The 144,179-nt window shown below is 22.0% G+C and overlaps 1 protein-coding gene, 2 long non-coding RNA genes and 1 other non-coding gene across 7 annotated transcripts; 1 reads left to right on the forward strand and 3 right to left on the reverse strand.

Moving 5' to 3' along the window:
• The first annotated feature begins 461 nt into the window (after nt 1–461).
• LOC147658631 (uncharacterized) lies at nt 462–104,542 on the forward strand. 3 transcript variants are annotated; one of them, XR_015293481.1, is made up of 4 exons: nt 462–586; nt 6,266–6,385; nt 78,664–78,712; nt 78,773–79,098. It is a non-coding gene; the product is annotated as an uncharacterized LOC147658631 (long non-coding RNA). The 3 variants fall into 3 exon arrangements; XR_015293479.1 differs by lacking the exons at nt 78,664–78,712; nt 78,773–79,098 and adding an exon at nt 104,374–104,542; XR_015293480.1 differs by lacking the exons at nt 78,664–78,712; nt 78,773–79,098 and adding an exon at nt 102,463–103,048.
• LOC147658632 (uncharacterized) lies at nt 15,296–17,146 on the reverse strand. The gene is made up of 2 exons (XR_015293564.1): nt 16,789–17,146; nt 15,296–16,440 (listed from the first exon to the last, which is right to left on the reverse strand). It is a non-coding gene; the product is annotated as an uncharacterized LOC147658632 (long non-coding RNA).
• LOC100868292 (multiple inositol polyphosphate phosphatase 1) lies at nt 95,286–119,383 on the reverse strand. 2 transcript variants are annotated; one of them, XM_012488528.3, is made up of 10 exons: nt 119,062–119,383; nt 98,537–98,616; nt 98,107–98,306; nt 97,875–98,006; nt 97,614–97,807; nt 97,411–97,524; nt 97,189–97,333; nt 96,893–97,097; nt 95,736–95,945; nt 95,286–95,651 (listed from the first exon to the last, which is right to left on the reverse strand). In XM_012488528.3, exons 3-10 carry the CDS (start codon nt 98,273–98,275, stop codon nt 95,501–95,503), a joined length of 1,320 nt encoding a protein of 439 aa, XP_012343982.2. In that variant the 5' UTR covers nt 98,276–98,306; nt 98,537–98,616; nt 119,062–119,383; the 3' UTR covers nt 95,286–95,500. The 2 variants fall into 2 exon arrangements, with proteins under 2 accessions (XP_012343982.2, XP_086768911.1); XM_086912785.1 differs by lacking the exons at nt 98,107–98,306; nt 98,537–98,616 and having other exon boundaries at nt 119,062–119,186.
• On the reverse strand, nt 108,824–108,942 carry LOC116414648 (5S ribosomal RNA). Its single transcript, XR_004225180.1, has one exon. It is a non-coding gene; the product is annotated as a 5S ribosomal RNA (ribosomal RNA).
• Nucleotides 119,384–144,179: the final 24,796 nt, after the last annotated feature.

Below are 144,179 nucleotides of genomic sequence, written 5' to 3' on the forward strand. Positions count from 1 at the left end.
ATGAAATTAATATATATAAAAATTACATACAGATATTATTTTTATATATAATATAATATAATTCTAAAATTTCTAATCGGTTTTCTATTCTATATTCTAGAAATATTTTAAAAAATTTTAATTATTATTACATAAGAATAGAAGATAATACAACTTTTTATTATTTTGCATTTATTCATAAAATTATTATAATATCGTATTAAAAAATTTTTACTTTGTTTTATAATATATACTTGTAGTTTATATTATATTATAAAAAATTTCTAACTCTGTAATAATACTGGTTTATATAATAATAGGTTATATTTTATATACATATTATATATGTTACATGTTTTCCTCTGTTAAAATATGCATTTAATTAATTTTAATTTAAAATTTAAATATTTTCTATTTTTTTTATGTAACAAAATATTTTTCTAATGTTGCATTGAATTTTAAAAGGATATATAATATTTCAGGTTTTTTCAGTTTGCTTTCTTGGTTCAATTGTCTTATTGGTTTATAAAAAAGATTCTTTAAATTTCAATCTCTTTGAAAATGTTTGAAGATAATTTGAATTATCTATTTAAAATAATAATATAAGGTAAGCAAACTTTAATAATAAAAAAAATATAAAGAAAATTTTATTGTTTGAGAAATCTTTTATAATTAAAAATTAATAATTATAAATATGAACCAAAAATATTAATTTAAAAAATTTGAATAACTTACTTATATTGAATGTTATATAAAAACAATAAAAATTTCAATTCTTTTATGTTGTCAGTAAGTTTATATAATATGATAAAATATATGAAATATATGAATGTTAAAATTGAATGATAATCGTTTGAAAATTTTATATCATTATTCAATCTTTTATAAAAATTTTTTTTGATATAAATGAATTATATTAATGAAAAATTAAAAGTATGCTATTTTTAAAAAAAAATAATTCTTATTTGTGAAAAAAAATTATGATAATAATATTTTTTAATAATAATGATAATAATTAAAAGACTGAACTTTTCAATAAGATAATAATAATATTTATAGTAATATCTTTTGAAATGAAATTAATTTTTTAGAATGACTTATGTTTTTGTAATCAAAATTCCATAATTCTAGAAATATAACTAAAAAACAAACAATGAATGAAATGATATGATATATAGAAAAGAAAACATGTTAAGAATTAATTGAAATACCAAATATAATAATAAATTTAATTAGGAATAAAAAAAGATCTATATATTATAATATATAATATCTATATAAATTATTTTAATTATTTTTGTTAATATATTTTAATATAGTTCAAATCTTAAAGAAATTAATACTATTAAAGAAACTATTAGTTTTATAAATATGAAAAAATATAAAAAAATAGGTTTTTCATTTTTTATTTAGAATTATTTCATTTATTTTATATTTCTAATAAAAATGAAATTTTAAAACATTATTCTTCTATTTTTTTTTTTTGGAATCAATATTTTTTAATATATAATGAATGCAAATACTATATTAAATTAGTAAATTATCTTGTTATATGAATTAATGAAAAATATAAATAATACAATTATAAACTTGACTTAAGATATTATCTTTTTATTTTTTAGTAACTATTTTATCTTTTTATCTTTTTTCTGTTATTATCTTTTTGAATTATTATAGAAAAGAGTTAGAGTTATGAAAGGAGTATTTTTGTTTCGAATAAAATATAAAGAAACTAAAAGACCATTCTACTTCTAACATACATATATTATAACATATATTAGAAAAATTAATCAATGTTATTATTTCTTTTATATGTCTTTTTTTTGTTTCTTAAAAAAATATTTTTTTTCTTTCATAATTATAAAGACATTGGTACAAAGATATTTATGAGTGAGGCAACAAAAGAAAATAATATAAAATTGATCATTATTTTTTTTTTTGATTTTTTAAGTATTACGTTTAACTTTTGGAATAATATGTTTGAACTGTGTTTGAAATATCTTCTTTGAATTGAATCAGATTTTTGTTATTGAAAATATTGTTTATCAAATATTTTTTTTATTTTATTAGTATTTAATTATATTTGTTTTATTTCATTTATTAAATAAATTTTAGCTTTATTCGTATTATTCATAGTCAATATTTCTCCAAAAATATATTCTGTACTAATTTTTAAAAAAGCAAAATTATAAATAAATTTTTAAAAATAGTTTCATTAAGGATTGCCGCTGATGATTATGACAGAAATGTAAGAAATATATTATATAAATATAATATATTGTAAATATATTATTAGAATTATAAATATTATTCTCTTTTACAAATAATTGATATTTATTAATTGTATATTATTAATTATTAATATATGTTTTATGATTATCAAGTAATATCAAATCCGATATTTTAATAGTTGGCTTTATATTTTTCACAAAATATTCTAAAATTTAAAAAAAAAACAACTTTTAATGATTCATTCAGATGGATTTGCAAATTCTAATTCTTCAAGTAGATATTCTTTTATTACCAATATTTGGTTTATAAATAAATATAATAGTTCTTAAATTTTTTGTGTTTTTAATTATTAAATTTATTAAATTATAAAATAATTAAATGTGATTTAGCTATATTAAAAAACTTTTTATAATCGATCTTATTGAATTTTTTTTTTATTCTATTATTATCCTATTATTTTTTATGTTATTTCATTTATGTCTATTTCTTGTATTTTTACACATGATCTCAGACATATTCAAAAAGACATTCTATTTATAATAATTCGTTGTGTTTCTTTCAAAAATTTGATAAATAAATTTAAAAAGATAATCAATAATTAGTAATATTAAATATGAAATCTTTAGTTTTAATATCTCCAAAAACTAATAATTTTTTTTTTTTGCTATAAATGATATATAATTTGAATCAATGTATATAAAAAAATATACATATATAAAAATTATGTATTATGATTTCATAAAAAAATAGCAATTTCTTTTATTAAAAAATAATTTTGAATAAAAAATTATTTCCATTAAGCAATTTTATCATGTCTTTTTTCTGTCAATCGTTAATAACGGAATATTTTAGATATTCTTATTTCACATTCTCAATCTGTATACAAATTGAATCGCTTGTTATCTCAAATTCATAAATTTTTTATCTAATTAATAATAATATTATATTATATTCCTTATATTATCTTATATATGTTATATTATAATATTATTATTTATTATTATTATTTTATTTTTATTATTCTATTATTTCTACTATAAAATATGTTTTTGATACGAGCATAATAATATACGAAATTTATTAAATGTAATTATAGATCTAAAATATTATAATATAGATAATAATCCAGTTTATAAAGTAAACAAAAAAAAAAAAAACTAAAATTTCCTTTTTAATGAGAAGAAAACAATGAAAAAGCAAAACCTAAAATGGAATATATAAATAACTTCATATAGTAAAAACAATCATACATATATACATAAATTTTTTTTTTTCTTTATTAATTTATAATAGTAAATATTTTTTTCAGGATTTTTCCAATCAAAAAATTTATTTCCAATTACTATTATTTTGTTTTTTATTTGTTTTCTTCTTCAAAATACAAAAGTTTAAATTTATACAAAAGTTTATATATATAATATTTATACAAAAGTATTGTATAATTATAAAAAAATTATACAATATATAAAAGTTTAAATTTTTTTTATATTTATGTTATATTATATTAATTTAATCTCTATATACTTTATATTTATATTTTACATTTTAAAAAATATTTTTAAAAATATTTTTAATAAATTTCGTATTGCATTTGATCAATAAATTTTTGCCACGGATTACAATTGAATATATCTTTTAACGTATTGAATAAACTATATAATTAATGATCTTAGTAATCTATATTATTTAATTTTGAATATAAAAAAAAATTATATACATAACTATATACATAACTATATTATTGAATATATTTTTCTTTGGTAAAACTGTATGGTTGGTATATCTTTTCAATCGATATATCGATTAATATTACCAACAAATTGTTTGTAAAATAATTATAATAATTTTAATTTTATTGCTTATTTCCTTATAATTATATCATTCATCATATCATTATTAGAAATTTTTCTATTATATATTAAGAGATAATCATAAATAATTTATAAATTAATAGAAAAATTTACAAATTAATAAAACAATTAATAGAAAACTAGTAAAAAAAAAAAATAATTATTATTACAAGAATTACAAAATATGCAATATTACCTTATATTTTCATGATGATGATCCATTGTTGAAATGATGAAATTTAAGAAATTCATACCTCACTTCTTCTTTTTATGTTTGAAGTGCTTGGAAGAATTTAAATATGAATCAAACCTCAGAAGCCAAACAACAAACTAAATTTTCGTTAATTTTGACTTCTGATTTTTTCGCATATTATATTTTTTGAAAAGTCTTATATTGTTATTTTTCTTTTCTTGTACTTTTTCAAAAAATTCTTCAATATAAGTTACTATGTTTATAATATACTTGAATTTTTGTTCAGAATTTTTGTATCTTTAAACAAGAAAATCATGGCAATTTTATGGCAAAAATCAGATAATTTGAATTTTTTTCTAAATTTTTTCCAGTTGAATATCAATTTTCAATTGAAATTTCGTTATAAATATATTATATAAAAGAAAGCAAGCATATAGATGAAAAATGTAGAACAGAAAATATTAAAAATATTATTTTTGAAATTATATATATCAATTTTTTAATTGATATAAATAACTCCAAAAATAATATTTCGAATAAATATAATTAATTTGTTATTAAAAACTATGAATTTTGTTTCATTATTAAAGAAATTTATCAAGAAACCAATAAATCAATTTCAAAGTTTTTACGATATTTAACAATATTTCTCTACAATTTTCTACAATTTCTTTCAACATTTAATCTACAACAAATAATATTCACAATAATCGAAATCACATTTTTTAAAATTTCAATTCATTTTATAAAGTGAACAACATGGATTAATTAATTAATTTAAATTGATTTAGATAAGTATAATAAAAGTAGTAGAAGATTCTCTAACTTACAAAAGGGCACACGGTTCATGGATTCGATCGAGTTCGATCTGGAGGTTAACGCGATTTGTAGTTATCCGGATGAACATCGAAGCGAAAAGAAAGCAATTGTGATCAGTAATCGGTCGTTACAATCGAATTTTGCCATTTGTTTGTAGTGGGGTTGCTCAATTGCCTCAATTTCGTCTTCCACGCAGGTGGTCTGATATTCGAATAGGATGAAATAATAAATAAACATGCGATGAACAAAGAGCAAGGATCAGGACTGTAAATAATTGAGAAATAAAGTAGAAAGGAAAAATTCTATTGAAATTTGCAAAAATTTATAATTTATAAATCCGGAAATTTTATCAAAACTACGCTCGAAAAATTATAATAATAAAATATTTATTTTTATTTTTTTCGTTTTTAATAATATGATAAAATTATATTACTAACATTATTATATATTTTGTTCTATTCTAAAATTTCTAGAATAAAGAAAATATTTATAATTTTATAATTAAGCAAATTCTAATTAAATCAAACTATATTTAGACTACTTTCATAAATAAAAAATAAAAGAAAAATAAAATTTAATTTTTTTCAAAATGATTAGTAGTTAAAATAATTTTGATTTGATGAAATAAATAAAATCACATATATGTTATTGCTCCAAATTTAAGAACAATATAGTATAATTTTTCTAAATTCTTTTTAAATTTCTAATTTGCAGATTTCAATAATTTTTCATTTTTTCATTCTTTTTTTGTTCATTTGTTTTTTTATAGTCCATTTTTTAATAATTTATAAGTAAATATTTTATAAGATAAATAGAACATATTTTCAAATAATCCAATTCTTGCGTGTAAATGGATAATTTTCGAGTTCATTTAGATCTATATTCATCACCTCTACTTTTGTTAAATCGTTGAAATCCTTTAATGTCGCTTCATAAATACAATATTTAATTTTCTTGTAATTGAAGTGTTCGTAATAACATTACATATAATAAATCATTGTTAATATCATTTTATGTTCAATTACAAAATTCTTTTCCAATGTTATTTTTATAGGATATTAATGAATTTATTGCATCCCATATATAATCAATTTCACTTCTTAATAAATTGTGGATTATTATAAAAAAATACGTAGCAAGGTAAGATATATTTAATGCAAAAAAAGAAATAAGAATAAATTGTTTTATATAGATGGAGATCGTGCCAGTATTTATATTGTACTGAATGATTAAATGGCGAAAAAATGGAAAAAGAAAACAAAAATGAAAATAGAGATTGCACCCAATGTAACTCCATTCACCCGGAAAAAATGTGAGTCGCATTTTTATATATTATACACTCAACACTTTTAATTATATTAATTTTCTCTTTTATAAGTCTGATTTTAATTGCACGATGATATCGATGAAGACGTTGGATTTTATCATAGAAATCCAATATTTATCATTTTTATCATTTGAAACATAATTTAATTGAACGAATAATAATAATAATCATAACTTCATTTCGATATTAAAGTTAATGATTTATAATCATCTTGATTTAAGACGACATGGTTTAATAAATTTTGAAAAATTTATTTCGATACGGTTTGTGTATTAATATCATTTAGTATTATATTATATTATTATTTTTTTCCATAAAATTATTCTAAAAATCAGAAGGCGGAATCATTTCTTTTTTTATTATAAATATAAACTTTTATAAAACGTGATACTGCATGAAAAAATATAACAAAATCATTTATCAAATATTACAATAATAAAAAATATTAGATATATATTAATCCCTTTTAAATATTTCCTGCATTCAATTGGTCTCTTCTATAATATTTTTTTATTTACAATTTTTAATTTTACAATAATTACAATAATTTATAAATATTTATACAAAACTAATTAATTAATAATATAATGTTTTTGAGTAGAATAATATTTTCCATTTTGTTTTGTATCCGAAATACAAATTCGTTAAATCGATATTGGATATTAATATGTCATTTCCAATGTTGATGCACAAATAGATGCACACGTCTTCGTCCTCTCATATATATACTGTTCAGTTTTACACATATTCATAAATCATATCATACGTTATATTATTTGCTTTTGTTACAATCTTATTTTCTTTATTATTTAATAAATATTAAGAAATAAATTATATATATATATACTAGAATAAGATATATTAAAATGATTTTATTAAAGATATAAAAAAAGAAAGCATTGAATTCGTGCATCACCGTTGTCAAGACATTTTCGTCAACAAATTTACAGTTCTAGAATTTCTCGCGTGGAACTCTTACATTGTTTCTTTATTTATGCATTCGTACTAACATAAATTTTTTTTTTTTTTGTTACGAGGAGGAATCAGTATATTTTAAGGAAGATTTGAAATTAAAAGATGAATAAATGTCACATTAATCTCTAGATCTTTATCCGTAAAAATTTTTCTATCTGAAGCCATTTGAAGAATGGTGTCAATGATGGAAATCAGAGATGAAAAGTAGATCTTATACATATTGTCTTTATCTGAAATACAAATGCGCTATCCATAAATGACAATGATTAAATAATTAATCCTTTTGCTTACTAACATGATTATGTAAAATAGAAAATGTTTAAAAATTATATCATAATAAAAACGGTTTCTATGACGTGAGATCTGAATATGACACAATGTGTGCAAAATTTAATTTAACTAGTGAAAAAGTCAACAAATAATTAATATTTAAGATATTAATTTGTTTTGATTTTATTATCATACATATACATTTGTTCATATGTAAAATTCCATTTCATTACTTATCACACCATTAAACATCGTATGAATTAAATAAATTTATTTCTTATTATAAAACAAAAAGAATAGAGAATTAACACGTGATTGAATTCTTTCTCAGCATTTCATATTTACTTTTTAAATCTTATAATAAATGTTCAAAATGTTGTCCTGCTTCTTCTATACATAGTAATATACTTTTTATAAAATTTTTTCTGATTTTTCTCATTAATCTTGACTTATTTTTTATATCTTCACAATTATTAATTATTATTCATCTCAAAATATTTTCATTTTCTTCTTTGTGCACAGATTTTTTAAATAACTCTAGATATAAAAATCTAAAGATTTAAATCTGGAGATCTTGGTCGCTACTCCTCCATGACTGATCCATCTGTTATTAAATTTTTCATTCAAAATCCTGTTCACGTTGCACAAAAATGTCTGCATCATATGTGAATTATAAATTTTAATTGTATTAAATTTAAATTGATTTCATTAAGAATAGATATTAGTTCTTTCTTCAGCAATGCTGCCATATGTCTTTCCAGTGATGATAAGAAATATGGTCTTATCAATTCATTGTTTAATATATCCAGTTTATATCATACATTTATAGAAAATTTAATAAATATTGGATATTATATAGTTCTTGTATAAGTATATAATTATAAGTATATTATATTCTTCCTGTAAGAAATACGGTAAGAAATATGGTCTTATCAATTTGTTGTCTAATACATCCATACATTTACAGAAAACTGTTTTTAAAAATTTTGTTGTATTATCTCGACTGCCTATGTGTGAGTATTATATTATATTAAATATGCCTCTTTTTGTAAAAAAGATAGTAAGAAAGATTATCTTATTAATTTATTATCTAACACATCCATTCATATGTTTACAAAAAACATTCTAAAAATTTTATTGTATTTTGGGGATTCTCTGCCCACGTGTGAGTATTATGTGTATTAAATATCCCATCTCTTGTAAGCATAGCTTCGTCCATAAATTAATATTTGTTTAATAAAAGTTGTATTTTCACTACAATTTTTTCGTATTTGCAAACAAAATAATGATCTTCGTAAATAATCCTGATTTAACTCTTGCATTTTCTGTCAATGATAAGGACGTATTTCCTTTGATATTTCCCATACAAAATCATGTTGAATTCCTTCTCTTACTATTTCTCTCGTACTAGAATTAGGATTATCTTTTATATTTCGAAGTACTATTCTTTTTGTACTAGGAGTTCTCGATTTTTCTGTAACATTCTTCACATGCATTTGTAAACGAATATTTTCTTATTAGATATTTTACAAGAAGAAAATTTTTATACATACATCTTACATCATAATGGTTTCCGTCTGCTTTTCCATAAATTTGGATCATGTTGGTTATTTGTTCAGATGAATACATCATGAAAAATATTGGTATTAATAATATAACACAAAATAAATAAAACTAAAAATTAAAATTAAAAATTATCAATTATGTCTGAACGTAATGATTTTGAATATTGCATAAATGTGGTGATGGTATTTATTTGAAGCATCACTTATGATTGTGGAATTGTAGAATTGTTTGTATTGTGAGTTTGAAATGAACAAATGGTGGTTTATTTTAATTATTTGTGACTGATTTGATTCTAATTGTATTCTGATGTGAATATCGTTGCTGAATTCTATCTGATCTGAAAGATTGTCGCTTTTGGAATTTCTTTCAATCATTATTTTCTGTGAAAATGCAAACTGAAGGAATCAATGGTTGGAAGACGGTTTCCAAGGATAATATTGCGTCGCAAAAAAATATTAAGACAATGTTCTTCACATTTAGTTATCTTTTTAATTTAGATAAATTTTTTCAAATTAATTTTTAAATTGATCAATTGAACCAAATGTGTCAAATGTATTCACCAGACATATCCTATTTTAAAAATTTGATTAAATTGAATTAAATTGAATTATGTCATCATCAAAAACATTTATATATTAAAAACAATTTACTTTTGAACAAGATAAAAATTTAATTGAATGTTAGTCGCAAATAATCTTTCTGTCTATGAGCAGTAAATAAAAATTGCAAAAATTATATTTATAAAAAACATATGGATAGATAGGAATATGCAATTATAAATGGTTGGGTTTGGGTTGGAAATTTTTTTCGGATTTGGAATTTCATTTAATCGGATTCATAGTTGTGATATACATGCAGTGAATGAAGATATTAGATAAAATTAAGTATTACTTAATTGCGTTCATATATAATTTTTAATAATGCAAAAGAAAATTTTGATAATTTTTATAATATATTTGACAATATGTTTTTTATAATTTACATTGTTTATTTTTTTTTTTATTTATTATTGTCATTATTTCTCGTTATAATATAATTTTCAGGTCATGATATATATAAATTTTATTAAAATAATGTCCATATCATGTATTTCAAAATTTTAAACTCTTCTTTTTCAAATTCTCCTGTTTTAATAATATAAAAATATTATTAAAAATACTTTCTTCGTGATTTTTAAAAATATTCAAAAATTTTATTTAACTCTATCAAAATTAAAAACAATTTCATATTATATCATTTTTTCGATAAAATATGATAATATTATATAATAATACGTAATAATAATTATATTCATATATGATAATAAATTTAAAAATATAAATTATAAATAATTATTCATATTTATACAAAAAATTGTTTATGTATAAATTATATTACATAATATACAAAAATAATAAATTATCGGGATATGTAAAAATACATAATTATATATATACGATCGCCAATGCGATTTTATGTCATCCTCTCGAGTTACTTAATCCACCTGTGCTTTTAAAAAACCAGATAAATTGCAGATAATGTTAAATATTTCGTGTTTATTTCTGATAATAATATTATTCTAATAACTGGCTCAAAAATATTTAGATTTTTTCGAATAATATCTAAAATAATTTTTTAGATTTAAATTAAATAAAATATATAAAATATATAAATAAATTTAATAAAAACTAACAAAAAAAAAATACTGACAAGTGTTTTCAATTTTTAAAAATTGAAATCTAAAATGGCGAATTTTGATAAATCTTTATTCGAAAATTGTTTCGAATCAGATAATTCCTTTTCTATAATAATTCATTAATATCATAAGGAGTTTCTGATGATAGAAACATTTTTATATCTTTCTTTAAAAATGGTTTTTTTTTCATTTTCATATCAGTCAAGAGGCGATCTGATATTAAAATCTATTGATCATATCCAAATTAACGTTTCTTTGAAAAATTTTCTTGAATAATTGATATCGAAAATGTTTATTAGCAAGCAAAATGTTTATTACATTAAAATATGCAGTAAAATTTTGTGCATAATGGGTTTTGTATCATTCGATATCAATCATATTAATTTATGTATAATTTTGCAATGTTTAATGTATATTCTTCGAATGTTTCTATGTTTATTTAAATTCTTTTTAAATTTCATTTAAAATTTGTAGGCTTCGATAATTTCTTTTTCTTCAATAATCCTTTTTCTCTTCTTTTTCATCCAGTTTTTAATATTTAATTATATAATAATAGTATTTTATATGATAAATGGAGCATAATTTTAAATAATCGAATTCTTGCATGTAAAATAAAAGTCGAAATTGAATTTATTTAAATTTTTATTTATAATTTTTTTTTTATTAAATTATTGAAATCTTTTGATATTGCTTCACAAATATAACATTTTCTTGATAAAGTTGATAAAATGTTTTTTGTTATTTACGATCAGTAATTGTTAATATCATTTTATGTTCAATTATAAAATTGTTTTTCTATAATTTTATTTTCATGGATTTTAATGAATTTATAATATTATTTATAATCGATTTCACTTTTGATTATAATTGTTTTTTTTTTCTTTTTTTTTACAAATCTAATCTAATTGAAATGGCAATATCGTAATGAAAGCGTGGGATTTTGCTATAGAATTTTTGTTGTTTGTAATTTGACAAATAATTTAATTGAAGAAGAACAAATAAACATTGAAAGATATATTCGTCAGAATCGAATTCATTTTCAAACATTTGCTTTGTCGTATCTATCACAATCCCATTTCGATATCAATGTTAATGATTTACAATTATCTTCGTTTAAAGTTGTGAAAACATATTCCAAGTAAATTAGTGAACATATAATGATTTAATAAATCTTGAAGATTTATTTCGATGTATACGACTATTTCTCTGAGTTTATTCAATTCATTTTCTCTTTTATAATTTTTTATTATAATTTCTGATAATTGAACATTGATATTTCGAAAGTTTCGCCATTTTTAATAAATATATATAGATAGATAGATAGAGTTTTTTAATGATGATAATTTTTCACTATTTTTCTGCTTCAATGTTGAATAAATAGCTTTATATGTTTTAAACTCGCTTAAAAGAACGAATGATTTTTTTCAGTAACACTGAAACAATTCTTTTTCTCAAAGAATGTAATTTCATTTGAGCGGCGAATATTTCCTTCTTTATATTTGCCATTTTTCTTCTCTTTGTTCTTGATTCACTTGATTCATCAAATGATTTCGATGGTAAATCAAATTTTTTTATTTTTTTGAAACATTTTTTGAATTATTCTGCAACTCGAATGTGCCATTTTAAGAATAACACAAAATCATTACACTATCACATTTTTGTTAATATATGATAATCAGTAATTAATACATGTGAATTCACTTTGCGTTTCATGACATTAAAATGATGTTTTATATTAAATATTGATGTAATTATTACGCTTATTACAAATAAACTATTTAAAATCATTATTCGCGAACATTTACTTATACATTAAAACATTGTTTACATTTTTTTTTTCTACTAAACGCATTCTTGGAAAGCATATTGTTTCCTACGTATGTTATTATTATGTTGATTCTAAGAAATAATTTAGAAATTATTTTGAACATATATTTCGTTCACGTCGAAATCATTTCATGATTGATATCATTCTTCTTCATCGATAATAATAAATTTGTATTTAACATCAATGAGAGCTAACGACATGGAAAAATAGTTTTTATAATAGAATAATTAATTTTATATATAATTGAAGTATAAAATCATCATTTTATGAACACGTATTCTTTTCAATTCAATTTGGAAAATTCTATTTTGTCATAAAATGATTTATAATGATTTCATATTAATTAGAAACATTGAATTGAAGCAAAAATATCGGAAGTTTATCATATAATTCTTCAAATATATTTTCTATAATGACACTTATGTATGAATATAACATATATAAGTACAAATGATAATGATCTAAATGTTTCTTCGTAGCAAGACACACTTGCAAAAAATATATGATTTATTTCATCAAAACAATCAAAAAACACACAACAAAAAATATAGATAAAAATTATATTATTAAAATATAAAACTTATTTTTCAAAATCAACTTATTTCATTGTTAAAAATAAGCAAAATATTTCATTCTTTTAATGATTTTTTAAATTATTAGCAATAAAAATTTATTTGTTTTTTTTTTAATCTAAATTATGGAGACAATCGTCAAGAGATTAATATATAGAAAATTTAAGTTAGTAAAGTTACAGTTTTTATAATATGTAAATAAAAAGCAATTTTTTTTTATGAAAGAATTATCTTTATTTAATAATATACTGTCCATTTTGATTTATAATCTCTTTCCATTTTTTGGGCAAATTTTATAATCTTCCGTTTGTAAAAATCCTTGTATTCTTTGTAATACAAAAAAAGTAATACAAAGTAAATATATTCCATTATATTCCAAAGTAGTATTATAATCCATTCTTTAATAATGTATGTTTTGGATCATTGTCTCATTAAAAATAAAAATTTTCTATTATTCTAATTTTTCCGCTCGTTTCTTTAAATTATTTTTCAATATTTGTAAATATTTATATTTATTTGATATTCCTCTGATAACGAGATTTTCAACATTACTGAGCTTCATATCGATCCATCGCTATGCTTACGTATTTCTACGAAATGGTACATAGAGAAAAATCGGAAAAATTGGAAGAGAAATGGTTAGTATTGTACGTTATAAAAAAAAAATTTTAAATTATTTATATGATAGAAAAGAAATAAATGCAGAGACACCAATTAAAATATTTGTCAAGTAAACAGTGACACAAAAATAAAAAAAAAAAGAAGAAAAATTGCAAAATCATTAATATTATTTTATATATTGATTTTGAGTTTTTTGTATATAATTAGAATATAACAAATGCAACAAAATAAGGAAAGAAGCGAAAAAATAAGAAAAATTCTATGTTTTTTAGTTTCCTCCTGTTTTTATCTACTATGAAGATGTTAAATAAAAGAGGCGCGAAATTGAAACACGCAATACGAAATCAAAATCACGAGACATTTCTTCATAGATTGTTGTAGGGATTTATTATATCATTTACAATATCAACGATATTTTTAATTATCATAATTAAACTTGTTTGTCTTATATAATTATATAAAAAAAATATTTTATTTTTTGATATAAAAATATTGAAATAAAAGAAAAGTAACTCGAATATGTGTAACAAAAATAAAAATATAAAATGTTATATTATATATTCATTCTATATTAAAAATTTATATTCATAATTTATATTTTATATATCATTACATCTAGTAATGTGAAAAAGAAAATGTATTGTAATCTCCAAATATGTATATTAGTTTTAATTAATAACAATTTTAAAAATAGTTTTAATCGCCTTACTCTGACACACTCTTCTCTACTTCTTTCTTTTGATGGAAAAACTGTTCTTTATTTTTTTTATTCGTCACTTTTTTAATTTTAAATTTCTTTTTAAAATATGCATTCGAAAAAATTAAAAAAGATAATATGATGTTGAGTGAGGATCTTTTATTGAGAGAAAAATTCAGGAAATCTTTGAAATTGTATATTTTTTAGAAACACTTCGGTGTGGTTGGAGTGTGAACGTAATCTTGTAACTTGAGACGATATTTTAGCTATCCAATTTCAACGGCAATCAGTATCATTCTACTAGGAAAAAATTATTACAAATAAATTCGCTATCAGTTTTCTAGGAACAACTGACTCTCTAATGATTTAAAAACCTTCGGCTAAATTCTAGGAATTTTCTATAAGTTGGCAGTATTGCACAGTCAGAGGATTGATCTATAATGTCATTGGCCACTTGCACATCCCACGGAAAACTCGTAATTTCACGAGATGAGCATAAAGGGGATTTTAGAGAATTTGATAAATTAATAAAGAGAACGTTTTTACCGATTGAATTATTAGAACTCTTGAACTTTGCAAATTCGAACTAACAGAACATATAGAATCTTATGAATTCATTCAGTAATAACGTAAACTTTAATTAACACATGACCATTGATCTTGATCGGTTAAAAACTTCTTAACAACAAACTTCATTATAAATTAATTTTATTAATAGTTAATACATAAAAAGGATTAAACGTTATTGTAAATTTTCTTTACTTTTTAATGAAAATTCATGTGAACAGGAATTATCAATTTTTAAAATTTGTTGTGCTCCGCAAATAGGGCAGTGTGATATGTAGTTGTTAGAATATTTAAAATTGTATTATTATTAGCTTAAATGTAAAAGTCTTTACAAAAGTGCCAAATTAAATTTTGTTAAATTCTTGATTTCGATATTTTCTTTTTGTTTAAAGATATGTTTCTTCAATTTGTTATTTCAACAATCTGTAAAATTTAACAAAGTATAGTATCATTTATAGAATTATGCTCTTAACTTTTGAAAATCTCAATCATATGATGGAAAAAAATAGAGTAGTTGAAGCTGAATGTTTGTTTGTATCATTGCATGTCCATTACTATCATCAAAATTGTAACTAAATATTATTTTGATTTATTTATTTGAAACTATAATATAACTGTATATAAATTATTTCTATTTACAATAATATAATATTTTACAAAAGATTTTGTAAGAAAAGTTTAACAATAATTTCATTTACAAGTAATCTGGTATTATTTTTTATTTCAAGATCATTATAGGTTAAATTATTATTATAAAATGTTAAAATTTCATTTAATGAGAATAGAATTGGTTCTTCTTTGTTATTGAAAAGTAATTTTCTGATTATTTTTGGTCGTTTTCAAACTTTTTGCTATTTTCTTTAAGATGACAGCTAAGTTTTTGTTTTCTTTTTTACATGCTGTTATGATTATTTGTATTAAATATAAAAACTGATTCATATCTTCTGATATTCTGTTATTTTTCGTTTTTATGATTTTAGGGATAAATTTTTCCTCACGAAACCATTAACATAATATAATATCATATTTATATATTTTTTCTATATATATTTCATACATATACATATATTTATATAAATGTTTTTCAATCATTATATGTGTAGATTTAAATCTTTTTAATTTTTCAATACCTTTTTCATTTTATGAATAATTTATTATAAAATATCCGAATTTTTTCTTCAATTACCGTTTTATATTTTCAAGAATATGAATTTTTTTTACTAAATTTAATATAAAATCAGAAACAGCAGCTACTTTTCTGTTCATCATCTACAAAAATAAAAAATTTGAATATTATTATTGGTGAAAAATTCTTATACTTACTTGAAAATTTTTCTAATTTTATCATGTAAAACTTATTTATATTATATTATATTATTTATGCACTTTAATGTATGATTAAATTATAAACTAAATATATATATAATATGCAATTATGTTATATTATAATTATATTATATAAGTATATTATGTATATAATTAAAATTTATAACTAAATTTAAAGATATAATTTCTATATGTATGTTATAAAAAAATAGTTTGTGTCATGGCTTTTTCAGATGATTCTACATTTTTGGATCAGTAGAGATCTATAAAAAAAGCTGTTATAATACTTACCAGAAGGAACAAAAGTTTTAAACTCGAAAAATATAATTTTTAATATTGTTTTCTGCGTTTTGAGCCTTTTTTTTTTCTTTACCATAAAATAAAGTCATCGATGTTTATGCTTCTTTTGTGATTTTGTTTGGTGATCAGACTCGATTTGATCATCGTTATTACGTAAAGAAATTTTTTAATCTCTCTTTTAAATTGTTGCGAATTTTTTCGTAAATATTAGGCATAAATTGAACACAAAGCATTTTTTATGGGGAGTGAAGAAGAATTTACATAAAAATAATATAAGACTTTATTAAGAACAGAAATTACTTACTAATCGCAACTATTGAACGCTATTACAGCACTGAATATGAAAAACAAGAACAGTTCAATTAGTATTATTATTGTTTTCCATAAGCGTCATCTATTGACACTTTCTTAATATCTGCTAATAGATGTCACCATCGTTACGTATTAACATTTTCAATGTATAATTTTGATTGTGATATATTTATTATTTGTTGTTTATCGCTCTTCAAAGAAAAAATTTATAGATATAAGATTTGAAAAGCAAAAAGGCTATAATTAAAGTAACAATCTGTTCATTTATATTCAAATATATAAAAATAATCGATTTAATAATTTATCATATAAAATAAATTTCATGAATAGATTGAAAAGCTGTCCTTATTTAAATAAAAATTGAATGATGTATCTTTATAAAACAACAGTAAAAAGAAATCTTTATTCTTTATTTCTAAAATTATACATATTATAATACATATTTATTTTTCTATATGATTCGTCTAGAATATTTCTATAATTTTTTTGTCTATTATTAACTAAATAATTACATTTTATTTATTAATATATTCGAGTTAATTTTCGAGTTAATAATTCTTAAATACTTCATCGATAGCACGAACGTTATAATGATACAAATAATTTTTTCTATTTCTTCTTGTATTGAAATTCGTTTCGTACACAACAAATCGGAAGTTGCTGTGATTATTGATATTTATCAAAATGTACTTGAAAGTTATTGAAAGTCAAACGAAATTTACATTTAAATATCAGATACGTACATTTGTAGTATAATATATGTAATATAATATCCTTAGAAATATTCATTTAAATGATGATGTATTAAAATTAATTTTTAATATAATTTCCAAAACGAATGGATTATTTACAACCCATGATTTCTTTGAGGCTTTTATTCCTTTTGGTGAGTACTATATGATGCAATAAAAAGAAAATATATTAACTTTGAAATTGAAAATTTGACTTTAAAATATTATATTAAATAAAAGAATGATATTTTTATTTCTATTACAAAATTTAACATATATAAAATAGAAAATTATTTAAAATATTTTTTTAAATTAAATTATATTATTATTTCATCTCATTTCTTTTCTGCATCTTTTGCATTAAATATATGATTTTTCAATCTATGATTTATCCAAATCAATATTGATTCGACAAATTTTTTTTTTATTATCAAAATCAAAATATTTTTCCATGCTTGTAATATTTTTTCTTTATTTTCTAATATTTTATTTAAGCTTTTAATTTTCTTTATAATTAATTTAAATGTTTAACCGAATTAAGATCCAATGATTGATTTCAATAATTTTGAAATATTATAAAATAATGCACGAAGCATCTTGTTAAAAATGATATAATAATAGTAATCTTTCCACTAAAAGTTTTAAAATGTTCAAATATTTTGAACAATATAAGGAAATCATACAAAATCATATAATTTTGTAAATTATTATTAACAAATTGGATAAAAAAAACAGAAATTATTAAAAATATTGAAACTAAAATTTGAATAGTAAAATTTGTTAGCCAAATTCAAAGAGCTATTATGACTGCTTTATAAATCAGGACCTGGTTTTTATTTCTTATAATATTGTTTTTTCAATTTTTTCTGTTCCATTTGCCGCCATATAATCCCATGTCATGATTAAATCCTTCATTATATTATTTAAAAGTTCATAGAATAAATTTTTGTAAAATTTCACATTCGGTTTTCTTCATATGATTTTTTTTATTATATTAAACAAGTTAATTTTAGTTTTGTCAGAGAAAATAATACTTTTTCAGAAAATTTCTGGACAACATTGTATATTATTTCATGAAAATCAAATTAAAACTGTTTTGTTCTATTTGTTTCAGAAATACAGAACGTTTTTTCATTATTTTTTTCTATGTAAAATTCAAAGAATCGTTTCTCACGATTTAAGTTTATATAGAATGAAAATTAATTTCAAAATAAAATTCGGACTTTTATATTTTTATGCTTTACGAAGTGATTGATTTCTTATGAATCTTAAAGACTTAAATGAAAGATAAAATTATTTTCATTAAATTATGTTTAAGTTCTGCCAAAAATAAAAATTTATTTATATTAAGTTTTAAAAATAATAGAAAGACAAATTAAAACTCTGTAATAAGAAAAATTTTTCTTAAACATTTAAATATATTTTGAACTATTTTTATTTTAATACTTTTAGACTTTAATATTTTGTTGATAATCTTTTATTTCACTTTGTCAACTTTTTGTTCAATATTGATTAGTTTTTTTATGAACTAATTTAAACTAATAAAGAATTTTTTTCAAGTCTATTTTTTTAACGCGTTTTCTAAATCTTTTGTGTTAAACATATGATTTTTTTTTCTTTCAAATATGCGCATAAATATTCAATAATATTTAGATTTATAGTGTATTGATAACATGCGCGCAATTATAAAAAACACACTTGAATATTTAAAACTTTGTGTTTTGAATTATTGTTTTCATAAAAGCTAAAACAATTGGTTATAACAAATTTTTGTACAGATTGACATTTTGCTTCAGAATTTGTAAATTAATGATGTTTTGATAAATATTTATCAAATTCAAAACAAAAATTTTAAAAGTTCAACTTTAAAAAAACTGATGTGACAATGAAAAATAGATATCACATCAGTTTTTGAAATTTAGGTTATCGATAATAAAATCTGTGGTTATTATTTTAACATTCCTATCTTGATGCTAACATCCAAATATCTTATGCTTCTTGAGTCCAAAAAACCAAAATTGTATTCTTTAATTATCTGCCTTTAATCCTTTTTTTGAAATCTTCTCCAAGATGCATCTCCGATTCACTAAAGAGATTTCTCTTATGTCAGAGAATATCCTTTTATATCTCACTATTTTTCTTAAAATAATCGAGTTCCAGCATGCTTCTCCACAGTAGAATAATTTTTGTTTTGCTATTAAACTGTCACGTGTTATAAAGAACTCTAAGAAAGACTTTTTCATCGTTTGTTTCACGATCGGAAGAGAAATCAACTACCGATAGTGAGAAATCTACTTTAACATACGCTAATCTTCCGCGAAGAAGCGACTTCTTGCATTTTAATGAATTCAATTTTTCCTCTTTTCATTTTCAAATTCATATTTTGCTAAATCGATTAACGCGAATATTTTTACATCTTGTCGTCGACGAATGTGATAAATTATATTATTTATTTTATCTGTCATAATTGATTCTTTGCTGTTGGTAATTTTTGTAATTTTGCACATTTTCCTTTCGATGGTTGTTGTTGATATATCTTCTCTGCTTGACCAAATTCGGTGCAAATATTATTGTTTTACCATATTTTCCTTTTCGTCGAAGAGATTTCTAATTTTTTTCCATAAATCTGTGAATTTTTTTCATCCCTTTTTCTTATTTCTTCTTCTTGATTAGGAAGAATTTCTCTGCATAAATATGTATGAGTTAACTTTTAATCGTACAAATTTATAGCAACATTTGTGTTGAGATTCATTCGTTCCAATTTATTAATTTTCTTCAACAAACATCGCCAAGTAATATTATAAGATATTCTAATTAAACATTCTACCAATTTTTCTGATTAAAAATACAGAATCGTTTTTGTCTTTTTGATTCCAAGCAGTTTTATTAATTCTTGAAAAATTCAAAATTAGGTTTTTGATTTAGAAGAGCCTTTAAATTGTCACTCTGTATCATAACGTTTATTGGAAATTTGGATTGTAAATGTTTATTGATTCGGCATTTATATCACTTCAGACCATTTTATAAAATAGTAGATCACAACCAGCATAAATAGATTTCTGATTTTGGAAGTGGACGCTTCAACATTTTCAGACTTGCTGCTTCTTTCTTTGATCGACAAGTATGAGCTATGATACCAAATCTTTTACATCTTGTCGACAAGAGATCCGATAATATTGTTACCTTCGTGGAATACCTTTATTAAAACTTCTGAAATATTACCAGCAACCAAGCCAGCTTTCGATTTTTATTTTCGAAATAACAATCTTTTCGTAATTCTAGAAAATTCTAGAGAATATTATTTTCCAATAGTATTCCGTGGCAGGCAAAAATAAATCCTATCTCTTCATCTTTTATTTCTAAATTTCACAAACTTCTCAAACACTGAATTTCACAAAATCATATTTGTGAGCGTTCTATCTATGAGTTAGTTAGATTTGTTGAAAGAAATCAATTATTGTAAACCTATCACTGCTAACAATTCTTTACGTGTTATACAATAATTAATTTTTCTTTTCCCAACGCTTTCAATCTTTTTAAATTTCACAAATCGTCAATAACAGAGAAAAGATCATTTTTCTTTAATTCGTCCTTTTCTTCCCATAAATATTTCTTGCCTGAATGCAAGAAGCTTTTTGATAGCGCATCGACATTGTTTCTTCTCAAATACTGAATTTCGAAATCATATTTGCGAGGATTCTATCCATGAGCTAGTTGGATTTGTTGAAAGACATCAATTAAAGCTAAGCAGAAATTTTCTGTAAAGTTAAAATTTTCTACTGACTTTATCACTGCTAACAATTCTTTACGAGTTATACAATAATAAATTTTTCTTTTTCCAACGTTTTTAAGAAATTGGAGATGATCTTTTCTTATTCTTCTTATTCTTGGGATAGGATCCAGAATAAATTTGTCGTCTTCTGAAGGTAATACTAAAACGGAAGATCTTGAAACGTCTTTTGACAATCATTGGTCAACAGTTATGTTCAGCCAAATCAATGGAAAGATTTTCAGTCAATCAATAAAAAATTCTTGACAAATTTTTTGTAACAAGTGCAAATTTCTTGGAAACTTTTTAATTGGTATGAAATTCGCCAGATGAAAAGATTTTTTTTTAATCTTCTGAAATGTGACTAATTTGTCTCGTATTTCCGAAGTACAATCGGCAGAAGCCAACTCTTCGCTGACAATTTTGAAATAGAACATAATTTGACAGATTCTTTGCACCGAAACGGAATTCAATTATTGAATTTAAATTTTTGAATTGGAAAAACAGTCAGCAAAAAGAGAAAATTAATATCAACTTCCCTCTCTGCTGATAATTTTGAAATAAAATATAATTTCTCTAAAAATTCTTCGCACCGAAACGAGAATTATTGAATTTTTGAATAATTGGAAATATCTTGAAAGCGTTGCCTCTAATGAAATGATCAAAGCCGTAATCTTAATTGCCTCGTTCTACGCATTTGTCGTGCCACAACTTCGAATTTTGAATTTCTTCCAAGACGAAAGAATGTGAAAATTGCGCCATGTGATATGAGGTTCGTACTTGAGAAATAAAAAAAGGGTTCGAGAATGGAGCACTATTAGAAACAGTTGTTCATCTAGATCAGGCATGTCAAACTCGTTAACCAAAACAAATGGAAATAAAGATGAAGCATAATTTATATTATAAACAAATCAATATATAAAATAATAATACACAGAATATAAACATATTAAAAAATACGTATGTATATAAGAAAGTTTCTTTTTTTTCAATTTAACATTATATAAATAAAATACTATAATTTTTTCTTTTTCTTTGAAGAAACTTGGCAACATTTTTCATTAACCAAATCTCCAAAATTTGATTGAATTTGTCGAGCTGTAGTTATTTTTAACTCTGCTTGTACATGCTTGTCTGTTAATCTTGATTTTTTCATAATTTTATTATTTTTTAAAGTGGAAAATAGTTATTCGTACAAATATGTGCTACATAGATAAAATACGTTTAATTAGTAATAATTTCCCTTATATAAATGGAAATGTTTATTTAATTCATGTACATACTTATAATTTTAATTAAAGAATCAAGTGTTGTCAAAAAGTAAATAGTATTAAATAATTATCAATTTTGGCGTGTTTGACATCTGGATACGTAAATTTTTAAAAATTTGATTATATTCATTGATTATATTCATGTTGTTTATATATTTGTTATCTATAAAAATTGAATACTAGAAATTGCATACTTTAAGTTAATTATGATTTTCTCTATTATTGTCATTACTTGAATTTTTGAAATTATTGATTTGTTTTGTCCCTGAGATTGAAAATTTTAATCGAAACTTTTTTAAATTATGTTTTATAGTTCTTTATAATGTTTTCAGTTTTTAATTGAACTAATAACAATTATCTGTAGTGTCAAATAATGTAGATGCTTTCTATTATTAATTACAGTTAATATAAGTAATTAATTATTCCATTAAATTCAATTGCAATTAATAAAAAATCTTTTTTTATTAAATTTTTAAAAAATAATCCAGCATATGTAGCTAAGAATTTGTCAATATATTGATAAGTATAACGAAATAATATACATGTTATTCTTTCTATAACTATATAATAAAATACAAGAAAAATTATTTATATGAAAGTTCATTAATTTAATAAGAATATATTAATTATTTCAGAATATTTGAATTTTTTTTAAATTATTAATATATATATATATATGTTTTATATATTCATAATACATTCTGAAATATGTAATAAGTTTACAAATATAATAAAAATATAATGAATAATATTTCTTTTACGTTATCTAATCCAGAAGCAAATATAGATAACTTGGGCAAAAAAAATACGGTTTTTTGAGATTCATAATATGCTTTTATTTCTTTTATAATTGCAAAATCGTACAAAAGAAAAATTAAAAACCAGTGTATCATTATAATAACAGAGATATATTCTGCTACTCTTGACATACTGAAATAATAACGATAGTTCAACATTATTATTTTTAGTTTCTTTATATAAAATTTTTTAATATATTGGTGAGATTCCTCCGATTAAAATGAGATTAAGCTATATAATTTCAACTTTATTTATTTTATTACGTTGAATTATATTGATAATATAATACATATTTTGTTTCATTATAAAAATTATAAAATATTATAATAATAAATATATAAAAAGTTATTACATTGACAAAAAAATGGATTCTTAATTTTATCTACTTCACATTTGAAGTATCAAGAGCAATGCTGAAAAAGATATATGTGTCATTTAATGGAAAAAAATACGCCATTTGAAAACAACAATACGATTGAACAACTTATATTCAATGAATAATGAACAAGTCTAGATTCAATGAAAAATATGAACTAAAGTATATCGTCATACAACGTGGATGAACAAGTTTACAATTGATAAAACAATCATGTAATACATTTTTATTTTTTCGACAATCAATTGTGGATGAATAAATTCAACAAACAATGTGGACGAAGAAACTTACATACGACGAATAACATGAAGAATTAATCCTAATTTTCCACTTTCGATATGGATAAACACATCTACATTTATGCGATAATATAGTTAAACAAACTTCCATCACACTTTCACACTCGATGAAAAATGTGGATGAATGGTTTTTATTAAACAAGCAGTATGAAATTTACATTGTTAATAAACAATCTACGTTCAATCAATATTGTATTCACTGAACAAGTGCAAGTGAACAAGAACGAACAATTAATGGACAATATGGATATATTATTTTATCAACAATGGGATAAACAATATGGATAAACAAGTTCACATTTGCTGAAAAATAAATGTGAATAAATGAATTTACATTCGACAAAGAATGAATGATTAAACCTATTTGGTGAAAAATGTAAATATACGGATCTGAATTTTGCTTGAATGTTATACAAATCGACATTCGATTAGAAACATGGATGAACAGCCTTCGATCGATATTCTTTATTCAACGGACATGAAGAAACAAATTTTTTCATATTCATTAAAATATATGGATGTACAAATTTACATTCGACAAGCAATGAATGATTAAATTTATTTAAAGAAAAATGTAAATAAACAGGTCTAAATTTGATCTGAACGATATATATATATATATAAATCAACATTCGATTGGAAATGTGGATGAATAACCTTTATTCGATCGACAATATGGATGAACAAATTCACATTCGATGGAAAATGTTGACAAACAAATATACATTCTATGGAAAATATAAATAAATATTCTGTATTCAGAATGTGAAGGAACAAATTTTTCCATATTCGATAGAAAATATCAATATACAAATTTACATTTGAGAAACGAATGATAACTTAAACTTATATTCAATATTGTCGGCAGACAATGTAGTTCAACATATTTGTATTCAATAAACAAATTTTCATACAAGAAAAATAAAAATCAGAGAAATTATATTATGAATATATTGTATAAATAATTAATTTAATTTTTTATGTATGTAATATATAATTTATATAAATAACTAAATTTGATCTATTTTATGTACAATTTAATCTCGTTTTAATTTGGAAAAATTTTATTAATATGTTAAAACATTTCTAAAAAAAAAAAAATTAAGAAAATTATATTATTATATCATAGATTGTTAAAAAATTAATTATAATAAATTAGTATAAGAATTGCATAGCATGTCGCATTAATTAATTCCAATAACATAGACATATAGATAGACATAAATTGGCTAATTTCCAATTAAATTTGAATGAAGTATCGATAAGAGGTTATTCTATATAATATTATATTCTATATTTTATATTCTGAAATAAGCAAAAAATGTAGAATAAATTAACTAATTTTTAAATTAGTTTTATTTTATTTAAAAATTAATTTTCAAAAATGCGAATTTTAGAAATCAATTATGTGATTTTATGACTGTACATCAATCTCGATTTTTTCAAAAACAAGGATTTAAACAATAAAATTTTAATCTTCATTTTTTGCTTATTTTAACATATAAAATCATTCTATTGATTTGTATTAAATTGGAAATTGGAAATTAGCCAATTTCACTTGTCAAAATCAAAAGAATTTTCAAATTCGATTTTCTCAAAAACCAAATATCAGAAAAAATTTTATTATATTTTTATTTCTTATTTTTTCATAAAGAATTATCCTTTATATTGATTCTTTATAAATAAAAAGAAAAAATCTAAAAAGAATTCAAATATTCTATTTTTTTTTCTGAATGAATTTATTTTTATATAAAATTATTTTTAATAATTCAGAAATAATAACATGTACACATTCGAACGTATTATATTATTCGCATAATAATAATATAATGTAATCAGCAGATAAAGATTATGATTTTTGGATGTCTTTTTAAAAATAAAAATAACTATTACGTTTAGTCTATTTTATTATCCAATAGATTTTCCTTCCTATATTCTATAAGAATTTTCTAAATGGAATCTCTAATATTTTCTACATTTAGAAAATCATAACTTATTATTTATATTTATTTCTTTTTAGTTTTTTCAGAAACAAAAAGACTTGTATTTTAGTTCTGGTTTATTTCACTCAACTTCGTGAGATAATCTCAATAGTTTTCTTCTTTAGGATAACAATGGCTCTTAAAGATATGAAATCTTCAATTTTTTTTTAATCTTCTTCACCAGTTCTGTAACGAACGATAATTTTAAAATAGAACATAATTTAAATTAAGATAAATTCTTTCTCATCAAAACAAAATTCAATTGCTGAATTTCATTTTAAATAATCGGAGAGAGAAATTAATACGCGCCAAATTCTTTAAAACAATCAAAATCGTAATTTTGGTTGCATTTATTCTTCGAATTATATTTTGAATTCTTCTTAGGATAAAAGACAAAATATGGAGGCTTTATCACATATTCAATATCCATGTACTCGCAAATGTGAACAAATAAAGGTTCGAAAATGTTAGCGGAAATGGTCATTCGTTTAAATAATTTTCATTAATATTTGAATTATTTATTTATTACAAAAATGATTGTCCTGTTCGTTTCTATTGTTCCCGCTGTTCTAATATTCTAGAAATTTTATTATTTAAAATTTTTAAATTTTAAATTATTTTAAATTTTATTATCAATAACAGAATGTGACTTGCTAAATTAATGAATTTGCTCTTCAAAATGAGCAATCAATCCATCCAATAGTATGCGTAGAATGTTTTGGATTTCTGTTTGCTTCTATAAAATTCTTCTTCCAAAAACGATGTTCTGTAAACTGCCTCTCAATCAGAGCTTCAAATCAGCCACAAGAAACGAACTCTTATCCAGAAATTCGTATCATATATGTCTCTTCTTTTTAGATGCACTTTTGATATTAATCTTGCATTCGGCTGATGTTCTTCCATGATATAATTTTATTTTCACACTGATTACAATGTATTTAATTAATTTATTCAGTATTCACACAATATTGATTAATTTATTAAACAATATACAATATATTCTTCAGAGGAATAGAGAGAGCAAGCAGCATTAAATCAATATTCATATCAATGACAACCAATGTTGTTATTTTCTGTGCTATAGTTCATGTCAACTATGATGTTTCATATTTTGGCTGTCAAAGCTCGTAACAATATTTTTCTCTTTGCTTTTCACTGTATCCGTTCTGTCAACATTTTTATACTTTGTTTTAATATGTATTATATAAATTTCTTTTTTATCTATTTCAAAACTAGTAGTAGTCAATTCAATTACTACTACTATCTATACTCTCCATCTTACATTTCATTCGAAGTAGTGAATTAATGCATCATAGATGATGCATCTTCTATGTCAATCTTTTTGCTTTACTCATTCACTTTTGTTATCATAATATCACAAGCAATACAGAAATTATCTGTATTGTTTCGTCATCTGAGCTGAAATTAACCCTTTCATCAAAGGGTTTTTAAAAATGGTTCAAAAACAATTGTATATAAAAATATTGGAGGATGGATTCTAGACACGAAAACGATGAAAAAAGTTCATGTACACATATCTCCCTTGGCTTAATCAACAAATTGTAAACATTTTAATATAGATAGAGTGAGAAAGAGCGAGACGTTGGACAAGTAATCGACGTTTTAGATAAACAAGTGATTATTTTTGAATATAATTTAATACGCAGTAAAAATGTAACTATTTACTGTACATTGTCATCGTATAATTTATTTTTAAAAAAAGTTTACTCGAACAAATTACAACAAATTCCATTCGATTGTACGATGATTGTATATTTTATTTAATTTAAAATAGTCAAATCGTTGTATTACACTCAATCTATTTATTTATGAATATCCATAGAGGCAAATCAAAACATTTGTATAAAATTTTGAATCAGAAAGATTGAATGTATTCTTTTTTTCATACAAGTTGCATACTTAAATAATTTCTTCGATGTAAATATACATAAAAACTGCATGCACATATTATTGAAATTAAAAAAAATTTTTTTATATAAATTAATATAAATCAATCAACTGAATACTATTATTTCTGTCTCCCTCACATTTAATTTTTCTTACTCTCAGTTCACTGAATTAAAGAAAAGTGATGGGAAAAAATGGAAAATTGCAATTGATTATACATTGATCCATATAAAATGCTATTTATTGAAAATTTTTTTCGTGTGAATGTCTTAAATAGTAATAAAAAAACTTTGCTTCATTTTCTAAAAATGTATTCATGTTATTGCAAAGTATATTTTTGGAATACTTTTTTAAAAGTTTTATTTTGTAACCTCTACTTAATACATTTCCATCTTTTAATTTATAAAAATTAAACTGGTACATTGATGAATTTTTCTTTTTATTTCATTCACATACGATTTTTTTATTATTATTTTAACACATGCAAAATAAATTATTAAGAAACTAATTATTTAATAACATCGAATTGTTAAAATATTATTCTCATCCTCGTTATTTCATACAATTTATTTTTCTTGTAAAATTTGACAACAGTAAAACAAAATGTTTGTACGTCTCACTTTATTAATTATTATTATTCAACAATAAGCATCGAACTCGTCAATAAATTTATCGTTTTAGAATTTCATGATCTTTATTATTCTTTCTTTACACACATGCATTCGTACTAACTCAACATAATTTCTTTTTTCTTTTTTTGTTTGTTATGACGAGGCATATTTTTGCTATAATGAGAAAGATTTTAAATTAAAAGATGGATCGGCTAAATCCAATAGATTGACCACATTGATCTCCAGATTTTTATCCATGAAAATTTCTGAAGCCATTTGAAGAATGATGTCAATGATGGAAATCAGCGATGAAAAGTAGATCTTGTATGAATGATTAATCCTTTCACTTACTAACATGATGTAAAATAGCATTTACATTTTCTATATTAATAATAAGGATGTAATCCAATTTCCTTTAATATTTCTCTCCCTAGTTTCTATATTTCGAAGCATTGTTCCTTTTATATAATAAGAGTTTTTGACTTTCTTGCAATAATAGCATCCTTATTGAAGATTTAATGCGTTGAATTGCTCTTTGGAATATCTTCTCATTAGATATTTTATGAAAAGAAAATTTTTGTGCATATATACTTTTAGCTTCGTAATGGTTTCTGTCTGCTTTTCCATAAATTTGAACCATGTCGGTTATTTGTTCGAAAGAATACGTAGAGAAGAATATTTAAATTAATAATGGAACACAAAATAAATAGAACTGTGAAACATGAACAAAATGAGGAGATTGCTTTTTATATAGGAATTAAGAATAAAAATTGAAAACATTTGAACATTTAATGGATACTTTGTTCCATTGATTTCATTTGAAAAATCTATATTTAAATGTTGTAATTATCTTTGGTAAAATATTTGAAGAGAATAATAAATTTGAAGAAAGTATTCTCTTCAAATGAATCTATTTATGAATACAATGAAATGCACTTTTCTTTCGAAAAAAGACTAACACTTAAAATTCACATTTTCGTCAAGAAATTTATCGTTCTAAAATTTCTCTTACATTGTTTCTTTATTCATACACTCATGCATTTATACTAATTTAAATAATTTTTTTTGTTTGTTACGACAAAGCATCGGCTATGGAAATCCAATAAACTGACAATATTAATCTCCAGATCCGTTAAAATTTCTGTATGATGTTCTGAATGGTGGAAATCAGTGATGAAAATTAGATCTTATAAATATTATCTTTATCTGAAATACAAATGCGATATTTATGAATGGCAATGATTAAATGATTAACCCTTTCGCTTACTAACATGATTATATAAAATAGAAAATGTTTAAAAATTATATCATAATAAAAACAGTCTCTAAGATCTGAATATGACACAGTATGTGCAATATTTAATTTATTCAACTAATGAAATAAAGTTAACAAATAAGATATTAATTTGTTTTAATTTTATTTCTTATTATAAAACGAAAAAAATAGAAAATTAATACGTGATTGAATTCTTTTTGAACATTTCATATTTATTTTCTAAATCTTAAAATAATAAATGTTCAAAATGTTGTCCTTTTTATTCTATGCATAGTAATATTTTTTTCATAAAATTTTTTCTTATTTTTCTCATTTCATCTCGAATTTTTTTTTATATCTTCACACTTATTAATTATTATTCTTTTCAAAATATTTCCAATTTCTTCTTTCTATACAAATTTTTCAAATAACTCTAGATACAAAAATCTAAAGGATTATAATCTGGGAACCTTAATCAACATCTTATTCATTCTCCACGATCCATTTGTCATTAAATTTTTCATTCAAAATCCCTCTCAAAAATATTGCTACAGAAATGTCGATGTGTGGTATGTGAATCATAAATTTTGTTTATAATGATAAAATTTAAATTGACTTCATTAAGAAGAGGCGTTAATTTCAGGAGTGTTGCATAAGCTTTTTCAGTTAGATGTGATAATAAGAAATATGGTCTTTTCAAATTATTATCTAATAATATAGCTAGTTATACGTTTATAGAAAACTTTTTGAAAATTTTGTTGTATTTTGGGTATTCTCGACACGTGTGAGTATTATGCGTATTAAATATCTTTTGTGAACATAGCTTCATAAATAATATTTGTTTAATAATAAAAGTTGTATTTTTTTCGTATTTGCTAACAAAATAATCCGCCTGAGTTGAGTCTTGCACTTTCTGCCAACAATAAGAACGTAATCTAATTTCTTTTAATATTTCCCACGTGAAAACATGGTAAATCCTCTCTCTTGCTATTTCTCTAGAATTAGGATTATCTTCTATATTCCTATTTTTTCTGTAATAGCAGTTCTCGACTTTCCTGTTTTAATAGCATCCTTCACTAAGATTTCATGAACGTATTCTTTGGAATATCTTCTCAAGGAAATCTTTCTGCATATTTCAGCTTCATAACGATTTTCGTCTGCTTTTCCATAAATGTCGGTTATTTATTCAAAAGAATACATAGAGAAGAATATTTATATTAATAAAACGCAACATAAATAAAACTAAGAAACAGTAACAGTATATAAAATTTTATACACTTTCTTATTATACACTATTATTAAAAATTGTGAATTAATATAAATTAATAATGTTTGATAATGCTTATGCTTAATGGTGTTGTTCCTTCTTTGCGTTTTAGATTCGTACTAATATTTGCTTTTTTTTATAAAATAGTCTTTTGTTTCTTTTTAAAGAATTATAGAATACTGTATAAAAATAATTTATTAAAAAAATGTTTTAATGACGCGAGTTCGATACATACTTTTTTTGTTTCATTTATTATTTTATTAAACTTTCTTTTATCCAAATTATTTCAGCTTTAACATAACACTTTATAAATTTCATTTCTTAAGATTTATTCTAAACAAAATCATCTAAACAAAATCGTGATACATTAACATGCTATTCCAAGTAATTGTTATAATAGTCAATTGATTTACTAGCCAAAGTTCATTAATTTATGTGCAGATCTTATGAATATTTATGCAATATCTTTTTTTATATATAGAAGAAATTATTTAAATATGCAATAAAAAAAAATACATTCAATCATTCTGATTCAAAATTTTATGGAAGTAGATTTTGATTTGTTTCTATGGATTTTGATAGGTATAAATAATAACACAACGATTTGATTATTATTTTAAATCAAATACTGAGCGATCATCGTACAACCGAATATCATGAAATTTGTTCTAATTTGTTTGTTAATTTTTTTTAAAAACAAATTACGTAATAATAAATTTTGATTTACACAATTAAAAGTTCTTTCTCTTTTTTATCTGATAATGTATATTAAACATTTATTTTAATGCATCAATTATTTACAAAGAAGCTACGCAAGTGATATTGCAATACGATATTGCCGCGCATTTAATCCAGCGTTCTCGCTCTTTTTCCATTAAAATGCTTATAACTCCTTACTATGACATCGTATTCCATGTCAACTTTTTGTACTTTACTTATTTAGTTTTGTCATCATAATATCCATCACAAGCAATACAGAAATTACCAGTATTACTTCGTTATCTAATTTACGATTTGAAATTAATCAGAATAAAATAATAAAAAATGGTATAATTTTAAAAAAAAAATACCAGTTTTATATGTTTCTTTCTATTTTTTAATATTAATAATTGAATATGATAAATCTTAGATAGATATGGTCCAACATAACAATCTTTGTTATAATATTGCGAATCACGTGTTCTTTTATTTACAACTTTATTTACAATTTAATATTAATTTAGGATTATTCGTACAATGATAATTTTATTATAAAATAGAATATTCTCGAGGAGAGCAGAGAACAACACGTCTGCCCCGTTTCGTGACCGATATTAGACTTCGTTTGATCGATATATTTAATTTCGACGAGCGATGTTATTATTTCTTATTGTTGTGGATCATATTGGTTGTGACGTTCCACACTGTAGCTGTCATACTTGTAATATTATCTTCCTCTTCGAAAAGAATGAATTTTTCAAAACTTCACTTAACTTCGTTCTGTTTGTTGGATATTTCTTTTTGAAAAAGAGATTTATAAATTTGTATCACTTGCGTAGCCTTGTTCAGACAAAAATTCGATATTTATGAACAAAGCGTTTATGAATATGATTTTTCTTGGATTCTTTTTCCTCATTCTTCATCTTTTGAAATTTTCTTCCTTGAACTCTTCTCAGACAGATCTCAAAGTTCAGCGAAGAATTCCTTTTACATTAAAGGAATTTTATCGTTCCTTTTTAAAATTAATCGATAATTCCAGCACATCTCTTTATCATGGAACAGCACCTGATTTTTTGATCAGCTATTAGACTATCAAAAAAAAAATGTTAAAAATTCCAGATTCAGTAAGACAAAAGAATCTGGAAGAAAAATCATCGATAATGAGAAACTTACTTTATATAGAGCCTGATCTTTTGCGTCTTCTTCTTGAATGAGAATAAGAAATCCAATTTCACATTTTCTCGTAAAGATTAAGATTAAAATTAATTAATTTTTTATTTTCTTGGTGAACATTGAGTGCGATAAATTATATCATTTATTTTATTCTTCTGGATTTCTCTTTTATTTTCACCGAAAAGATTTCTAATTTTTCTCTTACAAATTGGTGAATCTTTTTTATTCTTTTTTTTTGATTTCTTCAGTATATGTTGTGGTCTCTTATTCTTAACTAGGAAGAACTCTTCTGCATGAATGTAATATAACTTTTGACATACAAAATTATAGCTGACAACATTTGTGTTGATTCCTGTGAATGCCTTCAAATGCGATCAACTAAGAGAAATAATGGAATCCATTTATTCCAATCATGTTGATTTTCTTCAACAAATATCGTCAAGTATTGTAATAAGATTCTAATTAAACGCTTTGCCAATCTATCTGATTAAGAATGAGGTGAAGTCATTTTTATTTTTTTGGTTTCATTAGCAATTTCATTAATTCTTGAAAAAATCTGGATTCAAAATCACGACGTTTTCTTTAATTTCATAATTTTTTTTCAGAGATTCAGAAAATATTTTCCATCCCTGAAACTATCTTTAGCATGAACTTTTAATAATTGTTAATTAATGTATCAATAAAAATTATTTTAATTTTTTTATTGCCGATAATCAGTAAGTTTAAAGATGGATTCATTTTTAATACAATCCGTTTGCGCTGATTTCTTCTGGTTTTCCTTCTCTTTGTTCTTTTTATAACAATCTTTTTGGAAATGCCCTTATTTGCGTATCAAATAGCTTTCCGTCTTTGTTTCTTCTTTTTTTTTTTATCTTGTTCCCAGAAAAAATTTTGATTCCGGCTTGATTTCTTGAAATATAATTTTGACAGCTTCTATCACAACTCTGATAATAACAAAACACGGATTAAAAATTAAAAAAGTGTGTCTCGTGTTTCTGAATGACAAAAGCCAATCCAATCTTTCTCTTTACGTAGTCGATAATTTTGAAATAGAAACTTGATAAATTCTTTGCACCAAAAAATATTTCTTTGGAATTCAATTGTTGAAATTAATTTTGAAAAATGTCGAGAGACGTTAATACGCCGAATCTTCTAACGAAGCAATCATGGCCGTAGCCTTAGTCGTCTACAATCTCACCATCTCGAATTCTACTTTGAATTCTTTCAAAAAGAAGTCCATCAAAAATGTGGAGATTTTGCAGACATATGATATATGATTCGTACTTGCAAACACAGCGAGCATTGCAACTGTCACGTGAAAATTCGTGAGGATTTGTAAAATTTATTCACTTGAATTCTGATTTGGACAAGAAATTGGTAAACAATGATTGATTCAATTAGTTAGAGAAATCGAATTAAACGTAAAGACTCTTGATTCAATGATTAATATTTCTAAATGTCGATTTTCGTAAAATACGATCGAATATAATTTTATTAAAAATTATGAGAATCGTAGAGTCTTTGGAATGGTCAGAATAAACTCAGAATTACTTTTTTTTTTTACAAACAAAGCCCGTGTTCAAGCATGAAATGTGTGACAGTTTTCTGGCCGAGCTCTGCTTCTAAACTGTGAATGAAAAGCAATTAGTTAATATTATAGATATATAAATACTTTTATTTAATTTTCTTCAGACAGGATGATCAAAACTTGAGAGAAAATTTTCAAAAATCCAATAGAGAGAGTCATCGTTCTTTTGTTTTGGATTTGAATTATGGGGTAATTTCTAAGAAATCAGTGTATAAAGAGCGGATGATGAATAATTGATAAGTGGTTATCATATCTTATCACTATGTTACATAGCCTCGTCGAGATGTCATAGTTATTCAAAATATAACAGAATATGTTTCACATACTGGGAGATGTTGCTCGTTGCATCTTGCAAGAACATTAATTTTATATAAATTAATTACTATTTTTGAAAGTTGTAAATAAGAACGTATTATGGAATTAACGAGTACGAATTAATGTCAGAAGCGTGATTCTTCTTTTAGCCTCTTACGACAAGTCTGACCTTGTATTTACAATTTGTCCCGTTTTATATTTTCTTTTGAAAATCCAGCGATTTGAAATAATATTAAATTGCTTGGCTTGAAACTAGAAGACATGTTTTATTTTCTTTAAGAGATTCAAGTTCTTCATTGATTGCTTTTATCCATTTATTCGAATCTTTTGCTTTTAATGTTTCTTGAACTGTTTGTTGAATTATGTTCAGAAACAGCAAGAAATGTTTCAGAATGGGTTTTTGTTGATACTGAATATCTTCCACGAAGGAGATAAGAATCTCATTGAATCGGTTGCCAAGAATTTTTTGTTTTCTTCAGTAACGATATCGATTCATCCTTATCGATTTTATTATCCCTTTCCACATTTGTTTTATTATTGCCTTATTATTAATAAACTCAATTATTTCTGTAGGCTCACATCTAGATTTTTGTTGAAAATAATTTCTTCGTTTTATCGAATAACCGATAAATTTTGTTTCCTTCGTTATAATCTATCATCAAATATTTTTCTGAATTTATGTTCTAAGTACTTTTTTGATCTTTTGGTATATGAGCGAAAATTCGTAAGTGCGCTGCAAACGACTTTCCATATGATCATTTGTTCCTTCTAAGGTTTCCAGTTATCCGATTTTTAACGTAAACGGCTATAGTCATCGTCTCAATTCATAAACATAATGGTAATCTTCTTTGCGTGCACATAGACTTGGCTAATTCAACTATTCTATTCTATTTCTCGATAAATACATTTTATTCTAATGTTGTTTCCTATTTAATGTTTTTCGAAAGTAAATAATTTTTGACCGCTCTATTATAAAATTCTTTAATCAATTCTTAATTTTTTTTATGTCCATCCACTTGTACATCGATATAAAACTGTTTCAAATGATTGAGAATTCTGTTTCCTCTTTCAAGAAATAAATATAGCAATACCTTGATTAATTGTCCATCAATAATAAATCAATATGAAAGACAAAAAATATCTTTCATTACACTATCGATCTTCAAATCTTGCACTTTGCACGAAATTAATAAAAACGTGTTTTAATCTTACATTACTGTTTTGATGTAACGCTCATTAACATATTTGCTTCTGTTATAAGTACCCTTAAAAATTAATTTATTGTTTTTTCGAAATATTGAAGAACACTTTGTTCATCGTCTTCAAAAATAACTTTCATTCCTTTTCTAGATTAACAACAAATTCTTTAATTACATATAGTATTCTACATTGTGTGTCACATATACGTTCCGTCAATATTTATTCAACATCCATGTTTTTTTTTTTAAAGCACACAATTTATTGCTCACGAACTTCGTATATATTTTTTATACATACATTTTCACGTTTTTGGAATTTCTGAAAGATGCAAACTATGTATCTTCATCTTTTATTTATAGAACATTACGTTAAATAATTCAGCTGAACTAGAATGTTTAATATTTTTTTCTTTTTTTTTTTATTCTTTTGAGCTACTTTAAGATTATTCTTTTCCATGTGCTTTTTTCAATGTACAATCACTGGCTTTTCTGCTGAAATGTATTATTTCATTTTATGTTTATATAAGAATCATGGCGAATATTATTTTTTCGATGTCTTCTCGAATAGTAGGCTTCTTTCTTCTCTTCCCAAGATATTTATATCTATTTATATCTCGCATTTTCAACAGCATTTTTTCATTTCTTATTAAATCGTTCAATCGTTTCACTCAGCATACCAGATTGTACCAAGAGAACATTATCATATTTTGTTGTTAAATTTGATAAAATTTTTGTGATGATAATAGAATCTTTTTGTTCCATATTCATGTGTTTAAGTCTTTGTGTTAGCGAAATTATTTTCGAAATAATCCACGATGGATTCTTTCGAATCCATTTTTGTATTTAATTAGTTCAAAAGTATTTCTACTGATTAGTCACTTTTCTCAGTGTATATGGTATGCAATCTCGTTTACATCTGTGCAGAGATGAGCTATCCGAATAAATGTCTTAATTAATCTAATTCAAAACCATCAAAAATTTTTGAGCTTGAGTATCCTTTTGAATCTATGATGCAGCATTCTCAGCTTTACTTACGAATTTGGAAATCGAACCATGTATATATATTTTCAATTTATTCTTCACTATGTAAATTTCCAGTTGTCATTTTCATAGCTGATAGTTTTGGCCATTGAAACGATGGAGGTAATATAGTTTTGTTTTATTTTTATTTTTTTTTTTAAATTTTAATTTTAACTTTCACACCAAATCATGAAACTTCACAGCAATACATTTTTTACTATTCAATATCAATCTTTAGTATCAATCTTATTTTTTGAAAACCAATCCTCCAATGTGATGATTGGTTTTCTTCACTCTTATTTGCACTCGAATGTTTAATTGGAGAGTCCACCGTTGTTTCAGAAAATCAAAAATCAATTGGTAAGAAATATCAGTATTAATTTTGAACAGATCTCCTTGTAAAATAGAAAATAAAATAAAATAGTTTGAATAAATTCAATCTTGGGTGATCCTTCGACTAGTTTTAGGCACTCTTTCGTAAATTATTTTTTTATAGTAATAATACAATTATTAGTATGTGTGAATAAGAATAAAGAGAATCTTTTTAATTTTCATTTAATTTCTATTTTTAATTACAAATTATTTGTGCATTATTGTTAAAATCTACATAATATAGTACACGCTCTGTTGTATCGCATGATTACATTCCGTTGCAGTTTCTGCTCTCCTATTTATTCTATTACGATTCCCCTTTAATCATACAATTAGTACTAACACTTTGGGACTTACTTATCACTAAATAATAATTACAATAGCAATCAGATCACGAAGAGTTTATAAAATATGTGATGTATTTAAATATAACAAGTTTTTTTGATGATTATTGAATGAATATACGTAGTAAAAATTTTAAAAATGTGTGAGAGGTTGTACAAAACAAGTTAACTGATTAATTCGAGTTCAATAAACACATTATAAAACCTTTTCATATTTTAATAAATATTCAATTACTTTGACTGATATTGATATACATCATGATACAAAATTATTTTGATTTTGAATTTGAATAAAAAAAAAATAAAATTCGTTATTTTATTAAGTTACATTGATCTAAAATCTTTTTAATAAATAAATGAAATATTATAATTAATATATTCTTTTTGTAAAATAATTTTATCCTATCAAAATAAATATACATTTCTTGTTAAATGTAAATAAATAGTTCTTACTTTATTTATTAACTTTTTATGAATTATTTTTATAAATTTGATTTTCGAATTTAGATATTTGTATTTATTTTCTCATCTATTTTTATTACCAAAATTGATATACACACAATTTTATAAGTAACTGTGGTACGTTACAATTAGCTTTATTTCTATGAAATCTGAATTATGCTACAGGATAGAAATTGACTTATAACTATGGAAATAAAATTGTATTATATAATCGATTGTGTGATATAAGATATTAAAATTGTAACAGGAACATCAGAATATAATCGAAAAATAAAGAAGTGAGATCTAAACAACATAATATATAACTTAATTAAGTTCGAAAAGACTGAAAAATTAATGCAACGTTAAAAATGTCTGTAATAGCGATTATAGAAAAATAAGTAATTTTAGAAATAAAGAATAAACATTTTTTTATTTTTCTTTCATATACCTTCTCGTTTGTTTTTTATTTAAACTTTTTAAATGCTTTTTAAAAAATAGTTTAAAGCATAACTTCCTACAGTGGATAATTTTAATATTATTTTAACGTTTATTACAATGTTTGTCAAATAATATTGTTTTTTTCTACTTTTAGAAAGTTTTTTTTTAATATTGTAGTTGAATAAAAATCTTTTTATGATCAAGCATTATTATTTTTAATCTACTTAATAGGAATCTGCATAAGTTATGTAACGAATCTTTAAATCTTATAATAAATCATTTTTTTATTTAATAAAATGAAAGTAAAATGAAATCTTATTAAGTGTATTTTTTTTAAAGTTCAATTTTTTTAATTTTCTTTTATTTATGATATATAAAATGTCTACTTTTTTCCATATAACTTTATCAGCAGATTCTACAAAATAAAATAAGTAAAATGATAAAATAATCTTTTTCAATATTCTCTAACAACAATTAAGTATTTCTATTTGTAAAGTTGAAAATAAAATATACGTCGGCATATTCAATTGATACACTGATACGAAGTCGTATTATTATTGTTGAACACAAACCATATTTCTTCTCTGTACGACCTAGTGTCGAATACAGCTTGTGTAAATAGATAAATCAGATAAATATTATCAATTTGTTCTTATGTTGTAACGAACGAAAACGTTATTATTTCGAACTTTGTTTTAACAATTACTTTTGAATTATTATTATCAATTTATTATTTGCATCATTTTCTCTTATAACATGTTCATTTTTATATATCATAATAAAATATATAAAATGAATAATTGCTGGTTTATATTTTTTATCATAATCTTTTTCGTTAATTTTCCTATATTTTTACATTCTCGTGAATTCTATATCTCTTCGACATCCGTTATTTAGTATAAAATGTGATCTGCCATTTATTTCATTTAATTAATTAACGTTAAACAATTTGGTATTTCTCCTATGGAATGAGATTTAATTAGTCAAATCGTATTTTATTATGTTTTTCTCTTATATTATTTTTTTATATCATTTTTCTAACATTTGCGTTAAATAAAATGAGATAGAATGAGATCGCTTTATCTCCGTTGTTCTCTGTTGCTGTCTGATTTCATCTAACGTAAATTTAAATTGCTTATAAATAACTTAATAAATAAATTTCAATCTATATTTTTATATATAAATTATTCATGAATTTCAATAATTTTCTAAAATAATTTTCAATTATTCACATTTTCTTTACATTTTTTTATTACTTTTATTTGCGAAGAAGATAGATATACAATTGCTGAAAGTAATCGAATATTCGTTATTAAAACAATAAATAATAAAAATATTCATGTTAGACTTAAGTTCTAAGATAATATTGTAATATCGTAAATATCGAAATTATATATATTAATATTTTAATGAAAGTTAATTAAAATTAGGAAAAATTTAAATAAATTGGATAATATCTGTGAAAGTTATGAAATATTATGCGAGAATGTATTGAACAGAAACTCATAAAAGTATTCGAACTCCTAGAGATCAAACAGGTAAACAGTGTTCTTGTATAGGAAATGTCAACACCGGTAGATTCAGTTGGTAGAAGAATATCGAATAGTGAGTTTCGTGCTTCGCAATGAATAATATTGGTTTGTATACTGAAAATGAATTTCACCAAATTAGAATAAGAGTTAAATTATAAAAATTACAGAAAGATCTTATTTCTCATCGTATTAAGGTAATTTATTAATTAATATAACACGATTATTTTTGTGACCATGTTTCAGTACATTTTTGCAATGATATAATATTCATATTTTATAATTTTAATTAATTTTAATATAAACTCAATGGTTATAATATTATTTTTAACATGAATCTAACATGTATCTTTTTATTGTTTAATATTTTAATAGCGAATTTAATTGGTTCAATTTATTGGTTTAGTTGAATTTGCTTATATATATATATATATATATATATATATATCTTTTCGTTTTTCAAATTATATTAAATATTTCACAAGTAATATTATCTTTGAACAATATTTTTTTACATTAATATATTTTTGTACAATGAAATATCCTTCTAATCATTGAAATACGATAAGAATTTTTCCACTTTAATAACAAAATGTTGCAGAATATATGAATTTTCTTTTCTTCAATTTCTTCTTTGTATGGCTTATAAATATTATTTTTATTCATTGAGTTAAAATCAATAATTCTTTTTTTATTTACACGAATTTTGTAATTGCAAGAAAATATTCATTAATAAAAATAAAATTTTTTAAACTCTTTATGAACAAAACTGTATGATAAAGTGATGATATATACTTAAAGTATATTTATAAGCTTTACATTATATTTTACATTATAAATAATATAGAAGATTCAATTTTTAATGTAATTTTATCTATCATATAATATATATTTTTCACAACAAAAGATACAACACTAAACATTTTATATAGAATCACTAGTATCACTACAAAATTACATTGAAAATAACATTTTAAGCATTGCTTTTTTAGAATAATATTTAAAAAAAATGGCGTATCTGTATATTATCCATTATACTATGCTCACTTAAAATTTTATTAAAAGTAAAAGAAATTCGTTTTGAATTTTGTTTTATTTTATTTTAAAACTTCGTGAATATTTTAAATATATCTTACACACATACATAAGAAAGTGTGACCGTGAAAGATTATCCTTTTTTCGATTATCATATTTTTATCTCCTATTATACATATCTTTAAATTGTCAATGTTGACTTAGATACAAAAAATTTAAATAGAAAAATTATTGTTTTTTCGAAAAATTATCTTTTTTTATTATTTGCTTTTTCAATTTTGAACACTTCAAAATTTGACTGATACGAGATAACCTGTATTTCATAATAATTCAATTTCATTATTAATTCATATAGGTATATTAAATTTTTTTTTCTTATAATTACATTTAAAAAAGTTAGTTTACATTTAGTTATTTTTCTAAGATTTTTGTGACCTCATAAGCGATATATACTTTTTATTCTCCAAAAAAAAAAAACCAAGTACGTTGTTGTTTAATTACTGTCTATTTCGGTTTCTTTTCCATCGCATGCTTTAGGTCACACAAAGCATGCGAAAATAAAATCGAAATATAGATTTAACATTTTACACGTAAGATTTTAAATCAAAATAAAAATTTAATACAAAATTAAATTTGCAGATTGATCAAATCAGCATCGTCTTATGTCTAATTCTAAAATATGAAAACAAAATATGTTTAAATATATAAATAAAAACAAAAAATATTTTTTCATTTACTTTATGTAGTATTAAAAATTGCACTAGTAAAATACTCTCATTTTCTCAGATGAAGCATCAGTTCTCTAAATCATCTAATGTCTCTTCCATTCCTTCCATTATTGATTTTCGATATTTTTTTTTTTATATAACATGCGTAATTTTTAATAAAAAAAACTTAAATAAAATTCAAATTTTGCCTCGACTTTGCATATGTCAATTTTTTTAATTCAGTTATTATTAAAGCTATTTTGCTTTTTCACGATTTTTTTCCTGAAGCCAGTTCATTTGAGTCAAATTCGCATATATAAATATGAAGAAAAAGAAATAATGTATAATGACCTTGTAATTTTATTATTTCTGTCTACTTTTGTATGATTTTTCCGTTTTTTTTTTTTTTTCATATAATTCAATGAATTCATATAATTATATTTATTTTTTCCCTAGATTTCATATAGGAAATATTATTTTCTACTGATCATTGAATCATATCAAGTCTTCATACCTTTTTTGCATATTTATCAAATGATTTATTAAATTGTATTAAATGATAAGAAACATTCTTTTTATTATTATAATTAAAATAATAAAACAGAATTAGATGCAGATAGGTAATAATTCCTCTATTATCTACTTCTCTAAATAGATAACATTGATTTGTTAATAATCTTCTGTTATCGATTTAAAAACTATACATCTTTTATCCATCCATTTTTCCCACACCGTAATAAAGCAATATAAAAAGTTTGATGTTTAGAGCACACTTAGTATCTTTTGACTTCGTCAATATTGTTAATAAAAATTTTATCTGTGTTTCATCGAGATAAATTACATTTTTGTCTTGTATTAATGTATATAATGATTTTATATTGCTCTTGAATATTTTTCTTTGCAAATATATTAAATCTTTCATATGGAATTTTTTTAAGATTGTTGTTTTTTTCCATTTGTATTCCATTTGTTCTTGAATAATTTTCAATAATAACAAAATATGTGAATATGAAAAATCAAGTCTCTCTTTTTATTGCCACTAATAATTTTTGTTAACTTTATTCATGTATACTCATAATACTCATAAAAGCTTGATTATCTTTGCATATATATAACAATATATACATATATAGAAATAATATGTAATATTAATTATTAATAACATATTTTCCAATTATTTTTTATTATTTTAGTTTAAGCTATAATAAATAACCAATCTTTTTTTTAATTGATAATGTTAGACATTTGTTGCTAAAAATTAATTTATAATATTTGCAATTTTTATGGAAGCAACAAGAGTTTTACATGGGGCTTTACATTTTATACATATAAATTATACATATAAGTCGACTTAACTTGATGATAATAATTATTACAACAAATCTTAGTAATATTTAAATATTAGCAGCATTCAATGTATTAGTAATGTCTGTATATACAACTTAGCAAGTTTTATTTAATGTTGTAAGCTTTTTATTAATATCTTGAGAATAAATTTTCAATTTGGGAGCCTCCACTTCATTTTTCCATATCATATCGATTCATGAGCGATGCCATATGAAACTTTATCTCTCTAATTGGATTAATTGAAATAATTTATACAAAAGAAATAGGTATTCTTATATATTTTGAAATAAAGTAGTTTGATTAAAATATTTCGTCCTTTTATATCATAATTAATTATTTCTTTTCATTTTTACGTTTCACTTGATCGTTTATGTTATGTTCGAAAATTTTTAATGGAAAGGAAAAAGACGAAGAAATAAATACATATTTATTTGGTTTATTTAATATAAAAAAAAAAATTTTATAATAAAGAAATATTAACTAAAACTATCAATATTTACTATTTTTATAAAAAAAACGCGAATGAATTTATTACATAATCTAATAGCTAAAACAAATTCAAATATTCAACAGATATATATAAAATGTTATTTAAAATGAAATATTTGCAAAATGTCAATAATTTTATTATTCTATAAATTTATATATGTACGAAATTATAATATTATATAAAAATTTTATTAATTTTTTATTAAGTTACTTTTATTTATTTATATATATTGAACTGAAAAAAAAAAACATTTTACAAGAACATCTATATTGCTTCAATATCATATATTTTTGTAATGTTTCTACAGATTTTTCCAATTTTCAATTTTATAATCAAAAATTTCATTCAAAATATGATTAATTTTTTTAAATTTATTTAAATATCCAATTTTTATGCAGATAAAATTAATACAGGAGAAAAATATATAACATATTCGTTTATATATCTTTAAGATATAAATAAATGTAAAATATATGAAATTTGAAAAATATATATTTGAATAAAAATCCACAATAAATGTATTCTGCCTTTTTTAATAATTGTTCAAACTCATCTTCATCTGTTATGTACGTTCAGTTATATTATTACGCTTATGTTAATAATATATTAATAATTATATTAATAATTAATTATATTATTAATTAATAATTATATTAATAAATTGAGCTCTTTGAAAAAAGTTGAAGATAAAAAGGATATAAATATATTGGGATAAATCACGATAATGCGCAGACTATATGTACAATTTATCTATAATCTTATACAATAAGTAATTAATAATTAAAGAACTTTCAATGTTTATTTACTTTCACAATAAATGATATAAATATTATCACGATAATGAATAAACTATATGTACAATAAGCTTAATTAAACAATTAAAGAACCGTGCTTTCAATATTTACTTATTCTTACTTATTCTAATAAATATCATCACGAAATCAAAGCAGCATCTTTAAATATGCAGAATTTATTCTTTTCCTAAGTATCATCTCCATCGATCGGAACTATGAGATTTTTTTTTCTTTTATTTCTCTGAAAGAGGATTCATGTTTAGGATTCATGCGATTTTTCGATGAAGTATTGAAGGTAAAGGAGCCAATGACACCGCGGATCAGAGTCTTGAATATTGCGCAAAGAAAATTCTTTGAAAGCAAATTATGATTAATAAATATATTAAAAGTGACTCAATTTTCCTACAACTTACGTGACACGTTACGACTCCATCACCACTGATACATTGGATAGGAATATATCACATTGACTTTTATTAAATATCACGTGGCATTTTCCCCTAATACAATAATGGGGATAATATGACATCGTGTATTCTCTTCCTACCAAAATTCATTGAAAGAAAATTGAGCCACTTTTCATAGTGTAAGATAGTACGACATACTCGTTCGATGAAATATTGCTCAAAGACATTGTTATATATTAGTCTAGAATTGATTTGTGATATTTCTTGTTGCTTCGCTCTTAAATTATTTCAAAGACGATATTGTTTTGTGGCAACATTGTCTTATATCTCTTTGCTCAACATTTCAATATTAGAAAAATATTTTTGCAAACGATTATTAAATTAAGTTATAAATTCGTGGCCACTTGTCATAAGTTTCTTTTTTAAGAAATATTAATAAATTCATCGATTTGTTGAATAATTTATATCATTTTTCGTATTGTATTTTAGTTTTATATAAACTTTGTTATTGTTTAGAACGAAGTCCTAGTCCTATTTTATCGATATGGCTAATAATATCGTGCTACTATTTTGTTTCAGATCGAGTACTCATTTAGATTTTCATAAATGATGTGAACATATTTATTAAGCTTGAATTTCTCTCTCGATTTTAATCAGTTTTTTAATTGCGAACATTTTTGATGAAACTATTGTAGAAACACAGTATAGAGGAAAATACAGTACGCTAGTTTTTCTACTATTAAAAGTGATCTTTTTTCGGTCTTCTTCCCGTTGCAAATATAAAATATAAAGAGGAATATGTAGTATAGTACATTATCTTTAATTTCTAAATAATGCATACGATTTTAGAATGGAAATAAATCACAATATAACAAGTTTGTGTAGAAGAAAGAAAATTATTCTAAACCAGGAATGAAATAGTATACATATTAAAATTATAAAATATAATTTTAAAATATAATTATAAAATATAATTTAAATATAATGCAATTTTATAATGATTTATAAAAATTTTATGTTAAATATTATTCCATTTTACTGAATTGTTGAATTAATTGTTCTCAACAATTTTTTTAATTATCTAGAAAATATGCAAAAAATAGTAAAATAAACGAAATTCTTGTAGCTACAAGAATACATGCATTATGTTGTTGAAAAATATATTCATGTTTAGAAATGCGTTTAATTATTTGCTCTTTTATCAAGTTTAAATATTCCTTACTATTTATTTTTCCACAGATGAATTAGATATCTGTCTTTTCAAAATCAATCAATTGCAAGTTAAATAATATTAATATTGCCTATTTATTATTAAATTTTTGTCAATATTTCTTTTAGTCATGGAAGTAATATTAGAAATTATCTGAACCATCGAGATCGAATTTTCTCTCTGAAAATACAATTTATTTTATATAACCATTTTTTTTTTTTTTTGTCAATATATTCACTTTTTTAAAAAAGTTAAACGTTCTTCTTTGTGTTTCGGTGTTTATGAAGGCTTTCTTTCTCAGTGGCCTACATGATTATAATACTTTATATATACACATTCAATTTGCCTCATTACAAGCTACGAAGCTACAATAAATCACTTTTGTCTCGGTCAGATAACAATGTTTATTTATTATACATTTCTTTTTGTTATAATTTTCAATATTTGTTTTAACAAATTGTATCATCTTATAATTTCACTTATCTTCGATATTTTTGATATTGATAAATATATAATAAGTGACTCTTCTTAAATATTTTTGGTATTCTTTCAAATTTTTTTTTTTTTTGTATTTTTATATGTATAATGTAATACTTTCGTATTCTTGTTCTTTGATTTGATCACAAAATATTAAAGAGTTTATAAAATTTATAAACAGAATATGCTCTCATTTCGCTCTTCATATAAAGTTGTTAAATAATTTTTTTAAATAATGGAGCACATTGCAAGTTATCTTTTTTTAAATATTTTATATTTGCGTTATCCCATTTTCTTCATTTATCATTATTTTTCTTACAGATAAAAATTATTAATTGTTGTATCTCTATTGTTTTTTTTTTTAACTATTCAAGAATTTTTATAATTTCTTCAGAAGAAATATTAGATAAATTAGTATAACACATGAAAGTATATAGATTGAGAACGTGAAAGAGAACAGAATATCTTTTCCCATGTTTTTTATTTTTCATATGATAAATTTTGCAAACTTCAAATTAAAATATATTCTAAACCAATCATTTTTATACATAAAGTTAATTTTTTAAAACAGAATATCAAATTGTATCAACATATGTATTAAAAAATATATAATAAATTAGTAATATTTTTAAAATTATTTAATTCTATTTTTTGCTATAATAATAGTGATAATATTTAATAAACCATCTTGTATATCATATAGATATTTATCTCTTTGAATAACAATCTATATTTAATAATAAAATCGTATATTTAATAATTATTGGCAAGATAGAAACTCATCAAAATATTTTTTTCATTAATTTAAAAATATAATTCATTAAATATAGTTTTTAGCTAATTCATTTTAGCATAATCTTCTATATTAATGACACAGTCACGTTTTATTTCACACAAAATTTATTTATGCAGATCTTTATGAATTTCGAATTTATTTATTATGTTCTATTATTTATAGTCTTCTATGCTTGATTCTCGAATTATATTATAATATATTTGCTGTACATACTTATTTATGATTGAAACCTTTGCTATTATTCATTCTTTAAATCATCTTTGTGATTGGCTAGATTGTTTGAGCGATGTGACGAACACGAATTTCAGATTATGATATTCTGAAGTTGGAGATGTTAGAAGTACTCCTATCCATAACCAAAATGGTCAGAAAAATGCACCTGGACTGTGTCGTGTTAGTGGCATCCGAAATGACGAGGTAAATCGTGTAGATCGAGGGGTTTCTCAAGCGAAGTCTTGATGGTACTCGACATTTCTGTTGTCCAGAAGATAAACAATAGAAAATATAGACAGTAGAAAATATGATAGCAGCATAGTCGTTACATAGGTCGGATAACAAGTTTTCTGATTGGCTTTCTTCGCGATATGAATGTGGAATTTCTCGTGGAATTGCTTACAACCGGTGCTATTTGCCTTAGCATTGTATCCTATATATAGAGACAATTGAGGCAGACCAACTTATTGACCCCATCTGAACGTCGAATTATCCGACATCTTCATGTCAGGACTCGAGAATATATGATTTTGAAAAATATCACGCAGTCTAAAATTGTTCAAAAAAATTACTCGAGGTTGAAAGTATATTTACAAGGAGATGTTCCTGCTTTCAAGTCGATACAGTGAGATTTCGAGAAAAATTGATTGACTTTTTGTTTTTCGAATTACAATGGATTTTTATTCTCCCTCTGGTTAGTTATCCTTAATAAAAGTGGAATTAAGCGAATGAACCAATTGCATTGGAGAACAATGATCAAAAATACTTTCGATCGTGTTGAAATTTGTGAAAATGAGATAGTTGACGATGATTCTTGCAATCGTTTTTTGTGGTGATTAATAGCTTAGATATTTAGATAGCTTGTGAAATGGCACGTTATTGTGCGAATCTTCGAAGAATATAAGAAAATATGCTAACAAATTGCAAATTATTGAGAGTCGTGGAGTAAAATTCTATTGTGATAAAATAAATCACAAATCTTGACCATTTTCTTTTTTTTTTATCTGATACATCTTTGCAGATGTTCTGAAAATGTTTGAAAACTTTTATTTTTGATTTTTCCATATATTTTTTATATTGCATTGCATTTTCACCAAATTTCACAAAATTTAATTGTACGTTGTTTCAAATTTCGTTTTTCCATTTTTGTAATGTATTTTGTAATGTATATTACATTATTGTAAACTGATAGTTAATAAATTTGGAAATTTATCTGTTCTCTAGTTTAGACTATAAACAATGTCTTTGTTGTTGAGATATGTGTATGGTTTTCAATAAAAAATAGTCTAGCTATAGATAAATTTTTCCAAGTTCTACATATTTTACAATAAGTTGATATTACAATTAATTTATATTTCAAGATTTATAATTTGCTATAATATCCAATCGAAATAAATTATAATAAAAATTCTTTTTTTCATGTTCCACTGCTAGAAATTGTTAATTCTTAATTGTATCTTTCTTTTTCTTTATTCATTTTTTTTTTTTTCGTCATTAATGCATTTTTTATAAATTGCTTGTCGCTAGTTTCAGATCCACAATATTTTTTTATGCACAGATTGAAAGACTAGTTTTGGCAAATTTGGCGAAATTTTTTTATTCCATTCCAAGTCTTATCTATATTAATCTATATAAAAACTAATCGTCTTTTTATATCATGTGTTTTATTACTTATCAATGAATTTGAATTTATATTTGTTATAAATCTTCAGAAGTTTACAAAAAAACTATAAAATGTATAACAATTGAATTCGAATAGAATTCAGAGTTAAAAGTATTTTATAAGATTGTTCGAAGATCAAATACTGTTGAATCTCGAATAGATTTTTGCTATTCATAAGAACATTTCAGAATTTCATTTCCTTTGATATTTTCCACAAAGTACAAAATATTTTCCAAAAAATTCTTTTCTGATAAATTGCTTACTGTTCATTTTTTATATATTATTATTTAACATCTATATATTATATATTATATATTATTATATTATTATGTATTACATAATATAATGTTAGGTGATGACTGCATCTATTATCCTTAATAACACAGTTAATCAATAAAAAATTAATCAAATCTTAAAAAAAAATATCACTTTTAAAATATTAGAACAGATACTCTAATATTAAAGGTAATAGCTTTCGTTTTTTTATGTGAATAAATTCGAAATTCTGAAAATTTAGGATTATGAATTGCAATTGTTGATGCTCTCTGGAAAATTCGATTAATTTCCTTAATTTCTTTAAAATAAAATATTCTTCTGGTTATAAATAAAATTTTAATACGATAAGAATAAATATGTGAAAATAAAAAAATTAAAAAATTGTTGGGAAATCGTATCTATATCATAAATGCTGTTAAAATTATTCTTTGATAATTCTCTTTAATAATGTTTATTAAATTATAAAATAATAATTTGTATTTCAGAGTAAATAATATATAATTATAAATAATATTTAATTCATTAAAATTTATAATATTATCATAAAAAATAATGAAAAAATTCAAATTAAGTAAAAATTATATTCATTTCATTATTTTTTTCAATTCAAATTTAATATCAGATATTCTTGATTCTAATTAATTCTAATAAATCACTTAATATGCAATAAATAATTTGATATACATTCTTTTCACAATTCCATCTTATTTTGAAATTCTTAATCAATAGAAAGATTATCGTAAAGGTATCGTATTTATTACTTATCTTTCCTTCATTTTTAATTTTTCTTCAATGTAGAAAATTTAATGATTTTCAATTATCTAAAATTTATTTGTTTCAGAATTTTTTAAAAATATTATATAATTCTCTCTTCATTGCATCTTTTATATCAATTAAAATAAATATATTACTATATATAATATAATGTATTAGAAAAAGCAAGAAAATATATAGTAATTTAAATTAAATAAAATATAGTAAATTAATTAAATTAAATAAATATTATTCGTTACAAAATATATATTACACTTTTTTTCATTAGATTTTATAAAATTTTATTTAATAATTTTTAGAGTATATTATTTTAAAATCATTGTCTATAAATTATATTATATAAATAATTATAAATATAATTAAAATATATATTATATAAATGTACTATATATTATAATGAAAACATTTAGTATAACAATTTTTAACCAGATAGTTTTTGCAATTTTTCTTCCAAGAGAAGATTTGAGTAATTTCTATTAATATCATATAACAACATATATATTATTTCATATAATATATAAAAGAAAATCAACATTTATATTTGTTTACTTAAAGAATAAAATAAGCGTATTCAAAAGTTCTATTAAATCTGTAAAAGATCAACAAGTGTTTATATTCATAATATTACGCTGAATTATTAGTTTAGATAATAATCAATTGCTAAAACAAAAACATGATTCGAAGGATATAAGAATATATTCAAAATTGTATGCAAAATTATCAATAAATTTGTCTCGTGAAATTGCTTCAATATTATCTATAGAGAAAATTATGGTATATGATATTATGAAAATTAAGTAATTTAATTATTTTACTAAATACATTTTCAAAATTACTTTGATAATTATTATGAGCATGAAATTTTCTATTCTAAAATTTACTATTCCTTGTATTAAAATTCAATGAAATATTGAGAACATAAAATATTTGTTATAAAATAATTTAATAGTTCAAAAAGAAATTTTTCAAATTTTTCTAAATCTATCTTAAATTGATAGTTATCGTTAAAAAATAATTATATTCATTAAAATGTTAGCTCGATGAGCTAATATTTACTGTCGTTTGAATCTTTGATTGATTAAACTTTAGATTAATTTAGTCAAAAAGTAGTCATTTTTTTATTTTTTTCTCGAGAAAATAATTAAGTATTTTATATTTTTATTATATTTATCATTTTTATAATTTTAATTATATTATATTATATTATATTATATAATGCGTTCGAAAAAGCAAATCTATGGATGAAGATTTTCCATATAATAAATTTATCTTGTGTTTTAATAATGATTCTTTTGTAGAATCATCATTAATCCTTCGAGTATTGTAGTTCAAAATTCATTTATATCGATCATTATTATTGTTTAATGAATTTTCTTCATGGATATTATACTAACACAATAACAATTGTTCGAGCTCGAGATCCTCCTATATATTAAAATATGTTAAATCGATTTCGAATTATGTTCGAATGTTGTTACTTTTTGATCTTATATCAATTATATATGAAAAAATAATAATATCAATGTTTATATATATATATAAAAAAATATTTATTCACATTTTCATTATTGTACTTTATTTATTATTACTTCCTATGTAAATATAACTTAACATCTTTTGATCTTCTAATATTTCTTTTTTTTAAATTTTTCTTTCTATCGTTTCTGTTGCATCGTTTTATGATATTTTTATGTAATTTTGAGCATTGAACTTTCAAACGCAATTTATTTGTTTATGTAACATTTCGTTTTCTCTTTGAATTGAATTTGTTGTTCTAATTGTTCGGCAATATGATTTTCAATCATACCAAAGACAAATCTCAAATTTGTTAATTTTTAGCTAAAATTGAAAGATTCATAAAATTTTTTGTAGAATGAAATATTTGCATCTGAAATTTCTGATATTTTCTCATTGAACCCTATAAAATTTATGCCATTTATATAACGCAGTATAAGTATAAAGTCTCTTTATATCTTTTTTTAATTTTTATTCAAGGAGCTTTTTGGAAATAATATTTATTGATTTATTGATCATAATAATGCGAATAAAGCAAGTAAATTTATCGAATCTTCAATATTTTCTTTATCGAAGAATATTAATATTAATATTTGAAATTCTAATCATTTTATTTGTGGAAATTGAAAATTATTAAGAAAAAATTATAAAAACACAATCAAAATATATTGGATAGAAATTAAGTATAATATATTATAAAAAATGGATTTTTAGCGATACTCATATTGCCATTATTTCACATATTCAGTTCTATATGAATTCTTCTTATTTTTTATCTTTTTTTTTTTTTTTTTTTTAACGAACCAAGAAATTTTATTTTTTTTTCTTTCACTCAAATGAGAAAGCATTGATATCCAAGATGGAGATAAATATCGAACAATATATATAGAGTGTGTAAAAAGTATCTAAACGTGCGTAAATTAAAGATTCCTAGGCGACAGTAGCCTTAGTTATCGATCGAGCAGGAACAAGTCCAAGTAACATATCTCGAAGAAAATGTGTTGAATATAACAAATAATTTTTATTAAATGAAAATTATATCGAATTACATTACGAATGAACAATGAATAAACTAATTAATTGTTATTGTAATAAAATTGTGATATAAGAAAAACTAATATAAAGCTTTTCTAATAAAATGAACGCTCAATGCTGATATTTAGAATAAAAAGAAATGAATCATGCATTATAACCTAAATTATTAAATATCAAGAAACATATTCATATCAAACAAATAAAATCAATCACTCAATTTGAGATTTGAAATGTGCTATTGAATCATTATCTTCTAAATATTCTTTCTTAACATTAGATGGACGAATTAATTTTTGACAAATGATAGATGTAGCATTAAACAGATCTACAAATAAAATATTACTGAAAAAAAGAGAAACACACATATATATCATCGAATCAATATATCTATCGTTCGTTACACTATCATGAACATCATCTGATCACTTATCATATTCATCAATTCCAGAAGAATTGAATTATTCCTGGTGAAAATACAATCCTAGATATGTCCTCTTTCTTCCACCTATACTTACATGCTTTTGCACGTTCAATAACGTTTGACTTGCAATATTTTACGTAATATTGATGTTCGATGAAAATTTCAATACTGGTTCAGCTGCGTGAATTTTTAATATCACTTGCTTTACATCAGTATTGGTGTACAATAAAAGTATTACTTATTCTTTAAGATTCCAAAAACGATAATCGTGTGGACATTACATTATTCGTGTTGCATATACGAGTAACCGACTCTACTCTATCGATTTAATCTGAACTTTGTTTCATGAAGATTTTGGAAACTCTTTCACGAGTTCTTCCTCTAAAAAGAAATTTAAAAAGAAGCAATGATCAACGTCGGTTTCCAAGGAAGGATTGCGCCACAGCGCGAAGATAAGAACCTGCTTCTACCATAGTCTGTTGCAAAACACGCAAATGTGAAGTGGCCATCGTTATATCTCAATCTTGACTGTTATTGAGAAAATGTTTTTGGAAAATCTAATAAAAGAATTATATTGTACTGCTCGTAAATTACTATTAAAATTTAAACTGTTGAAAATGAAATTGAACGCTTCATGAATGAATTTTTCAAAAGTTAGAAATTTCTGATTTTTATTAAGATTTTAAAGGACTCTTTGAAGCTCAAGTTGAATTTATCAATCGGTGAGTGATTTTATCTGTTTGATATGAATTGTTTCTTATTTATTTTTGTTTTTACTTCAAATATGTAATATTGATTGTTTATTTGTTAGAAAAATTTTATATTGTTTTTTCTTACACACACAATTTTATCACAATAATAATTAATTTATTCATTTTTCGTGCTCGATCAGCGGCACATAGTCTAAGCTATGTATTAAGTTATCCATGATTGATGTAATTTGTTAGTATGTCGTTCATAAAGCTATAATGAAAGGAAAATGTTACTTGAAATTATCTCAGGAATCTCTAGTATGGATGTCTAGATATTTTTGGGACACCCTATGTATATATAATAGAAGAAGAATAGTAATTATTGTATTATTTAATTTATTTATTTTATGTTTATTTAAAAAATTTTTTTCACACTGCTCATTTTGGATATTCTTATATTTATATAAATAAAAAAAAAACAATATCATAATATAGATAAAATCATAAAATCATAAAAGTGTAGACTATATATAGAATTAAATTCTCTAAGAAAATATAATTTTTTTTTAATTTTCTCTTAAAATTAATTGGATTGGAAAACATATAAATTATTAAATAAATTTTAAATAATATTTTTTCTTAAAAAGTATTATTTATTTTTATTATTCAACTTTATTGTGATAGTATCTATGCATTACCTTATAAAAAAAATTTACCTAATTGAAAAATTCAAATTTCATCATAATAATACAGTATACAATTATATATTATATACAAGGATGATATTTAATATAATTTAAATTTTTTGATCTGGATTCATATCAATTTCATTGAATTTCTCATTGTCAATTGTTCATATTAAAAATGGGTTAATATAAACATTTTTCAAAATTAGTCAATTAAAATAATAAATAATATAACTTTACAATAATATTATAATTAATAAGTAAGAATAAATTTACAAAGACTTTGGGCAATATTTCTGTCATAAATAAACTATCATTTTAACAATAAAATAATAATTATTGCACATTAAAAATGATAACTAACATAAAATATGCTTAAAATATTTCAAAATTTCAAGAAAACTTCTTTGAATATTTAATATGAATTAATTAATTATAAATGAAAATTTAATCGCTATTGAAGTAACATCTACTATAATTTTTGATTCATTAACAATAATGTTAGAATAAAATTTTAAAACTATCATTTTAATATTGCTAAATGCTAAATGATATAGTTGCAAAAAAAACTTTATTGATAGTGAATCGAAAATATGTATGAAAATATATCATATGTGAAGATTTCATAGAAAATAAATAGTACAAATTATAAAACAATTACTTTTGCTCGTCATCATCTTTCATGAAATTTGCAATTACTATTTCAAACAAATTTTTAAAAAAATAAGAATATAATGCAGAGAAAACAAACTATTAAATAAAGGATGATATTTTGTAAACAAAATATTATTAATCAATAGATTTATAATCAAGATATTCAAAGAAATTTATCAAGTTACTACACGTCATCTTTAGCAGTTGATTCTGGCAAAAACTATATACTTTTGAAACTAATATAAATGTAGTGATTTTAGACTTTTCTTGTGTATTTTAGAAAGAAGATAAATAATTGTAACTGTACTTTTAAATAAAATAATAAAAGTCACAGAGAAAATTCGAAACAGATCAATTTTATTATTCCATAATTTTGATATGAAATACACAATTTAGATTAAACAGAATGCCAATTAACTTTTAGAAAGATCTTTAACGAATAATTAATAAAAATACTGTTCATATAAATCCATTTATATGAATATATATGAACAGTATTATAATAAATTATTATTCGATAAAGACACTGGAAAAATTGTTATTACATATATTCCTTTCTATGCAAGAATCAACAGATAAAATTCACTTTTATAAAATAGAATATATGTATTAATAAAATTAATATATAAAAGTATATCTTGTTAAAAATAGAGAAGAGCTAACAGAAACTACAAAAGTCATATACGTAATGCAAGTAACATCATAGTTTCAAGTTTGGTTATGTGACATATTTCTATCTAATCTAGGAAATAATGTGATATTATATATTCTTATCTTGCAAAAATTTGATGTAAAGCTACTTTTAAAGCTAGAGAGAGAGAGTACCCTGTTTAACTGTTCTTTTTCTAAACTTATCAACAATCATTGTCTCCTATGATCAAAGTAGAGCTTGTTCTATAAACTTCTATTGTTCTTTCTTTTTGCTCTTTTAGAAGAGAATTCACATCTATGGAAATTTTCTTTATGATCAATTCTTTGGAATCCTTTGGTTTTCCTATGGAACATATGGGAGCCAATCAACTCCCATTCGTATTTTCAAATCTAAGAAAAATTTCTAGAATTAAAGTGAAGACAATTTCGCACAAAGACACGTTGTATTTAAGAATCGTGCATGTTTGTCATAAATTTCCTTGAACGTAGAATAATATTAATTACCATAGCTATTGTGAATGTTCCAGATCACAAGATTATATTGCATTTTAGCCAGATTGCAAGATTGTACAATTCTAAATATGAAATATATCAAATATTTCCTAAATACTTTCCTTAAAAACAGTTCTGCAACAATAATGGAAAAAGATTTCTGTGCAAGGAAATTTTTATTGAATGATTACCAAATCATGAATTTTATGATCATTTATTGGTTATGGACATGATATGATATATTATATATATAAATACTTGTATTATTAAATTTATTATTTTATTATATCATTTAATATATTATTAAGAAAAACATGAAAAATCTATTTTGCAATAAAATTGATATGTATCGTGATATTATATTTTGTTATAATATTAATCTATGATTTTGTTACGTTAATTTTTTTATTATATTATTAAATAAAAATTTTATCTAAAACTTCAGATATAGGCACAGACCCATCCTTTACATCTAAAATAATATATATAATCTAAGTTAATCTATTTTTTGGATAAATCAAATTATTCTATCTTGCATTTAATTAAAAAATGAGTTAAATTAAGTTAAGATACAGAAATATAAAATATTCTTGGAAAATGTCTATTTTTTAATTATTAACTTTTGATAATAACGAGCGAAGATTTTATGAATCATGCAAATTACATTGTTTCTTATCTTATATATTTGGAATTTGAAAAATAAAATAAGTTACAAGTGAATTATAAATAATCATAAATATATAATTACGTATCCTTTTGATTCTGTAATTTAAATACTTTCAAATGATTTGACATAGAATTTATTAAATTATTTCTCATCTATTTTTCCTCATTCTTGTATTAAAATCTATTTCTTTCTTATTTTTCAGTCGAACATATTACATAAAAATATTCCATGGAATTAAGTATTCCCAAATTGATATGATAATATGATGATTATTATAATATAATATTATAGCAAGTCATTGTATAAAATCATTTCTTTAAAAAAAAGAATTTAAATATATTACAAATTGTATAAGTACAATAGCATATATCTGTATCGCACGAAAGGCGTTACCCTTCTCACGAGTTGATCAAAGTTGCGAAACTTGTTCTACCACTTCGACTGTTAATCAAAAAACATCGCATCTGACTTCTTTCACACACTCAACCGCTTTTTGGCAAGTCATTGACGGGTATAATAGTTCCATGTATAATTATATACATAGGCGTAATCCTAATTGCATCAATAGCTAGGAATAGCAGCAGGCCTATCAGTCTCTAATGGCGCTGAACTTGCTGCAGCTTCTCCATATTGCCATTAGATTTTTTGTTCTCTTGTATATAGCGCCATACTTCGTATGATTTCTACGTGAAGAGATGGCGAACCTTCTCTTCCGGTTCCTCGAGATTGAGCAGTGAGCGGCCAAGCTCTTTCCAAGCGGAGAACAAACAGTCGAAGTGAATTTCGAATAATAGAAATATTAATTTATGTTTTCATTTAAATTATTTTATATAGATTAAATTTGTTCGTCATTATTTTTTTAAATATTGAGAATTATATTTGCATATTTTGGAAAGTTGAATGCAATTTTTTATTAAGTTTAATTCCTGACTTGTTGCCTTCTGGCCATATAATTAATAGAGGCTACTATTTAAATTTCATTAACAATAAATATAAATTGCTTTACATCTTTTTTCTTATTCATTGTTTTTTGCATTATAAAATTAATATTTGCATTACAAATAATTATAAAATTTCTTTTATAAGTTAAGTATTGATTTGTCTTTAACGCTATGAAGTTATAAAGATCGCGATTTAAAGTTTATTAACAGCATATGAAGATCTCATAATTTTTATTTTTTCGAATAATTTTTTCATTTTCTTAATAAATAAATTTCAATTATTTAGAATGTAGTGATATAGAATATTAATTTATATTTCTATTTAAATAGTCCATGGTATATATAGGATTTTTGTTATTTTTTTCGAATATTGGAGAATTATTTTGAAAAATTCGTATGAAAAATTGGATGCAATTTCTTTTACAAGTTAAGTACTGATTTGTCTTTAACGCTATGAAGTTATAAAGACCGCGATTTAAAGTTTATTAACAATATATGAAGATCTTATAATTTTTATTTTATATCTTTTTCACTTCTTAATTTCTTCTTGCTTAATTTCAAAAAAATTATTTATTTTTTGGAATAATTCTTTCCATTTTTTTAATAAATAAATTTCAATTATTTAGAATATAGTGATATAGAATATTAATTTATATTTCTACTTAAATAGTTCATCGTATATAGGATTTTTATTATTTTTTATTGGAGAATTATTTTAAAAAATTCGTATGAAAAGTTGGATGTAATTTCTTTTATAAATTAAGTACTGATTTGTCTTTAATGTTATGAAGTCATAAAGACCGCAATTTAAAATTTTACAGTATATGGAGATCTCATAATTTTTATTTCATGTTTTTTTCATTACTTAATTTTTTTTTTTGGAAACAACGATACGATATTTAGTGGAATAATATCAAGTAGAATTATCTTCATTACATTTATATACATATACATATATTTTATATACATATTTTAGAAATTTTTTTTATAAGTTCAGTTACTGACTTGTTCTGGTCTTTGACTTAATAGAGAAAATTAAAATTTAAAAATATATAACGTTTATTTCATATTTCTTTCTTTGCTTAATGTTTTGTTATTTTTTTTTTTCAAATGACAGAAATATTTTTCTTATTGTAGAATAATAAAATAATAGAATAAAATAGAATTATATTATTTTCATTAGATTAAATAGTTTAATTATCTGTAATAAATGATAAAAAGTATCGAAAAATTTTTGAAATTAAAAATAATAATTGTTAGCTCAGTCAATTTTAATTCTTTCTGAAAAATTATTTATTTTTTCAAATATTTCTTTCATTTTTTAAAAATATCAATTAAAATATTTAAATTATTGTGTTGATTTTATTCTTTGAATCTGTTATAATACAAAAGAGATTTATGTTTTCATCGTGGTAACAATAAATAATATTTTTTGAAAATATTAAATTAAGATCCTGGAAAAATAGCATTCAGATGTAATTTCAGATGGTTTTAGATCACTAGAATATTTTTAAAACACTTGCATTTTTTATTTGTAAAATATTCATATCAATTTCATTTGTAATATGTGATTTAAAAAAAGTTAAAAACTAATTATTAAATAAAATATTATTATAGAAACGAATTTCGACCAGATATATTTACTAACTAACTAATAAAGTTATGTATTATACTATTGCATATAAAATTTGATTGATGATATTATGTTTTTGACAAACTTCAAATTCATCATACAAATTGTTTTTAATTAATATCTTAAATTTTATTACATCTCAGTTTGACTATATTCAAATTTATTATTATATATTTTTTTATAATTATATCATTTATCTTAAAAGTAAGCATATCTATACAATGTAAATCTTTGTTATTGAATCAATCTCTTAAAGATATTGCTGGTGAATCATTTTCAGAATCTTCTATGTTTTGAACATCGATATTCAATTGCTCCATAGCATCATCCAGTAAATTATCCTTTTTTGGAAATCGTTTTTCTTCTTTCTCTTTTTTACATACACTACTAATTTTTCCAATCAAATGTTGTAACCAAATCTATTACATTATGAAATAATTTTTCTATAAATTTATTAATGATTATCAATAATTTTTTTGATAACCATTTATTAACAATTCCTGTATTTATTTTTACGTTCTTCTAAATTATAAATGATAATCATTCTTGATTGTTTGAGACTTATCGTGCTTTTTTCATTTTTTCATGTGCTATGATAAATTTACACACTGGATTGGTAATATTTGCTATTAGTATTTGCTAAAATACAATGTTTATAATTGTGTCAATCTAAATAACTTTATTTTTTGTTGATATGAGAGAAATTCTCATAAACACTCCGTTTCTTTTGGGAAAACAATAGTGTAGGATTAAACCGACTAAAATCTCCATATAATAATCATTTGAGCATGGGAGAGACAAGGAATTTCTATTCCTAGTGAATACGTCTGGTATCTTCCATATTCGTGCCTTTAAAGGAGATTCAAAACCAAAAGAAGCCATATATTCCTTATCTTAATGACTATCACTTATCCTGACTATCACAAATGACGGCAACCCAATCGCAAAGACACCAATCCTATCATCCTTGTTAACATCATGGACCACCAGTTCCCTCGCCTAAAGAAGGAACCTATACACTGCCATACCGATGCAAGCATCCAGTCTTTCCAAATTAGGGCAACAGATGTCCAAGGATATGCCTGCGACTCTGTCCAGCTTGGAGGCAAAGGGAAACCTAACCTAACTTAATTTAAACCAATATTTTATTTAGATATACGTACGATAATATTTCTACAGACTTATAAAATTGCAGTGCCTTCATATGCTCTAGAATTGACAATATTTGATTTTTTAATAAGAATTTTTCCTTTAAATTTAATTTTTTTCATTTATATTCTATAATACTCAGAAGACGACGGTGACTATGGATTTTTATTTTCCGATTTATGAAATTGCAATATAGGATTTGTCTTGTATTATATATATAATTTTTTCATTTGTATCTCATAGTACTCAGAAGATGATGGTGATCATACAGTGTGATTTTTCACGGAAAGTGTATCACCATTAATAATTTAAGATCAGTATTATATTTTTTATTAACAAAATGATGGAATTCTTCTTTTTTTTTTTTTTACGTAAATGTTTTTTTCTTGAGAAAGATAATATACTTTTTATATACGAAAATTAATTTTTCTTATACTCCAGTATGATCCATAGTAAACAGAAGACTGATTTATCGAATGAAAAATTCGAAGTGACTTTCAGATTACATTTTTTTATGATTCTTTGAATCGTATCGTATACATCATTATGCACTGTTTATCCTTTTTTTACTTCTTTTCTATATTTTTATTAATATTGATATAATTAATAATATTAATATAAATTGTGCGTTTTTTTTTATTATATTTTGTTTATTTTATTCGTCTATTCCAATTGATTCTTATTAACACATCTTATCAAGTGAAATATGAGCGATAACGATGAGTGACTTCAAAACATTTGCGTAAATTCATCTTATAAATAGAATATTAATTATTGTTAAAATAAAAATTTCATTTATTATTTTGTTTAATTTTTTATTCATTTCTAATAAACAAAATGAATATATCGAATGGAATAGTATGATAACGATGACTTCGAAGAATTTGCGTCAATCGAAAAATAAAATATTAATTATTGATAAAATAATTCACTAATTATTTTCTACAATTTTGCAACTTCATGCAAATACAAAATGTTAAAATCATTTAAAAAAATTAATTTATGTTTCATTTTAAAAATGATTCAATTTCAAATTATTTTCATCAAGATAAATAAAAATAAAAATTGCTGTTTTAAAATCAAAATAAGAATTATATTATTTTCTTTCTTACATTATGAATCCTTCGAGGGATTATTTTTTCTCAGTTTCTTTTCAATATCTTCAATTTATTGGCAATGTGTTTTCACTTATGGTTTGTTTTTATAATATTTTTTAACACAGGAAATGTTAAAAATGTAAAAAATGTTTAATACTAATATTCTAATATTACTAATTTTTCTTTTTAATTCTCATTCAAATATAAAATTTGGTAATCAGCAATCAGTTAATAAAAAAATAGGTTTACATATATGGTAGTGATTTAATATTTTAATTTCATGTTATTTTAAAGTTTACATTATATTTTTTATATTTTTGTTAAAATCTATTTATTAACTTTATTAACTTTATCAATATTTTCATTTTAAGAACACGTGGAACATTATTCTTAACCAATTATTAACTATTTTTTGGTATATTTGTTAGGAATTTTATTAATTTGAACTGTCATGAAGTTTTATACATGATCAGACTATTAACAGCGAGAATATTTGATATTAATTTCTTCTTTCTTTATTTTTCAATTTGTAAAACCTATTTGATTATAATAATCTCTAATCCTGCTTTCAAAATCAAACTTGTGTTTTCTATAAATGCGTTTTTCTCATTAACATTTATATATTATAGAATCATCGAACTATATTCTTAGAAAATGATTTAAAAATTCAAAAATCTGTTTTCTATTGTTCAAATTTTCAATTGAAAAATCAATTAAGGATTTCAACAATTTAGTTCATAATTTGTTTTATTTTCCTAATATGTTTCTTTTTTCTTTTTTATAATACTTTAAAATTCTTCTTCACTATGCTATTATGTATTTGGGTTTTCAATAAGAATTCTTTATGTGTTCTTACTCTTTTTCCATTTTTAAAAATTTATACTATATAACGAAGTGTATAATTTAGATTCACGAAACGATACTTTTTCAATATTTTTTTGAATTGCAAATAAAAAACTTAATCCGACGAACATAATTTTTTTCTATGTAAAATTCATAAATAATATTCTTTATTATTTTTTTTATCTTGCACAAGAGCAATAAAAATTTTTTTCAATATATTGAAACTATTTTTTCTCTACAGATTGTAAATCTACAGATTCTTCATTAAAATCTAAATTTTTTTTTCAGATTCTAACTTTTTTTCAGATAAGTCTACCAATCTAATTATTTGTTAAAAAATGAAAAAGTATCTAATATTTTTTACTGATTTTCTGCCATATTTGCGTGTAATTTTTCGCGCCATATTTTGTGCTTTATGATAATTGTTTGTCCTTTTTTATGCGATGACATATTATATGATAAGAAATATCTAATAAATTTAACTTAAATGTTTTAACAAAGTTTAAATTTAAAGTTTGTTAATTATTAATATCTACTAATATTAAATTTTAACATTAATTTAATTCTAAAATTAAAAATATATTAATATTGTATAGTTCGTGACTCTTAATCTACTCCATGATGTGATCTATTTGATCAGACTATTGTTTTTACAATTTTTACAAAATTCGTGACGAAATATCCGATCTTGCGAGTCTCTTCATTTCGCATAATAATTCTGGTTTTCTACTGTTCGAAATTAGTTCTTTATTTGGTGTGTTTTCAACTCGAAAAATCTGTCAATTAATAAATTTTTAATCAGCGTTTACATATCCAAATGTTGCAGAATGCAGTATATTTGCATATTTGTTGCATATTTCTAGCACAATTGTCCAAAAAAAAATTTATTCTTATGCTGCTGCATTCGATTTTTAATTTTTGGGCAATATTATAATAATAATAAATAAATGAATATTTATTATTCTTTTGTAATTATTTTCAATAAATAATTATTATAATTAATAATATTTTTATTAATATTGTTAATAATAGCCAATAATTAATTTGTTAACTATCATCTTAAATTATAATAGAATTATTTTTATAATTAAAGAAAAAAACACTAAATATTCAAAAATAATATTCTTTTAAATTTAACGGATACGAAATATTTTTAGTGTTTATTTTTTATATTAAAAAGAATCCTATTATAATGTAATCAACATAGATATCTTACATAATAAATATTTGCAATTTTTTATTTTTATCGATTTAATCAAAATAATTATAAAAAATAAATATATAATTACAGTTCTGTTATCCTTTAATGTCATATTTATATTTGTTTGTTCATTAGCCATTTTCTTTCTAATTCTCTTGAGAACAAATGATGCATTGATTTTTGATCTTTCGATGTGGATCTTTTCTACAAAGATTGTATCTTATTATTTTTTCTTCTTTTATTTATTTTTCGTAGAATCTGCCTTTTCCTTCAATCGAAACTTGTGCCAATATTTTATAATTCTCATTCTATCTTATCAACTATTTTTAGAAGAAGTAAAACAGAAAGAAATACTTTTGCGAAATTTCTATACTAATTTTTGCACTATATAATGCTAATTATAATCGATATATTTTTTAAAATAATTAACATTTTTTAACAATAATATTTTGTTTATAAAAAAACTGTATGGTATAGTATACTATGATAAAAAAAATTATACAAGACTTTGATATTTTTCGTAGTTTTATCTTATCAATAGTTATTGATACTAATTATTTTTGTATAAATAATCGTGCTAACTGAGGCCCAGAAACATGGAAATATATTGCAATGCATTGAAACATCACTTTATGATTTTCTACATGCATTTCAATGTATGCAGAGATCTTTAGATTCATATTTTATCGATATCTATTTCTAATCATCTTTTTTTCTTTAAAAATTTATCTTATAAAACTTCCTATGTTTTGAACTCCAATCTATATCAAAAATGTGAAATAAACATTCAAAATATATGTATGAAGAATCGATTCTGTATGAATTTGAATTTTTATATCTGCGACTGAAGAGGCTTGCATCTGGGTCCAATTAAATTCATTTCAGAGATGGTTTACAAATACAAATAGAGCATCGTATGCATTAATAAATTACGTATTTTTCCATTGACCATGGCTAAAAATAAAGATAAGTGTATTTTTCTATTTTTGTGAAATATAATTCAATCACAATTGATTTGTTTCTTTCACTCATTGCATCCGAATAAACTTGCAAAAAAGCGTGGATTATAGCATAAAATTATAGCATAAAATATGATGAAATTATTACCATTATATATAACCGAACAAGAAGTAATAAAAAGACTTCCATCGAACTTAATTTCATTTGTCTTTTGTTTGTGTAATTTGTATAACTGGAACTTCCGTCGAAACTCCACTTGCAAAATAAGATTAAAGATTATTTGCACTAATTGATAATTATTTGTATCATATGTTTTGTTTAATAAACTTTGTAATTGCATATTTTTGTTCATTTATAAAATTTCTTCTGCGTAAAATAATGAACGCTAAATATTATATTTTCTTGATAAAATGTTTTTCTTGATAAATCCAAACATTATTGAAAATAGTATTTTTTCCAATTTGCTAAAAGAATTTCAACATTTATCATATTTAAAATTGCAAAAAATGTGAGTGAAGAAGATGTGTGTTCCATTAATAATTTTGCAGCTAATTTCTTTTCTAAGTTTTCTAGAAACTGTATAAATGATTTCTGTGGAAGCAATTTTTAAAATTTTTCGATGTCAATCATTCTCTTTTTGATATTTATTTATAAAAATATTACACGAAAACACAATTTATTTTAATGGTCATGTTTCTTTAAAAAAATTGTGTAAATCTTTTACATAAATTTCTATGCTTGAAATAATTAGTGAAAAAATTGTTTTTAATATATTTTTTCAATTTCTCATTTACTATTGGATTATTCGTTTGTTCAAAGAAAATTCGATATCAAATTGCAATGAATTTTTCGAAACGAATTTTTCACAACTTCTTAAAAAATTAAATTTCTTAGAACAAAGAATATTACAATTAATTATAATTATAATTAATTCTTCCTTTAACGCGATTTATGCCCAAATTGAAAGTAAATAATTGCTTGTTTCAAAATTGATAATATTTAATATTTTTTTTATTGATTATCATTTTGCTATGAATACAAAAATTTTGGTATTCATATGAAGGAAAGTAATTTTACTAGAAGAGTATAGAAGAGTATATTATTTGTTAAATTATTTTTTGAAACCATCTATTTCAAATTGGATGGAAAGGTTATTGGTTTTTAAAATACTTTTAAAATACTGATCTATATTTTGAAAGATATGTCAAAATCTTTCTTAACTTTTTCTACATTTTATTGTTTTCAGTATAATTCTTGTACAAATTGAAATATAATTAAAATGTAATTAATAATAATACTATATTACGAGTATGTAATAAATCTAATAAACTGTTTAAATCTGTTAAACCATTAATTTAAAAAAAAGGAGAAAGAAATTAAATATTGAAAAAATCGAAAAAGTGTATTAAAAATTGAAAATTCTTTCAAGATTTTAAAAAAATTGTATCCATGATAAATAGAGGAAAAGGTTCAATTTATAATACGATCATAAATAAAGCTATTTTTAAATCGTTTTTTATAATATTAATATTGTGATATTAATATAAATAAATGAATATGTATGCTTCTAAAATTTTCAATATCTGAAAATGTATTTATTGTAAATAAAAAAAAACAATAATGATTAACTTATAATGATTTTTTCAGCAGAATTTTCCATTAAAAAAGAAAAAAATAAATATAATGTCCTCATGTGCATCAAAATATTATTTAATAAAATATTTTGGGGTAAAAAGATGTATTCCATATAATACAAAATATCGGTTTTTTATCGATTACAATTTATATAACTTCATTATCAAAAAATATGCTACAAGTACAAAGTAGGGTGGTCGTGATCTTCAAAGTGTTACTGATTAGAAGATTACAATGATGTATGTTCTCGAATTTACGAGATTATAAGTTATTGAGTATTATACATAATTACAAGTTAAATACTAATCAGAAAGAGAATCATTTTAAAGAAGAAATATCATTTTATAATACGAATAGAAAAAGCTTTTGTTTCTTACAAAAAGTTTTTATTTCATACAAAACTGCTAAATGCATGTACCAAAATTATCACATGCTAATAAAAAATGATATATAGTTTTTGAATTGCTATATAATATATGTATTCATTGAACTAGGTGCTAAAATCAGCAAAAATCAGCGTATTTTTGTAAATGAAAAATAAACAAATTTTATTTTATAAAATAATCAAATAATATGTACAAAATAATTAATTTTAGTTTTTACTTGTTTTAAAATTGATTTTAAAAACAATTATAACAATTAAATGATTATAAGCATTGCAATTTATTCAATTTATTCCTTTTTAAAAAAAGAATCTTTTGTAAAAAAAGATATGTTGAAATACTAGCCATAAAATCGAAAAATATTAGAGGCAGAAATTTTGAAACAATATTTTATCATAGAAATATAAGATTGCTAAATTTATATGATGATATAACATTGTAAAAAAAAATATTTATGAAAGATGAAATTATGTTAAAATTTGATATTTTATAAGTCATACAAATTCATTTCATGTGAAAATGTGGAGTCCAATCCAAAAAAATTTAAACATTTAAGAGGTAAGCTTATATTTTTTATTTGTATAATCTCTTATCAAAAAAGAAAAAAATTATTAATGATATGAAAAAAGATAAATAAATAAAGTAGAAAAAAATATTTTTATTAAGATCATTAAATTCAAATGTTTTTTATCTTTTATAGTTCTAGAATTAATATCCATTTAAATATAATATATCGCTATAACTTACTTTTAAATTGTAATATAAAATTATTCACTTTTTAATTTTTCAGTTTAAACAAAGAAAAATTGTTATGAGAGAAAAAATATATTTATATATATATTAAAATGGGGGGAGATTGAGTTTTACAGGATAATAATATAAGTAATGTCATTAAGAAATGCTTTAAAAATTTTACATTATTTGCAAAAATATTTAAAAATAATATATAATAAATTAAAATGATATTGTCATATTTCAAATAAAAATCGGTATTTTACATTTATTTAAATTTAAAAAAAATATAAACATATATTGTTTTACTTATATTTAAATAAATGTGTATTTAATTAAATACATTAATCTTTTAATTCGTGCAATTTTTTAAACATTAATATTCATTTATGGAGATTATTTTCATATATATTGTTTTCATAAATGTTTTCATAAATTTCGAGATTATTGATAAGAAAATAAATTAAAATATCATTTTTATTAATAAAATTTATTCAATGTTTTGATAAAAAAAGATTAACATAAATTTCAGTTGGTTAATGTATAAACCTCAATAGATATTTTTTATATATGTTTACTCAACTTTTGCGTTTATTTTATATATAAACATCAAAAACAAAAAAATGTATGACATGTCATGAATTATGACGCCAAACCAAAATCAGCAATCGAATATCTATTGCAGCCAAAAACATGGAATCGAAAAGAAAACAACATGAAACAATCATAACTCGTGCGCTACGTAATATCAATCACGCTACTAGGTGGATCAAAGCATCGAGCAAATTAGTGCGGTATACGCTATCGTGTATAATTACCAAGTAAATGAGAGTCACTGTTTTCCAACGATTTAGATGACAACGTTTCGAAAAGTATTTTATTAAAAATTAAGTGCATTTCGAGATTTCCAATCAATGTGATAGTGACATGTATCATTTAATTATAAATGATATTATGTGAATTATTTCATATTATATGTAATACAATCTAATTTTGGATTAATTGAATAGGCATATCTTCAATCTTTGAATCATCATCACAAATGATTGATTTATTTGAAAAAATTTAGATTGGTTGAGATAATTTTCATTCTTGAAAATTATAAAAATAGTTTGGTATTATAATCAATATCAATGTAATGAAGATAAAATAATTCCATTTTATATTATATCATTAACTTTAAAAGAAAAAATTCACGTAAAAGAAAAAAAAAACATATGTCATTTGAAAAAGGAATAAATGAAGGAAGAAATATAAGATTTATATATACTGCTAATTGATGACTTTTCATTATCACTTTTCATTATCAATTTTTATGGTCAAAAAGCAACAAGTCAGGACTTAAACTTATAAAAGAAATTGCAATTTGCTGGAATGCGCAAATGTAATTTTCAATATAAAAAATGTCACAGAAAAGAATTTAATATATTATACATATTTGCAAAAAATTTTCGTTTATGTATAAAGAATATACAATAATATATGTAAAATATTATTGTTAATTGATTAGTAACATTGAATATTTCAAACAATATATACTATATAAAAATAAATAAATAAATATAGTAAATATCATAAACACATCATAAATCAATCATTTTGCATCAATTTTTTAAGAAGTTTTATTTATTAAACATCTAGATTATATTCTAATGGATCCAAAACGAGAAACTTTCATTAATGCTTTTGCCCTGAACTGAACTGAGTAAAAAACATCAATATTGAGATGTTTCACTTCTAAATGCCTGATAATCAGAAGAGCTCTCAAAATCATCAAGGAATATTCCAACAAATTTTTCTCCATCTGATTTACTAATCATTTCTGCCTTACAGAATTCATAATCCGTTATATCAATGATATATATTCTAAAAAAAATCAAGTTTGTGCACTATGTCGATTATTTTTCACATAAACCCAAACTTTATCATATCATTTATATTCGAGAGTAAAAAAATTTTATTTAGGAATAAAGAAGCAGATTGTATTGCTAAGCAATTGATAATAATCTGAATAATGTCATAATATAGCTATTAAAATGTAAAAAATGTTGGAAGAGTGAGTGTTATATTTATTCTAATAAATATTATGATAAATTTTATTTATTTATAATTCATTAATAAATCAATGATTAATGGATATCAGTAAATTTTGAAATAACAGCAATAATTATAATATATAATATTCTATAGATAATATATAATGAAAATGATCACTAATATAATATATATCATGAAAAATAATATCAATAGATAAATTAAATTATATAATACTTATTAAATTATTAATAGTAAATAATAAAATAGATCTATAATATATTTCTAATTATCTAAAAACTTTAATATCTGTAGGAGCAACAATTCATTGTTAAAATAAAATATGTTATCATATTCATTCTAATCTTAATGCTTTTCTCTTCGAGTAAATTATTTTTAACTACATTAAATAAAATGTGAGCAAGCTTTTATCAAAGCTATCGTATCGTAATAATAAGAATGATGTGATATCATCCATATTCTTCTAATGCAGAAATTCGTTGCAGAGAAATTGAATCACTTTTAATGATATAGAAGATAGCATATTTTTAATTCTTCTTCTACTATATTCTTTAATTCTTTAATTCTTTTTTCTGAATTTACATCAATAAGTAACTCATCTTTGTTCTCATGGATTACAACTGACAAGCATAGAGACCTTTCTATCTCTACATCAGAGACACTTAATATAATCAACTTTATTCAAAAATATATCTTCATCTAGTATATCTAGTTATGCAAATAGTTTCATTTTCTTGAGATAATTTTAAGGAAAATGAAATAGATTGATACTAATCCACTCTTCTCGATTATTTGCACAGAAAATAAAAATATAAGTTGAATTATCAAAAACTATTTGTTTAATTTAAGAATAAGAATAATTATTATTAATTATGGTTCGTTTTCTTGAAATGATAAAATTCTTTTGCCATTTTTTTAGAAAAATCTGTATTTCCCCAATTTTGCTTCTACTCCTTGATGTTCTGGATTCTTTCTTTAGATCATCTTGATCAAATTTCTCTCTGCTGATCTCTAAATCTTTTCGGAAATCTCGATCTACCGAAAGTGCTTGTTGGAAAACAAGATGTATATGGAAATATCACGATGCACATGTGCAAAGTGAAAATTTTCAAAAATCGGAAGAAAAGTTTTCTGAAGAAATAGAACAATCTTCGAGAAAATTTATAATTCTTTTAATATGAATTTAATGTGAACAGAAACGTAAAATATAGATTACTTCGAGAATTATATTTCTCGAATATCGAATGTAATTTATTAAGAACTGCTAATTCGATTCGATTTGCCATATTTTAAATGAAGTATATCTTGAGTTTCGACTTTTTCTTCATTGTAAAATCAATGTTTTAACAATAATCTTCATAATCCAATTCATCGGTTTAGAAATTCTGAAATTAAATCTTTATTTTATTATTAAACCAATAGATATTCTTGCAAAACAACATCATGTACAAACGTTTTGTATTTTACATTAATAAATTTATCTATAGCTCAGTTATGCTCATCAGTGTAAATTATATGTTACACATATATCTATTAATCTATATTATTCATTCTGCATATCATATTATGACATTCTTATTGTTAATATATCGTGGACGAATACAAAAATTATTATCGATAAAGTATTTATATGAAAACATACCTGATCTGACATCACTGAATAATAATAAAATTGGTGATCTGCAATTTTTTAGGTTAGGTATTTATATTGTTATATATGTATACGTGTATTAAACTATTTATTAAAACTGGACAATTAACAATTCACGAGTAATTTCTTGTCATCTTTTCAGCAGGATCATAAGAGAATGATTTCCACGAAACGTTACACTTCTCTGTTGCATTATTGTATATTATTTCATGAAATAAAAATTATTTCATTTATTTGGATGATTTGCATCATCCAAAATCGCGGAATGAATTAAAGTGAAAGAAGCAGATTAAGAAATATTCTATCCTTTTCTATTTTTTCCTCTTTTTCTTTTCTTCCTTTGAAACTTCTTCTTTCAATGGAATTCTTCTGTTTCTTTTTTCTTTTTTCATTCTTTTCACCTGGTACACTTGGCATCTTATTCATTGATCTGTATTCCAAATATTCTGAATGCTTTCGAGAAATTAATCACATTATCAATATTTATATTATAGTTTTTATGGATTTAAATAAAATTCTTTATATATGTTTTGTAATAATTCAACAATTCTATTGAACAATTATATTAATAATTATAAAAATGCATTCTTCATAAAGTAGTAACATGCAAATGCTAAAAATTTACGATTTTCGAAATCATGTGAAATCTATTATTAAATTGAGAAGCTTCGTTTTCTAAATATCTGCTATTATGCAAATATATTTTATATTTTTTTTTTTATTCTTCGATTTAGTGTTCTCCAACTCATTAGGGAGACAATCTTTTAGCAATTTTGATTTTTTTATGATAATGGTATTATGGTTTCAATAATATATCTATATATTTCATTTTTTATTTGTTTTTTAAGAGGAATTTGTCATTGATTTTCCTTATTTTTGATTTTATATTTTTTGATTTCTCTTAGATGAATTCATTTAATATAAATAGAAATTGGATTGGACTGTTATTGATATTATATGTCCTCTGATTTCCATTCTTTTTTCTTTTTACGTTACTTTACTCTCACAATTATTTTCTCTATTGACTTTTTCTCTAACAATAAAGAAATATTTACAACTTAAAAAAGATGATATATCATTTTTCATTTGACACATTACATTCATTCCTATATTTTGATAAAATAAAAAAATAACGCACATACACACACACATTAAACATACAAAAACTATTTTAAATTTATTTTAATACAACTAAAGTAAAAGATAATATTCTTTTTTAGTTAAATAAATGTATTTATTCTTTCTACATTATGGAAAAATTCGAAAATTCGAATCGATAATTTTTCACATCGACAGATTGCAAAAACAAATCGTTGTGGAATGAGAATCTTAAAAAAAAAAAAAAAAATAAGTATAAAAATAGAAAAGAAAGAGAAAAAAATTGATGTAAAAGAAAAAAAACAAACAAGAGAGAAAAAAAGGGAAGAAATTTGCTAGGCTTCTAAGCTTTAAATAAATAATTTTTTTTTCTAAATAAAACTATAGAAAGGAACATTGATGATGAAGGAACGTATGAGAAAATTGAGATTATTTTTGGCCTTGAAAATCTATAAATTATGGTGTTATTTTTATGTTTTCAGATAGTATTTGACAGAAAAATTAAAAAATAATTTAAGAAACTAAAAAAAAGAAAAAAAGAAAAAAATTAAAATTAGAAGAATATCTAAAGAATGGAATTTAAAAATTCGGTCCTACAATTAATTATAATACATCAAATGTTTTATAAGAAATTAATGCGATGAAACAAAAATATTATGAATGCTTTCTAATTACACTATTTCTGAATTTTATTTTTTTTTCATTTTTTTTTTTTAGAATTTGAGAAGAATTTTCTTCACCACGTTTTAAAAGAGAAAATTTGATTGTGTCTGAAAGTCAATAATAGATTGATATTTCAATATATGTAAATGATGTATTTGTTTAAAAAAAAAGAATATTTCTTACTCTTTGGAATTTTATAAGAATTTCAAAGAAATCTACAATCATTGTTAAAAATAAATTTAACTTAATATAACTTTTACAGTATTACATAAAATGGAGTGTCTGAACTGAATGTTATTTCTCGAAGAATCACAGTTGTAAAACTGTACAATTGTGTGTATTGTGAGTGAACTAATCGTAGCTGACTCTATTTTCAACTGATTGACAATCAACTAAATTCTATATGATTTCTAATTATGCTCTGATTTTAATTATATCTATGCCAAATTATATTTATCGATCTCTCTTGTACTCTCTATTTCGAATTGAACTGAATTCTAACTGAATTCTAACTGAATTTGGAAAACTGTCGCAGATCTTGGTTTTTTTTTCAATTATTATCTTCTACGATATAAACCAATGATTTCCAAAAATATGGTATCGCGTCACAGCGCATGGAAATCAAAATCTTTGTTTCTATGGTGCTCGCAACGCATTCGACACGCAAATGCAATTTATGAAGTGGACATCGCATTATATCTTAATTTCGACTGCTATTGAGAATCTAGAAAATGTTAAGGAACTGTACCCGCTTGTAAATTACTACTAAACTATTAAAAATATTGAAAATGAAATTCAAACTATCTTCATAAATCAGTCCTGGTTTTTATCCTTAACAATTATAGTAAAAGTTAATAAAAAGCTTTTTAATATTTTCAATAAATAACAATCGATGTTATTATATTATCTTTAAAAAAAAGTATTAAGATATAAATTATTAAAAATTAATTAATTTAGAAATTATAATTTTTGTTTTGAACGTCCATATGTATTTATATACTAGCAAATAATATATTATATTATAGACAATGTATACAGAATAGATACTATAATTTGATTATATTTCGAAAAAGTTATCAGCTCTATTGTATATAAAAATAATATTTGCAAGAAAGATTTTTAACAATTCGAATGTTTAGATTTAAAATTTTGCGAAAAATATTTCATTATTTTATTTTTTATTTTTTTATTATAATTTTTAAAACTTTCATAACATTTTGTTTGGCTGAAATTTTTAAAATCCATTCTTCTTCTAGATAAAAACAGTATTTTTTAAAAAGTAAAAATTTTTGATGACTTAAGAAATTCAAATTTTGAGAAAAATTGTTTTATTACTATGTTGATCCCTATATTACCGATATAACATAGAAAGAAGATTACAATAGATCAGAAACATGGAATAGATATAATTTTCTGTTTGTGAAGCTTTATTATATGATGGTATGTTCATTCATCTATGACGCTATAATCGTTTTCTATACTGAATCGATAACATCGCATATGAAAATGATAATGGATTCAAATTTTTAAAACATAAAAAAATATTGCTGTTACGTATATTCTGTATCCTGTCTACAAATAAAATATCGTTTGTAAAATATCTATAATTTTATAACTTATTAATTTAGTTTTAATTTTAATCGCTATGAGCGCTGCAATTGTTTTCGAATCGATAACATTGCATTTGATATGACCGTCATGCGACTATTCTTTGATTATCGCTTGTACTATCCATCATGCACATATCATGCCGATTACTATTTTCTAAATTTAGTAATATTAAAACCCGTTTTTCGATCCTTTCTTTTTCAGAAATATCTACAAAATTCGATACTGTATCAATTAAACATAAATATAAAAATAATATATAAAAATTTATATAAGTTTTTTCAAAATGTTAATTCAAATATTTAAAATTACAAATAATTACAAGTATAGGCATTTTTTTTTGTTTTTTAAAATAAATTTATAATTTTTTTTAATTTTTACAAAAAAAATTGCATATGTTAAAATTCCTGTTTTTTGAAAACTAAAGTGATAGAGTAATTTAACTTTCGAATTCATATTTAAAATGTGGAATTCTATTTAAAAAAAAGTGGTAAATAATATAATTCTAAACTTTTATCATTTAATTATGCGGATTGTTACTTTTTATTATATAAACAATTATGAAATGCCATTAAAGCTTTTATTTTGATAAAATGTTTTATTCCATGCTGAAATATATTAACGATAATGTTTAAAATATGTTTTATTTATAATTATGAATGTTATCCATTTTTATTTTTAATATCAAATATATTCGTTAAAAATAAAAAAGATATTATTGTTCGTAACGTGTTTATGTCAAAATGAATATAAAGCATCTTGGGTAATTTGGATATTTATTTATCAGTGTATAGAAGTTTTCAATGCAAAAATAAATTGTTCATATTTAAAAAAATAAATTTTATTTTTATTAACTTTTGTCTTTATTACAATATTTAAAATTCATACTGCAAAGTATGTATATTTTTTTAATATCTTGTATAAGAAAGACGATATATCATAAAATAAAATTTTTTATTCGATTTTTTAAATTAATAAATTTGAAGTAAATTGCATAATTTATTGTCACGCTATTTTATTGTATATTTGCATATAATTTGAAATACAACACAAATGTTATTATAAAGATATATTAAATTTCCATTTACGCAGAATATCGTGTAAGCGAATATATTGATTTGTACTACTGTCTCGTACAATTTGCAGGCTTGCAATATAAGACTAAATATTATTTGATCATAATAGATTTTTTTCATTAGAATAAATGATGGAATATCATATTCACATTCTTTTTCTATCTCTTATGCGCAAATAATATATACTAATAAAGAAAACATATATTATATATACGTTATAATTATATATATATATAATCTCACATTGATTATATTCATTATAATCTAATCAATAAAAATATTCAATTTTCTTTTTCTTTTTTATCAATTTACAAACAAACTATAATTAATTTAGATGAAAGCTTCAAATATTAATCATAATAAATGTTTAAATATATTATAATTGCATTATGTTTAAGTTTACATATATGCATACATAATATAATATTATAATATAAATTATTAATATGTAAATATGAAATATAATAATTGATAAAATTTACAATTAAATTTCATTCAGATCTTTCAATTTTACTAAAAGCATTTTGAGTGATTTTATTTATATATATAATATTTGACCAAAGACTATCAAATTAAATTACTTGATGATATTTTTAATTTTATTTTTGAAAAATAAATCTTTAATGGAAGGAATGAATTTTATTATTTTTTTAACAAGAATTAACTCTTTTGCTGTCATACTGTTATGCATAAATATTGCACATAGTTGCTTTCTACAATTCAATATACATATACATGGCAATTTATATTAAACATATGTGAACAATATATTGTATCAATTTTGTGTTATCAATTTTCTTTAGAATAAAATATATATCTTATTATTTAATATATATTTTATTTTTATTAAAGATATATTTATGTCAGATATAACAGATAATGACAAATTATAACTGATTTGGCATTGCAATATATTTTTGATTATTTTAAAATTTTCTTTTCGATATCATAAAAATTATAATATATCCTTAGACGATGAATTTCGAATTTAAATTATGAACAACGACTTTTTTTTAATCATAAAATGTTAATAAAAATTTCACAGTTGCAGTGGCAGATTTGGTTTATCATTGTAATTAATCTTTATAATTAATCTTTAAATTAAATGTTTTTATAATGTGTACAAATAACTTAATGAGTAACAATATACTTTGTTATTTCAAGTATTTAATGATAATACTTATCATTGCACGTTTTAAAGTTTTATTTAGAATTAGATTTATTATCGGAATTTCAATATAACTAAGATGTAATACATATAATGGAAAAAGAAATTTGTTGGAAATATAGTTATCTATAATAAAACATTTTTAGAAAAATTTTTTTGGAATTACTAAAAAATAAAATTCAAAATTTTGTAGCAACGTTATCAGGATTTCAGAATGATTAGAAGTATGTCTTGTAACATATACTTATATGTACTAGTTAGATATATTGTTGTAATTTGCACTGACATTACTATTTTATGATTCCCATTATATACATATAGATTGCATACAACATTGATTTTCCTATTAAGTACGAAAGTTCTATTGATTTTCGATCAGTCGTAATAAATGATTGGAAAAAATCTAATATATCATGCTTTTTAACTTTTCTTATTTATAAATATTTATAAATATTGAAAAATTATTGATAACGATATATAATACAATAAATAGATAAATGCAAAGTCAATATTAATAGAATGAATATCGAATGATGAAAACATTAATAAATCGAATAAAAAATTTCAATGAAATTAATATCGATCAAATGATATCGATAAAAAGATTCTTGAAATGATTATAAAAGATTATAACTTTACGAAAATCTTTATTTAGATACTTGCGATATCTAAATCTTCTTCTATTATTGGCAATATATTTTTTTGGTATCATAGTGCATTTGCGATAATTTTTTTAATTTTTAATATGCAATGAAATCGTGTAATAATGAAACTATAATAAAACTATATGTTAATATAATAAATTATCAATAAAAAATATACTTCCTAATATATCCCAATATATTTTTTATACTTTGATATAACAATATATAAATTATCTTATTTATTTTTTTTTTATTAATGTTGTTCATTATTACTATTTTGTGCTTAATGAATTAAAAATAATTAATAATTATTAAAACTTTAAAACTAACTAAACTTAAACTAGTACTTTCTTATAATATATTAATTAACATCAATATGATATTACAATTATAATGTTCATTTATCAATTTCTATATTTATCTTTATTTATCTATTATCATCATCATTATCATTTATCTTTTTCATTTGTCCTGAAACATTTAATCCACACTACGAACAAAAATATCAATCGAAATACGTGACGTGCTTTTTAACGATATGAGCAAGCTTGAAACTAAAATTCAATTAATAGACAATTCATTTAGTGGTATATTAACAAATCGTGGTGAAATGTCTTCTTTTTCTAGGAAAAATCTTTTGTTGAAAAATACAAACATGTCGGTGGCAGGATAACAGGTAAGTTAGGAGGTTTCGTTATAGGTTATCCCGAAGGATAGATATTCACTACTAGTGCAGGTTTTCCCCATGGAAAAGCAACGTTTTTCGGCCGAGAAGTTAACACGTATCAACAAATAAAACCGCTGAAAGAGGCTGTATACGTTTTTCCCGACCTAGGGCAACTTGGCAATATAGAGAATAAAGTTGCCTTCGAACGAGAAAATTCCCGATACTAGAACGTGAATTTCCCTCACGACTAGGAGGCCATGTTCAGAGGAAAGTTGAAAATCTTTCGAAACAACTTTGCCCGTGGGATATTCTCGACATAATGAGATCCTGCTCTCACTTTGGTCCAGAAATCAGTATTATCGACCAATGGACTTTCCCTCTATGTTTAAATGAAAGTAAGAAGTAGAAAATTATTTCAATTAAAATCTCCAATAATCATAGAGTCAAAAATAAATCTAGATAAAATAGAAAAAAAGGAAAAGGGGAATAAGAAAAAACTAATCATCTTAATTTTTCAGATATAATTTTTTTCGTTCATTATTATCATTACTTATCAGACTTCAGCGATATCAACTTATGAAAATAGATTATGATATGATGAAAAAAAATTGAAAAAATTGGAAATTGGACTATATTCGTAGAAATTTTATTAATAATTTTATCTAAATTTAAGTTGGATTTGTATTGAAGTACAGGAATATAATAATTCTATTCATATTTTAAATACATTCTAAAATTATTTGTTTTCAACTATCTATTGTGAATCTAATCTCAAATGTATTAAAATATTTCTTATTTTTCATTTCAATATAAAAAAAATTCAATAAATCTTATCGATAAGAAAATATATATATATATATATATATATATATATATATATATATATATATATATATATATACGAAAAATCAATATTATAAAAAGACATTTTTTTTCACACTGCGAAAAAGATTCAAATTGAATCATTCAGAGAAAGATTCTTAGAATAGATTTGAAACATAATCTAACTGTAGAAGTAATTTATTTTAAAAGTAACGATTTAAAATTTAGTGTTTGATACTAAATTTATATGATCCGATTTTATTACTAACTAGTGGAATTGTCTTTAAATTAACCAGCAAAAAGACTCTATTACAAATTTATATTGCCTGTATTACAAAGTGAAAAATAAAACAACATAATATAACTCTTTTTTGCTATTCATGATTTCTAATAATGATCAAAAGTTATTTTTTAAAAATAATATTTAATTTGTCATAATCTGAATTTACTGAATAAATATTTTAAGATAACAAATCATTTAAAAATTATCTTTATTGATTTTGTAAATTTTTATTCACTAACACTTTAAAAATTAACATAATTTTATTTTCAGTAAATAATGATTTTTTTTTATATAAAAATAATTTTAAATAAAAAAATTTGAATTAGATTTTGTATAGATTAGAAAAAACTATTATTTTGTGAAAAATTATCACAAGCATTTTTAATTTATTCATTTATATTATAGACATATTATTTTCATTTTGAAATATCAATAAATTTTTAAACTAAGTAAAACTGAGAAAAAAGTATTGTAAATTGATAATATATTAAAAATAAAAATTAAAAAATAAATATTTTGTTTAAAAAATCAAAAAAATGGCACTTTAAAAATTAAATTCAGTCAAATTATCTTTTTCATTAAGTTTGAGATAAATTTTTGAGTTTTTTTTTCATTTCGTATAAAATAATAAATCTCGTAATGAAATCTTTATGTATTTGACATGAAAAGGGTATCCAATGATATATATATATATATTCGTGCTTTCAATTTCAGAGAGTAATTGAGTTAGGAAATGAATATTCGAAAATTAAAGTCGTACCAGATTATATATTAACTGCTAATTATAGCGGTAACTTAATGTAAAACTGTGAAAATATTTAAACAATTAAAGTGCCCTAACAGAAATTTAAAATGCAAACATCTGTAAGAATAGAAGAATGTTTCCTCAGTGATTGAAAAAATATCAAGAGTCACATGCAATTACAATAAAAAAGATCCATTTAAGCGATTGTTACAGCTATCAAAGAAAAATATTTTCCTGAAATATAGTAAGTGAAATATAACAAAGAAAATTTATTTTCTCATTTTTTATAGTTTCTGCTATTTTCTCACAAAACCATTCGCATATTTATATTGATACTCTATTTATATGATATTTTTTGCTTATAATTGTTCATCTTGTATATAATGAAATCTAACCAAATTTTCTTCATTATTAAAAAATAATCTTTAATCATATAACTTTTAGTTTTTTATTTCGCCTTAATAAAAAATATAATCAACAATGAATAACAATAGAAAAATATTTACATTAAGCTCATATCGTTATCGTGAGCAAGCGCAGAACGGTAGTATAAGATCGATAAACATTTCTGTGTCAGTGTAATATCAATGTAGGCCACAGGTGCTCCACCAGCTTCATGCCCTCCTGCTCATAACGAGGTGTACGGAGACCGATGAAAATGCTTTTGATGTAACGGACCAGCATAATTGGCAGAGTGAAAGACGAGAATGTCGAAGGACAATTCGTAGAAAGGAATCGTAGCTGGATATCAATGAACTTAACCTCGTTCAGCGTGATCGGTCGGTAACTTGTTTGTATCGTTTCCGAATACAAAAGTGTTTCTGGTCGATGAAATTTCATTCTTTTCTAAGAAATTCTTTTGTCTTATACAATCTAGACAGTTATCGATATTGTTCAGGAAGTATCAAAATATATACATATAGATATAATGTTAGTTAGGTTAGAGATTCACTAATATACCAGATGTGCTGGCAAGATAATCTGCTAGAAAAACTGCCGATTTGCCCGAAAATCCGGGAATACTGTATCAGGCAGTCAGGAGAAGATTCAGAATGCTTCTCTAACGATACCAATCCTTCTGATTCCCTCGGGATTCTCTGTGGAGGTGGAATACTCTCGATGAGCAAGGTAACGTCGAATTGCGCGCCTGTTTCACAGGATAACAAGCTTGACGGAGGTTCTCTCTAAATAACTCTGATTGTTGACTTGCGGTAAATGATCGAATCTCTGAATTATTTTATCAAAAATAAATTTAATTGATAAAATTGAAATGATATATATAAAATTGTGAAATAAACTTATCTATATATTCCGTATGATCGCTTTCATTAACGGATATAAAAAAAATTATAAATGTCATAATTATAATGTAGATTTTCATCTTTTTTGTAATATAAAATTTTTTTCTTTAGTAGTTAATTAAAAAAAATTTATATTATTAAATTAAAAATATTTTAATATCATAAAAAAAAGTTTTGATGTAATATTTTGTTAGTATATATTAATTTTAATGGTAATTATTATAAATAATTATTTTTTTATTTCATCTTTTAGTATTATTAATAGACTGCGCAATTATCATTATCAACTGGCTATTTCACTTTTAGAATTAATTTAAAATGTCAGTATACTTGTCTAGAACAGGATCTGAATCACGTGATATGGCAATGTTTGTTCTATTAGACATAATAGACAATTCCTAGGCTTTATAAAACTAGATTCTTTTTTTTTTTATATATAAAAAATATCTTTTTAAGCGAACCATTTTTTATGTCATTTTTAATTTTATATAAATTTCTTTAAAAAAGCATTATTTTCACTTATAAATATATATTATATTATTTAATGATTAGTTACAATAATTTTTTATTTGACTTTTTAAGTTGTACAGAATGTTATTTAAAGGATCGATTTTAAATGTGAAAATACAAAAATTGATATAATATAAAAATATAATTAATAATAAATTGAGCTTATTTATTATGTTACTAAACTTTGCATTAAATAAAATAAGTCTCAAATAAAATAAGACTGCTGTTTTTGCTATTACACTATCACGTTTTTATTTAATATAAACTTAAGTATTTATAATTTATTAAATAAATTTTAATCGATATTTTTATATATTAATTTTTATATTTGTTTTAGTCTTTAGAATTGACCTTCCAAAGGTATGCTGTGAATACATTAACATCCTTTCACTTATTCATAGTGAAAATATTATTCATAGTATAAATGTAAGTGTAATACTACAATATAGCTACAATAATTAATTAATTAAAGAGTTTCATAGCGTAAATAAAAAAAATAATTATTCTCTTATAGATTTTAATTTTTTTCCTAGTTTCTTGATTATTAATTATTTCAATAAAAAATATTTCCTATGTTCACGTTAATTTATAGTTTTTTACAAATGTTTAAATTTTTGATTTTGATCGAACACAATTGAATAGCATGAATTATTTAATAATAATTCCATGTATTATTTTTTTATAAATTTACCATATTTAAACAACAATTTTTTTTAAACTCTTATAACAAAAGAGTTGTTTCGATAAAATAAATGTTTGAATTGAAAAAAAAAAACTTAAGGTGCAAACATTTCTGTTATATATATGAAATACTTGCTTATGTGTGTATATATATATATCATAACATCTATTGAAATTCATCCTCGAACGCAGAGTACAATTTGAATAAACCGTGCATGTAGTCTATGCGTTTTATTCTCTTTCGCTTTTTTTATCGTTGTTTGTGAATCGATTTCCCCGGATACTTGCTACAAGATGGTCAAAGATCTGTACATTTTCGTAATTCGGTACGTGTTTCGAAGATGATGAAGCGCATTCCCTCGAGAATATCTTTGAGGGAAGAAAAGGAATAGGCGGTAACTTATCAGGAGCCCAGACTCACCGAAAGTATCCCAAGGGAGCTGAATGGTAAAGCGCAGGCTTCGCTCGACCGTAAGGGTTGCTACCCTTGGATAAAGACAGTGTTCCAGATTGTGTAGAGATGCTTCATGATTTAAATCATAGGAGGAAATGGCATGTTAACGCAGAATTTATATGTACGTGTGATATTATTTATTTATGATGAATTTTCAGTAAAAATTTTAACAGTTTTTTATAAGTTTTAATAGGGATGAAATTTATTAAAATTTGTTATAATAAATTCAATTCAGATTCAACTAAAAACTTGCATATTATTTTATCATTTCATAAAATATATTCATAATAATAGGTTAATATAGAATAGTAATTATTAGAATTGTAACAACAATTTTAATGACTTTAAAATATGTTGTTCAAACCAAATTATTTGAACAATTTTCTTTTATGATTATTTATTTTCAAGACATAAAAATATTTAACTACCCTAATTTAGTTAACTACATTTCTAATTCAACACCAGCAGATCTTTTTCTATTTGATGAAATTGAAAAATAAATAATTTCGATATTTAAAATATATAAATAAAGCAATTAAATATCATTTAAATAAAACAATTTTTAAACTCTTTTAAACAAACAAATGATTTTATAAATCTTATATATTGAATTTTTTAAAAATTATTTACTAAAATAAGAAATAAAAAAGTTGCAATCTTATATAACTATTTATAGTTGTTCTGAGAAATAATTCGTATCTTACGTTACAAGGAAATTCACTTTATTGAAAAAATTTTTTTGATTTTATTGAAACTTCGTGTGCATGTGGAGAGTATAATGGAATAAGTTTTTTATCGAAGAAATATCTTCGAGGGAATGAAATCAATTTTCCCAAAATTTTAGCATCTTTTAAATTTTAAAAACAATTTCATCTGAAAATTTTCTTCAATAGGATGATAAAGAATTAAAAACTAAATATTTTATAATTTAAAATTTTATCTTCTACCGATATTACAAAGTTATATTTAAAATAATGAAAAAGTACTAAAACTTTGAGCGTAGATTTTATCTCCTTAAAATGACTGTTCAACTAAAAAAAATTACCTTATAGATTATGCTCTTACAAACGTTCATTAAAAATAAAAACAATTTTTTTAAAAATAAGAAACTAAAAAGATTAAATTTTTCTATTTATACTTTTTTATAAATATAAATACTTCTATGATTGTGCGTTTTTTAATAATCTCGTTATTCTTTTTCTATTCTTTCATTTCTATTAGTATAGAAAATAATTTTTGTTCACTATTAAAAATCGCAAAAACAATAAAAACAAATTTTATCTTTCGTTTCATTATTTACCTATCGTTGTTTAATTCTTTCTAATCATCATTCCCTGATTCTATCTATTAACTAAACTGCTTTCTTCGTAAATATCGTTGATGCTTCGAAGCTGGAAGTTTCGACAGTGCAATCGACACGCTTGGAAGAAGTTACGAGGGCATAACGTATAGGACGTAAACATAAAGCGAACAGCGTAGTACGTAAGTCGTAAAACCCTGCCAGTTGGTAGAACGCTATACAAATACAATCGCATCGGTGCTGCATCTAGCTGCGTTTCTCCATTAAAGTATATATACGTATCAACACGTCACTGTGTACGTACAAAGTTTCCTCGAAGTAGAATTGTGCCGTTGATACGAGAATGTATCGTGAGTAAAGATATTTCGAATTTTATGTTCGAAACGGTATAAGTTAAGGGCGTTTCATACGGGAAGATCGTGGGATCTTTATTGAGAAAACCGCACAGCAATCGTCGCAAAAAACGGTAAAATAGAAATGAGAATTCGTAAATCGAAAATCGAAATCGCGATCAGTTGAAATTTTTCTTTGGAAGAGTTCACACAGCGCAGCTTTCTGTCAACACTTTTTGAAATTACAGAAGGAAACATAAATTTTCTATCAAAGGGATGAATTATACGTGGAATAACGCTGTTGGAGCTGTTGGATAACGCTGCCGTTAGGAATAAAAAGTAAATAAAAATTTTTCTTTGGAAGAATTTTCGAGAATAAAGCAGGCATCCAATTTTCTATTAATATTCTTTGAAAACCGTAAGTAGAGAAAGAAGCATAAATTTTTTATCAAAAAGGCGAATTATGTGATGTTGGAATAAAACATAAGATTCAAAATTTGGAATTTTCCTGTGAAAAAATTTTTGAGAGTAAGATAAGTGCATGCAACTCTCTTTAAAACTGCAAATACTGGAGGAAGCATAAATTTTTAAAGAGTAAACATTATTAAACGTAATAACACCATTCATTTACGTATATGTAAAATTTCACAAATATGCGAAAATAACAGGTTTAATTTTATTTTCTAACAAAGTTTATAATTATTTTATAATTATATTTTATTAATTATTTATTTTTTTAACGTTTTTTAAGAAGATGAATAAACAGGTCATCAGATTAATAGTAATTTTCTTAGATTTTGTCAAAAATTTAATTTTTGTAAATGTACTCAAAATCAAAATCATTTGAAAAATCTTAAGTATAATTTTATGTTACTTGTTAACAAATATTAATTTAAATAAAGCGTAATTTTATTCTACTAGATGATATAATAACAATATGTTAATACATTTAAAATCGATGAGTATTTGCATGATAATTGATATTTGGTGATAATTCTCTATTATGCCAGTTAACTCAATACAATCGCATCTTCAGTTTTTCTTTTTGCATATACATTTTTTATTGCCATTATCATTTTAGATTTTATTCTATTTTAATATTTTTGTATTTGAAAATACAAATATTCCTAATTATCTCTAATGTGTCCAATGAATATATTAATCCTATGTATGATATAAATTTTTAATTGTCTCTCAATAATCTTAAATCTTAAATTTTCATCAAAAAATTTTTACAACCTTTCTTGTTTCATGTTAACATTTATAAAACAGAAAAATGTGAAAGAGGAATGACACACATGCGAATCACCGAATATTAAAAATTCAAGCCCATTTGAATCATTTCGAATCTCAGAACAAATTTAAGAATTACCAAGTAAATAGATGTTTACCTGATGCGTGGTCGTGCATAGTAGAGACAATAGAAGTAAGTACGTAGTACATAGTTGGTTGTTTTTAGGAATGAGCGATGAAAAAGATGGCTTGGGAGTAAGATTGCTAAAAGACAGAAAGGAGAGGAGAGAAAGGCACAAAAGCGGAAAGGTGATGGCAGAAAGGTAAAATAGCAGTAAGGGAGGACGTAAAAATGAAAAGAGTGGTGGAAGGGTAGGAGGGAGGGAGGGATGAGGAGATTGGAGAAATAAGAAAAGAATCGAGGAAGATGGAACAATGGTACGGGATCCCCGGGGCGTATTTCGCCCGCAAAAGTACGCAGAGGGAGAAAGACAATCGCACGAAAATGCGTACTCATACGTGGCCAGGTGTATGTGCGTGCTTGCAAAGCAGCAACTTACTAGGAGATGAAAGTGAAGGAATTGCTATATAAAGTATTCGGCGTAACGTACAAATATGGAATGAAAGAATTAACACGATTGTCCCTCATAAGAATAAATATTCCTTATATATAGAAATTAATTAGAATTAACAATACTAGAATTTACTACATTAAAATTCGACACTAAAAAATGCGGAAAGGAAATAATAGAAGAGTCGCAGATCGTTTTGTGAATTATAATCGATGAACTATTGCGAGAAATTATGAATGCAATCGAGAAAATTATTTTCCATGTTCTTTGTCTCGTCTTCTTTTCTTGTTTTTTTTTAATGAACAGTGTTAATCGACATTTTCGAGGAGGATTGAAGCATATGAAAATTAACAAACGCTTACTTATATAAATTAACAACTCCTTCCTATCGAATTTCTTATAATGTCACATACGTATGCTTGAATATATGCTTCCAGATTAAATTCCAATAACTCGTTTTCAACATTTAATGTTACTTCCTTTTCTCAGAAATTAAAAATTTCTCAGAAATCAAAAGATTTATCTCAATAATTTCGAATTTATTTTAATGTTATTAACACTGCAAAAAAAAAGGAGAATTTATTCATATCGAATTATTTTTTATGTAATTTATATATATTTTTATACAAGTCTTATATATGATGCAGTTTGAACAAAATTGAATTTTTAATACTTTTTTAAAATATTTATTATGTCCTATTTTTTAAACGAAATTTAATTGAAAGTTTTATTAATTATTAATATATTTTACAAATACAATTACTAATGTATGTATGTATGTATTCGCGCAATAGTGTGGTTCTTGCATGTATATATGTTTTGAATATTTTTTTAATGTATATGCAAACATATATTGATAATTTATATATTATATGTAAATAATATTTTATTATTTTTTATTGTGGAGTATTTATCTACATATAGAATCTTATGCGTAATAAATAATTGAGGATCAAGTGAATATTTATACACATATAAAATATTTATATACATTTATTTGTTGTTGCATTCGCTAATTTAAAGAAAAAAATTTTGAATTTGGTAAAAATACAAAAATAAAACAATGCACAGAGAGAATGCCGGAAAAAGTACGAGTTGTAATTAAAAGAAAAGAGAGAAATACAAATTATTAACATGCATGCATACTTTTATAATTAATAAAAGAATAAAATAATTACACATAGTAATTAATAAAAATTATTATCAAATATTTATATTTTATCGCTCATATCTTTAAATTTTATTAAAAACAAAAAATGTAATTTTATTATAAAATGTTAAAAATAAACATTTTATTAAAATAAAATCTACTTATATAGTGATTTAATATGAGCATAGCTGAGAAGAACATAGTTTTTGAAACATTATCGTGATATCTCTAAAATAAATATAATACAAAATAATTCTATTGAAAAGTTTATAATTTGCAAAAAAAAATTTGGAATCGATAATAATATTTTGATTTGTTTCCCAATTAATTTTATAAGAGATTCTATTATATTCTTCTAAATCAAGATTAAAGAAAAATGAAGTATAACGGTATAAAATATTCAAAATATTTTTTTTTTAATTCTGACTTTATAGAAAATGTGCTGAACACAATTAATCTTAAATATAATAAATCTTAATATATGTTAATATATAATATAAAAGAATATAACACAGCATTTCATTTCAAAAATTAAAAGTTCCTTCATTTTCTGAAAAATGTTACAAATATAAAAAATTAATTAATAAATAATATAATAAATAAAATCTCTGTTACAAATACTTATATTGGGAGACTAAAGAATAAAATTTAAAGGAATCTTCACATAATAGAACAAGTATTGGGCACACAGTTTGATATTTATATTTAAATTAAAATGGAATAAAATAAATATTGATTTATACATATATAAATTTATATATTATATTTATTTGGTATAAAATGAAACAGTAATTAATATTACTCAATCTATTTCGTTTTGATAAAAAAAATTAAATTTATAAATCATAAATTTTTTATTAAATTTTCAAACTTTTTCAAAAAAGATAAAATCTATGATTTTTTTTTATTTCTATATTCACAAAAAGATACCAAGGTTTATTGAAATGCATATAAGAATTATCCAGTGTGATGCAAATAGTTTTCAATATTAATTTCATTCTGAATCATTGCAAATAAATTTTCCATACAGTATCATAATAAAAAATAGTTATGTTATTCAAATAAAATAAATAATATTTATATATTAAATAAAATTATATTGTATATTATTATAAGAAACTAATAACTAAATCTTCTTTCATTTTCATTGTTAATTTTAGAATATTTAGAATAAAAAATTATGCAACAAACAAATAATAATTTAAGTTTTATACAGATATATTAAAATCTATAAAAATACAATATAAAAAATTGTTTATTTTCCATTCTACAATTTCTGGTGAAAAGTTTTTTGTTGTATAAAATAATATAAATATAATATGAGAAATCAATATGATGAAGTAAATATAAAAAAATAAAAATAAAATAAATAATTCAAAATAAATAAATAATTCAAATTTTGCAATATGAGATAAATTAAGAATATATAAAAAAATGCTAATTAGAAAATGATTTAATTAACAAAAAACTCGAAAAAAGTATTTATCATTATGAATTCATATAAATATTAAAAAATTTAAATCGTTTCTTATAAATATTATTTATATCATAGTATTTTGCATTTCAAAAAATTATACTTCACTATATTTCGTATATTATTCTGTTTGACCAAAAATATATAGTATCAACAGTTATTCGAACGATATAAAATCATAGATATCTACTCGATTCGCATTTCTAATATTTTGTGCTTCAAACAGGGTACATTAACCTCGAGAATATGACTATCGTCGGGTTGAGGCCGTACAGCTGCGGTTCAAGGAGACACCCTTAAAAGGTCAAAAGTTCGTTCTCTTTGCGTGCACCCTGCGTGACATCCTCGAGGGTCGCCAGCGCTCCTGTCGCCTGGCAACGGTGCTTATTCGACCAATGGACGAGGCAAAGAGAACGAGAGAGAAAAGAGACCATAAGGGGAGTGAAAGAGAGAAGGTGAAACGAGAAAGGAGAGTCGATCTTTCCTCTTGCACATTTTCCCTCCTTCTCTCCCTCTCCTTTTTTTTCTTCGTTGCTGCCTTTATTTCTACGCACTACTCGACTCATCGCCAAGCGCTAGGCGCCACTTTAATTGGACCGAGCAATCGTCAAGTTTCCCTTCTTCCTTTGAAGGGTGCCAGCCTTGTATCCCCAAAAACCATCCCTTCGTCTTTGAAACCCTCGTGCTTCCTTCGTGCAACGCTCCCTTCTTTCCTCCTTTGGATTTGCTGCATCTTTTAGAAGATTCACGAGTGCTCGAAAGAGGGAACTTTAATATCTGCTTTCGTTCCGAGATCGTTTGTGCACGTACTCCGGCTCTTTGCGCTCGAGTTTATCGGACTACGGGTACGGCGTCGTTGGAAATCTTGAAAGTCCGACGGAAATACTGATTCGCAGATGTTGGCGAAACTTTTCATCGAAAATAGAAGAGTTACGAAGCAAAGGAATAAGAAATTAAGAAACACGATTTCTGATTTTCTCTTGCGAGGTGCAATTATTACTATATAAAGAAGAGTCATCTATGCTCTACCTCATCAATTTCTTCATCATTGAAAAATGTAAAACTAAATCTAATGTTACGTTTATTAATATGAATCGTGAATATTCAAAAATAGATATTTTTCATTAGTTAATTAGAATCTAAAAATATAATTTTAATTCCTATTTTTAAACTTTTTGAAAAGTCAAGATTATTATAGATTATTATATATTTTAAATTAATAGATAGTTAATTGTATTTACAATCGTATAAATTTCTTATTATAATATATAGTACATATTTTTTTATCTTCAATCTATATTATTTAATTTTCATTAAAAAATACAGATAGTTCACGAAATTATATTTAATTTATATATTAAATTCGATAAATAACGTTACTCCATAAGAATTTTAAATGAAAAAAAAATTTATTATTTATATAATATACGTTCCTCATATATTCGACTATTTTATTTTAAAACAAAAATTTTACGAATTACGAAAATTTTTGAAATGGGATTTTGGCCGATTTTTAGATGCAAATATCCTATTAAATATCAGTATAACCGCCATTGCTAGAACTATTCAAAATCGAAACATTATCTTTCTCCTAATACAGTCACAATCAACAATAAGAATGATTAGTAATAACTATTGCCACTAGGCGGCCTCGACTATGATAGAGTTCTCGCTATCGATAACAACGCATAATATAGATAATAATTGAATGAATATCTAAAAGATTGATAAATGTTACATTTTATAACATTTACACAAATAAGATTTATTTATTGTAATAATAAATGTCATATATTCATTATTCACTTTAAAAAATAAGTAATATTTCAATAATAAATGGTGTGTCATATCGCGATTTTAACCCATTTTATCTAACATTAAATTACTTATAACTTAATAAATAAGTTTCAACCAATATTTTTAACAATTTTTATGTTTATTGGCTTTTAGAATCAATAAAAACTATATATCACAAATATATTAACATTATATATGTATCTTTGGTTTTTTGTTCAAATTAAATGCGAAAGTATTTGTAGTGTGAATCTGTATATCGATTATATTATTTTATTATTATTATTGTTCTGTCTGAATCATTATCCCAAATTTAATTCATTAAATTTATCTCACCTAACTTAATATGAAGTTAAAAGATATGTAGAAATAGAGATAGAAATGTAATCCAAATTTGTTCTATAATCTAACGATCAGATTATGTTAGATTAGATTAGATTTTTGGATAGAGATGCAGAGAAAAAGCTTGCTCATGTACTGAATTTTTAAATTTAAAAGTCAATATTAATTTTTAAATCTAAAATCAATATTCACGTGAAATTTCCAAATATATAAAAAGATATTTATTCGATGAGTTCATAAAAAACTTATATTTCAAAAACTAAAATCTTTCAGTATCTATTGTATAAGACAAATTTACTTAAAAATGAAATCTTTATAACAACATATTTTCAAAATCATTCAAATCATTGAGTGTATCGAAATTAGTGCAGTATAATATCTAATAAATACTATTTATTTGATAATAATATTTTTTTCAATTTAAATGATCAATTAATTATTAATTATTTAATTTACTAATAAATTCTATAATTAATTTTAATCAAATCAATGTGTGTATAATAAAGAAATAAAAATAAATATTTTTCCTCTGAAATTTAAATTACAAATACAATGGGATTTTATATTAGATAAGTTTTAGTAATGAACACAGCAATGCACATAGAATATTTCCTGAATTCAATAAAACGGCGGAAAGTGGGATGTAGCCTCATAAACGAGTAATCTGCTATTCAGGTCATAACCTAGCACACGTCAAGCCAGGATGGTCATTTTCCTGGTAACTATTCCAGATTCCCTTCTCCTGCCTTGGGATTCCACAAGATTGGATGCAGAAGATAAAAAGGACACGCTAAGAAGAAAGATTATAGAGATGCATAAAAACATTTAAAACTCATGATCCTTGAATCGAATATTTCAAGATTAATTTAAATATAGTTTTTTTTATAATGATAATTGGAAGTTTTTTGAAGTACAATATAGGATTTTGAATACCTAAATTAATTAAGTAAAATCAATCATAAAAAACAGCAGAAATTAAATTAGTTTTAAAAAGGGAAAAATAAGATTAATGAAAAGAATCAAAAATATTAATTACTATTTTTTTATATTTTGTTATTATATTGTGTTATTGTTATATTTTGTTGAGTTTTTATGTAATTTTTTATTGCATTTTTATTTAATATAATGAAAAGAAGTGTTATGTGTATTTATATTGAATGTATTTTCCAAATAACATGTTAGATATAATTTATGTGTTCTTACAATATAGAATTCAAAAAATAAAAAAAAATATATTTATATAATTTCATTAAATTTTAATAATTTCAATATTTTAAATCACATAATATGAAGATAATATATTCGTTGTATATCAGAATATGGATTCATTTACAAGTTCTGGCCATGCTATATATATATAATATATCAAGAAATTTTGATGATATTTGAAAATATCTAATAAATTCAAACGATAACAAAAAAATTACATAAAAATGGTAGCAGAGAATGTTATTATTTTCAATGTTGAATGATGAAAGATTTATCAAGTGGAAACATTGCACGCAAAATATAAAATATCAAGTAAAAAAATATAAAATCCAAGTAAAATTTTTTTTTCTTGAAACAAGTTCCAAGATATTTGACATTATATAACATTTTATTTAAATGATGAATCGTGTATTGTGTATTTCATTTAAATCCATAGTTAATCATTGTATGATATTCAATCTAATTACTTAACAAAAGATTCTATAGAAACAAATCAAAGCACACTTATAAGATTTCAGATTAAAAAGATTGAATATGTTTTTTTACAAAATGTTTATCTCAATCAATATTTCTTACCAGTGCAGATTATATTAGATTATGATATTTATTTATATTTATTATACTTTTTTTATGTATATATGTGTGTGTATATTTAAGATTATGTAATATAACTATATTGTGTTTTCTTATGCCTCTTGGCAATTTTATTTTTCTTAAGGAGCTAATATGAATTGTGCTTGCCATTAAATAAATGAATGTGAATCTCTGAATTATGTTTTGTTTTGCTTTATTGTGCTTTACGATCAAAAGAATGACTGTGCATAATACCAAAGACTATGATGTTATCTACCTAAAAAGAGATGTTAATATTTTTAAAATCTTCTGCTCATTTTATTTTATTTTTTATTTTTATTTTTTTTTTTTTTTTTTGGAATCTTTTTACACGCTCTATCAAAAGAACAGAGATTTAATGTGCATAATGTTGAACTTGAGAATGAAAATTTTAACAAATGTACCGTCAGAACGAGCCTGATAAATTATGAACAGGATACCAAATTCAAGATTTATGGCATGGTTAGGCTATATATTTTCGCTATTCAATCCTGATTTAAAATTACATGCGTAATAGATTAATTATCCATACAGACTTTTGTTAAAAAATTATTAAAAAAATAATTTTAGCAAAAATAGCGATATTGTCGACCATAATTAGGCTATATATGATTCTTAATCATGTTTCTTATTCTGATATAAGATTATTAAATTAAAAAAAAGAAGTAATCAAAATTCAATATCCATATTTTGATCATATTATTTTAATACTAATTATTATGTTTATTGAAAATATTCTATTGTATTATATCGCTCGGGCAAGTCTTTTGTTTTATTCTGATAATACGATGAAAATAAAATATTCATTATTTCTTCCATCTTTTTATTTCTAAGTTCCTCTACTATTATTATTTTCTTCTTGATTGCTTTTTCTAATAATTAGCAATCAATACCAACATATACGATAGACATATACATTTATAAGTTAAATTCAATATAATGATACTAACAAAATTTTTTGCAAATGTTTTTGAAACTAAGAGAGTTCAATGATTGTAGATATTATTGTAAGAAAAAATTATTCAAATATCGATTTCTATAACATATATAAAAATTATCGAAATCAAAAATACATTTGTATTCTATACATATATTTGTTTTCATTTTGATCTAGTAGATCATTCTTTTTAAAGACCATCTTGATCTTGAAATAATTAATCACACAATTCCTAATATTATAAATCGTATAATATTATATTTGTTAATTTTATTTGCACTCTCTTTTTCGTCAAGCGATCTTGATGAGCTGATAATCTGGAATAAAACTTTAAAATGGGGAATTGGAATTGAAAACTCTTATGTAATTCTTCGTTCTTTATTATGAAAATAATTACATGTATTATAAAATGGTATTTATATTGAATAATAAAAATCTAAAAAAATTAGATTTAATGATTAAGAAAATAAAATATCTGTAATATTAATATCTCTAATATTAAAATACCTATCCATGGTAAATTACAGAAGATTAAAAATTGCTCGGTGCATTGTATAATTTATTAAAAAAAATTTGAACAATATGTGTAAAATGCATATTGGTGGTACTTACTAAAATACATTAATCCTAATATTTTAATTTAAATTTAATACGACATGTACATTATATTTAAAAAATTAAATGACATATTGAATAAATAAACAATATATGTATATAACATATAATTAAATATAAAATATAATTAAACAATATATATATATATATATAATTTGTCAATTTTATTGACAATAAAGGTGTAAAATTTGAAAATTAAATGACAATATCAAGTAATTGTAACTAAATTTGAAGGCATCATAGGATATGACCGTATTCTTCATATCAGCTTTATTGATTTCAACATACACGTTCAGGTTATCATATTGTCATTTCTTCTACGCAACTTTTAACAAAAGTATATACTATCCTCACTATTATCTTATCTTTATTCTTATCTTTTGCTAGATTATTAAATACTATATCTATTAAAACAGGATTTAACATGTACATTAATCATGACATATGTCCGCTTTACAGTTGAACACAGTTTCTTCCAGTTTGTTCCTCAGAAAATTCCAATCGCATATGCCGTGCTCGCAACAATCGATATCTAACGGTTTTTCATTTAAGTACAAGTTCACCTTGTATTCTTTACTACATCTGAAAATAATATTAGCAAAATAATAAGAAAGGAATAAATTATAATCTGAATAAAAAATTGAAACAAAATAATCATGAACGTACTTAAACAGCATAATCACTAGATTCGCAGAGAGCGGCGTCAAGTGAGCCTGATACCATTTCCTGTTTCTCGCTTGGATGAAATTTTTAGCTAACAATGGTTCTGGATCTTTGGCAGCACCAATTGTTGATAACAAAAGTTGAATCGCGGTAATATCAGCAAAGTAAAAAATACCTTTCGGCTCGTCTACGCCGTATCCATCCTCGAAATTTCTGAAATATTCACACGTGATATATGATGTGATATTTATTATTGATGATATTCACACGCGCTTCGATTCATTAAGTGTAATTTCTTATGTAATTTATTATCGAATATATCATATTAAAATAATTTTGGGAGAGATCGTTTTTTATTAAAATGAATTTATGGCTGTAATTATTAAAAAAATTTTAATTTATGACATAATATATTCCTACATGTTGTATAAACTTTAAATTTATAGAAAAATTCTAATATTTTTTTTAAAAATAGATATCTTTCAGATATTTATTTTTAAATAATTTTAGGATTAATCGTAATTGGTTCGACTATCTTATAGACTGTGAGCAATTGAAACAGATTATATGGGATAGATAAAATTATATAGAAAAATAATATATATTAATCATTTAAAAAAAAATAAAATTTTATATTTATTATAACAATATTTTATTTTATAATTTAAGATTTTTTCCTCGATCATTTTATATTTTATGCATACTTATTGCATATTTTCCCATAATCATTACAAAATTTTTAGCAATAGCAAAATTTTTATTCAATCATCTATTTTCTTCATTTTTATTCCAACAACAATCAATGTATCTTTGCATATGTTTCGCATTCAAAAATAATGATCCAATTAATCCCTTCTCATCAAGTTCCATTATGTGTTAAATGAACTAGTTTAAAGTTAATTACATAATACTAAACAAATTTTGAATTAGGAAATATTTTTAATTGATATATTACATAGAAAAATTTAATAAAATATTTTTACAAACAAAATAATTTTACATTCAATTTAAATTGAAAAAAATGAAATATTTATCAATTATGAATTAATAAATAAAGTTTTATTATAATCAATTAATAATTGTAACATTAAAGAGATAATTTCAAAATTATAATGGTCCATCTTACTTATATGGTCCACTTCTTTTCTATACACACTTACCGAAAATGATTGTACAGGTCCTTTACCATTGGACATCCAACCATTTGTCTCATGTTTTGACCATAACCCGAGTGATAATAAGACATCAAATCTTCGCTGTATTGAATCTTTTCGAGATCCTCTTTTCTAAAAACGGCGCACCAGGGAGATGACCCGTAATAAATAGTCTCGAACGTGCAAGTACGATAAAAGGATTTGATAATGCCTAAATTGATTAATGGAATTAATAAAAAAATATTCGTTTAAAACGGAAAAAGATTAAATTTGAATTGTAATTGTAAATAAAGATTTTGTACTAAAAGGAAGCGGTGACGAGAAACCGAGTCGATCACTAATACTTCGAAGCATTTCATTCCATTCTGCAGATTTTATATATTTTTGAAATTCTTTCAATTGTGATGCACTCTTGTGTTTTAAAAATGGCTTATAAATCTTATGAAACTGTAAATTATTATATACATTGAACAATTATACGATTAAAAGTTATCTTAACGGTTGATAATTAATATTATACGAACTTGCAATAAATTATCTTTCTTCTTTATTTTTATGTCGAACGTCACATTACCAAACAGACCATTTATAAAGCTATTTACGCTATTTTTTATTCCGAATTGTTGGATTCCCCTAAACTATACACAGATCGAAATGAATGTCAATTATTATAAAAAAATTATTATAAAATAATATAAAATATATATATTGGATTCAAAATACTTACAAGATATTGGTGTTTTAACGCTTTAACTGATTTATATTCAAAAAAATTCGGGAAATAATTTTTAAATCGTATACCAAGAGAAAACATGTCCTGTTTATCTTGCTGTATCAACTGCTTAAGATTATCATCATCTAGAAATTCATATTTTTTCCACTGTCTCAGCTTTTCAATGTCCTTTGCACACAAATGAACTCCTAATAATAAATGTAGCGAAAATTACGATGAACTGATTAGAAATTATTTATATATTTTTATACTCACCGCCTAGGTCATAGTTCTCGGAGATATTGTTGTGATATTTTTGCAAGAGTTCGTGCACATGAGACGACCAATATTTGGTATTATTGATGATTGAATGTCTAGTCAACATCCAGATTTGGAGAAGTTTGCAGTCTGTGAAAAAAAAAGAAAATATAACAAAGATAAGTGGAAAATATATAATTCATGCATTAATTGAGTTTTTGTAGATATAAGGTGACAATCTATTACCTACTTGGCAAGTGAGGATTAGTTATTGCACCACGAACAATATGATTACGTGTGTATGAACCGAAATGCATAAAGGGATCTGTATCATCGGTGTAACAATAATCGCTTAAAACTAAATGATTTGTCAAACAAAGAACTGCGATTAATATCGCGATGATTTTTACATTCGACATATTTATTTTCTTGAAGGAACCTATATTGTATCTGAAATGAAAGATTTTATATGTATATATATATATAATTAAATAATTTAAGATTATATTGCGATGTTCTTTTGAACACGACAGGACACACGCGAAAAGTAGATTACTTTGAAAAAAATAAACAGAAAATTTAAAGTAAAGTTTATGAAAGTTATGAGAATTCCCTGTTACGAGATGGTACTTACATGTTATCGTTTCAACGATTGTTTAAGCTTAAACACTGCTACTCACCTTCTACGATTGAACGACTTAAGCGCGCGTTCTCCTCTTTTATAGGAAGGAGCCTATCAATACCTTCAGGTCTCAATGCTCTGTAAGATTTAAATGAACGTTTTCGAATGTGTATTAAGGTTGTTAATGACATATAAAAAAGAACAATTTACAACAAAGATTATAATTACATTGAATTTCTTATATACTTCAATTATTATCTTATAGAATATTTTATTGTATTTAGTACGCATCTTAAATTTCCTGTACGCAAGATAAACGTGATGTTAAAACCGCACTTAAGCATTGTCGTACACCAATAAACTAAGCATACCTCAGAGTATAATCTCGAAAGCTGTATAACCTCGAAACAAGTTCAATTAAAATTTGATTTCATTACCTATAAAAGTACAATGGAAAACAATATTAGATTAGAATAATAAAATCGTAAATAAATGAATAGTTAAAATGAACGAATTATTAGAAAACATATCATATTTCACTTCAGAGAAATTTTGATAATAAATAATTTTCTTGTGTAAAGGTAAATCGATATACGTATGTTTAAATTGTATATTTAAATCAATATGCATGCATATAACTGAAAGTGTTTATGAAAATAAAGGGATGATTATAAGACTTCTTTCACACATCTATGAAACTATGAAAGAAGTTTATATATACGTACGTACAAATAAGTCTATGTAGTTCATATGTGTATGTATATATAAGACTTATTTATCGAGCCATAAATAATTTAATTTTGCATTGGATGGATAAAGTGAGAACGCTCAACTGTGTGCACGACAATACAGTAGAATACAGTATAATATAGTATAGTATTTGTTAGCATCCACTTGGGTAGCAGACTTCTTTAAACACGATGCACAGCGATAATACAATTAGCTGATTTAACTGATCAAAAGTGAATTTAAAAGATTTTTATTACTTAAAATAGTTAATTAGTTATACGAATTAAAAATATTATGATATTTTTTTTATCATTTATAAGACTTCTCGAACTCATGAAGTGTATCTTGTCAAATGTTAAGAATTGTTATAATAGATAGGATCTTGAAATTTTTTGAAATAATTTTTATGATTTAAAAAGATTTTTTTTTTGTTTTAGTTTCCGATTAAATATGCTTTATATAAAAGATCATTTCTCTTTTGTTATGCCTTTTTATGATTACTAATATTTAAAAGTATATATAAAAAGTATATTATAATACTTCACGAATAATTTTATTATACTTTGGGATAAGTCTTTATATTTTTTCAAGCATTATTTTGTAAAAATTTATATTTACAATAAAAAAATTGATATCCGTTATTAAGGCATTGATAAGAAAATCAAAATAATTAAATGTTAAAAGAAAATTTAATAAATGAAAAGAAAAGTCAGTTTAAAGTTAGAGATAAAAAGCATTAGAAAAATTAATTTTTTTTTTCATACATATACACACTATACATCACAATATACATATTATTTATAATTTGATAGTTGCAAATGCTCTAATAGATCGAAGTGCATGACAAATATTTATTATATAGTGTATTCGTTTTATTTATGAACAACAAAAATATGAAAGGAAAAAATGTTCCACATAAAAGTTATAGAATTTAAAATGTATAGCGATAACATATATTTAATTTTATAAATATATGATTTTATATATATTTTAAAGATATATTTTAAATTCACATTGGAAATCTCTTTTTCTTGAAATCTGATTAAAATTTCAAAAGTTTAAATATATAGTTTATACAATTTTAAATCGTGTCTTATATAAATAACAAAAATTTATATAAACGTGATACTTTTTCATAAATTTTTCAAATTTTTCATTTTTCTTTCAATTATAAAAATATTTTTATATTTTATGTATATAAATATCAATCAAAAAAAAATATAATATACAGAGATTAATTTCGTTCTCATGGTTGTAAATAATCAGCATCAAGGAATAATTGTTCACTATATATTAAATACTAAAATATTTAATTTAATTATATATATAAAAAATATTTCATTTGAAAGAGCAAACTAGAAATTCAATTATAATATAATATTGAATGAATATATTCTATATGAGAGCTTGCTTCATCTGACATAACAAATTTAAATTATTTGTAATTTAATAGAAAAATCTCAATCAAGATTTTTATATATTAATTTTTGTTTGTAATTTTTTTTTTTTCTTGACTAATATCTTTAATATGTGTCTTTCTATCTTTGAAAAATGTCCATAAATATGTTAACACGTATACATTCGTCTATGAAACGGAAATAGGTTCAACAAGGTGCATTGATCCGATACAGAAATTATGCTTGAGTATTGCAACGTGAGCCAGAAGAAAAAGAGATTGATAAAGAGTAATAGAAATAGGAGGAGAAAAATATAGAGAAATTGAGAGAGAAAAATAGAGAACAATAGAGTTTAAGGATTAAAGCTGTACAAAAATTGAATTACATTTTAGATTATATTATGTCAAAAGAAATAATTAGAATGAAAAAAAAATAAGGAAATTTTATTTTATTTTTATCGTATTTTCTTTACATTATTACAATTACATTATGATATCTTATTTATTATTTAAATGTAAACATTTCATAAATAATTAATAATTAATTTAAATTATTATATATTTAAATTATAAGTTTGAAATATCTCAAATTATTTTAAGTATATTTTATATATTATATTTTATATATTAATAACCAAAAATTTTATCATATTTTCAATTGCAGTTATTAATTTTTTTGTAAATTTTATTAATGAAAAATCTTCTAATAAGATCTATCTGATCTTATTAACATGTATAAATTTAAATTTTTTTCATCCCCATAATACACTATTACTGGAAGCAATGTTTAATATTATATATCGAATATTGAATATTTTCAATAAAATCAATATTTAATATGATGTGCAATTGTATGTATGAATTAAATTTTACATTAAACATTTCTAATTAAAAGCTGTTCAAATTTTCAAATCAATTATAAATTATAATAATTAATTAATAATTATATCATTATTATAAATTATATATATAAAATAATAATTAAATATTGAATAAAAAACATTTGTATTTATTATATCAATAATATTAATAATATTAATATTGATATAAAATACCAATTTATATGGCATAATATGACGAATATTTTTAATAAACGAAATATATAGCATATAATCAAAGTATGGTCATTATCAGAATATTAAATGATTTTAAAATAAGAAAATAAATAAAAATAAATGTGAAATGTAAACGAGTTATGAAAACGAATAAGAATTTTAGCAAAATTTCTTTTCTATGTGTTTCGTATTTTCTTTTTTCATTATGAAAACATTATAAGAAAATTTTTTTAATAATGATATTTATGAATAAATTTGTTGCTTATGTTAAACAAATTTATTTTTTGAATTGTTCAACTTTTTGTCATCAAGTAGCGATAAATATATTTTAAAAGAAAGAAAAAAAAAATAATGTGTACACATAAAATGATCTACATAAAATGTTACGAATTGCTTTAAGAAATTTTTTTAAAATTTTTCTTAAATTAAATGGTTTAGAGAATCATTAATCTTTTCACATGCAATAATGAATCCGAATAATGAAATTTCGAATAATAAAAAAATTAATACTATTTTCCATTTATTATAATAGGATACTTGAAAAAATAAATGTAATTAATTTCATTACTATTACTTAATGTTATTATTGTTAATGTTTTTAATAATAATGTTATTAATATATTACTATAAATTATATAAATTACATAAAAACTATATAAATATTAGTAATATTAATATTATATAATAGCTAATATTATATATTATATAATATTATTACTTTATATTTTATTTTTATATTATATTATATTATTTTATATTTTATATCATATAAAATATTACTAAAAATCTATCAATATTTCCCAGTTTGTGATATACGAAACTGTTTAACGAAGCGAAAATACGATGAAGAAAAAGAAGATGGAAGAGGAGCAAATTGCCGCGGGGATCAATGAGCAGGTGCATCTCGCAAAACGGACAAAAGATCCAAAATCTTTCCTCGGTATTTTGAGAAGAGCCGACAAATGGCTTGGCCACCAAGCATTAAAGGGTTCTGTCTAAAACAAATTTCTCGAGTGAATGATTTTAATATAGTTCGATGTCGAAATTCCAAAGATCGAATTCGATGCTTCTGAAGTTATAATTTCGTTATTGGAGACTTGTAAGATTATCCTTGTGAGAGATTCCATGTAAGATCATTCCATAATGTGTCGTTTTTATCTTATTCTATTAAGTTAATTGTAAAATTTATGTAAGGAATTTTCAAAATTTTTTTATATATTTTAATAATTATATATAACTATAATTATAATTATTAAAATATTATGTATTTATATATAATCTTATATAATGTTTTAATAATATATTTGAAAAATAATTAATTGCCATTGAAGAATTTACATACATGTCATTATAAATTACCAATAAAAATCAATGATGTTTTTGTCTTTTCCATTTTTTAAAATTTTTTATTAGAGAAAGAAGTATTAAGAATATTGTGAACATTTTATTACAGTACCATACATATTAATATTAATATTAATATTCATGGAATATTTTTGAAGAATTAATTCTAGAAGAAGAAAAAGAATCTTAAAAAAAAAAAAGAAAATCAATTGAACAAAAAGAACACAAAAATTATTATGCAAAAATATTTGTCAAAGTTTATTTATTAAGTTATAAATTATATAATATAAGTTATAATTTAATTTTAGAATAAGTTTTTGTTAAACAAAGCGAAAAGTTAGAGCAAAATAACAGTGTAAAAGAAATAAAGTTTCGAATTTTTTTTTATCTTTATCTTTATAACTTGATGCAAGTAAATCTTAATTAACATTTATATTTGTTTTGATTTCAAAAATCAATTTTCCAAAGATATTCCACAAATATATTATATAGTATTTAGTAGTACATTATATAGTAAAGATATAAAATAAGCTATTAAACGAGGAATTGATAATATACTAATATATTATATAGGATATTTGAAGTTTTTAGTAATAAACAATAAAATGAATTTCTAAATATTTTAAATACCAGAATAAATTTACGAAAAGAAAAAAGAACTTTAAAAAATTAGAATTTGGGATTAATCCAATGCTTATTATAAATTATGATTGAAATTTATATATTTTTTTAAAAATATTATATTTTTAATTATACTTAATTACATGAATTTATATTGAAATTATTAAAAAATATCATTAAAAATATATAATTATTAAAAAAATAAATTATAACTATGTTATTCTATTTCAGATTTGCATGTCGTTAAAACTTTATTAATACTTTGATTTAGTTTCACAAATTATTCTCTCAACAAAAATTATACTGTTTTATTACTAATTACCATTTTTTTTTGTCCAATTTTTTCTTAATTGAGAGGAAATAAAAAATTCATAAATTTCATAAGATTTATCATATTTATGTTTATGCAATAAATTCGTTTTTAAAATTAATACTTTATATATATGTATAATTATTCTAGAATTAAGAATACTCTAAAAAAGAATAAATAAAACTACTTTAGAAGAATTACTCAAGAAAAATAAAATAAAATAAAAATATATTGCATACTTCTATTGTATACCATGAATTGTGTCATTGTAATGTTAAAATTTCTTATAGTTATAGCCTTCTACAGCGCTTTCTAACTATTAATCAAAAATATCGAGGGAAGGATATCATCAAAACTATAGTTCTTCGATTGTTTTTCTTCCTGCGGCAAGTCTTGGTATACGTTGAATAAAGACAGCCTTGCTATCAATCCGCTAACAGATACCCACCTTTCACGAATGGCTTCGTCTGGACCTACAATCAGGATAAGATGGTAGACATCTGCCGGCCATCTGCTAGCAGCTTTTCGAAGATCATGATGGACAACAAGGCTACCCTTCTGGTGGCTCTCACCGACAAATGGCGCAAGGTGTGACGTCCGAAATCAGAGGTAAACCTCCTCGTTCTTTCTTCTTTTATTCTTATATCATCTCTTTCTCCTCTTTTTTTTTCTCTTCTTTGTGTTCGTTTTTTTTTTTTTTTTTTTTTTTCATTGATCGGTAGTACGCATTATGATTTTCAAGGCAAGGTGCGATTCGCACGAACTTCGATTTAAAGCATTATAAAGACGCGTGTACGCTGATTCATGCATACATATGACATTGCATAAGTAATATTTATTTAAATTATAACCTATAATATGTGCTTTCATAAAAAAAAGATGTATTTTTTTTTTTGGAATTCTTTTCAATTATTTACATTTTATAATTAATTATAAATTCAATTTATAAATTCATTAAATTAATTTATGAATATAATAATTGTAACTTTATATGTCTTTCTATAAAATTTATTTTATAAAAATTATATTTATAAAATATAAATTTTATTAAAACAATAATCTCTATTCCATTTTACGAATCCTAGATTTTAAAAATAAAAGGTTTAACAAAAATTAAGGCTAAAAATTAAAACTAAAATTAAGTTAAATAAAGAAAAAAGTGACATAAAATGCATCATTAGTGATCTATATTTTTTTTTCATGAAAAAAAAAGTATATGAGTTCATTATTTCAGGATTATAAGAAATGTAATGATTCAATATGTCAATGACTTACAAAAAATTTAATTAGTTTTCATAAATTTTATATATCTAATTTTATACAAAATTTTTATATAAATATATTATTAATATTATAAATAATGTTAATAAGTTGTTTTAATAAGTATTAATAAGTAATTATAAATAGCATTAATAATTTTAATTTGTTATAACAATAATAACGGCATAACGATAATAATAATCATTTGAATTTATTTATTTTTTATTAAAAGAGAAAAAAAATATAGTTTTTTAACTTTGAATTCTTGTTTTAGTAAACTAATAAAGTTTTTAAGAAAACTCTTTAATGATATTTTCAAAATAAATAATTATCATTCTATATTTGTTTTCTTGAAATAAATGAAATAATAATCGAAAAATTATTTGATAAATAATTGAAAATGTTAACAGTTTCATTCAATCTTTGCTACGCAGTACGAGAATAAGGAACTTGTATACGGTTATAAATTCAAGTGCACAGATACATTTATTCATATCGTACATAGGCATTCATCAGCACTGTGAATTAAACTGTGAAACGGAATGGTTCGTGTTCCATGGCAAGCTAATTAGGAATTAACTCTGTACAGTTTATGGTTCTGCACGAATTGCTCGTTAAATTAATCTTCTCTGTGTTAATGTCGATTCTGCACTTCAGTCGCACCTGGTACACCGATCTTAACCAAGACTTTATACCTGGTGAAGGCCCCCTATTCGATTCGCAGAATCAAAGTTGAAATTGAGAGTAAATTATGTTTAGTCTTTGAAAGGTCTTCGTATCAAAGGCCCTTACTTTCTCATTATAAAAAAAATTAAAAAAGAAAATTTATTACCAATTTGAAAAGTGTGTGTTTGCGATCTTCTATTATTGTACAAAGGTAATTTTAATTATTTATTCCAAATAAATATTATTTTGAGTGAAAAATATTTATATCAAAATTTAAATATATTTAATTTGGGCATAAAGTTATATTATTATCTTTATTTATCTTTCAAAAAAGAGTGTTATTTCTATATTTATAATAAGAAATTAAATACACGTGTATATAGAATATTCATATATTCGAGAGATATTTTTGAAAAGATTCTCAAAACAAATACAAAATTTGAATACAAAAATATTGTTTAAAACTTACTTATTTATTAAATTATAAATAATTGAATTTTGCATGTAGAACGAGATAAATGTAATAAAATTATTCTAACTCTGTTATACCTCTATCTTGCTCTATCTCAATTATAATTCAACATATTCATCTAATGCGAATTTAAATTATTTATCATTAGACTGCTTTTATTTATTCAAAATAAAATAACATTTATAAACAAGAAATACAATTCAAATAAAGATTTGTCTTATTCTTTAAATTTTATAATAATATACTTGAAATATTTTATACTTTTTTTGCATATCATATGCATTCTGTAAATTATTGTACATTTAAAATTTATAAACATATAAACTTTACGAAATACATATATAATAACTTATGTATATTTATTTATAACTTAATATTATTATTATAACTAATAATAAATAAGTAGAATCAATTTATATTTTTGTGTTTGTTTTGCTCTCCAATCGATCTTCCAAAGATATTCAACTATATTAATATTTTTTATATTATAAATTTAACTTTATTATATCTATACTATGAAATTATAATTTTAAACGTAATAATATAGAAGTGGATGAATTAGAGAGAACAAGAAAGAAATAATTTCGAACGAGATTTCTTTCTATTAACAAGCATATCTTTTGCACTTTTCCGAATCCATAATACGCAAATTGCTTAATGTATTCATTGCATGAATGACTGGCGACACGATGGCGACCGACATAAATTCCGACAGAGGATGGAGACGGACAGGAATTACGTCATATTTTTAAATTTGCAACGTGGCGATATTTATTATTACATTAAAACAGTTCAACTATTGATAAATGGAACAATATTAGCAAATCGTGTATGTATGTAAATGTGTGATTGTAATTTACTCCACTTAGTTTGCACGTTCAAATTTAATTCTAAATACAACTGATTTCCTGTATAATTTTGCGCAATATATATATATCCATATGATTGAATATTCTGGCCTCTAATAAATACGAGCACTTGGTACATTTGCCATGTTCCCGATCTTCTCATCTGCATTTATCCTAAGCTATTAATCTGTCCCAGTAGGTAAATACCACTTCAGTAAATAGCTATTAAATCAGTTCAAATCTGTACATATATTAAATTGTTATATATGAAATGACCGATTTTACAAATGTATAAATTTATAATAATTAAATATAGCAAATATTTAAAATTTTAAATTTTAAATATGCAATAATATTTTTCCATTTTATTATAAAAAAATAAGTTATGTATTATTACGAACTATTATATTATTTTATTAACGTAAAATTTAAATGATTTTTTTTTATAAATTCAACAAAACATACAAATATTGTTAATAAAATTTTCGAAACAATTACATTAAAAAAAATATACGATCCTGATATTAAAAATTTAAAGTAGGATTTTCTTTTTCAAAATTGAAGAGAATATTTAAAAAATATTTATTTTCAGTTGGATAAAATCAAGCAAAAATTTCTTTTATCAAAAGTAGATTGATTTTGAAGAAATTTTAAGAATCCTACTTCCATTTTCTTTTTCTTTTCATTTCGATAATTATTTTCATTTTCAAAATAAATGTTTTGAATATTCACAATCGTAATGCTAATATTAAAAAGAGTCAGAGATAAAGATAGATAGACAAAATATTCTTTATAAATAATAATGAAAAATATACACATAATATTTTTATGGATAATATAGTGCACAATCTAATAATTTTAAGAATGAATATGTAAAGAAAACATTTTCATTTATTTTTATACATAATATAGATATTTAATTTTATCTCATGCTAAAGTATTCCATTTTATCCAATATAAATAATGATTAGAAAAAGTTTAATATTTACACATATTTACACTTCAGCTTGAAATAAAAAAATAGATTAAATTTCTTAAACTAAAATATAGAATAAGAATTATAAAATATAATATTTATAATATTAATATATGTGAATATTTATGCATTAAAGTAAGATCTTGATTAACTTGGTTTAAACGGAATATAAACAACATAAATAAATTGAAATTCATGGATAATCAAACTATAGTTGGATAATCAAAACTGGAAATAATTAAAAATCCATTTTTTTATACAAATTATTTTTCTTTTTTAATCTTTATATTTTTACGTTTTAAATATTCATTTATAATTAAATATGGATTAGTGATAATAATTAATAATCTAATAAGTATCAACCTCAAAATTCCTACTCATTATCATTTTCTATTTCTATTTTTATCGGCCATAAAATATTTCTTACCATACCATCACTTATATCGAATTAATTCTGCATATTATAAATGATAGTACAACATATAATGAAATAAATTAATACAAAATTTATATAAAAGAATCAATATCAATATCAATTGAACCATGCGTTAAAAATGAGAGATCATTGTATACTGATATAATTGAAAAATTGTATGAGCAAATCATATGTGAAATAATAAAAAATAATAATCAATAAAATACATATAAAAAAGGGGGGAAAAAAAGAATACCAACAACACACGGTGTTCCCAAGCGGTCACCCATCCAAGTACTAACCGTGCCCGACGTAGCTTGACTTTGGTGATCGAACGAGAACCAGTAGTTCCTACGTGGTATGGTCGTTGGCTTGAGTAACAACCATTATTAAAATAGAAAGAGTAAAAATCATTTTAAAACAACAGCGAAAAAATTTATAAATAATAAATCAATTGCATTGATTTAAATAATATCGCGCAGTGCATGTATATATGTTTTTAAGGAAGGCCATGTTTTAAAATTTAAAAAATGTGTGAAAATAGAATAGAATTAAATGAGGTTTAAATGAGAAATAGTCCGAATAAATCGAAATCAATTGGATAATCTAAATCCAAGAAAAAATAACTAGAATTCTTTTATACAAATTATATTTCTTTATAACTCATTTTTATATTTTCAGTATTTACTTATAATTTAAATCTTTATTATAATCTAATATATACCAAATATAATGACTGTTTAATAACTATTAACCTCAAATTCCTATTCATTAGCATTCTCGTATTTTTCCAAATATTTGCTATTAATATTTTTTCTAATAAATCGTAGCTATATCGAATAAGTCTTGTTCTCTGTTCTTTATGATACTTACAAGTATCTGAGTTGTCATATATGACAATTTTACGCAAATTCTGAAATAAATCGATGCTAAGACAAAACTTATATAAAAAAAATAATATTAACCAGATATGCGTTTTTAATTCTAAAAATAAAAGATATTTATATATTCATATAATTGAAATTATAAATTAACATATCGATATAATTGAAAAATTGTCACAATGAAGAGATAATGAAGAGATAATAGTAAAAAGTAATATCGATAAAATAAAGAGATAAAAAAAATAAAATATTAACATTTATTTATGCAAAAAAGAAATTTGTATTTATACGAATAAACCATTTAGATGTAATAATATTTCTTGCTAATATTAGTTCTAATTTTACTTATTTTATTATTTTTGAATTTGTGCTGAAAGTTAATTTGTTAAGATAATTTTTTTTGTGAACTAGATTATCTATACATAATGAAACTGCATTTTATAAGTTTGAGTTCTTCTTCTGAAATTATTATCATAAAATCTATATAAAATCAATAATTTGTCAATTATATAATTTGAGTTCTAAGGCAATTTTTTTTAAATACTCGTAATTTTTTGATCTATGATGCATTTATGTTCCACAATATAAATTGCATATATTAGAATTAATTTTGAGAATTTTTTTTCAAATATTGATAGCTTTTGTTAGATTTCAATTTGTTAAATATGTGTATTCAATCTAAACAAATGGATTCCATGAACATGTTATCATTTTTTTTATATGAAATTGCAATTTGTATATTTATTTCTGGATTATAAATTTTTATTTGAAAAACTAAACTTTCAGTTTTTTTTTTTGTTGAAAGATGGGTCTTCTGAATAGAATGCTTTTACATTTCTTTGAATTTATTTTAAGAGTCTAATTGGTGAAATAACATGAATTTGTTAATAAACTATTACAATGTGAACTTGATGTGTTTCTTCATAAAATATTAAATTATCTTCAAAAACCATCACAAAGATATTATTATTTCAGTTAACCTCATAAAAATTTAGGATATTATAAGTATTAAACAGAAATAGTAAATTGATTGTTTCTTGTTATAATCATTTTTTTTATTCAGAATTTGTTGATCATTGATAATTATGAATTCTTTGTTATAAACTCAAATTGTTAATATCAGTTGAATAAGGAATAAGTCTTTTTTTGTTTTAATTTGTTAAAAGATTATACCATTGAGCAATACAGAATCAAATGTTAATGTTATGAATACTTTAACTTAACATTGCATAAGTTGTAAAATAGTATTGTTTGAAGGCAAATTGATTGTTAAGTATGATTTTATTATGTTTGATATGATGATTTAGTGTATTGTTGATTATTATATCATGTATTTTACTAATATTATTTATGAAATTTATTAAGTGATCGTTAGATAAGTCTGCTATTTTTTTAGGGAATGAGATGATTCTTGTGTACTTCTATAATCATGTATTGTTAGATTAGGATATTAAAAAGATATTTCGGGCCTGTATTGTAGAAAAATTATCAATTCCTAATGAGATTTTGTTTGATAAAGATTTGAATATAAATTCTATTATATTATTCTATTATATTATATAAATTCTATTATATCATAGTGACCTGAAATAACTTACTTTTCTGAATTGGATTGATTAAATTGTATTATTTTTGGAAAATGTGATTAAGGTTCTCTTAGTATTTTTTAATTCTAAAAATGCTATTCTGTTATGTTATTATTATTTTTAATCTTGAATTTTTATTAATATATTTGGATGAGATAAACGTTTTGTATAGTAGGTCTTTAAATTAAATGTTGCTGATTTCTATTATATCATTTAAAAGTGAAAGTACTGTATTGTTATATTGTGTCTGTGTTGATTCTGAGTAATAGAAATAAATTTTGTTCTATTATTCATTTACTCTATTGTCTATGGATATTGGTTTTCTTCTTCTTAATAATTATTGATGTTAGAATGCCATTGTAATTTCTTCTTTGTGATTTATTTTTTTCATTATGTTTTCTTATTATCTATTTGTGATTTCTTTAAATTTGTTTTTAGTTTTCTAGTGGTTTCTTTGATTAGTTATTTTTATATAGATAATATATAGATATGAATCAATTTATTTGTTATAGATTTTATTTTATTTTGTTTAACTCAGTTAAGATTAATTTATATAATTTTAGGATTTTTTTTTTATAAATTATTTTTGAGTTCTTTGGTTAGGATAATGAGTGCTTATTGGATTAGAGTATTTAATTGTGGTAATCAATTATATGATTTTTGTTGTATGAGAGATGAAAGATTTTCATTAGCATGATTCGGAATTTCTTTAGTGAAATTAGTGAATTTATAAAACCAAGATTAATGATAAGATGTAAATTAATAATAAGATGTAGATTAGAATTAATAAGTGCATTTCGATTATTATTCACTATTGTCTAGTGTTCTAAGTTTGTGCTCATTAAGGTTTGTGAATTGTAATTTATTATTTGCAATGTAGATGTCTAGAAAACAGAAAATCTAGAAAATTTTTTATAATGTTTTCTTTAAGATATTGTCTAAGATAATAATATTTTGGATTATGTGCAGAATTCAAATTTTATCAAATCTTGATTATATATATAATTGAAATTCTATTTTTTGGTGTGATAGTTAGTTTGATTTTGAATAGAATAGATTTTAAATAGAATAGATGATAAATTAGAGAAATTTATATCTATATTGTCTATGATGATTTCAATATTGATGATATTTATTGTGTATTTATACTATTTACTAGAAGACTCATTTGATTATAATTAGCGTATTTGAGTATGATTTCATCATTTGTTTAAGTGATTTTACAGTTTTTTGGATCATGGTTTTCAATACATTCCACATATATATTCTAGAGAATAGTTACTTGTATTTTTTTCTTCTGAGATCATATCTGTTATTGTTCAAGAAATACTTTGTTAGTGTCTTTCATTAATAGATATCATTTGTATGATGAAGTAAATTAAAAATATTTTATTTTATTCACTTATTTTTATTATTTGGATACTTGATTAGTTTTATTATCTGGATAATTTGCATTTGAATATCCTTTTATGAATATTTTTTTCATCTGTTTTGACTTTTTTTCAATCTGAGTTTTTTGGAGAAAAAGTAAAGTATTTAATGTTTTCCTTATCAAAAATGTTTTTAATTTCTTGATAATTGTATAAATATTTTAATAGAATAATAACCTACTAGTCTATTTGAAAATTTTTTTGAAAGAAAGAAATTCTTTTTTGTGAGAGATTAATTCCGAATGTTTTTGTTGACTGTATCCATTGTGTTAATAAATGAAGTTTTCTGCTTTTATTGAATTTATCAATATCAAATAGAGAATTGGATTTTTATAATGGTTTAGGATTGCTTATATTAGTCAAGTCTCTGAATAGCTTTTTTATTTTTTGCAAATTATTATCTGAATTTTCTACTCGGAGAATGCATTAAATTTGTTTTGTGATTCGAAATCGAGGCATTGCATTCTTGTTTTAACTGTTTTATCTTTGGAAGTTTTTTATTGGTAGACTTTAAGCAGAAAATATAGTAAAATTATGCTATTCTGGTTTAGATTGTAAAGATTTTTTTCTTTTTCTTTTAATAAGTAGATAGAGGTAGAGGTAGGGTAGAGAAAATTTTTTAAGAATTTAGATATTGTACAGTAATTGACTCTAATAAAAGTTTCTGGTTAAAGATTTTCTAAGAGTTTGCTACGTCACAGTGAGTTTTCTATTCTTCTCTCTGAGATTTCTTTTCTATGCTGCTATATTATGATAGCTATATGGCTTCCGTTTTACGATTTGCTATGCCAGATATCTTATTTATTTCTTTCCAATTTATTTGTTAGCTTCGAATTATTTTTTGATAATAAATATTGCATTGAGAATAAAAATTACTATTGAAAATCATTTTCAACGCAATCCTCTGAAAAAAAAACTTCTAATAACAATTTTCAAGAATTTTATTCTCAAATGTATTTCTATCTTTAATAAACAGAAGATGCCGAATAATTGAGATAATCGAAAACCTCAATAATCGAAATCTCAAAATAATACACGTTCTAAAAAACGTGAATTACATTCTAATATCCACCATTAGAAATTGTGCGATCGTTTGGTTTTAATGCTTAAATCTTTTAAATTTTATAAGGTCTTAGACCCTCTTTGCGAATTATTCGCTGTACTGTCATATGATTTATTCCTATTCGTCAAATTATATTACATAAATCCATTAATGGATATGTACGAGCGATTAACTGTTCTTCGTCGATGGATCCGGGATCGACTGCGATTTGATCTTTGATGTTTGTGAGGATAATACGTAATATTACTTAATTATCATTGTCGATTTTGAATCGCTGGAAATCGTGTCGATTTTGAATTTCTCCTGGATATAGTCGTCTTCTTAAAGATAAATTTCACGAGTTAATGCATAATTTCTAACGACATATTTATTTATATAATTATATATTATATATATTATGTATAATATTTATTTCAGATCATGTCGTATTTATCATTTCATATGTTAACGAAAAATTGATTCTCTATTGACTGGTGGAAAAACTGCTAGAGATTTACGTTGTAGATTTACGTCTCTCTAAAATGTAAACATTTCACATTGTCACATTTGACGGTATTTATTTGACACAGCAACTACCGAAACTTTTATGCGCAATATAGAAGAAACACAACACGGTTAATTACGCAGTATTTCATAATAACACAAAAGCATATCGTTAAAACGATAGCTGTAAGAATTTTTAGAATTTTAGAATCGTTTTCTAAGAAAGATTACCAGTTCTTTAGATTTAACTTTATAATAATATAGTTTATAATATAATAATGTATATATAGTCATAGTTAACAACATTCTTTAAAATAGAATAATTGTGATAACTTCTTAATATTCTTTACAATAAATTATTAATTTATTGTGTGAATAATTGTGAATAATTTCAAAAAATTAACCAGTAATAAATATTAATTTGATTTTATAAAATAAAGTATAAGATAATGGATATAATAAAGTATAAGATAATGGAATTTTAATAAAAAATACAATTAAATTTATACGTTAAAATTCATATTATTAAATTTGTTGTTTCAAGCTTTTGAAATAAGTCTATATATTATTTATACTATCTGTATACATATATGTATATAATAAACATATCAAAAAATCTAATTTCAACTCTTGCAGTTAAGCTTACATTCTTGTCACAGTAGCTTTAAGCTCGCCAGGGAAAACCTGCAGAGTTTTTACGAGCATAATTTATGGATGCACGCCAGCTGGGCTCGCAATAAACCCGTTATAACTGCGAAACGCATAGACATGAACATGAATTCAAGTTTGTGAGAAAAATTAATATTTTTATATCGAAGATTTATTAATCATATAAAAAAAAGTAATTTTTAAAAAATAAATCGAAAACATAGAATACATTTCTTTTATAGAAGATTTTTTTTCGAAAAAATAACGATTTCAAAAATTTACCAGATATGCATAAATAAAAATTGAAAAGATCGATACTTTAAAAAAGAAAGATAAATAATATATTAATTATTTAACATATTTTTAATGATTCTTTTGCATTTTAGCTTCAGTATATTTTTGAATAAAAAAAATTAAATTTTTTGAACATACATGTTAAATGTTTTATAAAACATTTTCTGAAATATCTCAAGCTATCTTTCTGAAAAAATTGATTCATAATAATAGAAGACATAAACAAAAAGAAAAATGTTTTAAAATCAAAATAGTTTTTTTATATATAAATTTCATAATTAAATAATTTTATTCTTTTGTTTATATATATAAACATATTTTGTATTTAATAATATTTTATTTTTCTGAACCAATATCTAATAATTCAAGAATGCAAAAATATAGTTTGTCAATTAATTTGATGAAATGGATATTCTACACGAGCTTAACATAATGTGGAAAATATGTGAAAAATAAATAATTCATATATTCTGTATTATAATATATATTCTTACATATGTTTTTAAACATAAACATATAAGACATATACAATATACAACAAATACAAAATAAAAATATATTTTTAAAATTATTTTAATTAAATTACTACAATTGCTACAATTACAAAACATTTAATTTATCATTATTTTACTCATTTTATATAAAAATATGTATTTTCATTAATACAATTCAATCATAATATATTTATATTCGTTTTATAATATATTATAAAATTACGTAACTATATTTTAACAATTACCTTGAAAATTTTATTTGAACATCTTTATCATATATCTATTATTTTTAACCATCTATTATGACAACTTTATAATATATTTTATAATTACATAAAAAATATATCCTTATAGCAAAAATCGATATTTTTTATTCGTTTATGTCCTAAATCTAACACAACAAATAATTTTTATAATCAAATTCGAATTCAGCGCACAAAAATATAGAAGTATTTAGAAATTGTAGAAATCATTTACATAAATACATTTACATATTCGCAATTTGATAATAACTTTGTATATTTCTTTCACTATTTCATATTTTATCTTACCTTATTATATCGTAATTTTAAAATCTTGAAATCAAATCATTAGTAATTTAAAAAAAAAAATTTTTAAATATTATAGTAATGCATGTAAATCTTTGTTTATAATATTAATTAAAATATATTATAATTATTAAAGTAACAAAGAGGGAAAATAAAAGACTATTGTCGCATACGTGGGAACTTGGCGACTTTATCTTAATCCCTGTGATGCTGCATTTCCGTGAAATCTTCAGAAGATGAGAGATGCAAACGCATAAAGAACGGTGGTCGATACGGCAGCGTTCCTTTGAACGTCTACGCCGCCGGCAAACGAACAGGAATTTTCTGAACGATGGCTGCGTGTCAACGATGTGCACGCACTTCGACGAACTCTGCACACGACGAGCACAGCGTTTGAGATTCACCATCGTCGTTTCACCCCAGCGCAGTACGCACAACGAAGGGGTAATTGCGCGCACCTGTTATAGGGGTGAAAACAGTGAAAGCGATGAAAGCGGTGCACTGAACTTCGTGCACCAAGCATATCATTTGATAGAACCTTCATTGAAACTTTGATTGAATGGTTATACGCCTATAATAAGTTATTAAGAATGGATCAAGATATTTGTGAAGAGAAAAATATTTAAAAAATTTTAATATTAAAAGTATTTTATAGATGTCGATAGTGAATGAATTAAATATAGGATTAAAATTATTTCTTACTATTTCGTGATTTTTAATGATGAGTAAAATTAATCTTCTATTAATATTTAAGCTAATAAAATCTGAATTTGATCGATAAATTTTTTTATATACCGCAAATTTAAAAATTATTGTTTTTATGTCAATTATTATTCGTTAATTTAGATTAATTTAATTTTTGTTTTCAAAAAATAATATTTATTATTTTATATTTATGAAATCTTAAAAATGGATATATGTATATATTTTATTAAGTTTTTTTGGCATATTCTACTAATTTGAAACAATTTTGAAACAATGATTTTTAAAAATCAAGTCTTTGTCAAGTCCTATATGACTAACCTCATTCAAATTTTTATCTATCTATTTCTGAAAAATATAATAGGGTAAATGTTATATATATTAACTTTTTCAATATGCCAATGAATTATAATCGAAAAGATGTTTTAATAAAAAATAAATAGATAAAAAAATATTTAAAACATACATATATTCTGTAATAAAAGTTATTGGAAATAAGTATCAGTAAGATGCAATCAATTATTCATAAAAATATTAATTAAAAAAAAGAAAACTCTTGTGAAAACTTTGAAAACACATCCATTTTTAAACTATTTCTTATTTTTTTATTAATAATTTTGATATTTTTTGACATATAGTAAAATTGTTGTGATTCAATATAATTATATTTCAAAAACAAATTATTACTACAATCTATTCTTTTCTATTTCAAATTATTCTCAAATTTTTTCCAATTTTGACAAAAATAAAATTCATTCGAACAATATATAATAAACAATGATTTATAGGAAATTTTTATTTGAATTTATATTATAAAAATTTTTATAACACACAGAAAACAAATGAACAAAAATATAATGTTATTGAGCTTTTTGAGATCGAATTGCCAAAATAATTTCAATAATTTTTACAAAAATAAATTCATATTACACGAAAAATTATTTACATTTAACATCGAATAAGATATATCGAATTAATCGAGTATAGTGTGTTCATTGACGTCAAAGTTTCCTTAATGAATGATAAGCAAAAGTAATTGACACGGTCGAAATTGTTGGTGATTATCGTTTGTAACTAAAATATATTTCTGTAGAGTTGTAATTAGAGAGATTGAACAGCAAAATTGTACGCTTGACCGAAATGCAAATTCGGTCACATCGAATTAAATTAACCATGGCATAGGCGCCAGTCGTACAATTTCACAATATAAATGTCTATCGAAACGCGTTTTCAGAGTTTAGACGTGGAAATTATAATTTATGAGATCATTTGCTTTTCGTTGTGACGTAGCCTTTTTTTTAAACACATGAAAATAAGTTTCATAGTTTGTATGAAAAATATATTTATTTCTAATTTAAAATTTTATGAAAATGAGTCTTAATTTGCAGTAGATAGAGGATATTTTTTTTTTTTGAAAAAAATTAACATTGTATCAAAAATTTGAATCGAAAATTTTTTCGAATAATGGCTAGTAATACTACCGTAGTATTCTTAAAATATTTATTTAACAGTATGTGAATTTGATGATTTCTTTTTTTGTAATGAAATCATATAATTTTAAACGATCGAAAATCAACTTGATATAAAAAAAAATATAAGTTATTTATATCTTATATTATTAATTTTATAAAATTAAAATTAAAATATCTACTAAATTATTTTGCAATATATTTAAATATAATGTATATTTTATTATAAATATAAACATTAAAATAATGTATATTTTTTTTATAAATAATACCAAGATGTATCGACGAATACATCAAAAAATGTATTTCTTAATTTAAATTTAAAAAGTAAAAATATTGGTCATTATTCGTCTGTATCTTGGTACTTTGGTATCTTAAAAATGTATTTATTAATATATAATATATAATATTAATATTATAATTATTAATATAAAATGTTTTTTTTGAAATAATACAAATTATGCTTGAAACACAGTTTTAAAATGATTTATAGTTTGAAAGATAATTTTATTGACTCTATTTAAAATTGAAACAATTATACAAGATTAAAAAAAAAAAGTATTATAATCGATAATACAATATAAAAATATTAATTTAAAAAATACATTCAAAGGCAAAAAAAAAAAAAAAAATAATCATATAAATTTCGTTTTACTCAATTATAGATGCATGGAAAAATCAGAAAGGCGAAAAGAAGATAGAAATTTTCATTCATTCACTGTGATGATTCAACATTATAATCACAATGACGTGAATCGAATTACACAAGCATCTCAAAACATATAGTAATTATATAATATATAATTATTTCCTCCCGTTTAATATATGTAATAGTCGACTGTCCACGTTTCTCCGATACAATTCCGGTCCATTATAAATCGATCAATTACCTTGCGCGCTCGACGAATTCCGCGGATGCCATAGGAGGTTTCTCGAGTGTGCCAGATCTCGTATCTGTCATCGGCTAGTTCACGAACATGGCCGACTGGCGCGTGTGAGGGGCGAATAGTGCGCCAGACGAACGGCGCCACGAGGAATCCCCGCATACACCTGAACCAAGCCCAGACCGAGAACGACCGCTTGCGTAATAGCACGACAAACGATCATCGACGCAGTCTGTGTACTATTTCCGTGGCGTTCCACTCGCGTTCGACTCGACTCGACCGGCCTCCAACCGTGTACGATTCAACCAGACCGTCGATGACGAAACACGTTGCTCCGCTCTTGCCTAGATTCCCCTTTGCCTGCTCGATCAACTTCTACGCCGATAGTTATGTATGCACGAGTTCGCTTCCAGGAACTCGGTTGCAATTCTATTACTCTTGTCTTTTTACTTTTACTGGATATGTTTCAAGAAAAAAGTCGTTGGAAATGATTATTGAAATAATTTTGCGAAATATAATAATAATTTTATGTTTGGAATATAATAAATGAAATTATTTAATGGAATGCAAAACAGTTTAATATTAAAATTGTAAAATATAATAGATGAAATTACTAATAGAAATTTAGTAATATTTGGCACTGATTTTATATGGATGAAATAAAAAATGAACAATTTATTGCAAATTTTGAACCTATTTCTATTATTATTTTGAGTAGTAAGTTGCAAAATAATGTTATTTCTTAATAAAAATATTAACATATTTTTTTCATTTTTGATTAATGAAATAAAAATCAATAAATTGTGCGTGTTATATATATAAATAATTAAAAGTAATAATTTTTTTTATGTGATTCGAAAACAATTTCAAAATTCAAAAATTCGCCAAAAATTGAAATAACGATTGACATATAGAAAAAAAATACAAAAATATCTTTTATATTAAACTGTTTATATTTTTTTACAATTATATATATATATATATAAATATAATTATTAAAAATAATAAAATAATTAATAATTATATTTATAATAAATAACATTTTTAATTTAGAATTTATTTTGATTAAACGTTTTAAATCCATATTAAAAATTATATAATTATGATACTCTTATATATTTATGAAGTGAAATAAATTTCAAATAATAAACATGTATAATAAACATATAATAATAACATAAAGACAAATTAATATTTTAAATTAATAAAACAATATAGTATTATCGTATTTAATATTGTTAAGGAAATTTATTACATACAGATATTTCATTTCTTATTCCAAATACTATTTTTCAAGATTGCTTTTATATTGATATTATTTAATTTGTTTTTAATCAATATTTTTAATTAATATTGGATTTTTCATGATAACATTTTTTCATTTTGAAATATATAGATAAATTTTCACTGTTTCTTACTTAAAAAAATCATTAGTAAGTGTATGTTACAATTATTATTACAAATATTATTACAGCATAGCTATATTAAAACATAATTCTATCTAACATTTCTAGATGATTTCAAAAAATCTGAAATTTCATTTTCTTCTTGCCATTGTTAGGAAAAATAAATTATAGTAGAACATTGATTATCCAAACTTTTGGAAAAATTGAAAAAATTCGTTTGAATAAGTAATATGGGATAATCGATGAATCAAATTTGTTGATATATCATGAAATAATTAAACAATTTTTGAAAATAAATATTTATTATGTAAAATACTTATTTAGAAAAATGCATTATATTAAAAAAAATAAATGAATTATTATTTTTATTATTACATTATTATTTTTCGTTATTTTTCGTTATGAAAAATTTTTAAAGTTGCACATTACTTTTCTAAACAATAGAATTGCAAAAGTTTTAATTACGTTAATTGTTTGTTGTATAAAGTTATTGCAAAAAATTTTGATCCTCTATAAAATTGATATAGTTCTATAATAAGTTTTTTAACTTACAATTAATATAAAAGATAAAAGATGTATAGAATTTCAAATACAATATATCTTAATAAAAAAATCTTAGATAGGAATTTTTAATAAAAAAAGAATAGTATTAATAATAGTAAAAATCTATAAAAATAATTGCAACTAGTAGTAACGGCAGCAGTTTTCCTGAGAAAACATTTTACGACACAGTTGGAGATCGTAACCTATAAGTTGTTAATCTAGCTTTTATATGCATACATATACATACACATGTATATAATATATATGTGCAAATATAGACATATAAATCGAGGTTTATTTTCTACACAACATGATAAATTTATACTATAATATAATTTAATTTTAATAACTAAGCCAATCTATTAAAATTGGAAATATAAAAGATTATAAAGAAAAATTTTATACTGTTTGATATATCCTATTATCCTATGAGATAATTTTTTTCATAAGTGAATTAATGAAATAAAGAAAAATTTTGCATTTTTTGCAATTTACAAATTTTAATTTTGTTTAACAAATAGTAAGTATACTAACAATAATTTGCTAAATAATGCTATAAAAAATTGTTATTCTAATGTTTTTAATCTCAACAAAAACAGAGCTATAGTTATAGAATTATCACTAATATATTTTAAATTTTTCAATATGTGTGATAAAATTAATAAATTTAATGATATTAATGATATTTATTTTCTAATTTTGATTTAAATTATATGTAGATAATATTATTGATATTATTATTCAATATTAATATGTTTTTACTGTTATTTATTTACCAATCAATATTATCAATATTTAATCTCTATATATTTATATGTAGTTTCATATTAAAGCTTTATTGAAAAATTTTAATTTTAGTTAAAGGAAACATTATATAACTTATCAATAAAAATTAAATTTAACTATATTATTACATAAATTCAAGATTTGTTTAATTATGAAAAATATAATTATATTTTGTTTGTGCAGTGTTTCACGATGACTCAAACAGCAAGTAGAACAGGAAAATTTGGCTAGGCTACTCTTTACAATATATCTTCTGCATACAGTTAATTAAATTCTTGGCTTGGTTTAAGGTGTCTAAAATTATGTCAAGTGCCATATTTCACTATTAATCATAAAACATCGAAAATTTTTATTCTAGAGCCAATGTAACAACTACAGATAAATTTCTAAAATTCGTTTCATACATTTAGTTTACGTAATTTGCATTATTTAATTTGATTATACAACATGTGAGATTAAATTATGTATATTTTAATATCAATTTTATGTCACATGATGTAAAAAATATTGGTATGGTACAATATATAGTATGTATATACTATGTTTTATGAAACGGAATTTGTTTCAAGTTTCAAATCGATATTTAAAAGAAATTTCTACATTAGTAAAAATCTTTCTGAATATTTATGCAAATGAAGCAATTTCATTGGAAATACGATGATTCTTTTTATTTCAAAAATATAAAATTTGAAAAATATTTAATTTTTTATTCTTATTCTTGTAAAAAAAGATAAAATATTCAAAAATATAACTATTCAAATAAAAATGTAACTACTTATTTATCAAAGATCTTTTACAACGAATACAAACAAAATTTATAATTTTTTACATACAAGAAAAATATTTTTGTCAGATAAAATTTAAATCTTGTAAATGTTTTTCATATTTATTATTAATAAGATATCGAAATTAGTAATAAACTTAATGTGTAATTTATAAATATTGAATAATAAAAATTACATATATTAAGCTTTAATATACTAGTAATATATTTATAGGATATTATTGAAAAGTTAATTCTAATGGTCAGAACAAATATAAAAATTAATATTGATTTATAAATTAACAAAAGTTAATAAATAAAAAAATTATTGAAATTTATCAAATTATAAATAATTTAACTTTGCATTGAGGATGAAGTGATATTAAGATGAAATAAGATAATTCTATCTTCATTGAATTGCCATTTATTTATGTTTCATTTAGTATAAATTTACATTGTTTAGAATAATTTTTATATACCAACTTTATACTTGTTTTGACTTCTACAATAGTTTATCCAAAGGTATATTGTAAATATAATATTCTATATATTATATTTCTTATATATCATGTATAAAGCATAATATATATAAAATTATCATTAAGAAGTGTTGATACTTCTGATTCATTAATAAATGACAAATTTTTTAAATTAGAAATCCAAATAAAAATTAATTCATATAATTAAACATTTGCAAATAATTGATTCTATTGAAGTATAAATTAAAATTAATATTGAAAATTTATTTTGAAAATTTTTAATTGATAGACGTAATTGTTTAAATTATATATATTAGTTAATTCAATTATAATCTATAATTTATATAATTTCAACATTTTATTATTTAATATTTATTATTATCATTATTATATTATTATTTATTATCTAGATTATTTATGAATTATATACTTATACTTTCATTATTTTTTATTAATCTCAGATTGATTTTAATTATTGTTTATAGATTTGTAGAAAATTGCATTTATATTTTTATATTTGCATTTTTTAGAAACAATGAATGAAATTATTTTTAATATGAATTGTAGCATAAATGAGATTAATTGAAACAAAAAGCAATTGTGTAAAATGAATTTATTTTTATCTAATCAAACAAATATATATTTCTAATTTACATTTTAAAAAATTACTTTATCAATAATAGTACATACCCGATTTTTACATTTATTCTCAAGATTCTGGTATTTTGAACATATGCCAAATGAACGGCGCCAAAGCGAATTCTCACGTATACATAAATACTACTCGACCTCTTGCATAAGTGCATGACAAATATTGCTGTCAGATACTTTTCATAATATTTTTTCGAATATTTTAAATAAAATGTAATAAATAAATCATTGAAAAATGAAAAATTACTAACACTTCTGCTTTTCTAAAATTTTCAATTAGTATTTAAATGTTACTATCAAAGGTATAATATAAATATAAGAAAACATAAATAAACTTATAAATCAAAACTTTGAAAAAAAAATAAATAATATAAAGGAAACAATAAAAGATATAAATCTTAGTTAGTAAGAATAATCTTAAGTTAAATATGTTTATTTCAACAAAAATAAATCAACAAAATTTAAATAATGAACTTGTTATCAAATTGTGATTTCAAATTTTTATTATAATTTAATTAAATTTAACTAAATTAATTAATTAATCACATAATTTTTATTTAATTGTTTTATTTTATGCATTTATGCATTTTTTATTTTATTAAATATTATTATCTCTTTTCTAAAACATTATAAACAATGTAACAATAAAAATTTATCTTTTTACAACAAAATCGGACAATTTTCATAACTTGTTCGTTAACAATTTATCAATATTATGAAAATATTTGAAATAAAAAACAAAAATTATGTATACATATATATAAACATATTATATAATAATAATAATAATAATAATAATAATAATAATAATAATAATAATAATAATAGTATTAATAATAATAAATTAAAAAATAATTAAACTGAAAAATTATTGATAACAAAACGATTCACTATTATAAAATTGAAATATATATAGAATTGAATTTTTAATTAAATTTCGCTTTCGAAAAAATTGATTTTAAGAATCGATATCACATATATATAAATTTATATATGGTATAATAGTACATAGTATAGTATAGTATATATATATTTAATTGATATATTCTTATATATGCATATATATATATATATATACATTATTATATATTATTTCATTTATTTGATATCGCTATTAATTTTTAATATTTAGTTTATAATGTTTAAATCATTATTGATTTCTTTATTTATTTTTATTTCAACTAACTAATTGTATTAAAACAATAATTTATCAGATGATTGTCAAATTAATTCATTTTTGTATTGATATTAATGTAATTACACGTTATCGATATAAGCTATTAATATTCATTGATTTATCAATTTTATCATCAGCAAATATAAAGTAGTTATTTATTATGAAAGAATTAGTAAATAACAAAAATGAAATGTAATCAATTGAATTTTCCATAAATGTCAATCATGTATTTATATAAATTCTCAATATTTTGAAATGAAATCAATTGTAAATATCTATTTATTATATAATAATATGTTTTATTGAAAAACAAATTCATTATTATTTTGTATTCTGTTACAACATTTTAATGAAGCATTTGTGAACCTATGTTTATATAGTATCTTTTCTTATTTTATTCATAATAAAATATGGTGTTATTGTTTTACATTCTATAGAAATTTTCATATTTTTAAATTATTTATTTTAAAAAAATAATCCACAATTACATATATTATTATACAGAATTTATTTTAGTTGCTAAATTAAAATGTAATTAAAATTTTGAGAATTAGAATTTTCGAATTACTTTCCTTTTTAAGAAAAAATTGATTATTTTAAGTTTATTAATATATTAATGAATATAGTTCGTTATTCTTTATAAGAAAGAAAATTTAAAAATTTAATTAAACAAAAAAATGACGGAATTATCGGTTATATTATATTATTAAAGAAAGCATTAAAGAAACCAAGAAACATTTTAAAAAATTAAACATTATTTGAAATTTACTATAATAATACATCTTATTATTATTTCATTATTTTCTATTGTATTATTTTTCTTTTTCATATTTTAAGCAAGAATTAAATTAATATAAGTATCAGAAGATCTGAGATACTATAATTATTTCTTAATAATACTTCTTAATAGTAATTCTTGATAATATTAGGTAAGTACTAAAAATAATTTTTTATATCTTAAATTGCTTAAAACATATTATAGAAAGAAGAGAATAAACAATACTTAATTTTTTTAACGAATTGCTGTTTTAATTATTTCAACATATATTTATTAAATGTATTAAAATATTTTTATAATACGAAAAAATAATTGTGATTTTATTTAATTTTTAATATTACTTTATTATATCAAGTTAATTACATATTTGTAAAATAAGTAATATTTAATAATATATATTATTATTAATATATTTTATCAAAAGAAACAAGTTTGAATTCATTTTTTTTTATAATTGACCGAAAATCATTAATAAATATTGTGAGTAATAATAAATAATAAATGTAAACAGCGAGATTGATTCAGAAAAACATCAAACAATTCAAGGTTTTCAACACAATTACTATTAATATTAACTAAGAGATTATAGACGCGAACAAAGTAAAAACCATTGGCAAGGCTATACATAAAATGCATATCTGCTATTTTCACGTTCTAATAATAAGCAGACGTGAATTGATTGGAGATTCGAGAATAACGCTTTCCACATTCAATACTAAATAAACATTGAAAATTTACATTTCATTTGCATGTATAAAGTGGTCTCTTAATATTAATTAATATTAGTAATATTAATAAATTAATAATAATTATGTTGACAAGCTTGAATAACGTAATTTCTGAATAATTCTTCTTTACATTCAATATATTGCTTAGAAATTCGATATCGAATATTCGTTAATAATAAAAAATCGAGTTTTCGATCGAAAGGATTGATTCTATAATCTTTGTTAATATTTTTTTTTTTTTGATGAATTTTTATGAACCCTTGAATTTTTTTTTTCTTAATACTTTGCATAATACGATTAATTTTTTTTTTAATGTGATTCACAAGAATAATTAAAAAGATATGATAGGATATTTTTAATTATTCTTATAAGTTTAATTTATTGAGAATGATATCAACGATACTGATATTAATCATATTTAAAACCTAAAGAAATGACATTTTGTACACATTAAAAGTACTATATTGAATATTTTTTGAAAGATTTTTCAAAAATTCTAGTGTTTAAACATTCCAAATGTTTTATACATTAATCAGATGATGTATTTTTCTGAATATGTCTTTTAATTAATCAAAAAATATATGTATATTTATACTGTAAACATGTATGAAAGTATTATATAAATTTAAATACAATACAAATATTTTATGCATAATAATAATAATAATAATATATATGTAATAGGAAATAAATTAATATATGGCAATAATTGATATATATATATATAATGATAATTTAGATATAATACATACAGAATTTAACATATAATTAAAAGAAATATGAATAAATTTATAAATGATAAAAGCTTTGGAAACTGATAGAAATTTTGAATAAGTTTAAATTAAAATTTAAATATTAATGAAACACTTTGTATGCTTCTAAACGTGAAGATTAGATGTCACTTTAATTAAAAATAGTTTTTACCATTTTTCATTATGCAAATAAGAATTATATATAATTTTCTATATTTTATTCTATTTTCTATTATTTTATTCTACATTACTTTTTTATTTTTATAAAAAACTTATTCTAATTTTTCATTAAATTTTTGTTGAAAAAAAATATTATAATTAGAGAGCAGAAGAAAAAATTTAATAATTTAAAAAATTAACAATTTAATCAACATAATTTAATTTATCACTTAATATATTTAAAATTTTATAATTTATTATTTAATAATAATTAATATTATAAATTATTATTTAATATGTAAATATAACTCTATACACACACACACACACACACACATATATATATATATATATATATATATATATATATATATATATATAAGCATAATAATTCAAAAATTCAAACTTTTTCAATTATCTTTTGTGAAATACATAGATTATGAGAAAATATATTTCATATTGAAGAAATCCTTCATTCAAACTTTTCACTCAGCATCTCTCTACTAAGGAAGGCTTTCTACTTACATTTTATTATATGAAAAATATCGGAAAAGTTTGGAGGAGGACAATATTTTGAGATAGGACATATGAAACGATACATTTATATCGTGTTACCGATATATATCGTATGTGTATCCATAAGATTCGAGAGATCTTTGTGCTGGCATGTATAAGGACGAATAAATAATTGGCGAGTACAGGATTTTCGAAGCGAAACGCGTGGGCACGCCTCTCCGCCTTCGTGGCAACGCTCACGCGTGCATGCTTCGAGCGAAACTCTTGTGTAAGAGAATTCATGGTGAAGTCGCGGTTACGACTTCAAAGACAATTCATTCACACGTGAGGACAGTCTTTCGACACTTTCAGTTCTGTTTCGTTACAGGCAAGGACGTTCTAAAGTTGCTTGTTAATGTTTCTTTCTATTCATTCTTTGGAAGAAAATGGAGAAAGCAAAAAAATTTGTTCGAATATTTTCTATATATTTTATAAAGTATAGATAGTTAATTATATAATAATTTGATTCTTCAATGTTAAAATTTTTTTTCTTTAAATCTTCTGAAAATATTTGAAATATTAAATCAACTATTAATATTAATATTAATAATTGAAATATTAAGATATTTGATTTTGTTCATAATGTGCTATCAATAAACTAATAATAAAAATAGGTATTATTATTTGTCATATCTTTTAATCTATTAATTATTAATTTATTGACATTTTATAAGAAGCTTTATTTTGAATAATCTTTTCCTTTACATATAACAATGATTAATTTGAATTTTCCAGTAATTTGCAAAAAATTTTTGATATTTTATTATTGAATTCTGAATGAAGTTGCAAAATTTTCGATTTTATTATATAAAATTTCATCTATACATATGTTTTTATGTATGTAAGTATATAACCAATGATTGAATAAATTATGATTAAATATTTATTATATAATATTACCAAATTGAAGGAATTAAAGAAAAAAATATTGTTTATTTCTGAAAAAAAGTTTTGTGAGATGATAAAGGGACAAGAAAAATTTTTTACTGGATTATCCCTACTTTCAATTATTTTGGAGATCACGCATTTAATTTCTTCTGGTTATTTAATAATCGAATTTAATTCTTTTAAATATTCAAAATTATGAATAAAATATATAATAAGAAAATAATAAAGTTTTATAATAATAAAGATTCTATTTTAATTATGTAAATAAGACATAATTATTTTTATTTATGAAATTGAGATGCATTATGATCATATCAGATCAATAACACCTTTATTATTGTTTTATAATCATGCAATCAAATCAATATATGTTGATAAATAGTACGGTCAAAATCAAAAAATATGTTTGAGAATAGACGTTTCCCTTCAATCAAATTTTGATCAATCTGATCCTTATCTCAAATTCCGCAAAATTTCTATCAGAAACGAACAATATATATAAGTATAATATAAGTATATTTATAATAATATAAGTATAATTAACGAATTTATGACATCATGAATTACAAGAACTTCATCATTTACATAGAATTTCATATTATGTAAATACATAAGAAAGTGGGAGTAATCATACGTCGTAGGTGTAAAATAAAAGTTGGAGTAATGTGACGTCATTTCCTTAAGAGAGAGTTTTTTGTGACAATATGTTGTTATATAATTACTACTATGAGCAGAATGGGAACAATATTATATACTTATATATATATACATATAAAATAAATATGTATATATATATAAGGGATCGATATGACGTATTACACAGTAGAGAATGAAGAGAAGACAAGAATAAGTTATGATGTAAAAGGGAATTGTAGAGGGGAGCAGATTAATTCTTACTAAAGACAGTTAGTAGCGTTGGCGTTGACGACATGCATTATCTACACTAGCACTAATCTCATGTAGTACATATAGTGATTGAGCCATGATATATGATAAATTAGACTATTGCTATGTTTTTAAAAAAAATATTGTAGATTTTATTATATTAATATTGTAAATTCATTCGATATACTATCGATATACTAGCAATATATACTATCATAGTCAGAAATATTTACATTTTTTTTAACTGTAGACATACTTCATTTCCTATTATGGAGTACATAATACTTTAGTTGAAACTATTTTGATTTAATGTAGTTCTGAAGTTGTTTTGTATATAATAACATATAACAATTTATATATATATATATAAGTAGAATTTCTTTTGAATATTCAAATATCATATTAAAATTATGAAAACATTAGTTGTTCATGTTTTTTCTTCTATTAAATTTTTTTTATTATTTCTAGAAAATTGAAACAATTATAAAAATAACAACTTTCTTTTTCTTTCATATTTAAATGTTGCTGTTTTCAATTGTTTAAATAATATTAATTAAGAAATTAATTTTAGTTTTTATATTTTATTTTAAAATATCTATTTACAAATGAAATGTGTAAATGATTCTTCAGAATTTTTAAATATTAATTCAATACAAAATTATTGTTAGAAATAAACTTTTATAAAATATTCAATGAATTAATACACAAATTAATTAAAAATAAAAAAAATGATTTAAAAACTAAAAGTTTAGCAAGCAACTTTTACTTAAAAAAAAAATTTTATTCCAAATTTTTTATTATAATTTAAGATAATAATGATAGTATAATGATAGTATAATGATCTTATAATAATAGTACAGTAATGAATGACTGTAAAAATATTTATGTTATTTATCTGCACTCTGAAGAATAAAAATTACTCAATATTTTATTCTGCTATTTAATAATTAATTATTTGAAAAAAGATAAATATTATCAACTGTAAAGTTTTATCAAATATAAGATTATTATCAAATTATCAAATTATACAATATATCGGCAATGACAATATTATATAAATTATATTATAAATGAATAATCAATAAAATATTGTTTTAAATATTTATAAGTAAAGGATATAACATTTTTTAATTTCAAAGAAAATCGAATTTAAAAATTTATCGTGTACTAACTAATTATACTATAAATCGATTTTTTCGAAAAGAAAGCTTTGTATAAAAAATTATTTTCGATTACCTTTTGTATGAAAAATTTTCCATGAAAATTTCTTTCTGATTTATTTTACAACAATTTTTAATATTTTTATAAAAGATAAAAAATTTTGATTATTCAAATAAATATTATTGAATTAATTAAAACAAATTATGTTTAAAATAATTTTTAAATTATTTAATTAAAATAAGTAATAATTCTTATAATATGAATTATGATATATGAAATATAATATATGAATATAAATAGTGAATATATGCTAGTATTTTTTAATAAAAATCTCTTTAATTATATACTTACGATAATAACATAACAAAATAAAAATATTTAATATTGTATTTGTAAAACTTCAATTATTGGAACTAAAACAATCATTCAAATAATCAAATAACATTATTTTTCTATTAAAAAGAGTTATTTATTGTATAGATTTTTGACAAATAATAAAATTCTAATAAATGTAAAAATTTCTGAATCAAAATTTAATAATTTTCATTATCTATTTTTCAATCTTACATAATCTTATAATATTTAAAATAAATTTGAAAATTTCATATTTTTCTAAATTTTTTTGCTTAATTAATTTTCAATACAGTTCCTAATTTTTTATCTTTTTTGTCTTGTATCATAAATAGTTGATTTATCAATTACATATTCATCAATCAATTTAATTATAATTTCACTGTATTCTAATCTATTTATAATTTCACATTTCATTTGCAGCGATAAGACAACACGCTCTTATTTTATCAACATTATGATATGTGTAAAAAATACAAATATTGCCAATAAAAATGTAATCTAAATTTAAAAAATGCAAAAATATCATATAAAAAGATGAATAATGATTGAAAGAAAGAAGCATAATTAAAATGAAGATATAACAATTCTTGGAACAAGATTCTCCTTACTTCTTATATAAAATATACTATAATTAGATAATAATGTTAATCGAATAATCGAATAATCGAATTTTCTGTTCATCGAAGTTCTGACAATCGAATTTTCCTTTAATTGACGTTCCGATAATTGATCGTTCCGTTAATAGAAAGTATAATAATTGATTAGAAAACTCTAATAAAATGATTCTACACAACATAACTTTTTCTTCATCCATTTACTTATTATTGAAAGCAGAGAACTTCGTTAATCTTAACTTGTCAGAAGACAAGCAGTTCATATAACTAGCTTAAGAAGTTTACTTGATTTTACAATTTACGATTACTTACAATTTTTCGTTTAAATAATAAAAGTTTACATTGACATATGTAAATCGATTTCGTTTTAATAAATAAAATTGAAATAAACAAAATTGTTTTCTATTTTCTATCAATAATTTATTTAATTTCAAAAAAATAATCTCAGAATTAAATCATTATCTACCATAAAATTAATATCATAAAAATATCATATAATAGCATTTTAATTTTTAGATAATGCAATGTACAACTTTTAAACAACTTTTTCTCCTTCCCTTTGTGATGATATGCTACTGGTGGCTATCTTTTGAAGAAGAATCTATCGGTTGGACCAAGTCGTTCAGGGCTATTTCTGACTCCTGTCAACGGTATATACAGCTGCTCGACAACGAGTGGGATAAAGTAATGAAAGAGGAGATAAAAAGGGAAAGAAAGACTGGAATCTCGAGGCAGCTTGTTGCTTGAAAACGACAAGTACGACCCTGGTCCGATGATTTAAGAATCAACTTGGCCCCTCCTCGACCCCGATCTCCATGGAATCCCCGATTCCTGATCTTACTGAGCTTACCTCCAATTTCAAGATCTTCATCAAACACGAAATATTCGTTTTAACTTTGTTCTCAAGACCAAGTTTCGTGCTAAAATTTCGTCATCTCTTATAATCTCTTATAATATCATCGTCATATCTCTAATTTAAATCTTAGAATTAATGACTATTATTAATCAATAAATTATTTACATTTATATGAATTAAACAATGCCTAGATAGTTTTAGAAGTTAATTATTCTTTTTTATGCTAATATTTTTTTTTTTTTAAATTAAAATTAAAAACTTGGAAAATTTATGATGACTAGTTTGATTTTATCAGAAAATAAAAATTGTTATTTAATAATTAAAAGAACTTTTATTTTATAGTATTCGGAATTTTTATTACAATAAGAAATTTGATTTAAGAAAATAAGATTATGATAGAATTATGAGTACTGAAAATATCTAAATTCAAATTTTCGTAATTGGTTAAATTATAAATTTTTCCTTATAAATTTGAATTCGGATTAAAAGAATTTTTTATTCAAGAAAATAAATACAATTTGTTCAATTAGAATTAGAATAATGAATGTGACAAACAAAAAGCCATCAAAAATTATTTATTGTATTTATGCATAGATAATTTTCAGTACATAAATTTCATCAAATATATAACATTTATACAATTAACTATAAAGAATAATAATAAAATATCATTAAATTAATTAAAATGAAAGAAATAATATAATCGTAAACTTTTTAAATATACAGAGATTGATTGAATGGCATGCATGTCAAATTGTATCAACTGTGGGAACTAAATATTAGATATAAAAGAAAGTAGTAAATTTGTCATGTTTACGTAAAGTTCGGTCGAGTACGTTATATATATGAGATATGTAAACATGATATGACCCTGATCCTCCTCTCTCGCAACCTCCTTTTTTCTTCTCGAACTGTCGCGGTGAAATTCGAAGCCAAAACGTCCTTGCTTACCTCGTTTCAACCAGTCTCGTCTCTGTGTCCTCGATCGATAATCTTATCGGATTCTGGATTATCATCTGGTCAAGTCCAGAGAAAACTAGTAATGATTATTGTGATTATAAAAATAATGATAATTTGTATATGACATAATATGTAATTGTAATAAAATAATGATAGATCAAATAATGATTATAATACTATATAATATATATTGTATAACAATGTATAAATTTGTGAATAAAAGAAAAAAATAAAATTTATAAAAAAAAAACTTTTTTTGTTTGAACAACATGTGAAGATTCATAAGTACATAATATATATATGTGTGTATTAAATATATAATATAACTAACTAATATAGTATATAAGTTACGCATAATTAAATATTTCCGTATATAAAATAATTTATAAATAAAATTTTATAAATATAATAAATACATTTATATAGATTATCAAAAAATCCAGAGTTTTAGTTGTTTACAAAAAAGCATCTAATCTTACTATAGGAAATTTCTAATAACTGTATTTATAAAATTCAAAAACAATTTTGAAAAATTTCGTATTGTTTTTAATCTTTATCGTTTTATAACACGATTTCTTTACATTTATAAAATTCTAAAATTATAAAATAGAATTAAAATTATTTTTAAATGCAAAAACTAAAACCTTTTTTGCATTATCTGTAATTCTTTGAAGATACAAAATGAGATCATAAGAATTCAATACTTTTTTATATCTATAACAAATACATTTTAAACATTTTTCACAAATTTTGACATTTTTTACTATATTGTTCAATTATATAACTTATATTTAAACTATTATTCTTAATTTTTTCGCGTCTGTTGAAATAAGAAATTATAAATATACTATTACAGATGCAGATAATATTAACATTTCTTAAAAATCAAATTAATTCCTATTAATACCTAGTTGCATTCACTTAAGCTTTTTTCTTTAATTGAATAAAAATTTTCTTTTCTAAAAAATATAATTTCAAATTCGTTCAACATCAAAGAAATAATCAATTCAATAACATTATTATAAATAAAGAACAATAATTGGCATATATTAATGCAACATATGATTGTAAATATTTTTGAATCAGCGAAAATTTTCACAATTAATTTTATTTGTTTCAAATACATCGATCAAGTTTACAATTTATCACTTCAATCCCGTCAATACAAGAGTGGCATCTGTTGCATCGCGATATTCTATATGAAGAGGACAGAACCGTGTTAATCAAGTTTAACATGGTAGGATAGAGAGTGTAAGCGATGCAGGCGTCTCGAACGTCTCGCACCACGAGGTTCCTGGCGTCAGTCTGTCGGCCCTCCCGGGTCTCCGTCTGTTTGCGCTCCAGCGATGACCGCTGACGAGAATGCCCTCGAGAATCTCGCGCCTTTAATCTCTCTTTTTCTTCCTTACAAGCAGGGAAGCCGTACAAGATATTTCAGAGTGATTCGCCCATAGTAAATTTAACCCTTCACACTATTACCCAATTGCTTTTAGAACATTGATTCGTCGAATTCTGGATTGTTATATTTAAATTTTAACGATAAGAGATAATGGTAATGATAATATGAATGATTAATGATCAATTTAAAGTGAGAATTATATCAGAATCATATAATTAATAGCATCTTAATATAACGATCGTTGATAAAATGTTAATTGTTTTGGAATTATATTAATTTAATAATCGTTACGATTTAAATGTTGTAAATATTGTTAAATTGCAATAAAATATTTAATTGAATATCTATTATTTATCTATAGTTTAATTGTGTTGTTTTAATTCTTTTAAATTATTGAAATTAGAAAATACCGATTTATTATTATTATTATTATTATTATTACTAATTAAAATACTAATAAAAAATAATGAAAGGTATAAATAAATATATCCAAATGTTTATTATATTATATTATATTATAAATTCATAAGATTATTTATATTAAAAATAAACTTTAATTGACATTTTATATATGGAATCATTGAATTTGTTTTAATTTCTATAATCGATCTTTAAAGAAATTTTATAAATATATTAATATTTTGTAATGATTATTTTATTATTTTCTTTTACCCCATATATATAATATCTATATTATAATACTATAATAATTAATTGTGAACTACTTGTATTAGATATTGCTTCAAATGAAAAAATTCTATATTATTTTATATAATAAAATTATTATGTTATTTTGTAAGAATATTATTATTATAATATTAATTGTACTATTAATTATTGATACTTCTTCCTTAATATTTCAGTTAATAGATCTTAAATTTTTAATAGATTATTAATTTTTTATATATCAAAGAATTAATTTAATATAAAATTATATAATTTCTCTCTCTCATTTATTAAATATTATTCATAAAAGAAAACATAAATAAAATATACAAATCTTATATAATAAGAAAAAGAGTAATCAAATTACTCTTATATTACCAACTAACCATAAGACAAGTTTGATTCGATCTAGTGTTAATTAAATATCTTAACTACTTTCTAATATTCTCAATTAAAACATCGGAAAGTTTCAACAGAGAATAATCTTTTGCTATATTATGATATATAGTTCATTAATAATATTGAAAACTGTATATGTATTAAATATATAAACAACTTAACCCACAAAATTGATTTTTTTATAAAGAAATCTATGACATTAAGCATCTTATATGTAGTTTTAGATTTTGGTTTTGATTAATAATTAAAAATAACATATATAAAATCTTTATTGAATTTTTTACGAATTTTGAAATATAAGTTGTTGCTTTAACACGATTAATCTATTATATTCATTCATTTTCTGTTTTAAATCAAATTGCTTTGCAAATTTCTTTTATTATTCTGTTTAAAATATTCCGAAATAAGTAAAATAAAATACAAATTATTATTTAATTATAAATTTCTATTTTAATTACTCTAATTAGTAATTAATAATAACTAACTAATAACTAATATTAATATTTTATGAACTAGTAATTAGTATTAATATTTTAATTATTATTTTATTTAATTATAAATTTTTCAATTCTTTTCAAAGTAATTTATATGATTTATAATAATAATAATAATAATAATAATAATATATATATTATATAATATAATTATTATAATAACAATAATATTTATAATAATAATTTTTCAATTATTTATTATATTTAATTTCTCAATTATGCTCACAATTTTTTAAACATTTTTGAAATTTAGTTGATGTTTAACTCAATTGGCGAATTTTGTTTTATAATCTCAATCGATTTGACGAGATTTTTTCGATTTAGAAAATAGGAAAAAATTTGCACATGTGATTAAGCCAGTATAATGTTTATAGAATAAATTTCATCAAAATTTTGACAGAGAGACAAATTTTATAAATTAGCAAAAGAGTATAAGCTGATGCATTATCATGTATGATGTAATTTCGACGTTATAAAAATCGTCGCTAGCTCGAATCATATTTAATGAGAATTATTACAATCTACCTGCTAATCGAAGATGTAGATGCTTAAAAATATATCAAAAATATATCAATAAAAAATATAATATAAAAGTATAATAATAAAATATAATGAAATAAATATAATATAATAAAATTTATTAAAATAAATATGAATAATATAACATTTTATTGATTTCATAAATAAGATCGTCTTTAAATTTTGAATAAAATAACATATAGGTAATATATTTATAGAGCCTTTAGAAGATCGATTCTAGAAGCCAAAATAAACATAAAAAATGCTATACAAAAAAGTATTGATTAAAATTTCTTTATTAGCAATAAAATATTTGAAATTCGAATTCTATTATAAGCTAACATATTGATAATATTGTGATCAATTACGAAATATTATTTAAATCTATATATATATCATAGAATATTTTTTTGCAATTATTATCTATTTGCAATTTTTATTCAAGAAAAACTTTGGTATTCCGTTTCATCTTGATTTTGGCATTATTGCATAATTTATAATGCTGAATCGTTAAATTATAGAAACATTTGTGCAGAGAAACTATTAGGTTTCAACAGGTGGATATAGCGTGAGTTGTTATCTTACTGTCTTATTACCACTTTATAGTAACAACCTATATTATCATCCTATTGGTAAAGCAGACAATTTCACATGAATTATATATGAAGTATATATAACTCGAAGACAATCTGGGAGTATTCTATTGAATAATAATTATTTTCGAAATAAATATATATATCGAGAATTATATATATATTTCAAAATATAAAAATCTGATATTGATACAATGATAGAAGTATATAAGATTGATGGATATTGAAAGATTATTGAAAGAATATTGAAAGATATTGAATATTAATAATTAATTTAAATTTAATTTTTTATTTAATAATTTTAATTTAAATTTAATTTAGTAATACAATTTAATTTTAAATATGTAATTATTAATAATATGATTTTTTTTTTATTTTTGATTTAAACCATTTATTCTAGATTAAACTATAAAATAAAATAAATTATTATCTTATAATGATGGTGAAAATAAAAATTAATTAATTTATTTTACGAAATTATATTTACTTATTAAAATTGATTAAAATTAGTATTTTTTATTTAATAAAAAAGTTAATAATCTTTTACTCATGTAATTCTATAAATGAATTATTTAAAATAATTCTTTAGTGTTCGATTTTGAATGTGTTTTTTGCAAACTAATTTTTATATTTTTTTTTATTGAACTTTAGACTTTTTAAAACTTGTACTGATAAATAAAGTTGGAAATTCAAAAAAATTATATTTTACATGCAAATATAAGTATAACTTAAAAGCTATTTTTTATTTGTATCATATTTTATTTTAAAAAAGATTGTGTATTTAAAATTTTGTTCTATTTATAAATCATTACAAAGTTATACTTAAAAAATAAATAAATTCAAAAAACATTTTGAAATTAACTTCACTTTCTTAAATAATTTCAAATAAGACAAAATTTTATACTATTATCAATGATTTACACTTCTTTACTAAAAACAAATTTCCATAATTTTTTTAATTTTTGAGTTTTTAACTTCTTTCATGAATGTAAACTTTTTAATTTTTTAATTAGAAAATCAAATTAAAATTCAAATTGTGAATAATCAAATTTCAGTTCAATGCAGGTTCTACTATATATTTAATTTAACATTGTAATAAACTTTTAATATTAAAATTTGTTTTCAATTAATAGTTAAAATTAAAAAATGTATAATTTATTTATATGAAATATATCTATAAAGTTTTAAGATTGATATTTTTTTAAATTATTATATAAGTGAATTTTTTTTAAACAATATTTCTTTTTTATTAATTTATTAATTTATTAATTTAATGATTATTTTGTATCATTAAAAGAAAAGAAGAAAATTATATTCAAGAGATTCAGGAGAAAATAATATTATTTTCTTAAAAACATAATTTTTAAAATAATAATTTATCATAAATCAATGAATTGTTTAGTGACAGAAAGAATATATTTTTATTTTCAATATAGTGGTTAATTAATTATTTAATAAAAATGATAGAGATTATATATGCAATAGAAGGTTACATTTTTCAGTCGACATAGAAATTTTAATGTCACGTCATGCATGCACGAGCGTAACCTTATCGAGAATGTTCGGATTACCTAACGAAATGTTAACAGGAAATACAGTTTCATGCATGAAACATTCATTAACGCATATTATATGTTAAAAAAATTTTAATCGCAAATGATAGTTTTTAATAGGATTTCCATTTTATTCTGATTAAATAACATTTTTTTTATATATAATTTAATATCATTTTAATATTATTAAAAGATATAACTGTTACGTGTGTTTATGTTCGATTTATCTCTTAAAAATTAAAAAAGTGAAATTTAAATAGTACAAGATTCTTCCCTAGAATCAGAATTTGCGAAGAAAAATATAAATTTCGATTTAAAAAAAGAATATTGACCTTGAAATAATCTTGAATACATTCAACAGATAAAAAATAAGTAGAATAAATTATGTTTCTTTCTTGAAACAATGAAACTTTTATATTTTTGAAAATATTCATCAAGATTTTCAATATATTAGTTTCAAAATATTTAGATTCAAAGTTTTCAAATCAATACTCTTTATATACCAATTGCTTTCTGTTTCGTTTTATATTTTCTTTTAATATTTTTTCTTCTGTACACTTCAATTATATAATATTTATTTATACATTTCAATAAGAATTTATTTAAATAAAATCTATTTAAATAAAATGACTTTAATTATTATTAAACTAATTTTGAAAAATAATTTTGATTTTTATATTTTATTTTAAAATATTTGTTAAGAAATATGTGAGCTCTATTAATCGAGTACAAGTTAATATTGATATAATACATAGATAGATATGAATATATCTCAGATGTTTCTCAGTATATTATTATTAAATGACGATCTTATAATCAATCAGATTAAAAAGGATATAAATATATAAAATTTTGTTTAAAAAACGAAACGAAAGATCTGAAGACAAATAAGAGATCTGAAAGCAACAAGTCATAAATCCGTACTAAATCGTTTAGTGATAGTTAGAATGAGATAAAAAGTCATTTTATTCTTTTTTAAAGAATAACATTGTTGCTCGATCAATCACTTCATGATTTGTCATTATATCAAACTTTGTGTTTTTCTTTGTGTTTTCTGTTATTCTATTCAAAAAATATATATATATATATTCAAAAAAATAATAAATATCTAAATACCAAATGTAAATAATCATTTGTAATAAATATTTATTTATTATTTAATTTTTAATAATAGAAAATTATAGATAGAATATAATTTATTTATTTAATTTAATTATTCAAAACTTGTTTAAAAATAATAAAAAACGATCATTTTGATAAATCAAGAATTTGATTTTAATTTATACGTATATTTAATTTAATAAATATATATTTAATAACATATTATATATCTATTTAAAATTTCATCTTTTTTTTATTATATGTATTATACTTTATTATTCAGTGAAATTTGATTAAGAAATTAACTTAATACTTTGATTTTATTTGATATTTCTTATTATTATCTTATTATCTTATTATCTTATTTTAATCTTTTAATATATATTTTAGATAATTAATTATAATTAATTAATTAATAATTAAAAGTAATAATTAAGATAAATTAGATTCTCTTTATTTAAATATTTATTTTTAATACATTTTCTTTGTTTTATTAATTCTATCTTATGCTATATGTTTGAAGAGGATTGCAAATTATTTAATTATTATAAAGAAAAAAGATCTTCATTCAAAAAAGATTGAGAAACACTGTGGTCTCTGCATCTTACATGAATGAAGAAACTCAATTACAATCGTACTACTTTCGAACCGTATTTAACAGTTATTATCTTCCACAGAACGGAAATTAATATAGTTTATAGTAAGGGGGGAAAGGAATAAGAATTATTTTCCTGACATAACTGAATACTTGTTATAATGTCGAAACAATTATAGTTAAACGGAAATCTTTTAAAGTTGACGATAAAGTGAGAGCTCGTTAACCTTTTCACGCGTTTCTAAATATGTCACGAAATGTATTATTCATCGACTAAAGAAATATCCAAGTGTAACGACCACATGACCCTTTACTCTGTGTGATGAAAAGTATCTTATTTAAATTCACTTATACCATTATTTATTGAATTTTTGTTCGAAGAAATATTCCAAATACAATTATTTTATTTTTGATAAATTATTAAAAATGAATACAAATATTCTATATTGGCATAAATATTGCAAATAGATGAAAATGTTTCCTAAATTCCAAAGATTTTCCTTTTTTAATCATTAAATAAAATTAAATAAAATCATACTTTAGAACAAAACATAATAAAATAAAATTTTTTTTTTATTATTGATGATTTCTATGACAAATAAATTTTGCTTTATAATAATATCGCAATAGCATTTATAGCTATTAAAATTTAAGAAATAATAAAAATTATTATTGTCATTTATTGTTTTATTAAATTTTTTATTTTTATTTAAAAAATAATAAAAATTATTATTTTTATTATTATTTTATTAAAATTTTTCAATAATTTACAAATAAAATAAATAATATTTCATATTATGTAAAAATAAAATCGTTTTATATATTTATTTTAAAAAAATGATAAATTATTAAAAATAAATTATTAATTATTAATTTATAATATAAAATTTTTCCTTTTTTCTTATTATTAAAAAATAATTTTATAACTTCGACTTTTTCATTCCACAATATTTATACAAATATAAATATATTTATTGCATATTTTTATGTAAAATAATATAAAATATATAAGTAATTTATTATGACGAATTTATATTTTTATATATTACTATTTTTTTATATGTTGTTTTTATTGTTTGTTAATTATTTTTATATAATTGTTTAAACTCTTCTTTTATTGAATATTCTTCGAATATTCTTCTATATTTTGTATAAAAATATGTCCATGTATCAATATTAATATATTTGTCAATAAATGCTTAAATCGAATCTTAATATATTAGAATAGAAACTTCTTATAATTAATAAACTTTATTATTATTACTTTTGATCAGTAACTTTATTTGTTATTATACTTTATTTGTTATTTTTCAACTACAAATTATTGTAAACAAATTGAATGCGATATAAATTAATAAAATATTATATTAAATAGTATATAGGTTTTTTTTTAATAAGTAAAATTATTTTTAAACAAATGTTATAACTAAATTTAATAATTAAAATTGAATAATTTAATTTATTAATATTCGCAATGCATTGATTTTAATATTTACAAAATAAATAATAAATAATTTTAAATTATTTATATTATTTTCCTATAATTATTTTTATAATTTGACATTAAAAAATTTAATTTATTATTTAATATAATGAACCTATTTGCATCATATTTATATTTCTACTTTAAAAGCTGACTAGGAATTGTATGTATTGTATAATTATATAATATAATTATAATATAATTGTGAATTACATATTTAATTGGATAAATTTATATAATTGTTGCTTTATAATGTTTGTCATATGATTTATACGTCAATAATTTCGTGTGACTTGGTCATATGGTCATCATATGACATGAATTAAAACATCCATATTTCCTGTTTGTGTATATGATTGTAATGCATTTTCCTGTTTTTCTTATAAAATATTTTATAATAGATTTTCAATGATACAAAATAGAATGTAAAATATATTAAACAAATATTAAATAATTAATCAATGTCTATCAAACAATTTTTTGATTCATGAAAATTATATAAATCAAAATTAACTTAGATTAAATTAGATTAAAGAAAATTATTAATATCTTCTATAAATAAAATTTTGATATGGATAACGATTTTAAAATTAAATATTTTAAGAAAATTTAGAATATTTAATTATACAGAATGTATGAAGTTTAAAATGTCAAATTTTATCAATATATTTTATCGATCTAAATAAATAAAAAATGTTATATAAACATTTTAATGTAAATAAAGCTTTATAAAAAAATAAAGTACGATATAATCGTAATAATAGTAAAATATAGGTGAAATTATAATATAAAATACTATATATGTAATATAGTATCTGCAATATTATAATTTAAAATTAAATTTAGTATTAGTAGTAATAATTAATATTAAACGAAAATTAATATTAAAGAATTACAGTAAAAATAGCTCGAATAAATATCTTAAACTTTATTTAAAATTAATAAAACTTCTAATAATACAGAAGAAATACATACAAGAAGAACCATGTAATCGTAATATATAGACTGTATATAGTCATGATACAAAATCGTTAATTATATATCACTGTAGCATATTCAGTAACTCATGTATAAATTTTAATATCTATTTCTAGGCAAAATGTGATGGATTTCATGGAAAAAGCGAAAGGAGTTATGCATAATTTAACATCAAGTTTGAATAACTCGACAAAATACCGGATCTCGTTTGATGAATTAAGTTGCTGCTGTTATTAAGCTTCATTCAGAGAATTTAGTTACATCGTTAGTGTGAAATCTACAGTGATAACAAGTCATATAACTCGCATATTAATTGTAAACATACGATATTACGCATGAAAAATCGTGTCACAAGAATGAATTGCATAATTGAGATGTAGTTGCATATTATATCTTAAATTTGATTAAAGACAAAAACAAAAAAAATTAAATAATGAAGTTAATTTCTATGTTTCGTTTTTTTCTTTTTTTTTTCTTTAAGGAATAGAAATGCATAATATTTTAAGAAATATTTTTTTACATGCATATTGAAATATTTTTCTGAATGATAAATCTTGTATATATGTAATTCTATTGTATCTAAGATACAAATGGAAATGACAAATAAAATAAATATTTATAAATACATATGGAATCAAAGGTAAAGACCGATTCGAATAAGTGTATTTATTGCAAGAAAATATACTTAAATATTGTTTTACGCTCATTAATTGTTTTTACTTCCACCTTTCATTTCATACATGTTTTTATTTCAAAATTGCTATCATAAGACGAGATATAGAATTTATTGTATTTGTGATTCTATTTTTTTTTTTTACTTTATAAGGTCTTTACTTATAAGGCGAGAAA

Source organism: Apis florea, unplaced genomic scaffold, assembly GCF_048593485.1.
Source record: "Apis florea isolate Af1SG1 unplaced genomic scaffold, ASM4859348v1 contig_1794_pilon, whole genome shotgun sequence".
In the NCBI taxonomy this organism is placed as follows: Eukaryota; Metazoa; Arthropoda; class Insecta; order Hymenoptera; family Apidae; genus Apis; species Apis florea.

Coding starts and splice junctions, on each gene's coding strand:
- LOC100868292 (XM_012488528.3), bottom strand. CDS start 98,275: ATGTCGAATGTAAAAATCATCGCGATATTAATCGCAGTTCTTTGTTTG. Junction 97,334..97,410: donor AGAAAGATAATTTATTGCAA/GTTCGTATAATA, acceptor AATAATTTACAG/TTTCATAAGATTTATAAGCC. Junction 95,652..95,735: donor CTAGTGATTATGCTGTTTAA/GTACGTTCATGA, acceptor TATTATTTTCAG/ATGTAGTAAAGAATACAAGG.